A 142,524-nucleotide genomic window follows, 5' to 3' on the forward strand; every position below is an offset into this window, starting at 1 on the left:
CCTTACACCACATAAAGTTCCTTTGTAGAGCAATCAGTTTGTCCGCCACCGCTTTCGGCATCTTGTACAGACTTAGGTAATATATGGGGAGGCTATTCAGGACTGATTTAATAAGAACAAGCTTACCTGATTTATTCAACACCTTTGCTTTCCATAAGCTCAGCTTCTGTTCCACTTTATCAATGATGGGTTTCCAGGTCTTCAGCAAACGCGGATTCGCTCCTAAAGAGATTCCCAGGTACCTAACCGGTAGAGCTGCTTGCTGGCATCCCAGTAGCCCACACGCATGGTCAACACATCCTTGATCGCAGTTCACCGATATCAAATTCGACTTATCAAAATTGATGCTCAGTCTAGACATCAACTCAAAACACCGCAGCAGCCTTTTATAGTTCAGAATTGTTTCAGTCACCGGCGGGCAGAACAAAATGGTGTCATCCGCACATTGTAAGTGCGACAGTTCAACCTGAGCGCTCCCTACCAGTAACGGAGCAATGCGCCCGTTCCTGACAGCTTCCCCCACCATCCTATGCAAAACATCAACCACTAGTACGAAAAGTAGTGGAGAAAGTGGGTCTCCTTGTCTTAGTCCCCTCTCCATCTTGAATGGCTTAGATGGTGACCCGTTCACCAGGACTGACATGGTAGCCGTAGTAACACACTCTTTCACCCAATCCCTCCACCGTTGGCCGAATCCCATTTTTTGGAGTACAATATCAACAAAGCTCCATCTTACTCTGTCCTAGGCTTTTTGGAAATCTAGTTTGATAATAGCCGCTGGCCTCCTCTGTGTCTTCAGCCAATGAACCGTCTCGCATGCTATCAGTGCACCATCATGAATTTTTCTACCCTTTACAAAAGTCATCCGAGTCTCTCCGACCAATCCCGGCATCATAGATCGCATTCTTCTTACTAACACCTTCGAAATGACTTTATACACACACCCTACCATACTAATTGGCCTAAAATTCTTCACCTCCTTTGCGCCTTCAAACTTTGGGGCTAATGTCACCTACGTTACATTAACATCCGTCGACAACTTAGTACTTTGAAAGAAACCCAGAACCGCTGCAATGAAGTTATTATTATTATTATAATAACTTCTACCTCTAATACTTTAATAGTATAATCATATCTTATTATTATTATTATTTATTTTTTTACTACTATCAACACCACTAATAACACTATCAACATCACTATTCTATCTCTATTCTCTTCTCTCATTTCTTGTACCACCATCATTTTTTTTTAAAGATTTTTGTATCGTAATTTTTTTTCTTGTGATATTATTTTTAACAATAATCTTTTTTCATTTAATTATTATTGGTGAATAAGTTTTTTAAAAATAAATTTATTGATAGTTTGCGAGAATTTTAAATTCTCATAAATTACTTAAATTCTCATAAATTATAAATAAAGTTTTTATAAAATTAATTTTGTTATTATTTAACAAATTTTTAATAAAAAGATCGTATTTTTTTTTAAATAATTTTATTAGAAGTTGAAATGTCGTCTTCTTTTTCTGACAAAAATTACCCTATTTTTCAAATAAATGGATAGAAATTGAAATTTGTATTTACTCTTGAATAATCATGGCTTTTTTTGCTTTAATTTAAGCTTCCGATTCAGGGACACGGTTGCCTTAATCATCTACATACATGTAATGTAATTAATTAGACATGGTCTAGTCTACGTTTAAAAATATAATAATCCATGGGTAGCCAAAACGAATATTGATACCATAGGGGCACTACTAGAAATTTGTTCATATTGAATTAGTCAACGCTCCTGGCGTACCCATCTAAATTCTGATCTTCTTCTTTCCTTCCCCTCCAGGGCAACTTTTTAAAATTGTCTGGCCATTCACTAGCAGCTGAAAAGTCGAGAACATTTGTTTGAGTAAATTATGATTTTTGTAATTAATATTTGGGATAAATTGTGATATTGTTTTAAATATTCGTAATATGGAGAAATTATATATTATTTAAAAATTATTAGTTTATTTTAATATATTTTAATTTTTATTTATTTAGTTATTGAATTGGGTTTTATATTTGTGAGTTTTAGGATTTTCTTTGTTTTTAATCTAATAAGAGGTTATAAATATCCCTTTTATTTATGGTAATCGTAGTATTCAGTAATTAGATGTTTGAAAATTTCCTTTTGATTTCGTGATAAAACTATGACGTGGACAAATGAAATTGAGTGGATTCCTCTCTTGTTACATGGGAGAATTAGACAGAAAGTTGAGGAATTCCTTCGATTCAATTCCTAAACTATGGTGTGAATAAGTTAGGTTTAGGAGACCCTTTTGCATCAAAAAATTAGATAAAAAATAAAATTATTTTCTTTGTATCCAATTTCAATCTATCCATTTTATTTTCTATTTCAATTTTAATGTATCTTTCTTATTCAATTTCAATTCATATTATTTTGTCTATTTTTTTCGTAGTTTTTGGTATCAAAATTCAGGTATTAAATTAGTTTTTATTAATCTATATATGTTCTTCTTATATAAAAAAAAATAAAAAAAATCAATGTCTCTCACATAATATTTTATGTTTTTGTCTTTTTTATTTATATTTTATTATTATCTTGTCGTTCATGCTTATTTTAATTTTACAAAAAAATAATAAAAAACATACAGTGAAAAAAAAAGAGAAAAATACAAAAATACTAAAAAAAAAAAAAAATTATCTTCAAATATTCATAGCTACTATGGAGATATTTATAATCTTTTATTAGATTAAAACAAAGAAAACCCTAAAGTTCATAAACATAAAATTCAATTTAGTAACTAAATAAATAAAAACAAAAATACATCAAAATAAATTAATAAATTTTAAATAATATTTGATTTTTTCAAATAAAAAATATTTGAAACACATATCAAATTTTAAAATTATTTTTAATATTTAAATTATCTTATTTAAAATTTTAATGTTTTAAAATTGTCTTAATATTGTTCTGTCATTAGTAATATATTAACAGAGTTGATAATAAAATAATATTAAATTGATTTTAAAACATTAGAGTTTTAAATAATATAAAAATATTGATGATAAAATGATACAATATTTTTAAAAGAATTATTAAATAAAATAAAATAAAAGTGAATTTTAACAGAATGAATTGTATTATGAATTCAAAATTTTTATTTATCATAAAATACTTATAAAATGATTTAGATAAATTTTTGAGAAAAAAAAAGTATGATTTTTAATTTTAAATAAATTTTAATTTTATCATTCAATAATAATAATTTTTTATCGTTCATAATATTTAATTTTTTTAATCACATCTAAATAAATTATTTTTAATCACATTACTTTCATTCTAAGTTTTTTTTTATTTTACTCTTAAGGATTTGTACTCATCATATAATGCTGGTAGAATAATTAATACATAAACTTGCAGAAAAATAAAAAGTATGGTATGTATATAATGAATTATAAATTATATCTTTTTGTCTCTAATGTATCAAAAAATTTTAATATTTAATTTAAATAAATTTTATTTTTAACTTTAAAATAAATATTAATTTTATCTTTCAATAATATCAATATTTTACAGTAAATAATTATTTATTTTTTAATCAATCTAAGTAAATTACTCTTAATTACATCACTTTTATTTTAAATAAATTTATTTTTTTAAGTTTACTCTTAATCATGTTACTTCATTCTAAGTAAATTTATCTTTTATTAAGATAAAATTTAAAAAGTAAATTAAATTAAACATTAAAGAAGTTTTTATATTAAAAACAAAAAATTATAATTCATACTTTATTATATATATACCATACTTTTTTTTAAGTTTATCTACTAATTATTCTACAACTATGAATAAAAATTTTAAATTTATAATACAATTCATTTGGTTAAATTCCCTATCATTTTACTTTATTTGAAAATTCTTTTAAGAGTAATTTATCATTTTTGTCACCTACATTTTTTTTCTATTTAAATTTTTATTGTGTTAAAATTATTTCAATATTTTTTTGCCATATCAATTTTATTACTAGGTTATTAATAATGGTAGATAACATTGAGATAATTTCAAAATATTAGAGATTTAAATAAAAAAATTTAAATATTAAGAATAATTTTGAGATTTACTCTAAACATTAAAGACAAAAGTAATATTGATCAATACACAATAGAAGTTGTAAAATTCATTTTAAAAGAGTTAGTCTTCAAATAAATGTGAGAACCGGAAAGGAGATTGAAGAAAATAGATAATAGTATAAAACTCATATAATTGTGATTTTAATCATGTTAAGAGTATATTAAAAGCAGCCATTAAAATTAATTATTAATATAAATATACATTAAAATATAAAATATATATTAAAAATAAATTAAACTATACATATAATTATATACAAATACATAATAATTGATTTTAATAGACACATAGCATTTTTATTATTCTTTTTATGAATTAAGTCTTATAATGATCCATAAAATTATACTTGAAACTCAAAGTGATCTCTCAAATTTATAATTATCCAATTCTATCTTTAAAATTGTATTCAAGAACTCATAATAGTCCCTCAATTAATTTCTGTCCAATAGCCATAAAAAAGTTGAGGTGATCTAATACTCACCACGTTAGCATATACCAATCGTTGATGTGGCCAAATAAACTCTTTCTTTTACAATGTAATCCTTATCCCTATTTTAAAATTATAATTCCCAATTTATATATATTCATAATAGCAGAGCTTCTTTTTCTCTTCTCTTTTGGTCTGTTGGTTAAAATAAAATACAAGAAATCCTTAATACCTTCTGGAACTTAGAATCTCTGGTGCAACAGATTGATGTCCTTGGCTAAACTGTTGAACCTGTTATGAATAGGTAGATAAAATTCATTAGAGATTTGTATTCAACTTTTAGTGTGTTGGATAAATATTCGAAAGATGAATTTTTTGAAAGAAATGCAGAAGTGGAATCTATTTTGACTTACCTTATCAACGACTACTAAAGGTAAATATTTTTGGGGAGAATTTTTTATTTATTTAATTTTTTATTTTCAAGCTAAGTAAAATTATTTTATTGTCTTCGTCCCTAACTGATTGTATACGTAACATTTGGCAAACATTTTCTCTAATAAAAAGTGATTAACTGAGGCAAAAAGGTCCACCATTATTGCATAATGAGGTGGACTGAACGAAAATGAATCTGCAAAATATATATGCGGTGGTAGTGGTCAAAGTCAAGTAGTGCTCATTTGACACTTTTATTCATATTTTTACAATAACCAACCATAATGTCCTAGAAAATTTCAAAGTTAAAAGTGAATGTTTGTGCATGCATGCATATGACAATGGCATTCTTCACTCGCAAATTATAAATATACTTATGCTATTTTATATAAACATACACATTTATTGATTGTATATACAAGAGTTTTTTTTTCCAAACACACATATATATATATATATATATATATATATATATAATATAATATAATATGAGGACAAATTGTACTAATAATTTTGCTTTGTTTATTATAGCAGTGGCGCTTTTATTTTCCACCCCAACCTCTTATGTGATATTTTAAAAGAAAAAAAAAAAAGAGAGTTATGCAATTGATGAACTTAAATTGGGAATTAGAGTTTTAATTTGGAGATAGGGACCACATTAAAAAAAAAAAGTCAAGGACTAATTTGTCGTGAATTTAAGTTCCATTTAAAGGTCTACTACTGATCAATGGATTACTGCATACATAAGGTAGGATTCGAACTCTTGACACATTACATACAATGTTTTCGCAATAAGAAGTTACATTCTTTTTAGAAATTGAAATTACTATTTTTTTTTGACATGATTATAGTTTTTTTTAAAAAAAATTTGATTTTGTCATTTACACAAGAAGTAAGAAAAAAAATTGTCAAATTTGATATGGCCAAACTTGGTCATTAATAATTTGGATTGTGCCCTCCCTATGCTGCAGAAAAAACAAACGTAGCTTGCTCTGAACTTCTTCAAGAACAATCATCCTTTGATAATTGACCACCAACTCAATTTATTAGCGGCTCGTCTCTCGCCGCCCGGGGGGGGGTTGTTTGGGGGTTTAATCGTTATAAACTGATAACTATAAAAAAAATATTAGAATTAGACATAAAAATATAATACAAATTTGATGTTTTTTGAAAAAGAATATATATATCTAAAAAAGAAAAAAAAAGAGAGAGAGAAAAGATCTAGAAAAGATATAAGGTGAAGTCTACCATACTCTCTTTAAAATAAAAGGTAAATTACTCCTCGTGATATATACAGTGATTATCATAAATTATCTTTCTACCAAAACTTCAAGATTCACGTTATCTTTTCTTTTCTTTTCAATTGATACTATATTTCTCTTAAAATTTGATAACAATATCATTACATTTTTAAAAATCTTTACACATAGTACCAAAAACATTGCCTGACAAGATAGATTTTTCTACTGCAGTAAAATTGAGAGATGAAGTAGCGTTTACAAGATTATTACTATTTGGACCATTATCGCTATCGCCCTGAGTGAGTCCACTTGGGGAACTCAGAACCGTTTGATAAATTGCGGTCACGATGAGAGTAGCAACTACCATGACAGCATTACATCGATGTTCTCTTATTTGCATTCTACTGCGATCCATTAGTATGAAAACAAGTGATCGAAGTGACTTAAATTTTAGTTTGTCTTCACGGTTGGAATCATCATCAACCGATGCACCACGTTTTGCTTTAACTTTCAATAATATTTCTGTAATCGTTGGCGCATAAGCTTCAATTAAGTCTAATCACTCTATATGTCGCGAGGAGTAATTTACCCTTTATTTTAAAGAGGATAGGATAGAATTCACCAAGATATAAATATGATACACGATACGACGTTACGATATTTTTACAAAAAATATAAGATACATTTAAAAAACGTCATGTAATATAATAAAATATATAAATAATAATTAATATTTTATCATTATAAATAATAAATTATAATAAAAATAACATTATACATAATAGAGTTTGTTTTTTGTATAGCTGTCAAGTTGGTTAGTTTGTTAGACATAATTATAGCACTATTAGTTAGTAATTTATTTTTCCCTTTTGCTATATATATATATTGTAATTGGTACTCAGTACTCCGTGGTGGTTCTTTTAATCAATTATTCTCTCTTTTCACTTCTTTTCAATTCTTCTTCCATTACTTTAAATTTCAATGACGTGAGAGTACATCACCAACCTTCTTCTTTTCTTATAATTATTTTTGTAATTCACTTGAATTTTAAGCTTGGTATCATTTTACATGGTATCAGAGCGAGAAGATCCAACTATGGCAGATAATTTAGCTAATTCGAATGCAAGCCCTTCATCAAATTCCGCTGCAGATTTTGAGAATTTCACCGCTTTCATGCGTCAATTCTCTCAGTTACAGGCACATCTTGGCAGATCTAGTTCCTCTTCTGCAATTTCTGATCTGATTAGCCCTTATTTTCTTCATCCAGGAGAAAGTCCTGGTTTGTCTCTAATTCCGCTTAAATTAACACCTCAAAATTATTATCAGTGGTCGCACCATATGTGGAGAGCACTCAGATCGAAGAACAAGGTGAAATTTCTCGATGGATCCATTCTAAAACCAGGTGAAGGTGATCCTAATTTTGAAGCATGGGATAGGTGTAACAATTTTCTCCTCTCCTAGATCAACCTCTCTCTCAGCCCTGAAATCGCTAAGAGCGTGATGTGGATTAGCTCAGCTCCAGACTTGTGGAATGATTTAAAACGTCGTTACTCACAGGGAGATGACTTTCGAGTTGGTGCGTTAAAAGAAGAATTTTATGCACTCAAACAAGGTGATCTTACTGTTACCTCTTACTTTGCTATGTTGAAAGCTATTTGGGAAGAATTAGAAAATTTACGTGCTATTCCTAGTTGTGTTGCTTGTGTTAATGGATGTTCATGTGGATTACGAATTGTTCGAGACTATGCTTCTGAGGAATATGTTGTCAAATTCTTAAAAAGATTGAATGAGCAATATTCAAATGTTAAATCACAAATCATGCTAATGAAGCCGTTACCTGAAATCAACACAGTACTATCTATGTTAACCCAACAAGAGCAAGAATTGAATTGTGACCCGTCAAATAGCAACATAGTGACTAACTCTTTAGAGGTGCAAACCTCAACTGGAGGCGGTTCATTTTCTGAAAAAGGCAGAGGCCGTGGACGAAATTCAGTCAGAGGAGGAAATAAAAAATCTTATAGTCGAGGCTACACTTCAAAGTTTTGTAGCTACTGTAATCGAATTGGTCATTTAGCAGAGACATGCTATAAGAAAAATGGCTTCCTACTCACCAAAAGCAGCGAGTAGCCAATCAACTTAGCACTGACGAGATAGTTGAGAATTCTAGTGCTGAGATTGCTAATTCTAACCAGGATAAAAAGAGCGATGATACAGTACTTGTGTTGACTCCAGATCAGAAGGAAATCTTACTAGCACTCCTTTAACAACCACGCATGCCAACTTCAAATAGTGTAAACCACATTACTTCTTCCGCCACCCTTACTCAACCAAAAGGTAGGCATTGCTTGAGTGTATCATCAAATTTTACTAAAACTTCTTAGATACTTGACAGTGGAGCTATTGATCATGCATCCTATATTCAAGAGTCTTTCAAAACTTTTCATTATATGAGACCAGTTTTGGTAAATCTACCTGATGGTTCTACCACTACAACAAATATTTGTGGCACTGTGCAACTCTCTAAATATTTGATTCTTACCAATGTTTTATTCATACCTCACTTTAAATATAATTTGATTTCAGTGTCTAAACTCACAAAGTCATTACATTGTGAATTAAAATTTACTGATTCTTTTTGTGAGATACAGGTACTCCCATCATTGAAGATGATTGGGCAAGCTAAAGTCATTGGTGATCTTTATGTGATGGATGCTCAACCTTGGAAACTAACTACACCAGAAGTTAACACACATTCTATAAATGTCACAGTGCAGCAAGATTTAGGAACTCTATGGCATGCTAGACTATGTCATTTACCATCTAAAAGAATGTCAATCATGAAAAATATATTTCCATTTATTGAATGCATTTCATCATCTCATGTTTGTGATTCTTGCCACTTGGCTAGACAAAAGAAATTGTCTTTTCCCATTAGTAATACACAATCAGAATATATTTTTGATTTGTTATATATAGATATTTGGGGACCACTCTCACCTTTATCTACTGCTGGCCATAAATATTTTCTTACAATTGTAGAAGATAAAACGAGGTTTACTTGGATTTATTGCATGAAACTAAAATCCGAAACTAGAGTGTTAGTAGAAAATTTTGTTCAAATGGTGCAAACTCAATTTCATAAAGTTGTGAAACAAATTAGAACAGATAATGGGATGGAATTTAAAATGAACTCCTTCTATAACTCGAAAGGAATATTACATCAAACATCTTGTGTTGAAACTCCTCAACAAAATGGAATTGTTGAGAGGAAGCATCAACATATACTGAATATTGCAATAGCACTTTTGTTTCATTCTAATGTGCCAAAATGTTTTTGGCACTATGCTATGCAACATTCAGTACATTTAATAAATAGACTACCAAGCACCTTCTTGAATCATCAAACGCCTTATGAGGCACTTTTCAAGAATAAACCAGATTTGACTCATCTCAAGGTATTTGGTTGTCTTGTTTTTGCTACCACTTTGAGTACTAATAGAAGAAAATTAGATCCTAGAGCTAGAAAATGTGTTTTTCTTGGTTATCAATCAGGAACAAAAGGGTCCATTTTGTTTGATTTAAAATCCAAAGAAATTTTTATATCAAGAAACACTGAATTTTATGAACACTATTTTCCATTCAAACAAATACCAAGCACTGATTTTTCTATAGATCAGCCTTCAATTGAATCATCCAATTTTGACCCTTTTGCATTCTTTTATAATAACTCTGCACATACTTCTTCATATGAGCCTACTCATGGCATAATTGCACCTCACACCATACACACTACACCTGATTTATCTGCCACTTCTACATCACCTATGGCATCTCTTCATGATATAACAGATTTTGCATCACCCGCCACCTTAGAATCAGCATCTGCATTGGCACCATTGGAACATTCATCCATTCATATTGAGTCACAATCTGCTGCACCAGTTTTGAGAAGGTCTGAACGAGAAAGAAAAACACCCTCTTATCTTAAAGATTTTCATTGTTTCCATATTTCATCACATAGAGATACAATCAATGTGGCCCAATTACCTTCAACATGTAAGTATCCCCTTTCTCACCATTTGTCATATTCATTGTTTACTCCCAAGTACCAAGCCTTCACTTTTGCTCTCATAAATAACTCGGACCCCAAACACTATTCTGAGGGTGTTATGCATGATTGTTGGAGGAAGGCTATTGAGGCAGAACTCACTGCTCTTGAGCAAAACAAAACCTGGATCATCACTTCTCTTCCTCCTGGAAAGAATGCAGTTGGTTGTAAGTGGATTTTTCGCACAAAATTCAACCCAGATGGCACTATCGAGAGGCATAAGGCACGTCTTGTTGCCCAAGGTTTCACTCAAATTCCTGGAGTCGATTACATTGACACCTTTAGTCCCGTTGTGAAAATGAGCACTGTGCGTGTTCTTCTTACCGTTGCAGCAGCAAAGAATTGGCATCTTCATCAACTTGATGTGAATACAGCTTTTCTCCATGGAGACCTACATGAGGACGTTTATATGAAACTTCCAAAGGGGTTGCAGTGTTCCGATCCAAACTTAGTCTGTAAGTTGACAAAATCTTTGTACGGTTTGAAACAAGCTAGTCGCCAATGGAACATCAAGTTGTCTGCTGCACTTGCTGATCTGGGGTTTACTCCATCTGAAAATGATCACTCGCTTTTTACCAAATCCACAGGTACAACTTTCACAGCTATTCTTGTTTATGTTGATGATCTTGTGTTAGCTGGAGATGATTTGAGTGAAATTCAAGCTGTCAAAATGTTTTTGGATGATAAGTTCAAAATTAAAGACCTTGGCCTTCTTAAGTTCTTTATTGGGATGGAGGTAGCACGAAGCAATGCTAGTATTGCACTGTATCAAAGAAAGTATGCATTGGATTTGATCACAGACTGCGGTTTGCTTGGTGCAAAACCAGCATCTACTCCTATGGAGTACACTACTTCTCTGTCTAAGGCTTCAGGCTCCCCTCTTCCTGATGCAACCATCTATCGTAGATTGGTGGGCAGACTTCTGTACCTTACTAACACAAGACCAGATCTCAGCTACTCTGTTGGATGCCTATCTCAGTTCATGGATTCACCAACTGACGCCCACTTGAAGGCTGCCTATAGGATCATCCGGTATCTAAAACAATCACCAGCAACTGGCTTATTTTTCTCTGTCAATAATTCTTTCACATCTGGTTACACTGATTCTGATTGGGGGGTAAAGACACCCGAAAATCCATCAGTGGTGATTGTTTCTTCCTTGACCAAACTCTTATTTCTTGGAAGAGTAAGAAGCAGGCTACAGTTTCAAGGTCGTCCTCAGAAGCAGAATATCGCGCCCTTGCTAATGGCACTTGTGAACTCGTTTGGTTACTCAAACTACTAAAGGAATTCAACATTCTTCCTCCTCTTCCGGTTGATATCTTCTGTGATAATAAATCTGCTATCTATATTGCTTCAAATCCTGTCTTTCATGAAAGAACCAAGCATGTTAAGGTTGATTGTCATGTGGCTCGAAACAAGTTTAAAGAAGGGGTTTCTAATCTTAGGCACGTTGTCTCTAGTGAACAACCGGCTGATCTATTCACTAAATCCCTTCCTCCAGGTCTCATTTGCTTTCCAAACTGGGATTACTTGATTTGCACAAACCACGTAATACCAGCTTGCGGGGGATGTAACATAATAGAGTTTGTTTTTTGTATAGCTGTCAAGTTGGTTAGTTTGTTAGACATAATTATAGCACTATTAGTTAGTAATTTATTTTTCTCTTTTGCTATATATATATATTGTAATTGGTACTCAGTACTCCGTGGTGGTTCTTTTAATCAATTATTCTCTCTTTTCACTTCTTTTCAATTCTTCTCCCTTTACTTTAAATTTCAATGACCTGAGAGTACATCACCAACCTTCTTCTTTTTTTATAATTATTTTTATAATTCACTTGAATTTTAAGTTTGGTATCATTTTACAAAAAATTGTACACATAGATATTAAAACACAAAATAATAAATTGACATGGACATATATAAACACCCTAGACTTATGTATTCAATCTATTGCAAGAGTATTGTGTCGTATCCGACACTATCTGCGATGGACATAGATACATCAAAGTTTTAGACGTGTTCGTGTTTCCTAAAAAAAAAAACATCACGTGAAAAATTAAATGAAAAATGTTAAAAAGTAGTTTATGTCATGAGTGTATTAATATAGGAAAGTGGATTGAGTATTTTTACCATGGTAATCATACTTAATAATAGTCACCAAAAAAAATACTTAATAACAAAATTTTTGAATTTGACTTAAAAAAATTAGAAGAAAAATTAAAAACACCAACAAAAAATAATTATATAAGTGAATTTACATTATAATATAAAATGAGATTAATATAGAATAAAGCATGCAGACTTGCACTTATTTTTTATGTAGCAAACTAATTGACCTTTATTCCTTTAATTACTTTGAGCTAATAATCTTGAAAGATGACTTTATATTTATGTTAAAGATGGCCAATGCTTGAGTGCAATTCTTATTTTCAAATTTTAATTAAAGGCTCCACCGGTCCACCCAGCTTTATTTGTAGTGCATGTGTGTCTTTCGTTCTGCACTACTCAAGAGTTCCATTAGGTACATGAGGGAGCTAAATAAAATATTAGAAAAGACCAAAAATATTTATACAATAAAATAAAATTAAAATAAAATTTTAAAAGAAGTTAAACTAAAATTTATATATAATTTACATGTAAAAAATTAAAATTAGAGAAAATTATTGCCTTCCTTTTTTATCATCTGGCTCTGTCCTAATTAGGTAGTGAAAATAATGTTTATTAAAAGTATTTAACATCAAATATTTTGTTTTATTATAGTTTACCAAACTTTTATTGACTAATAAAAAATATTATAGGATGATCAAAATTTATTAAATTTAACCATTAATTAATTATTAATATTTAAAGTATAGAATAAAATATATTATTAAATTAATAGACTAAAAGAATTAAACTAAAAAATTAAATTAATAATTCAAAATAATAAATTTTTATGGGCGATAGGATTTCTGTTGACTAAAATGAGATTTGGAAGCGAGAGCAATTTTCTTGAGACATAAAAAATGGGATCTTTGATTAACTCTTCCACACATATATGATATAACTCTCCAATAATGTAACCTTATCAAAACAATAATTACGGGTAATATAAGATCCACTAACTAAGATATGTTTAAGGCGACTAACCATTCAAACAAAAGTTTGACTAAAGTGATACAGTAGTGGAGAAGGCATTAAGAGAAGTTAGTAATAAGAAGCTTTGGTAGCTTAGCTTGTAGTTCGAATTTTTAAAGAATAAGGTCCAGTTTGAGTAAATAATTTAAATAAGTTCTTTTGGAAAAAGAGCTTAAAGTATAATGATTTTTATTAATAGTAGCTTATAAATAAGTTATTTTGTGTTTGGATTTTTAGTTATAAAAGTACTTATTTTAAAGTTATAGTGTTTGGATAAATAATTCAAAAAATAAATTTTTTTTTTTACAAAAGAGGATGAATATTAAAATAACGATGATAACAAATATTTTCCAATATTGAATGTTGATTTTACCTAATCTAATCACTAATATTGTGCATGATATGGTAGGTAAAAATAAAAAATAACTATAAAATGTGTCAATGTATATTTTGTTGCTGTTTTTTATTTTACTCCTATTAGAACTCCCTTCTCCTTTATTGAGGTCAAGAACTTGCTATAATTAACTATGAAAATAATAGCAATCTATAAAATCACATGTGAAAAAAATAAAATTAAAACTAAAATTTCATACCACAGTTAAATACAAATTTAATAATAAAAAATAGAGTGATAAAATAGTAAAAAAATACTTAGAAGGAATATATGCAGTAGGTTGTTCTTCAGATGCAATATTGTTTGAAAATGAAAATGGTGGTAGAGGAGCAATACTTTCATCAGATGAATCATTACGTGAAAATGATGGTGAGGTTTGGAACATTGCATGAGAATGATGGTAGAATGATGGTGGAAGGTCAATGCTTCTAGCAGACCTTGAGTGAAAATGGTGGTGAAGAGTCAATATTTTTCACAGAGTAGATTTTTTTGTTTTGAAATTAATTTAAAAAAAAAAGTGGTAGAATGACTTATCAAAAAGCCGAGAAGTCATATATTTCTACTTTTTCAAAAAGCTATAAATTAACTTTTCGGGAAGTTAAAAGCTTTTTTTAAGATGATGCCAAATACACAAATTATGACTTTTCATAATCCAAAAGTCACAAAAAGTAGCTTCTGCTACTTCCCAAACGGACTCTAAGTAGGTTGTTAATTAACTTTTTTATTCTTAAAGTTATACAATTTAAACTTTTAATGTATTATATGCATTTAAATTTCATTATCACCTTTATTATAATCGATTTGCACATCAATGTAAATAATTATTTTTATTTTAGAAATTATCTAAAAATTGTTTTAAGGTTATTGATTAAGAAAGTTAAAATAAAAATTTTTATTACTTTTAATGTATTGAAAACTTTAAAAGTTTATGATTTTTATTCATAGTTTTTTATTTATGGTATGCTTAAAGAATGTTTTTAATACATTTTTTATCAAAAATTTCGATTTAATAGTTTTTTGTTTAAATTTTAACCTATTCAATACATTAAAAATATAATAAATTTATATTTTTTAATAACTTTAAAAAAATTTATAGTACTCTTAATTAGCATCTATAGAATACATATTAGTAAAATCTAATTATTTTAAACTAAACTATATTTAAAATCTAGGTTGATAGAGTAAAATAATTAGATTTTACTAACTCAGAATTAAGATAAACTCCTTTTTATTTTTCGTGGACTTAATTTGAAAAGTGCGAGAATGAAAAATAAGTTGAGGACAATAAATTAACGGTGAAAACTCAGGTGTAGTCAACTTTACATAAAATTAATAGTTAAAAATTATTAAATAATTTAATTAATTTGACTAAATTTTTTTAACAACTCTCAATTATCAATTTCACGTGAAGTTGATTCCACTTTAATTTCCACCTAAATTAATACTATATTCAAAGAAGTTAATGCTATCCACCGAAACAAGCAAGAAAGACATTTCAAGAGAAAAACAGAGAAGTAAGCAAGGTAGAAGATTGACCAATAAAAAAAAGGAAGTAAGATTCATGATTGAAGTAGTAGAAAGTTATTGGAGCCACTATATAGTCTTGTCTTGTGATTGATGGAATTTTTGTTTTCATCATAAGCTATTCGGAATTTTTTTTTTGGGTGAATGATAAGGTACTATCACCATTAGCTAGATTATTCACTAAAGTTATTTAAGAACAATTGTATTTAGTTAGAATTCAATTACTATTCTGTGCTTATATATATACTATCAGCTAGAGTTTGAATCAATACAACTAATTTATTTTTTTCCCAATTCTTTGTTCTCTCTCATTTTTTAACATGATATCAGAAGATATTTCTTTTTATAACATTCTTTCGCAAACTTCATTCTCTTCTGAAATATTTCTCTTCTCATAAACTCACGCAACAGAATTTGATGAGAGTTTGATTACTTCACCAATTTGCGATTATTTACAGTGAAAGCAAGAAGCTCCGATCAACGAGTTTAGAAAAGACATTTTGAATCTTATTACCCCAAGATTCATTGATCCTAAAATGGCGGATCCATTTGCACTCTCCATGGCAGATCAACCGGATTTGATCCTCGTCACTCAGTAACTCACTGAGAAAAACTACCACTTTTTGAGTCGCGCTATGAAGAAAGCCCTAAACGCCAAGAGAAAGCTTGGATTTATCAGCGGCACAATTTCAAGTTTAGATCCAACTGCAAATCTTTATCAATTTGAAAATTGGCAATGTGTCAATGATGTAGTGAACACTTGGATCATCAATTCAGTTTCAAAGAAAATTGCAACCTTACTCGTTTATGCAGATTCGACTGAGGAACTTTAGCATGTTCTCAAAGAAAGGTTCGAGCATGGCAATAGACCTAGAATTTTTGAGATAAAGAGAGAACTCATGAACCTAAAGTAAGATGCTATGACTGTGTCTCAGTACATTACCAGGATCAAAATGTTGTTAGAAGAGCTCAGTTCCTATCGTTCAGTGCCGTGTAACTGCGATGATGCCCGCTCAATGCAAGACTTTCTTCAATCTGAATATGTACACTGTTTTTTCATGGGTCTTGATGAATTTTTTGCACAAATTTGTGCTCAAATTCTACTTATAAAACTCCTACCAGCCATCAACAAAGCTCTCTCATAGTTCAAGAAAAGAGGCACAGGTCAATTGGCACTAGCTCCTCCTCAAATCAGGTAGCATTCTCGGCAAGGAATAATCAACCTCAACAACAATTCCATGGATGAGGCAAGGGGCAACAGAAGAAGGACAGGCCTATGTGCTCCCACTGTGGATTGCTTGGCCACACAGTGAAAAAATGCTACAAGATCCATGGCTTTCTTCCTGGTTATGGCAGAGGACGTAGAACCAAACCATCAGTTCATCATGTTGCAGCCTCAAAGGCAAAGTTCACACTAAGCTTAGACCAGAACCAGATACAACAACTGATTGCGTTACTCAATAATCAGCAGATTTTAGATTTGCCAGCAGCTAATTCTGCTGAAGTGGCTACACCTACAGGTATAGTCCTCAACTCATCACTTTCAAGAAATCAAATACCTCAAAATTGTTGGATCCTTGACAGTGGAGCGAAAATTCACATAGCATGTGACTTGAACCTCTTTTCCAATTTTCATACCTCTTAAAATTTTTCAATAATCTTCCCAAATAATTTTGTTTTCACAGCAAATTATGTAGGTACCATGATTATTAGTCCTGAAATCACATTGAACAATGTTTTATATGTACTTGAATTTTCTATTAATCTACTATCAATTTCTTCTTTTCTAAAAAACACACAAATCACAATCACATTTGGCCACAACTTCTTTGACATCCAGGACCCCAGTTTATTGAGAAAGATTGGGAAGGATGACTTAAGCAATGGAATTTACATCCTAAAACCTGAGCCACCTTCCAAGATCACTACACCAATTTCGGTTCCAATTACTGACATTGTTAAAGTCAATTTCTGTCAATTTGACCTTCGGTATTTTAGATTAGGCCATGCATCCAATAAGATCTTACAAAGTTTATCCCTGTTCAATAAACCTTCTTCCAATTATGTTTGTTCAATTTGTCCCTTGGCAAAATTCAAAAAGCTTCCTTTGAAGTCACATAACATGTATCCGAATGCATTTGATTTAGTTCATTGTGATGTTTGGAGACCTTACCATGTGCCAACATATATTGGTTACAAATATTTTCTGAGTATTGTTGATGACTAGACCAGATTTTGCTGGATTTATTTTTTGCATAACAAAAGTGAAGCTGCAGGTTACCTTATATAGTTTTATACATTAATTGAAACTCAATTTAATACCAAGACCAAGTGCATCAGATCGGACAATGCAAAAGAGTTGGCTATTACTGATTTCTTGCATGAAAAAGGGAGTCCTTCACTAGTTCTCCTGCTCATACAGGCCTCAGCAGAATGCAGTGATTGAAAGAAAGCACCAGCACATCCTCAATGTAGCCAGATCACTCTATTTTCAATCCAAAGTCCCTATTTGGTTGTGGGGAGAGTGTGTCAACACGGCATTGTTTTTGATAGGACACCATCAAAATTGCTCAAGTTCAAGTCACCATTTGAGATCTTGTTCAACAAACAACCAGCATATGAGAGGTTAAGAGTCTTTGGTTGCCTGGCATATGCAGCTACTAATTCTAATAGAAGACCAAAATTTAATGCTCGAGCTGACCCATTAGTGTTCATTGGCTACCCAATAGGTTATAAGGAATACAAACTGTACAATTTAAAATCAAAACAATTTTTCGTATCTAGAGATGTTGTTTTCCATAAATCCAGTCTTCCATTCACCAACAAACCAAACCCTAACCTTGATTCTAATCTATTCAATGACACAGTGCTACCAATACTTGCTTCGGAAACCACCCCTAATATCCAACCACTTCCAGAAAATATAGCTACCCAAACATTACCACCTCCGTGCCAAAAATAATGCCATACCTGGTCCTGAACCCCACCAACCTCTTAGAAGATCTACCAAACCCCATCAAACACCTCACTATCTTCGAGACTATGTCCATCACACCAATATTTCATATCCAATTTTAAACTACTTTAGACACCACAGACTTAACCAGGCTTATCAGGCCACCATTGCCAATGTGACCAAAATACCTGAACCACAATTCTATCGTCAGGCCGTGAGACATGAGCAATGGTGACATGCTATGACTAAAGAACTCACAACTTTAGAGATGAACAACACTTGGCAACTAGTTTCTCTACCATCCAACAAACACACTATCGACTGCAAATGGGTATAAAAGGCAAAATTGAAGGCTGATGGAACTCTTGATAGGTACATGGCCCGTTTGGTTGCAAAAGGCTACACACAACAGGCAGGGATCGATTTCAAAGAAACCTTCAATCCCGTGGCAAAGATCACCACAGTTAGGATTCTCTTGAGCATAGTAGTTGCCAAGAATTGGAATTTTCTGCAACTGGACATAAACAACGCTTTTCTAAATGGGAAATTATTTGAAGAAGTTTACATGGTAGTCCCGCTTGGACATCCACAGAGAAATCAGGATTTGGTGTGAAAATTAACCAAATCACTCTATGGTTTGAGGCAAGCCTCACGTCAATGGTTCAATAAATTCTGTACAACAGTAACCTATCATGGATTCACACAATGTAAAAGTGATTACTCTCTGTTTTTGTTTGGTAACGGTCCATCAACCATTTTTGTATTGGTCTATGTTGATGACATCATCATAGCTGGACCTGACAATGACAGCATCAAAAGAGTTGAAGCAAAACTGAAGGTAGTCTTCAAGCTCAAGGTGCTTGGTGACTTGAAGTTCTTCCTTGGTTTGGAGTTGGCAAAATCCAGCAAGAAAATTTTTTTGTCCCAATGTAAATACACCCTTTCACTACTAGAGGACACTGATTTCTTGGGTTGTAAGCCTGCTTCTCTCCCATAGATGCAAATTTAAAGCTTCGCACAGGTGAAGGGGAGACTTTGGCAGACCCATCTGCCTATCGTAGACTCATTGGCAGATTGATGTACCTAACAATCTCCTGACCGGATGTAGATTTTGTTGTCACCAAACTAGCATAGTTCATGTTTGATCCTCGTGTCCCCTATCTTAATGCAGTTCACCAAATCCTCATGTCCCCCATCCTCGTATCGCGTTTGGATTGGCATGCATACATGTGACTGCGGTCTCTTTCAGTCATTGCATTACCCATGTCGACACGCCCTGACGGCATGTGCAGCTGCGAGCATCAAGTGGGGGCATTTCGTCAATCCCTTGTGCAAGATGGCATATGTTTTCAACGTATATGAGATGGAGTTTCCGCCGATAAGATGTGGCCTCCATGGTACGGTGCACGCCTGAAGCCCAACCCGGCCATGCGATGGAAGGCAACGGGAAGGCCAATATCTACTCAGCTACGGAATGAGATGGATGCTGTTGAGTCGGCAGAGAAGAGATGTGGACTATGTCGAGGGGAGGAACACACGAAACGAGGGTGTCCCAACGCACAGCAGTCAGATTAATGACAACCGACAGCTTAGGATTTAGGGCTTTGCATTGCAAGGTTGTAAATTCTATGTATAATGAAACAATCTGTGTTTTTACTTATTATGTCTGTCTCTTATGTGTAATGAAACAATCAGTCATTTTATTTAGTGTATCCGTTATTCTTTAGTCTTGTTCTTTTAACATCTACTTAAAGCATTAACACTAGGCATGACTGATGAATAATCAACTTAAAACATTAACGTAAAAAGCATACATGATGTATCAACTGGCTAAGCATAACTGATGATCATAACATCTAGAGTCATACATGAATAATCAACTAAAAAGCATAACTGATGATCATAATATCTAGAGTCATACACGAATAATCAACTAAAAAAGCATAACTGATGATCGTAATACATAATCATAATGTACAATACATAAAAAAAGCTAATCCATACTAAACACTAATGCCGTCCACCTGCTGGATCCAAATGGTGTCCAGTCCCATATCCACAAGGACTAGAAACCCTCAGAGGACGGGCTGGACGAGGACAAAAACTTGGGTGGCTCGCAGTGGGGGGGGGGGGTGTCTGCTGTGGTGGTGGTGGTGGAGGAACTGGTCCATGCACAGGTGAAGGTGGAGGATGTGGTCCATGCACGGGTGGCGGCGGAGGAGGTGGTAGCTAGACTGATCTCGACAAAGGTGGCTGTGGTGGTGGAGGTGGAGTCTGGTAATACGATGATGGCGCATATCCATACTGGTGGTGGCTTGGCGGTGGAGTATGATAATATGATGATGGTGCTGACCCATATTGAACGGATACACTGCTCGATGACCCTGGTATGTCAATATGGTCTCTCTGCTGTCGATAATGACCTGCAAACTCATCCATCGCATCCCCAGTCACACCGAAAATTTGGAACATGTCATCGATGTTTATCTTAACATCTGAGCCAATGTCGAACTGGGCATGGTCCCAGGAGGTGTCATCAGCCAGGTGGTGACTGGGGATGGAGGTACCCAGGATAAGAGTCCTGACCATGTCGGCCTCATGCTCAACACAGAATGCGTCGGATGGACTCTGACGAGATCGTATCCCGCTGGACTAAAACACAGGAACCTATAGTAGATCCACGAGACAAGAAGTGGCATACAGCCTGCAATGTCAATCACATCACGCCTTGCCGCGGTGCACAATGAGTGATATGTATGACAGAGCAGTGCAGACCCCATGACAACTAGTTGCAACGGTCAAAATCCTCTAACAGTGGCAACCATCTCAAAGGGACAAGTATAGCAGACTTGTCCGTAAACAGAAACCCCCAATGAGCATCATCAAGTAGCACTGGGCGTACTGACGAAATGTATCCAGAGCTGCACCTTCTGGAATGTGTGCAACCCTATCCTTCAGCTAGGTCATCCTCACCCTGAAAACCTACTTCGCTCCTTCCGGCTGTGGTGGCGTCGTGGTGCCAAGTAAATCCTCAACCCACTCCCACGTGTGGTGTCCATGCCATCGTTGGAAGTCTCTGGTGCAACCCCCGATCGGTTTTCCACCAGTGCGCAAACCAATGTGGTAGGCAACATCTTGGAGTGTAATGCTGACCTCACTCTATGGAAGGTGGAACGTGTGAGTCTCGGACCTCCACTACTCGACAAATACAGAGAAAAAAAAAATATCAAATATGAAATTCCTGAACTCTATTGCATGCCCAAATCCAGCCTCTCTTATATAAGGCAACAGGATATCCGGTGAGGAGAGACCCAAGGTCACACGGCGTGACAACGGTAACCGTGGTCTCTGAATTCCCATAACATTTACTCTCGCATATTAATCTCGTCTAAACCGTTAATTGTTGCTACAGATTACTAAAAATTATAAACCACCTAAATAAACAATTATATTAAATGTAACAGATACCTATTAATTAGACTAACATGTTAATTGAGAATTACTTATTTTATTTATTTAACTTAACTCACAATTCTTTATCTATTTTATTTATTTAACTTAAGTAACAATTACTTGCAATCAATTATGCACATTATAAAATCATATTAGGTATACCAATAAAACTAATATAGATCTTTTAACTTAATTTACTCACCATGCCTACCCCATTAAATAAGTTATTAAACACTAAACATCTAAACTTATTATTCACTAAAAATAAAATAAGAAAAAATCACTAACCTTAAAGTCTAAAGCTCCAACTAAATACCAAGTAGCATTTAGTCTGTTGATGTCTCCTTCGCGGACATCTTCTCGAGAGGTCATACTTTCTGAAGGAACTCGAACTAAAGCGTTGAGAACGTCACAAAAACTTAAAAAATGAAGGTTATTCACAGCAATCTCAGATGTTGTGGCATTATATAAGCATGCGAGTGTATCTTAAACGCTGAGATCCCAATCACGGCACATGTACATATTTCAGGTGCTGAGACTCCATTCGCTTTTTGCCCATATCTCGGGTGTTCAGTACCCGATCTCTGTCCTAATACATATCCTGGGTGCACCCAAAATATGACTTGGCGTCACCCAGTTGGGATCTCAAACGCTGAGATATGTTCGTTTTTGGGTTATACCCTCAACATCCAAAATATGACTTGGCGTCACCCAGTTGGGATCTCAAACGCCGAGATATGTTCGTTTTTGGGTTATACCCTCAGCATCCGAGATATGTCTCGTAATACAATTTTGTAAATACCTCACCATTTATGTATTTTCGTAAATAAAATATTTATTTTATTTAAATAAAAAAATCCCTTATTTTCTCTCAACATGGCGGACAAATTAAAATGGGACTGCAACTAATTCATCTTTTCCTCTTACATTGTAAGTTGTAACTTCGAGATCGAGAATGCTTCTAGTAAAATGAGTGAGCTACATTGTTAAACTTAAGTGGGCTGGGCAAATCTAAAATTTGTTGAGTTTTAAAAGGCAAGAATATCTCATCTCCTTCATGCTTCATTAGATCTTGGCAGTAGTTGTTGGGAAAAGGACCATTATAGAGCTCCATACCTTGAAATCACTTTGGTTTGGGAGCCATGGAGTACTTTTTATTATATTAATTAATAATTAATTTAATCATAACGATTTTCAACCAACAAGTCTTTTTGAGAGTCCAGAAATCTTTGGGGACGTGGCAAACAAGACAAAACTAGAAAAACGAGGGAGGAGCGCCAATACGTCTCTGCCACTCTGCTGACTTGTAATTCCAAGCGATCATGTCAAACGGCGTCGTACTCAACCTCCACTTCGCCGCCACTCCTCCTCCTTCTCAGGGGAAGGAGAAGGAGATAAGGGAGACACTCTTGCTGGCTTACAGGACCCTGGGAGTCGTCTTTGGAGGCCTCGTGACGTCACCGCTTTATGTTTATCCTTCAATGCCGTTGAACTCTCCAACCGAAGATGACTATCTCGGCATATACAGCATCATGTTCTGGACTCTCACTCTCATTGCGCTTGTCAAGTACGCCACCATAGCCATCCATGCTGATGATCACGGTGAAGGTATTACTTACTAGTTACTACAACTCCTTTTTCATCGCATCATTCAATTTTTCAATCTTAACCTATCTGAATTCGGTACAGGTGGAACTTTTGCCTTGTATTCTTTACTTTGCAGACGATTGAATATTGGAATCCTTCCATCTAATCAGGTATATTCTAATTCAAGTACTTATTCACGCATAGAAAGGGGTGTTGAAGCACAAACTTGGCTTGCCAAATTGTTTGAGAGAAGCATAGTTGCTCGACGACTTTTGCTCTTTCTTGCTATGCTAGGAACTTGCATGATTATCGGTGATGGCATACTTACGCCTGCAATTTCAGGTTTGGTCAATAATCTTTTCTAATAATTTGATGGCTTTTCTTATTGAAAATGTTTTCATTAACTCAGCTATGTAAATTCATTCTCAGTGTTATCAGCAATGGATGGACTAAGAGCACCTTTTCCCTCAGTAAGCAAATGTAAGTTTTAAATTTATACAGTACTATTGTGACTTTGTGAGCTTAAGTTGCAGATTCCATAGTTTAGAAAGTACAATAAAACTTTGGAAGGTTTGCTTCTTTTGTCGAAATTTTGGTTTTTTATGTGAAATACAAAGCTATAACATCTTAATGGTGCAACATAGGAAGTGATTTTTGCTTGGCAGAGTAGATTAAAGCTTTATGACATTGTCAGACAATTTACTCTCCTGGTTTATATAACCATGATTTCTGTTTTGGCTCATGCTGCTGCAGCACTTGTGGAAGCACTCTCTGCAATTGTCTTGGTTGTTTTGTTTTTATTGCAAAAATTTGGCACATCACGCGTGAGTTTCCTCTTTTCCCCAATAATGGGTGCATGGACCTTTTGTACCCCACTTGTAGGAATTTACAGCATCATACACCATTATCCTAGTATTTTCAAGGCTATATCTCCTCACTATATTTTCCATTTCTTTTGGAGAAATGGAAAAGCTGGCTGGCTTTTACTTGGTGGTACTGTCCTCTGCATTACAGGTATGTGTGTCTCTTATCATCTTGATAATATTCATCGTCATTGTCCATTGATACAGAAGTAGGAATATTATCTTTCAATTCAAGGACTTCTTTGTTTTTCTGTCAATTCATGTTATTATATTATCAACTTGGCATGCTCTGATTTGGCTATTGACTAAATTTGCTATATGAGAATTGTGCAAAGAGAGACTTGCAACTTAATGTTTGAGATGAATAAAGTGATCACTTTCTTAAATATAAAACTTGATTACTTCTAAGGGGAAATGAAAGATTTCCCTTTCTTCTGTATGTGGATGTGCAATGTGTATTTTCGTATTATCTTTCCCTTTGTTCATTCTTAATTTTTCACTTTGACAGGTTCTGAGGCAATGTTTGCTGATCTTGGTCATTTCAATCAGAGGTCTATTCAGGTTAACTTTGTTTCATTTTATTTTTTGGTATGCCTTACAAAGCTATGATTCCTTTTCAGCCAATTAACAGAATTCCCACCTTTTCTTCTTTTGTATTTGGTAACAGATAGCTTTTCTATTCACAATCTACCCATCTTTAGTTCTCACTTATGCGGGACAGACAGCATACTTGATCAAGAATCCCAATGACCATGATGATGGATTCTACAAATTTATACCAACTTCAGTGTACTGGCCTATTTTTATTATTTCTACATCAGCTGCAGTTGTTGCTAGCCAGTCATTAATCTCAGCTACATTTTCCATCATCAAGCAATCTGTGGTACTGGATTATTTTCCTCGAGTAAAGGTTGTACACACATCTCACAGTAAAGAAGGAGAGGTATACTCTCCTGAAGTGAACTACATCCTGATGGTCCTTTGTGTTGCTGTAATACTCATTTTTGGAGATGGAAAAGATATTGGAAATGCTTTTGGTATGTCAGTTTCTATTTCAGCTTTCACTATGTCACAACTTGAAAGCTGTCTTCTAATCTGTAACTGAAACTACTTGCTGTCTGTCCTCTGATGTTGGTATATGACATCTATTGCAGGTGTCGTTGTGAGCCTAGTAATGCTTATCACCACTATATTACTTACATTAGTCATGATCATGATATGGAGAACCCCAGTTGTGCTGGTTACCCTTTACTTTGTTGTGTTTTTCATCATGGAAGGGGTTTACGTCAGTGCCGTTTTCACTAAATTTTCTGAAGGTGGATGGATTCCTTTTGCCATATCATTTGTCCTTGCATTCATCATGTTCGGTTGGTTTTATGGTAGACAAAGAAAAATCGAGTATGAGATAACCCAGAAGATAAGCTTTCATAGACTTGAAGAACTTTTAGCTGACCCTAGTGTTCAAAGGGTTCCTGGAATATGCTTCTTTTATTCTAACATTCAAGATGGGTTGACTCCTATTCTTGGCCATTACATTAAGAACATGAAATCCCTTCATAAGGTCACCATATTCACAACTCTCAGATATTTATTAGTCCCCAAGGTTGATCCACATGAGAGGATTGTAATCAAGAAATCAAATCTTGAAGGGGTGTATGGTTGTGTAATCCAATATGGCTATGCAGATGCTCTACATTTTGAAGATGACTTTGTAAGTCAAGTTATTGGTAGTTTGATACTACATATAAAGAACTGCTCTGGTAATGCTGAACCTGATTCTCAAGAGATTGAGCAAGAAGTTTCCAGTTTAGAAGAAGCAAGATGTGCCGGGGTTGTTCATGTTCGCGGAAAGACTAGATTCTACATTGGCCTGAACTGTGGCTGGTTTGATAAAATCATGCTTGGTTTCTATGAATTCATGCACAGCAACTGTAGATCCGGTTTGCCTGCGCTTCGGGTTCCATTACAGCAAAGGATTGAAGTTGGAATGCTATACGAGGCTTGAAGGGTTAAAATATATTGAAGCAGTTATTCAGTAGCTTCACTTGCTCATACATAACATAAACAGGGCAAAAGATACCTGAATTGGATTAATATGTACGTCACTCAAAATTACCCATGTACTTGTATTTCTTCTTTTCAAAACCATTAACTTAGTATGTTGATTTTTGCTTCCTTGGTACCTAAAAGTCTATTGAAGCTCAACTAATCTATACAAAAGTAACTGAACCTGAACTAATTTTACTCGAATCAAGTCAACTTATGATGAGATAACCACATGCTACTCCTACTACTACTGCTGCATACTTTCTTAACTACTCTTTTTGTGAACGACTTTTTTATCTAGTGATAAAAAGGATGGTGTGTTTTGAGTTGCTTTATACAAGAAGATAAGAGAGTGTTATACTAAAGCTAAATCACGAAATGGACCGTCTAACAAAAAAGTCGAAGCAGTAATAGGGAGGGAGTCGAAGAACATGGGGAAATGGAATCAAGCGCAAGAATAAATGAATATGTTCTTAGAATAAAACAGAAACACATGGAGTTGTGTCCACTGTACAGGAAAGGGAATCACACGCTCATGTTCATATAACATGTATATTGACCTTAAAAAAGCTTCGTTGGTCTGGGATTGTTGTTATAATATTAATTCAGTCAACGATCTTCTCATTCACTCACTCACTCACTATTTATTATTTATTCATTGTCATATTTCTGTCGTGTCGTAGTTGTACTTGTAATTGGTTCATGAGTGTCCCTCAAAGGCTCAAACCATTGAAACGTGCAAATCGGATCTATATCCCACATACAAACATCATTATTGAACAAGTTGGCACCCCCCTTCTCTTCTCTCTCTTTCTGCCTGCTGAAGCTGACATCTCAGTTTGCTTTGAATGGCGGCAGTCACAGCATCGGTGATTGCTTACAAGCTCTTGGAAGAACCACAACCTTTTTCCCTTGCTGATGTTGCTGCTGCTGCTGTTGCTGCTGATGTTTCTTCTCCGTCTCCTTCTTCTTCTTCTTCTGGTAATTTTGCAGAGACTGGGAATCCATCTGATGCGGTCGTCTTCTTTGGTATCAGTATGGTACTTGGGATTGCATGCAGGCACCTCCTCCGCGGCACCAGAGTCCCTTACACTGTTGCCTTGCTCATCATTGGCATTGCCCTTGGTTCCATAGGTACCTTCCCCTCTTGTCTTATTATAGTTGACCTTTTCTCTTTCAGTATTTATCTATTCAATTTCAAGCATCAGGTTTTTGGTTTCAAAAGGGAATTTGAACCCATATGGGGAAAGTTGACTTTGCTGGATAAGGATAGGCTGCCTTGTCTGTGTACAAAGGGGTAAAGAAAAATACAGAGGAGACAACATATTTGCCTACTTTGCAATGTCATTTGGATCAGTATGAAAACGATCAAGACGAACTAAGGAATTTTTTTTTTTTTTTGGGGGGGGGGGGGGTGTTAATAATCTATACACTGTTTATATAATAAGCACCCGATTGCCTTTCATTTTTTTTTTGAAAAAAAGTGCATGACTGATTAATTGTTAACTCCTGAATAGAGTATGGTACTCATCATCGGCTGGGAAAGATTGGAGATGGAATTCGTATTTGTAAGTTTGTTCTCTTTTTATTCAATTTATTTTGGAATTTAAGCACTTCCCATTAAAAGAAAAGCAAGTGCTTTTCATTTTACTGCTTTGAAACATGCGTATTGACATGAAATTTTGAAAATCTTCCAACTTAAAGAGCTTTGATCATCACTGCTCGTTCTTTAAAATTCATTGAAGGAACTAGGAATTCTACTTTTTTATATGCAGGGGCAGAGATTGATCCAGAACTTCTGTTGGCCGTTTTTCTTCCTGCTCTCCTTTTTGAGAGCTCATTCTCAATGGAAGTTCACCAAATCAAGGTTCTTTTCCCCGAATTTTTGTATTACTACAAACTGACTTTAGTTATAAAGTGATACTGTTATGCCACTTCCTAGCTCATATATGTATGCATGCTTGTAATATTGTTTTGCTTTCAGAATATTGACTGAACCTCAGTTTCCGTTTTGGTTGGTGTTGTAGAGGTGTATTGCTCAAATGATCTTACTAGCTGGTCCTGGAGTTGTGATTTCAACCTTTTGTCTTGGAGCTGTTTTGAAGGTATGTGAACCAATGTGTTCATATTTCATCGGTGATGTGATACTGATATGATTTTGTAACCCCCTTGGCATAATGCAGCTAACTTTTCCTTATAATTGGAGTTGGAAAACATCACTATTGCTTGGGGGACTTCTGAGCGCAACTGATCCTGTTGCAGTTGTAGCTTTGTTGAAGGAGCTCGGTGCCAGTAAAAAACTAAGCACAATAATTGAAGGCGAATCCTTGATGAATGATGGGTATTCTGATTTAGTTCCTTTTCTCTTCATTTAATTGGGATATAGGAACTGGCTTCAAGCCTTTAACACATAGAATGAAGTGATAAATGATATTCTTTTAGAGAAGTCTTTTCAGTTTTCCTTTGATTAAGCTCTATCTTCATTCTTTTCTAGGACGGCTATTGTGGTTTATACTTTATTCTATCGGATGGTTCTTGGTAGCACCTACAATTGGGTTGATGTTATCAAATTTCTAGTGCAAGTCTCATTTGGAGCGTAGGTTTCACCTTCTTTGTTGTTTTACCGGCAAAAATTATTTTTGCTTCTGTGACCCTCTCTGCTCTTGCTCCAGTGTAGGAATTGGTGTTGCTTTTGGGATAGCATCTGTTTTATGGCTTGGGTTTATTTTTAATGATACAGTGATAGAGATTTCCCTTACACTTGCCGTTAGCTACATTGCTTACTTCACTGTAAGTTGCTTTTGAACTTGGATTAGTAGTTGAAAGATTGTATTTGTACTATGAATAGTTATTAATTTATTGCATGCATGATGCATCTTTAAGTAAGATGAGAGGTTATATCTGTTAAAAACTTGAAATCTTACAATCATCTTTGGTTTTTGTCCTTAATGCTTCTATAGGCTCAAGAGGGTGCTGATCTATCTGGTGTTTTGACTGTCATGTCGTTGGGAATGTAAGTCAATCTTTAGCATTAATCTCTTAATATTTGGAAATCTAGTTTTTGAAATTTTTCTACAGGTTCTATTCTGCATTTGCAAGGACAGCTTTTAAGGGTGAAAGTCAACAAAGTTTACATATCTTTTGGTATACTTCTTGCTTCTACTTGTTTATATAAATTATATACTTATAGGACATCATTCTGATTTTCCTTATTTTCAACAACATTCATTCTAGTGATGATAATAGGAAATAGATAAAAGGAATCTAATTATCTAAATCTATGTAGAACAGTAAATACTTATTTTACTGACTGACTTTATTTTCTCCAGGGAAATGGTTGCATATATTGCTAATACATTAATTTTCATCTTGAGGTAAGATCATAAATGGATTCTCAAATCATAACAATCAATTGATATAACTTGTGAATCAAGCTTTTCATGCCCTTTTTTATTGTTATTTTTTATGTTATCTTCTTTTTGCAGTGGAGTTGTTATAGCTGAAGGAGTACTTGGTGATGACAATGTCTTCCATCATGGTAGTATTTACCTCTTAAATTATCTTCTTTGCTCAGTAGGCCATTGATTATACTCTCACTTTTCCATTTAGTTGCTCTTGATAAAAATGTATGTTTGTTGAGTCTAAAAGACTCACTGCAAATTCTTGGTTCTGTTGAAGGAACATCATGGACCCACCTCTTGCTTCTCTATGTTTATGTTCAAGTGTCGAGATGCATCGTAGTTGGTGCATTATTTCCCTTGCTAAGGTATTTTGGATATGGCTTGGATTGGAAAGAAGCTAGTATTCTAATCTGGTCAGGATTGCGAGGGGCAGTTGCCTTGTCACTTTCATTATCAGTCAAGGCAAGTATTCAATGACTAATGAAAGCTGCATTTTTTAGCCAAACACTTCATCTCCTTTATTGCTAATTTTCTGAATTTCTTTATGCACATACTATCTTATTATTAGTTTAATCTTTTAATTATTAAATTTTGGGTTTGTTCAGCGTTCGAGTGGTCGATCACTTGAATTGACTCCAGAGACAGGAACACTGGTATGTTCTGGGTTTAGGATTTAATTATGACTTTACAAGGACATTAGATTCATCACTCAAATACCTTTTGCTTGTGCAGTTTGTTTTCTTCACTGGTGGTATTGTGTTTTTAACACTTATAGTGAATGGTTCGACAACACAGTTCGTTTTACACTACCTTGACATGGACAAGTTAACAGCTGCAAAGGTCAGCATTCCAGATCTTCTAAGTTCAGCTTATCTTCTAGCTCTAAGGGATAAAACATTCTGTTATCTCATGCATTAAATGGTGCCTTAATGCTTCAATTTCTATCTTACTTGTGAAACAATATCTCCACTCTGATATAAGGATATACCTTCAGAAGTCTTGTCTTTCAAGTTATATTTGGCCTTTGCCCTAATAATTTGATCGTATAATTAACAGAAACGTATCCTTGATTTCACAAAGTATGAAATGTTGAACAAAGCACTAGAAGCTTTTGGTGAACTTGGAGATGATGAGGAACTAGGGCCTGCTGATTGGGCCACAGTGAAGAGATATATCTCCTGCCTAAATAACATTGAAGGTGAACGTGTTCATCCTCACGGCCCATCTGAAAGTGATACTAATCTGGATGCTATGAATTTGAAAGACATACGAGTACGCCTTCTCAATGGTTAGCAACTTTTACATTATCCTTATAGTCTGAGTATGATAGTTTTCTAATATTATGAACTTGATTGCTTCAACCACATTAGTATCATGACTAATTTGAGAGCTTGTTGCTCATATTAGGTGTCCAAGCTGCTTACTGGGAGATGCTTGATGAAGGACGAATTTCTCAAACGACAGCTAATATTCTAATGTTATCTGTGGAGGAGGCAATAGATTTGGCTTCACATGAGCCTCTATGTGACTGGAAAGGCTTAAAAACTAATGTTCACTTTCCAAATTACTACAAGTTTCTTCAGTCTAGTATGCTTCCACCAAAATTAGTTACATACTTCACTGTGGAAAGGTTGGAATCTGCTTGTAATATTTGTGCTGCGTTTCTTCGTGCACACAGAGTTGCTCGACAACAATTACATGACTTCATAGGTAGTTTTTTTTACCTCACTAAGTTTTGGCTTTTTATCTTACGAAATACTATTTGCAGCTTCTACTCTTTTTGTTGCCTCTATTCCATACAGTTTCTTCTCCTTGACTTGCTGTGAAAAATAGAAAACAAATCTTGTATTAATAAACACTGTAAATCCTGGTGACAAGCACCCTGGTTTACAAACTATACAATATATAGTGTAGTTGCTGATTTTCTCTGCATAAAACTTCTTGTGTAGGTGAAAGTGATGTTGCTTCTGCTGTTATCAATGAAAGCATTGCAGAAGGCGAAGAAGCACGGAAGTTCCTGGAGGATGTTCGTGTAACATATCCTCAGGTATGCAAGTTAAAAAAAATTATCCTCCAATATTATCTTGGTTTCGAATCAATTTAAATTTCATAATCCATCTTTTTTTATTGTTAAAGAGGGTTAAATAAACTCTTTTTTTTTTTTGGGCTCAATTTGATGTGATGGCTGTCATTCAGGTCTTAGGAGTTGTGAAAACAAGGCAAGCCACATATGTAGTGCTAAATCACTTAATTGAATATGTTCAAGACCTTGAGAAGGCTGGGATTTTGGAGGAGAAAGAGATGTTGCATCTGCATGATGCTGTCCAGGTATCCTCTGGTGATATTCATGCTTTTCTCTTCATCTGTTACCTTAACGGTTTGCTCTTCTCTGGAATTATAATTGTGTTGTTCATCAATTAATGGATTTGTTTATTTTTCAGACTGATTTAAAGAAATTACTCAGAAATCCTCCTTTGGTGAAGCTTCCTAAAATAACTAGTATGCATCCTATGTTGGGTGCTCTGCCTTCTCCGGTTCGTGAATCACTTATAAGTGGTACCAGGGAAATGATGAAATTGCGTGGCTTGACACTATACAAGGAAGGATCAAGATCAAATGGAATTTGGTTAATTTCTAATGGAGTGGTAAAGGTAATAACTAAGAAGCCATTATTTTTATGAAGTTCGCATTATGTTATCTGATTAAACATTCCAAAGATTAATGCTTGGAAAATATTTCGGTCTCTCAGTGGGAAAGCAAGGTGATAAGAAACAAGCACTCTTTCAATCCAACTTTCTCACACGGGATCACATTGGGTCTTTATGAAGTGCTGACAGGAAGGCAGTATATCTGTGATGTCCTCACAGATTCCGTGGTGTTCTGTGTCTTCATCGAAGCCGACAAGATAGTTTCATGCCTTGGATCAGACCCTTCCGTGGAAGACTTCCTGTGGCAGGTATGAGTTAGTTAGTTTGCTATGACATTAAATCATTAACGCCCTTATTATATGTTTTGGTGCTATGCTAAACTAAGTTAATCATGGTTTTCAGGAAAGTGCTATTTTCCTTTCGAAAGTATTGCTTCCCCAGATATTTGAGAAAATGTCTATGCAAGAACTAAGAGCCATTATTGCTGAAAGATCACAAATGACAATATACATAAGAGGAGAGACAATAGAAATACCGAATCATTCGGTCGCATTCTTGCTAGAAGGATATGTCAAAACTCAAGCTCGTCAAGAACTGGTAACAGCACCAGCAGTCCTGCTCTCTTCACAAGGGAATCTAAGCTTCCACAGTTTGTCAAGTTCAGGTATTTGATCTTACTGTCTTGAAAACTTTTGTGATTATGGATGAAGTAGAAAATGAATTTGATAAATCTTTTACCTTGAATTATACATACAGGTATCAGGGAAAGTAGTTTTTCTCATCAAGGATCGTCTTATCTAGTTGAAGCTAGAGCAAGGGTAATCATATTTGACATTGCAGCATTTGAGTCTGATTCTCCTCCTGCTAGAAGATCAAATTCGTTATTATCACATTCCATGGAACATCCCCATAGAACCTTACGTAGCAGAGAACACAGCGGTCTTATGAGCTGGCCTGAAAACTTCTACAAGCAGAAGCCCCATCGGCACAATTCCGAAGGGAACGGCCGACAAATAACTAATTTGTCTGCAAGAGCAATGCAGTTGAGCATCTACGGGAGCATGGTATGTTGGTTTCATGCAATTCAACATGCCATTTATTGTTTAGTAGTTGCTTGATCAGCAAGCAATGACAATTAACATGGAATGCTGATGTTGTTGTGTCTAACTTGATTTTATTTTGATGGAAGGTGGAATTACGGATCCCTGGCCGGAGCCGAAGTTCGACGAGCAATCAGACTAAACCGGCTCTTAGTTTGTCATACCCAAGCATTGTGCCACAACAGGGGCGTCCACTTTTGTCAGTAAAATCAGAAAGTGCTGTCACTGCAAACAAGGGCCGTGAAGTGAGTGACTTAGCACAACAAAATGCTCCAAACCAACCTCTACAAAACACTGAAAGTAGAGTGCAGCATCATGGAGATTACTCAAGTGATGATGATTCAGTTGTTGAAGAAGATCTTCTTGTCAGGATTGATTCTCCAAGCACCCTATCTTTTCCCCATTCTTGACTTGAAGGAATGGGACAGTAGCTGAGATATGTAGTTGTTTTGTTTAATAAATGATGCTTTCGTAGAAACATTTTTGTACATAATATATTTGTAAGCGTGAAATTAAAGCTTATGATTGATCATGTAAACTTTGCAATTCTAAAGAATGTTGATTTCACCGTTTTCTTGTGCAGATGAATAAAATTTTGATAAGAAAAGAAAACTATCTTGTTCATCTTAGTTTGGTTGAATTCTGACTTGACCTTTCCTTTTAATTATGAATCTCTTCTTAGTTGTTTTCCCTTTTGCAAAATCTTTTATTAATTTCCATTCAAATGTTTTAACCACTAAATGCACAAATATAAATTAATTATCACATAATTGGTGAACTAGATTTTTTACATGGATAAATATTAAAATAATTTTAATTTTACGACTTTTGAGTCACATGACTCGTCACATCCTTTTGTCACCTTCGAAAATAGAAGAAAAATTATTGAAACAAAGAAGATGAAAAAATGAAAAATACAAACTTACAAAGGCAAAAGGACAAAACACTATTATAAATTTGTCTTATTAGTAAAAATTTATAATTTTTTTTCTCTGTTAATTAATTTGGTCATTTACCAAAATCTCTCTCTCTCTCTCTCTCTCTCTGATTTATTTCTTATCTGATTGAAGCTTGAAGAAAGCAGAGAAACAAGAAGATAGAAAGTGCAGGGTGTGTGTGCGCCATGGGAAGGGCCCAGTTCTCGACGCTGCTCTTTTCTCTCGCGATTCTAGCCTCTCTCCTCGCAACTCATGTCAGATCCGATGCTTCAAACCACCGTTACAACGAAGGTGACCCTGTTCCTCTCTACGCCAACAAAGTCGGTCCCTTTCACAACCCTAGGTATGGCCCTTCCCCCCCGCCGATCCGTTTCGTTCCTATTCAATCTCCTCATTTCGAATCTCTGATTCTGAAATTGAAGATTCCTTATTTATAGGATCCCATAGGCGTCAACTGCGAAATGATTCCGTTTCTTGAGTGTGCATGTATGTGTGTGAGACTGGCGTTGGTGTCTGATTCTATGCTTAGTTTTGTTTTGGCTTCTTCTATTTTTCAACGATTTGAGCCATTTTCGGTGTTTGGTTGTGTTCAAAATGTGATATTGTTTCAGAATTCTTGTTGCTTTTTATGGTATTGAGGTGAAGTTCTTATGGGTTGTTATGGTCTGTCTATGTTTATCATTCAAATTTCTTATTTTATTTATCTGTTTGGTTTTCAGTGAAACTTACCGGTATTTTGACCTGCCATTCTGTTCAACAGGTAGGTGCTGAATTTATTCTTCAGCTCTTGGTATTTATTGCTCGCTTTAACCTTTATTACTGTATTTACTGGTTTTAGTAGAGCTTATGCATCATTCTCTCTCTCTCTCTCTCTCTCTCTCTCTCTCTCTCTCTCTCTGTAAGTATTAATGACAAATGTGATTACTTAACAAGGTAAGCATGTGAGAGATGAGTTAGACCCTGTCTAGTTTCCTCTTTTTTCTAAAAAAAAAATGGAAGGCTTATTCATTCATCTATCTGAACAGGGAATAGGGCAATATGCTGCTTTCTTAAGTCATTTTCCTGCTTGTATTAGATTCTTAATGTATGTATCCTGAAAGGAGTAAATTTGCATGCCAGGTCATGAGAAAGAAAAGACTGAAGCACTTGGTGAGGTGTTGAATGGAGACCGCCTTGTGAGTGCTCCTTATGTTCTTGACTTCAATAAGGATAAGGACTCGGTCTCTGTCTGCAAGAAGAAGCTCACAAAGAAGGATGTTGCTCGGTTCCGAGAAGCAGTTAAAAAGGATTATTACTTCCAAATGTACTATGATGACTTGCCAATCTGGGGATTTATTGGAACAATTGACAAAGAAGGGAAAAATGACCCCAGCGAGTATAAGTATTTCCTTTACAAGCACATTCAGTTCGACGTTCTATACAACAAAGATCGTGTGATTGAAATCAGTGCCCGCATGGATCCTCATTCTGTTGTGGACCTTACTGAGGACAAGGAAGTTGAAACTGAGTTTCTTTATTCTGCAAAATGGAAGCCAACAGATATTCCTTTTGAGAGGAGAATGGAAAAATATTCTCAGTCTTCTTCTTTGCCACATCACTTAGAGATTCATTGGTTCTCAATCATAAACTCCTGTGTAACAGTTCTTCTTCTGACTGGTTTTCTGGCCACCATTCTCATGCGTGTCTTAAAGAATGATTTTATGAAGTATGACTTGCTATTGAGCACCGGATTATAATCTTATTACTTAGAGCGTTGCTCTATTAGTTTTCTTTTTCTTGTATCTTATCTGCTATAATTTCCCACAGATATGCACAAGATGAGGAAGCTGCTGATGATCAAGAGGAGACAGGGTGGAAATATATTCATGGTGATGTTTTCCGGTTTCCAAAGAATAAATCATTGTTTGCAGCTGCCTTAGGTTCTGGTACTCAATTGTTTGCTCTGTAAGAATCTTCTAATGCCCTTTTACCCTGTCTATGTTGAAGCTTGTTTGCCCAATATAAGTTGTAAACTTTATCAAATGTCATTTCTATTTCCATTTGTTTGTGCAGTACCATTTTCATTTTCACTCTTGCACTGGTTGGTGTATTTTATCCCTATAACCGAGGAGCTTTATTTACTGCACTGGTGGTCATATATGCTCTCACATCTGGCATTGCTGGCTACACTGCTACTTCCTTCTATATTCAACTTGAAGGGACTAATTGGGTACACATGGATTTATGCATTGATGGTTGCCAATGGTTGGATTTTATTGATAAAATACCTGTGAATGAAATTATTTCTAAATTTATTTTCTTGTTTTACAGGTTAGAAACTTACTGCTGACAGGATGCCTCTTTTGTGGCCCTCTGTTCCTGATGTTCTGTTTCCTTAACACAGTTGCAATTGTTTATAGCGCAACTGCTGCTCTGCCATTTGGCACAATTTTGGTGATTGTCCTAATATGGACATTGGTAACTTCACCATTACTTGTCTTGGGCGGTATTGCAGGGAAAAATAGCAAAGCCGAGTTCCAAGCACCTGTCCGCACTACAAAATATCCCCGAGAGATTCCTCCTCTGCCTTGGTACAGGAGTACCATCCCCCAGATGGCAATGGCTGGATTTCTACCATTCAGTGCCATCTACATCGAGCTGTACTACATTTTCGCTAGTGTTTGGGGCCACAGGATCTATACTATTTACAGCATACTTTTCATTGTCTTCATTATTCTCTTGATTGTCACTGCTTTCATCACTGTGGCTTTGACATACTTTCAACTTGCTGCTGAAGATCATGAATGGTGGTGGAGGTATGTAATTTTGCCTTCTGTTGTAATTTAAGAATTTTACAGTTCATATATCCTTATATTATGATTTTCACTATATATAAATATTATCTTACATAAATCAGAAGTTCAGTTAGTTTTTATATCCTCTATATACTTAGTTTAAAAGGAAACTGCCAATGACTAGGAAGAGAGTAGAAAATAAAAATTTGTACTAATATAGAGAACAGGAAAGAGCTTTCCTATCTTCAAACCCACACCCCCCCCTCCCCCTCCCCCTCCCCAAGCAGGGCCCCCCGCCCACGGGGAAATGTTCCACTTTCCTAATAGAAACTTAGAAAACATAGGATAAATATAAAATTAACCTTGGTATTCTTTTGTGGGTGGCATTGTGAGGTTTTCATTGATGGATTGATATTTCGGCATTCTGGACTAATGCATACAAAACTTGGAATTAGTTGATTATTTAGTTGGCATTTTGGATTTGATTCGGCCTTGGCCTAACACTTGTATTGGATCTGATCTGAGGCCCATTGACCCAATAGTGCCACCAGTCAAGGCCTTAGTATTGGGTGAGCTGAGGAGCTAATCACATAAATGTGTATGTTTTTTGCCAATTATTCTGTTTCTTCGAAATCTTTGCTGTTCTAAATCATTTGAAGATAGCAGCACTTTAAACATTATAGTCCCCTATTTAGCTTTTCTCGTCCTGATGGAATGGTGATATATGTTTTTTTAGGTCTTTTCTGTGTGGTGGATCAACTGGTTTGTTCATCTACGGCTACTGCTTGTACTACTACTATGCACGATCAGATATGTCTGGTTTCATGCAAACTTCGTTCTTCTTCGGCTACATGGCCTGCATCTGCTATGGCTTCTTCCTCATGCTTGGCAGCGTAGGTTTTCGTGCCTCGCTGCTCTTTGTCCGCCATATATACAGGTCCATCAAGTGTGAGTAGTTATGTGGCTGAACTTTAACTTTTTGGCAAGTTTTATAGTATTGCTGTTAGCTGAAGAGAGAAAAAAAGTTCTATGATTTTTCTTCTTCTTCCTCCTCTTCTCCTTCTTCTTCTCTTTCATAAGGTAGGTTATATATAGTGTACCTGAGAGCAAGAGAAGCATCGACTCCTTCCCTGAAATGGTGTCATGTTCCTTTTTGCTCTTTAACTGCATAGGCTTGGCACTATAGGAATCTTTTTGTAACCATGGGATTTTAATATTTGATTAATTAACTGTAGTTCACTGAAATTTATTTGACGTATCTTGTATCAGTTAATTTCTTCTTAGCGCTCTGAAACTGGAAATGATTTTTTATGCTAATCCAGATAGATATTTATTGAAGGGCTTATTTAATTATGATTTACAACATATAGGAAATATATTCTAACTAGCAAATGCTCTAGGTGCCTTATTAATTATTTTAACAGAAAAAATGGTTTGCATAATTGTCATCAGGAAATATATGAATTAATTTTGGCGCAAGTGTATTAACATTTTATTTTCACGAGAAAGTTAAGTCATTTTGTCTAGGGGAAAATAACGGAGCACAATCATTGACTTGTGTCTGAAATAAAATAACACTTAAATTACAAAGATTTTCCAGTTTTACTAAAACAAGTTCAAGAGATCCATTAGTTTTGTGGGACAGTGAGAATACTTCCAAATTTAAGTTGATAAGCCAGGTATTAGTTGAGTATCAAATAATCTCACAAAAAAATAGAGACTAAGTTTTGACTGACAAAGATTAAAGATTTCAGAATTTTTCATCCAAAAATTCGAACTCCCAATTTGAAGCCGGAAGTCAAATGAAATGTGTAATCAAATTCTTACTAAGCCAGTCTCACGTTGCTTGAACCAAAGCCGTATTTATTACCAGAACCATGTTAAGGAGAAAAGGAGGATATGATAAAAATTAGAAAAGAAGTATGGGCCTAAAGGTAACTAAAGTAAATTGATGATTCTTCTTCTTCAATCTTCATCAATTCTTTTACCAAGTATATATATATGAAGAGGGTCATTGATTTGTAATCTTTGTTAGGCAAGGAAATATTTCTTTTCCATTGATTAAGATAATTGTCAGCACTTTTTGATAGTCAACAATGGGAAAGAAAATTCTCACCACTTGATGGTTGAAATTGTGAACTCTTATTGCAATTATGGGGTATAGTGTCTCATAACTTTACTATTGGGAAGGACAGAGTAATCCTGTTTAGGATTTAAGTGTGCCTATACCTATTATCAACATTTAAAAATACCTATACTTTAGAAATACTTATCTAAACTCATTTAGACTACAGGTAAGAATAAAATGCTTTTCAAATTAGCAAAATTTAAGAGGAGTCTCTAAGTTAAACAAATTCAAAATCAGGAAAAGAAAAGTTATTATTCACTTCAATATATTGGCTTTATTTTTTAAAGATAAATGATCATAAATTCTTTTTTAGTTATATACAAATTTTAAAATGTTAAATGTGGACTAGTTTGCATAGATAGTGTTCTGCTGTCCACATCTTACAAGCTCAAACCGTATTATTTTGATAGGAAGCTATAGTTTTTGGTGAGACACTAGGTGATCATTTAACCCAACTTTAAATGATTTTATTATATCTTTCACTATCGCTTTTACAATTCACATGCTTGAACCACAATGATTTCATCCTAGCAATACCACTCGTAGGGACTATCATAACAAAGTTCCTATATAAAAAGAAAAGGAGAAATAAAAAGCTTTTACAATTTTTTCGATTTAATCTTACACATATCACAATACACCGTGCTTCTACAGTTAGTACAGTTATCAATAGCATGATTCTGAGAATGGAACTGGACCGGTTGGTTCCACTGAATTAATTAAGAATTGGTTTTTTGATCGGTTCCATTGACATGAAAAATTATCTAATAAAATATCAGTAAAAAATTGGTTAAATGAACGGTTAGTTGATAAATCCTCTGAACCGATCTGATTTTTTGATAGTTTCTGATTCAGTGTTAATCTTTTAAAAATGACAAAAAAAAAAAAAAACAGAGTTTTTCTCTTTTTTAACAACTAACCCAATAAGTCAATAACCTTAAATTTGTGAGAGTTGGTTATATTATTATTATTATTATTATTTTATTATTATTATTATTAAGAAAAAAATCAATTGCATGCCAACTGGCGTTACTAATCGTCATCCTGCTAATTTTTTGATAGTCAAAGTATATCCAAAATTTGATTCAAATGTAATTTATGTTATTGTGGGTTGTATGTAATGTTTTTTTTTGTTGCATTGATTGTATGTAATGTGGAACACTTAATGATGATTATTATTATAACTTGTGATTAGTAGTATTTTTTGTTTAGTTAAAACATGTTTTTTCTGCTATGAAAAAATATATATTTATTATTTATGTGTGTTTTGATTTTTTTTTAATTATAAATTTTAATGTTTGAACTTGTTTGTAAATTTTTAATAATAAATTATAAATAAATTATTATGTAAAATTGTTAAATTTAAATTTTATTAATCTAAAAATTATTAAATTTAAATATTTAAAATTATATATTATATTTTTAATAATTTTATTTTATATTCTAATTCAATTTCGATTAGACTATTAAATTATTCAATTAGTCATTTTACTAATTCATTGACCGGTTTAGTTTTTCGCAACATTTTAACTTGAGTATTATGGCAAGTTGGGAAACGATAGTAACCGGTAGTTAAAGTTAGTAACATGTAAGTGTGTGTTTGGATTACAGTTTGCAAACGGGAGTTTGCATAAAATTGATTTTGCAAACTTGATTTTGGTCAAAAGTAGGTTTGTGTTAAAGTGATTTATGTTTGGTAATTTTTGTATCAAAATGGATTATAGTAAAATAAATGTTGTTTGGCTTATACCATTCAAAATCACTTTTAGATAAAAAATTATTAAAATGGACATCAACTTAGATTTTTTTTTATATTATCCTATTGTTTTAATTTAGATATTTAAATAGATTTTATTAGTTAATTTTATAATAAAATTAATATTTACTTACTAAAATAAAAATAACATATAAAAATAGACAAAATATTTTTTTAAATAAAAATAAAAATTATATATTATATATATATATATATATATATAAAAGAATATTTAATCAAATATGTTACATTTTTTAAGTATTAAATGTTATTTTAGTATTTTTTTACATCGTACTCTTATTCTAGTACTCTCAATAATCTTATTCTTAATATTAATTTGAAATCCAACGTTTATGATTTTATTATTATATATGATTAATTTTTTATTTAATTTATCTTTTTTAATGGAATCATAATCTATATTATAAAAAATTACACTAAAATATAGTATAGGAGAATTACAATTATAAAAGATAGTACTGAAAATAATAAAAAAAATTAAATATTTACTTTATAGATCGAAACAAATTTAAAAGTTCTTAATGATCTTTTTATATAATATATTTTTAGTATTTTTAGTACTCTTTTTTTAGTATGTTATAATTTTTTACTATTATTATTATTTACAGTTAATTTTTTTATTTAATTTACTTTACTTAATAGAATTAATAAATCATATTATAAAAAGATAATAACAAACATAATACACAAAAATCACTATTATAAAAGTGTATAATGTCAAACAAATAGTTAAAAAAAATAAAAATAATAAATAATAGAAAATTAGAGCTCATATAAATAGAAATAACAAGAATTTTATAAATAATACAATAACATATACAAATGATAAAATTGATAAAAAGTAAATAAAAAGTTAGTATCTATGGCTAAAAGCCCGTTAAAAAAACGCAGAAGCTAAAAATAGTTGCTTCTTGTAAACGCTGGTTTTGGTAGCAGAATCACTTCTGCGTTCATGAGAAAAAAATTTACCAAACCAAAAGTTGAAACTTTCAAGAAATTTAAACGTGCTTCTTCCCTTCCAACGGGTTTCCCAAACATACCCTAAATCAGGTTAGAAGTTAACTAAAGCTGTTAGAACCGTAGTTAGATAGAGGTTAGAGTAGTTGCTATGTAGAGTAGCTGGGTAGCTCGAGTTACAGTTAGTTGATAATTCTGTTATTCCATTATTTTCTGTTCTGAATGAATGAGAATCAGAATTGTCTCTCAATAATAAGCGCTTATTAGTGTATTTCTCAATCTATATGGCATAATGAGAGACGGAAAGGGAGTCAAATTGAATTGATAAAGAATAATTGAAGGACGTAGATACATTACACGCCAAGGGAATGATCTTTTGATCATTTGAAAAATGAAAAGTCCTTATTCTTAGCTATAACTTGGATTCTGTGAAAAATGTGATGTTACTTATTATTAGTGAGCGGGTCCCGGCGTGCCATGGACGACAAGTTGGTCCCACCGACCCAATTGCTATGGCTAGTTTCGGCCAAAGCGTGTTTCAACAGCAACCAAGTCAAACTCACTCACTCCATCTTTTTTAATTTCTCAATGAATTTCAGATGAATTCACTTCAACACACCACTGTGGTGGTAGGAACTAGGAATGCACCTTTGAAATCATTACCCATAATGATTAAACATAAACTTCTTTCTCTCTCTCGGTCAAAATACAATCCTTCAATTCTCTGTCTTCAACCGTTGTTTCTTTTATTATTATTCTATACTTTTTACTGTGCACTATTAAAAGAAAGGTAATATATACATGAGGTATGATAAATAATGGAATGTTATACCATAGTTATTTGCACAATTTTCTAGTCCCTATTTGCAGCACGCATGAATATACAGATATACTTGAGACAGCTAGCCGATTTTCCGATCATCTTTTATACTATAATATCGTAACGGTTCTCCAGTAATATTATTCAAATGGGACAAAAAGGGGTATCTTAGATACAAATATATATTTAAATTTGTATTCACTTAGTGTGCCATAATTTGGTTTTATTTATTAGTAGTTTCTTTTCATCTTAACTTGTCTCAAGTTCGTCTTTTTCTTTTAATAGCCTAATAGTTTAATACTTTATGCCACAAATTTGGTATAACTACACCATTTAAGCTTAGCTTTATTTAAATTGCATATTCGTTTAAGTATATATGATAGGAAAAGTATAGGAAAACACCTTCTTATAAGTCAACATCAACCAATTTTATTATGATTTAAATTTTATAAATAAATAAAAATTTAAAAATTAAAATTTAAAATTCAAAAAAGGTTCTATCTATATTTATTTTAATCACATTTATAGTACACAGTAAAAACAATCCATAAAAAATTTAATACATTTTTCATTCACTTAAAAACAGTCAAATCTCTCTTTCCATAAATCCGCCGTCTTCACGCAGTTTTCGGCACCGCCGTCCACCAACCACCGCCGCGTCTTTCATCGTACTGCGCGGCCTCTTCCTCACGTCTCGCCGCCGTCCTTTTTCGTTGGACATAGCTGCATAATCCTGACGCATCTGCACCACCGAACACCATCGCAGCCTCCATCTGTCACGCCAGACAGTCACCCCACGGCTCTCCTTCCGTCACGACACAGCCACCGCCAAGCCCCCATTCGTGATGCGCAATCAACTACTCCGATCCATGCGCGACTCCTCCACGCGCCATGCGCGGCCTTCGTGGCTTCCTCCACACAATGCGCCACTGCGAATCTCCCACCATTCACACAACGCCGTCTAATACGTCGTCACCGACTACCCTGCGGCTCTTCTCCTCCTCCTATTTGGTTTTGAATGATTCTTTTAACTAGTTCTTTATGTTTTTTTTTTCTAAATTTCAGATGATTCTTTTTATTAGTTTTGGATGATTCTTTTTTCTATGTTTTGTATATTTTTTTCTTAGGATTTGGATGATTCTTTATCTTATGTTTTGGTGTTTTTTTTTTCTTAGAATTTAGATGATTTTTCATTTTATGTTTTAGTGTTTTTTTTTTAGTTTCGATTTTTTTTTTTAAAAAAAGAATTAGGGTTTGCGTATATAATAGTGAGCTAGTGATTGGTTCAGTACCATCCAATCATCATAGAATTAAATCAGAAAAACTCAAATGTATTTTATTGTGAATTATAATGTATAACTTACTATGATGCCATACGGACACGGACACAGAATATGCCGATAAATGAATTTTAAAATTTTATAAGATACGGAGACACGTATATATATATATATATATATGATATTTTATTATTTTATTAATATTAAAATATAAATTAATTTTTTAATTGTTTTTAGTATTTTATTTTAATTACATAAAATATTTACAATATTTTTTATTTTAATAAATAATAATATATAATATTTTAAAATTTATTTTAAGAATACATGTTAAGAATAAGACTGTACACGCTGATACGTGATAGTATTTAGGTATGTCCAAGCGTATTTGGAGTAGAATTTTTTATTTTTTGTTAAGATACGGTTGGACACAACAGACACGTGTATTGAACCAGTGTCGATAAGTGTTGTGTTTGAAATGTGTCTAATATGTAGATACGACAACTCAGCGAAGTGTTCGTGCTTCATAAATTTAACTTACTATGCATAAAAGTTCTCCAATAAATAAATTAAATTTAGATTAAGAAATGTTTTCCACAAACAAGTCATTTTTCGAAACAAATCCATACAAGTCTCTTTAACCTAATTCACCTCACGCCCTACTATCTAACCAACTTTTCAACCAATGCGCGAATATATAACTGCCTTTTTCGAAAGGATTTCGTTTTCGTTTTCGAATTTTTTCAATATTTTCTATCTACGTTCTCTTCTATCTCTTCGTTCGTTCTTTGTCGTTTTTCGCGATTTCTTTCGTTCTCTACGTTTTTTAAATCAAGCTCTAAAATCAGTTTTAAATAGTTATCTCGTTGTTGAAAACAATGAATGATTCAAGTTCAGATTGTCAATTGAACCAGAGCGAAGTAAATTATTGTTTTGAATCCAATCAAGTGGCTGAGGTGTGGTTCGATTCTAGTTAATGTTTTCGTTAGTAGTTTATGATTCTGTAGGTGAATAATATTGTTTTAGTTTGTGAAAATTGTTGTTCATCGTTGATAGTTTGAATTAAATGTAATGTAGGAGTTCTATATTAAAGAAAATATTTTTGTGTATTTGCAGCAAATTTCGGTGTAATACTAAGATATTTATGTGTATTGTTTAAGAATTTTCAATGTATATATACTGATAAGTTATGCATAATTCAAAACTCTTCTTCTCTCTCCTCTTCATCTTTTGTTGCTTCTTCTTCTTCTTTTTCATCATCATCTTCTTCTTCTTTTATTATTCATCTTTTTCTTCTTGTTTTACCTTCTCAAGTTTCTTCTTATTTTATTCTCTTAACAAAAATAAAAACAAAAGAAGAAGAAGAAACACAATGCTAGAAAATTACTTAGAAGATGATGAACCTACATTCATTCAACTAAAATAAAGAAAGAAATAAGAAAAAGAAGAAGAAAAAATACAGCATTAAAGAAAATATTTTTGTGTATTTGCAGCCCATTTCCGTGTAAAACTAAGATATTTATGTGTATTGTTTAAGAATTTTCAGTGTATGTGTACTTATAAGTTTTGCATAATTCAAAACTCTTCCTCTTCTTCTTTCTCATCTTCTGCTGCTTCTTCTTGTTTTTCATCATCATCACCATCTTCTTCTTTTTTCTCTTATTCATATTTTTCTTCTTATTTTATATTTTCAAGTTTCTTCTTGTTTTACTCTTTTAAAAAGAATAAAAATAAAAAAATCAAACAAAGAAGAAGAAGAAACACATAATGCTGCAAAATTACTTGAAAGAAGATGAACTTACATTCATTCAACTAAAAAGAAAGAAAAAATAAGGAAAAGAAGAAGAAGAAAAAAATTGCAGCATTAAAGGAAACATTTTTGTGTATTTATATCCAATTTCGGTGTAAAACTAAGATATTAATGTGTATTGTTTAAGAATTTTCGGTGTTTTTGTACTGATAAGTTCTGCATAATTCAAAACTCTTTCTCTTTCTCCTCCTCATCTACTGCTGCTTCTTCATTTTTTCATCGTCATCACCATCTTTTTCTTCTTTTTTTTTCTTATTCATCTTTTCCTTCTTGTTTTACCTTCTCAAGTTTTTTCTTGTTTTATTCTCTTAACAAAAATATAAAAAAAATCAAACAAAGAAGAAGAAAAAACACATAATGATGTAAAATTACTTGGAAGATGATAAATTTACATTCATTCAACTAAAAAAAAAGAAATAAAGAAAACAAGAAAAAGAAAAAAAATGCAGCATTAAAGAAAATATTTTTGTGTATTTGCAGCAAATTTCGATGTAAAACTAAGATATTTATGTGTATTGTTTAAGAATTTTCGATTTTTTTGTACTAATAATTTCTGCATAATTTAAAACTCTTTCTCTTCCTCCTTCTCATCTTCTGCTGCCTCTTTTTCTTCATCTTCTTATTTCATTTTCTCATAATTCTTTTTGAATTCAGTTTCAAAACTTTCTTCACTTTTCGCAACAATTTTGAGAGATTTTTGAGAGATTTTGATCCTTGTTTGAATTTTGAGTGTTATGGTTTTGATTGAAGGAGAAGAACCGTTTGTCATAATGGTTTTTGCGTTATTAAAGAGTTGGGGAAGCGCGTGTTTACACGCAATCTAAACTGAGGGTTTATTTTTGTTGGATTTGAGCCAACTTGTATAAACTTGTATACCAAAAAAATTTGTATATATAGCCTCTTAGATTAAACTATTATTCATATTTATGAATAAATATAACTAGTTTTCTATTTTAAAAAAAAACATGGTTTCTTGTAAAAAAAAAAAAAAAACACTCAAACTTGATGTTATTTAAAGGTAGAACATTATAAATTTTTATGAGTAAAAATTAGTCATCTTTCATAATACAAAGTTAGTTTTATTTGTTTATAATCAATTAAATATATTAATATTATGAATTTTTTTAGTAGAAATAATACTTTATTTTTAAATTTATTTAAGTAATAGATTATAATTAATAAAAATATTATGTATATATATATATATATATAAGTGTGTGTATGTAGATATAAATACAAATACAAATTATTTTAAACATTTTTTCTGGAGCAGGAAAGGGGTTTGTTTTGTTCTGATGTTGTGACAGTTTTTTGTTTGTTAACTAAGCAAGAAACGGATCAAAAGGCCCAATGCATGGAATTAGCTAGGATTAATTATTTGTGCTAATTGCAAACTAATTGCCTACCATATTGTCCAACTTGGGCACTAAAATTCATATTTAGCTTAATAATCTCATTCATTCTAATAACAACTAATAGAATTAATAAATAATAAATAAAATAAATTTAATTTTTTTTTTGTTTTTTTAACATTACTGATTTTATATTTTTTTAATATTTTATATTTGATTTTCATCACCTCTTCCTCCATGACTATTATCCTGAGTTATGTTTAATAATATATTCACTAAAAAACGAGAGAGATTTATTGTGCTTGCCGCTGAATTTTGATTTACTAATATAACTAACTAACTTAACTCTAATTCTACGATATCTTATTAATTACACTAACTTTACTTTTCCAAAAATACTAATAAAAAGCACGTATAGAATGCAGACATCCTAAGTTAGAATACCTCTACTCTCCCTATTATTCCTTATTATTAAAATAATAAGGTAATTGTTATAGTGACTAATTTGTCAAAAAATATTAAAAATTATTTAATTTAAAAAGTTAAAAATAAATAATTTTTAAATATTTAAAATTTATTATAACAGATAAATTAGAGCATTAATAAATAATAGACACTATAGAACTGATTTAATAATAACTTTTCAGATTAAAAAAAAAAAGCTGTAAAACTGTAAAAGTGATATATAATATGATAATAAATAAATGGAGACTGAATAATTTCTCTGCTATAATGAAATTTATCACCAGTTGCAGACACAAAATCTTAAGATGGTGATGCAAACAACTCAACTGGGATTGACTTGAAGAATCTGGTAATTAGAGTAGCATGTAAGAAAGCAAAGCATGGTCCCAAAACCCAGCTAAAAAGTAAAAATTTTAAATATGAAGGGGTTGAACTAAGTCACTATTTGAACAGTTAAATGTTGATGCACCTGGTGCAATTGCAAAAGTGACAATCATCACCTCTCATGCTCATTGATGTTGCTTCATATGGTGGGCCTATTATTCATTTCTTTAATTTTATCTTTTCTCCCATAACACACTATGATTTCAATCAACTCTTTAACAGCACAATCACGCTAATCAAAAGCTCTTCTCTTTGTAAATTAAGATCTTCATTACAAAATACAAATACAGCATATCATGTACATACAATAATAATGTTCAGTATCTAATTTTTATCGTCAGCCAAATTCCACATATGCTAATATAGGAAACAAGTATACATATATATGACATGTGTGTCTAGAACAAGAAGACATTAACTGGAAGAAACACTGCTTAAAATCAGAAAAAGAAGCAGATATGGCGCACATGATGCCAATATTGTATTCCACTGCTACACTGTGCTGCCGTATATATATATATATAGGGAAACATTCTCACGCCTCACTGACACTGACAAAGACAGAGACAGTGACTCTTGGATCAAGCACATCATCCCAACAACACTACTCCTCCTCAGTTGACCAAAAGTCAAATTCAATCCTTTATTATCTATGTATCATACTCTATACAAGTACCATCATACATAACAAACAGGGCCTTAAAAGGAACAAACACAATAAAGCAGCAAACTTCTTTTCCAAAAGGTTTTCCCATAACAAATTCTCATCTTCTTCACTCATCAACATTCTCATCTCTCTGGTTCCAAGCTAGCTTCTTGTCCTCAATGGAGAACAACAACAACAAAAGAAACCCACTTCCCCATTTTCCACGTCTTACTCTTACTACTATTACACTCATGATCTTCCTTGTTACGATGATGTTTCCTGTGACTGAAGAAGCTGCAGCACCAGTTTCTTCTTCCATCAAGACCGATGAACAGGCCCTTCTCATGTTCAAAAAGATGGTTCAAAAAGATGAAACTGGAGCTTTGTCAGGTTGGCAGCTCAACAGGAATCCATGCACCTGGTTTGGAGTTTCATGCACTCATGGAAGAGTCACTCAGCTTGATCTCAGTGGCCATGGTTTATCCGGAACCATCACTCTTGACCCTCTATCTTCTCTAGACATGTTGTCTGTTCTGAAACTTTCTCTCAATTCATTCTCTGTAAATTCCACTTCCTTGCTTACCCTCCCTTACAGTTTGACACAGCTTGATCTCTCTTTTGCCGGAGTTTCAGGTCCAATCCCTGACAACTTCTTCTCAAGGTGTCCAAATCTTGTTGTTGTGAACCTCTCTTACAACAACATGACTGGCCCTATCCCTGATAATTTCTTGCAAAATTCTGATAAGTTGCAGTCTCTTGATCTCTCTTCCAACAATTTATCAGGCTCAATATCTGGCCTCAAAATTGATTGCAACTCCTTGTTGCAGCTTGATCTATCTGAGAACCGTTTATCAGATTCAATTCCAATCTCTCTGTCAAACTGCACCAGCCTCAAGAGTTTGAACTTGGGGAACAATTTGATTTCTGGTGAGATTCCAAAGGCTTTGGGGAATCTGAACAGCCTACAGACTTTGGATCTTTCAAGGAATCAACTCATTGGTTGGATCCCTTTTGAGTTTGGAAATGTGTGTGCTTCCCTTGTCGAACTTAGGCTCTCTTTCAACAACCTTACAGGTTCAATACCATCAAGTTTCTCTTCTTGCACTTGGCTGCAGCTTCTTGATATATCCAACAACAACATGTCAGGTCCATTGCCAGATTCAATCTTTCATAACCTCGGATCATTGCAGGAATTAAGGCTGGGAAACAATGCAATCTCAGGGCCATTCCCATCTTCAATATCTTCCTGCAAGAAACTGAGGATTGTGGATTTTAGCTCAAACAAATTCTATGGATCTATCCCCAGAGATATATGTCCAGGTGCAGCATCACTTGAGGAGCTGAGAATGCCAGATAATCTCATAACTGGGGAAATTCCATCTCAACTGTCAAAATGCTCACAGTTAAAGACACTTGATTTTAGTCTCAACTATCTCAATGGTTCAATCCCTGAGGAGCTTGGACAGCTTGAGAATCTTGAGCAGCTGATAGCATGGTTCAATGGCTTGGAAGGTAAGATTCCACCAAAGTTGGGGAAATGCAAGAAGCTCAAGGATCTTATACTGAACAATAATCACTTAACTGGTGAAATTCCCAGTGAGTTGTTCAACTGCAGCAACCTTGAATGGATATCACTCACAAGCAATGAGCTCAGCGGCGAGATACCGCGCGAGTTTGGCCTATTGACAAGGCTGGCTGTTCTGCAGCTTGGAAACAACAGCTTCACCGGGCAGATACCGGGGGAGCTGGCCAATTGCAGCAGTTTGGTGTGGTTGGACTTGAACAGCAACAAGCTCACAGGTGAGATTCCACCAAGACTTGGAAGGCAGCAAGGAGCAAAGTCATTGTTTGGAATTTTGTCAGGAAACACTTTGGTGTTTGTGAGGAATGTTGGAAACTCGTGCAAAGGTGTTGGGGGTTTGTTGGAATTCTATGGAATAAGGCCTGAGAGACTCTTGCAGGTTCCAACACTAAGGACCTGTGATTTCACAAGGCTGTATTCAGGTCCTGTTCTTAGTCTTTTCACAAAGTATCAGACTCTGGAGTATCTTGATCTCTCCTACAACGAGCTCCGAGGAAGAATCCCCCAAGAATTCGGGGACATGGAGGCCCTGCAGGTTCTTGAGTTGTCTCACAATCAGTTATCTGGAGAAATCCCTTCAACATTAGGCCAGCTAAAGAATTTGGGAGTGTTTGATGCATCACACAATAGATTGCAGGGCCATATCCCTGACTCATTCTCAAACCTGTCATTCTTGGTGCAGATTGATCTATCAAACAATGAGTTAACAGGGGAGATTCCATCTAGAGGGCAATTGAGCACACTTCCAGCTTCTCAGTATGCAAACAATCCCGGTCTTTGTGGTGTTCCTTTGCAGGAATGCAGCAGGAATGATAACGCCCAAAGCACAGCAAATCAAAGTGAGGAGATTCCCAGAGGAGGCCATAGATCAGCAACTGCAGCATGGGCTAACAGCATTGTCATGGGGATTCTGATTTCTGTGGCTTCTGTTTGTATTTTGATCGTGTGGGCAATCGCGATGCGGGCGAGGAGGAAGGAGGCAGAGGAAGTGAAGATGCTTAATAGCTTGCAGGCATCACATGCTGCCACAACATGGAAGATTGACAAGGAGAAAGAGCCTCTAAGCATCAATGTTGCAACCTTTCAGAGGCAGCTTAGGAAGCTGAAATTCTCACAGCTGATCGAAGCAACCAATGGATTCTCAGCAGCAAGCCTAATTGGTTGTGGTGGTTTTGGTGAAGTGTTCAAGGCCACACTGAAGGACGGTTCAAGTGTTGCAATAAAGAAGCTCATTAGGCTGAGCTGCCAGGGTGATAGAGAATTCATGGCTGAGATGGAAACCTTGGGGAAGATCAAGCACAGAAACCTAGTCCCTCTGTTGGGATACTGCAAAGTTGGGGAAGAGAGGCTGCTTGTGTATGAGTACATGGAGTATGGAAGCCTGGAGGAGATGCTCCACGGCAGAACAAAGTCGCGCGACCGGCGAATTCTGACATGGGAAGAGAGGAAAAAGGTTGCAAGAGGTGCTGCCAAAGGACTTTGTTTCCTTCACCACAATTGCATCCCACACATAATACACAGAGACATGAAATCAAGCAATGTGCTGCTTGATCATGAAATGGAGTCAAGAGTGTCTGATTTCGGAATGGCAAGGCTCATAAGTGCACTTGACACACATCTCAGCGTCAGCACATTGGCCGGAACACCTGGCTATGTTCCACCCGAGTACTACCAAAGCTTCAGGTGCACGGCAAAGGGAGATGTCTACTCTTTTGGAGTTGTCATGCTTGAATTGTTAACCGGAAAGCGCCCCACCGATAAGGAGGACTTTGGAGACACCAATTTGGTCGGATGGGCCAAGATGAAGGTTCGCCAAGGGACTCACATGGAAGTCATTGATCCTGATTTGCTTCAGGTCTGTCAAGGTTCAGATGAAGCTCAGCTCAATGAAGTTAAGGACATGCTTCGCTTCTTGGATATCACTCTGCAGTGCGTTGATGACTTGCCTTCTAAGAGGCCAAACATGTTGCAGGTTGTTGCCATGCTCAGAGACCTTCATCATGGAACCACCAACACTGCTTGACACCAACATATGTTCCCTATTGCAATGCAAACTCCCAATTAATAATAACTTGTTTTCTGCCTTCATTCTTCATTTCTGTTTTCATGTTCAGAAACTCAAAAGCCCAATAAGCATGGGCCAAGGAATCAGCACCTTCAGAGAATGGGCCGGAATAACACCCCATCTATGTCACCAGGCAGGGCCCGCCATCTAAAATTTATGGCAGAGAAAGAACGTGCGCATTCTATATATATACACACAAACATGTGTATCTTGCTGAATTCCACAAGGTAAGCTAATAATCGTAACCTAATTAACTAAAGCAAAGGATTCGTTAGCCCTTAAATACGTATTTTAGTTGAGTAATAAGAACTAAGAAGACATTTAGACAAATAAAGAATTTGAATTATTTTAAAAAGAATTTAACGAATTTATGCCTTAACAATATATATGAATAGAGTTTAATTTTGATTCAATTGACATTATAAAACGTTTTACATGAAATTATAATCGTTCTTTTTTATGACCATTTACGCAGCCAATATAAAAAATAGTTATTTTTGCTAATATGACGTTATGTGATTAGATACACATGTACAACAATTTTATATTGACAGAACATTAAAATTAAATTCAAATTAATATTATAAAATAAAAATATTTTTATTAAAAAATAAAAAAGTTTTTCTTTTTATATATTTTTTATATTTATTAAAAAATTTAAATATTTTTATTAAGAAAGGTCAAGTATGATTTTGGTCCCTAAGGTATAAGTTGAAAATTTTTTTCATCTCTAACTTTTTTTTGCATACAAAATCATTCATAAGGTTCAACGTAGTTTTAAAATCGTCTTTCGGACTAAAATACCATTTCTTTTTCTTTTTCTTCTTTTTCATCACAACATCTCTTCTTCTTCATCAGAAGCAAAACCAAAAACAAAGAGCCAATGAGATCAAACAAACCAAATCCAGAAACAAACCCAGAGATATTGTAGCTCTCTTTTTCCGTTTGCACTCTTCACTTGTAAACACCAACCAAGGAAAAAAGAGAACCAGAAAAAAATTGATTCATTGATTAATGGATTCGATAAACTCGTTCAAGGGGTATGGAAATAAAATCATGGACGTGCAATAAGATCAAATTAGAAATAGAAACAAACGCAGAAACAGCCACGCTTATGGACGTGCAATAAGATCAAAGAAATAGAATCCAAATCAGAAGCACAAGAATAATGAAATCAGAATCAGAAGTACAAGAACAATAAAATCATAATCAGAAGCAGAAGTAGAATAAATTAGAAACAGAACCCTAGAGAGGACCAGCGGCGAGGATGCGAAGCAGCGGCGAGGACCAGAAGCAGTGGCGGCAGTGGTGGCTGGCAGTGGTGGAGCGCGACGGTGACGAGGCACCCCTCTTCATCTCTCTGATCGTGCGTTTTATCTCTCTTCACAAGCTCTTCGACGGCAGCAAGGCTCGCGTCTCCTCTCTCCCTCTGGTTCTAATTTCTGATGGCGGCAACGGCTCCAAGTCTCGCTGGTACCGTCCCCCCTTTCATCTTTCCCCTCTTCTTCCCTCCCTCCCCCCCCTCCCAAAAGTGTGATTCCCTTCCCCCTTTTTCTTTAACCCATTTTCTTTTTTTATATATTTTTTTAGTTACGGGTAATTTGGTAATAAAAATTAAAATTCTGGTAAAAAGTACAATTTTAAAACTAAGTTAAACCTTAAGGACGATTTGTTTGCAACAAAAAGGTTGGAGACGAAAAAAATTTTCGGCCTATATCATTGGGACCAAAATCGTACTAAACCCTAATAGTAATCTTATCGAGAAATTGCAATGGTGGTAGGAGATGGAATCAGGGAATGGCGGGGGTGGAAGATGCCTCCCTCCTCTCCGTCCTCGCCCCTAGATTTTCTCCCTGTCTTCATCTCTGATTCTTGTCATGAGGAATATTGCTCTCCATCTCCATTTTTTGTGGGCCTTATTTTTCATCTCTTCGATAGTATTCATCTTATATAAAAACAGTAAGATTTTATACAAAAACGTTAAACAGCAGACAATGACTTCTTTCGAACTGACGCAGTAGAGAGACGCAACGGTGAGGCAGAGCATAGAGCAATGGAAGAAGTGAGGAATGCGGCAACAGAGAGAAGAATGAACACGACAGCAGAATTGCGGAAAAAAAAAAGAACGCCACGAACAGAGAGAATGACGCAATGAGAATTGATGGCACAATAAAGGGTGACAATATAAAGAGAGGTGACAGTGCGATGAAAAAGGAGAGTGGCTACAGAAAAAATTAGAAATATAGATAACGTTAAAGATCTTTAAATTGAAAAAAGATTATACAAATCAGGATTAGTAATTTAGGATATATATATATAGGTGGACGGATTTATATTCATGGATGTGGGGGCAAGTGCCCCCAGTGAAATTTAAAAATTTTTTAACTAATACATAGTAATAAAATTTATTTGTCCCCACTATATAATTAAATTTGACCCCACTATGATTAAACTTCACTCATCAATTTCAATTATGTAGAAATAAATGGTAATTCAAGATTCAAATGAATTTATTACAATAACCTTTAAAAATAGAGGTAACTACCAATTTAGTATCCAAAAGATTCAAGCGCAAACAAAATAATTCCTAAATGATTTAAAAATTTAGTCATTCACAATTAAAAAATTTAAAAAAAATTCACTTGACATAAAATTATAAATTTTTTAGAATGGAAAGATCTTATTTTTTTAATATTACTTACAAAAAATTGCATCAAAATATAACATTTAAAGTCTTTTTTCAGAAAATATATATTTAATGTATATCTAGTTCTTCGAGACTTATTTGTTGTTAACACATTTTAGAGTTATTTTTTGTCAGCGATGTAAATTTTGATACTATTTTAATTGTTTACTCGTTTAAAATAATATGTTTCAAAACTTTTTTTTTATAAATTACTGCTAGATTAGCATCTTAATTTTAAAATAATAAAAATATTTGGTAGTCAATAAAATTCAGCCCAATATTTTATTAGATTTGATTATAAATATATAAAATTATTCTGTTAAATTAATTTCAAATTAAATAAATTATCTTATTAAACTAATTTTAATATTAAATTAGAAATTACTAATAAAAATATTAATTTTATATTGACCATTAAATAAAAAATAGTTAAATAAATAATAATAATAAAATAAAAAATCAAAATAATACTATTTATTTATTAGTGCTTTTTTTTAAGTTAACTTTAATTTTTTCTAGGACAACATCAGTTGAAATTTTTTTTAAATATGAATATTATAAAGAATCGATTTTGTAATCCTATGAAAAATGAATTTTAAATCATTATTTAATGACATATATAAAAAGTGAGACATTTAATTGTATTGACAATAAAAAAATTATTTAATCTTTTTAAAATATAAAACCTAAAAAAATAAAATTTTAATCTATATATTATTATTTAAATTATTATTTTAATATTTTAATTTATTATTTAAATAATTTAAAAATTAATTATATTTTATAATAATAAAATATAATTATAAAAATTATTATCATATTATATATATTTTGTTCCATTCATAAAATTTTTTGGAGTTGTCATTAAAATATATATATATATATAATGATTAAAAAATATATAAAAAATAAATTATTAAATAAATTTATGAATTTTAGAAATGAGTAGAGACAGAATAAGAATCTCCACTCGAATCTCTCAGAAATTTTACGCTGTTTCTAACAAAAAAAAATCTCACAATTTAATCTCAAACGATTTTTGCAAAGACTCCCGTATTTAGGAGAATTTCAGCGTCCCTAAATGGTGGTAGATAGTAGCGGGGATGCATTAAAAGGTGCGGAAATTAAAGAAATAAAGAGGAGAAGAGGTTGCACGTGGTCCCAACAAAGTATTCATGATTAACAGGGTAACCCCCTCTCCCCATTTCTGATTCAGCTACTTCCCTTTGAATTGTCAAACAACAGTCTCCAAACTCCATCCCCCACTTTGCCTCCTCATCTTCTTTTTGTCTTCTCCTTTTTAATTCTTTTTACTTTATTTGTTTTTATAATAATAAGTAATTTCATCAACATATACTTTCATACTACGCTACTTCCTTAATCATCATCATTATCTCCTCTCACACATAACTCTACTTTCATACTATACAGTAGTCTAAGTAAAGTGTTTAACTTTGATACAAAAAAGTAACTTTCTTTTATCCGAAAAGCACTTACGAGTTTCGCTTTTTAATAAAGACTTAATGGTAAGCGAGCCAAAGATCTTTCTATGAAAAGAAAAAGATTCGAATCCTAGAAATAACATGAACAAAAGTCTAGCTATATTATATCTCAAAGCATACAACTAAATTTTCTGTATATAAAAAATAAAAAATCAAAATTAATCACAACATATATACAATAATTATATAATAATTAATTTGATAAGTTATTTTTAGTGTACATACGTCTTAAAAAAAGCATAAAATTCATACTTAAAAGATACATCGAAAACAAGAATAGTGAGTTAATTCGAGTCTCTATTTATAGTAATATATTTCATGTTCAGTGTATGTATCACTTTTATTTAATGTTAGATGTGTTTCTTCTATCTTTCATGTTTCATTGAATGATAGTATGTACTATGTCACTTAAATATTTTTTTAATTGTCAGATAGATCCATTCATCACAATATTATTATATAACAAATAATGATTAAGTATACATTAGATGTAATTCATAATTTAACTTTGTTTATATATATGGTAAAGATGTAATCATCATAAATTAAAATACCACAATAAATTACATATAATACGGGCCAGATAACAAAAATAACATAATACATATTACAAAGAGTTTAAATGTATATTTTCTACCCGTATTATTTTCTACCCGTATAAATTAGGTAACTTATGTTACCATATTTTCTAACTTGTATTAGTTAAAAAACGAAGCGTGTGAATACAAGCTTAAAATTTACAATATTGATAAAAAGTTATCAAATATTTTACTAAGAAAGATAATTAATATAACAAAATTATAAAATTAGATAATCATTCTATTCTAATCAAATTTTTTAAAAAAAAAATTAAAATGAGTAATTACTCTATCCAAACCGAATTCCTGACTAAGAATTATAAAGCGATAATTTGTAACATACACTCAATCTAAATATATAAAAAAAAACCTCTTATTAAATTGATCAACTTATTATGCTGTAAATATAAACTTTTATAAATTGTAAGCAAATTAAAATATTTGACTATGCATAGCCATGTTTTAACCAAAAATAAAGAGCATGCTGTAACACTCTTCTTCTAATAATATCTACTTATTTGTCCACTTTTATTTTTAATTCATAGAGAAATCAAATTGATTTTAATTTCTTCATTTAATTTTTATTAAATAAATATCTCTTGAACATACTGTTTCGAGAGTTACCTGAAACATTAATTTGGGCCTAAACGTAAGGTTTTTAGCAAGGGTTTTGAGCAGATTTTTAGTAGTGTAGATCGTGAATTATACTTGGGGAGGTGTCAATATATTTATAACCACATTTGTTGGAGTAGTTTCATCTTTATTGATGGATAACCGTTACCTTTATCTTCATAACTTGTTAGGATCTATCTTTCAAGAAATATTGAGATAATTGGAGAGATTCGGAGAGGCAGTTATTTAAATAAGTATAAGTTACCCCTTTGAATTGTGTAAAGAGTTCGGGTATGCGATAGAAACCACCTTTTGAGGTGGGCATTTTATTCTTATTGGCTTGACTTTTGTGTTTTGGGCTCGAATATGAACACATGCCAATGTTAATTTTTTATAAATTAAAACATGCTTTAAATAGTATGCGTATGGTATCATAAACAAATCTAAAAATTCAGTAAATTAATAATGTTAATGAAAAATATAACAAGTACTGGAGTTGAAACCTTCAAAGTTAATAAGATGACAATGTTTTCACTTTATAATACTAAAAGTCAATTTAAAAAGCAACTACGTAATTCCATTGACTCCAAAAGAAGAAAAAGCTAAACCTAATTTGCTTTCTTTTTATCTTTCAAGAGCACAAAAGTTCCCTTCCATGTTCGGATGTTCCAATAGGGGAATATAGACGTCTAGTTGCTTTAAGGTTTAGTTAACATGCTCGCTCCAAATTGATTGATGTGTTTGAAGTTGTTTGTTATATATGAAGAATTCAAAATTTGAATTATTTAGTTTAATTTGATAATGAATGTGTTTAGTTTAGCAGTTAGTAGAAAAATGATAATTAATTAATTATATGAAGGGAGGGCGTGGCATATATGACATTATTGAATGAAAAAGGTACTGTAACCCCCACTAGGGTGCTGACACTGCAAGCTCCCAGTGTGGTGTTAAAAGTATGTGCGTGTTTAGAGGCTTGTGTGCGTTTGTTTGCGTTGAGAGGGACGAGAGCACCCATTCAACTCTGGCACTGAAAAACATGGCATGGCGTCTATATGTATTATTTTATATGGATATGCATTCAATTTCATATATATGCAGTGAAAATGACCCTCCATCTTTCACCCTCCCTCTCTGCCTCTCTATTCCTCCCACATTAAATTCGACCTCAAAAGGGAGATATACCCCCCTTTGGATGGTCCCAGGCCCCAACCCTCACTGCTATCATTCACCCAGATGAATGTCACATGTCTCCTTCAATTAATATATCAACAACATTAATATCCATTGTCTCAATAATCATTCCTTCCTTATTTTATTTTCTTAATTCTATTAGCTATCAAATGAACAAAACAATTAATTAAGTTTACAACTACTCAGGACTTTTGTCAGTACTCAAACTCCTAAGCACTGCATCTCACGATCGATCACAACAACACAATATTAATAAAGAATATGAACTTTCTCTAAATCATACAACAAATTTTCAGACAGCCAAGAGTAAAAAGAAAACAGAAAAAGAAGAAAACAACCATCACTACTCAATTAGCTCGTAAACCTTTTTCATCTTTTCTTTTCTTTCTAAACGGCATAATACAATTAAAGGGGTTATATATGTGACTGACTATTCTGCTTCACCATCATCCGTGTTGTTTGCTGATGACATGTAACTCATTACAATGGAGGTCTCTTCAGACGGAACCCCAACGCCATTGTTGGAAGAGTGAAAGTTTTGCTTGCAAGCATGGCATGTTATCTCCATGAGAGTTGAAGTCATCTTCTTGATGGCTTGCTTTCTCAAAGCTTCAGCCTTTCCAAGCTCAGCTTGTGCTTGCTTCCTTATCCTCTTTGCATTCTCAAACTCAAGCTCAGCTATCTCAATCTGCCGTTTCGCTTCTCTCCTTGCCTCTTCTGCATATGCCTTTTCCGCCATTGCCAACTTCAGCTCCTGTCCTGCACACTCCTTCAACCTTGCCACTTCCAATGTGGAAGAAGAATCACCCACCATCATTACATTATTGTTATTGTTCCGTTCTTCTTCAACACTCCTCCCATTGTCCCCACCTATTGCGAGTCTCAAGCGGGTTTCGTGGTTTTGACGAGAGTTTATTGAAGAAGGTAGGAGCTGAAGTTCCAAGTTGTGAGTATTAGTATTGTTCCTGTGAATCTCTGAAGGTGGTGGCAGTGGTGGTGGTGGTGGTGGAAGTGGTTGCAGTGGGGCAGTCACCGTAAAATTAGCATCACTGGATGGACTTGTGCTTGAAGCTGTTCTTGAAGAGCATGCTGGTTGCAGTGCTTGTAACTCTGGTCGGTGCTGCCTCACAGTGCACGCATCCTGGTGTTCTATGAAACTCTCCACCCTGAAATATATTAATATTACACAAACTTTCATTTAATCTGTTACTGTTATATCCATATCACCAACATACACTATATGTTATATGCTTGTGTCGAATAAACCAAGATAGCAAATCCTTATTAATTTATTCATGCTATAAAAAATAATATAACAGAGCAGTGTATAGAATTTTAGGGTTTGAAGAGGGACCTGGAGAAGACGCGGCCACAGTCACAGGAATGGCCACGGGTGCCACAGGTTTTGATGTGAGCTTTGTAATCGGATTGAACGGCGTAACCCTTGGAGCACTTATGGCAGACCCACTGCTTGTGGTTGCTGTGCTTTCTTCTGAAGTGTTTCTTGATTCCCACCAGGTCGCCCAGTGCGTGGCACGGGTCATGGTGCAAGCAGCTGGGCTCCGGGCACACGAACACCTTCTTCTTCATCATGGTTGTACCGCCTCCTCCTTGCCTCTTGAGAAGCTTCCATGGCACCTTGTGCCTCCTCCTATGCATTTGCAGGTTCTGGTCCCTCTGGAACCCTTGGTTGCAGATCTCACACACGTAACGATCCGATTCCAGCAGCGTCTTCGGTGACAGAGACACCACTTCTGCATCTGGATCTGCGAATCAATGAAGCTCATGAATAAATGAATTATATATGAAAAATGAAATTGAATTGAATTACCAGGGGTTCCAGCGGGTCTTCTTTTTCTTTTGTTAGGGAGGTTTTGGGCATCGGAAGAACAAGAAGCAGTATTGATGGTGTTGTCTAACATGAGTGGTTTGATGATGATGGTGGTGAGAACTTAAAAACAATAAATTGCTGTACAGGATACGCTTGCAATAGTAGTAGTGGAGTTTCAGCTTTACCCGGACCTAGCTAGCTAGAATCAACAATTTTAAAAAAGGAAGAGAGAGAGAGAAATAAAAAAAAGCTCTTGCTTTTAATTATGTTCAGGGCTTTTGCTAAGCCACGACCTTACCCTTGACCTCTCACCTCCACCACCACTCACCACTCACCACCCAACTCTTGTTTATAAAGATATCTTTTCTGATTACTACATGTGTTTTGTTTGGGGGCGGGGCTGACCCAATCTAATCACATGATTAAATTAAGGAAAACCCAACGCACCATACGTAATTAAGGAATCTGGAGAGAAACAAAAAAAACATCCTCCTCCAAATACGGTAGTCGTAGAGAAGAGAGTGGTCTTTCTCACGTGACTAAGTGACAAATTGATATTACACCTCTCTCTCTAGTCTCTACTACATACGCTTAAAAGGTGGAGGAGACAGCAGGGTGAATTATGGAGGATAGGGTAAAACAATGACAATTTCAGTTCCCATTGGCGCATGTAACGGGCGCTTACTTATATCTTCTGGACTCATGCGCATATATTATGGATGGATTTCTACATTTCCCAATTAATTCAAATTAAACTTCAAACCCCACCACACATAACTACGTCTCTTTAATTTTCCATAATTCTTTCTTTGCCTACTATTATTACAAATAATCGATATCGAATATTAATCATTCAACCACAGACTAACACCTTCTGCTCTACTCAATCTTCCTTGGTACTTTTTTGTTTTATGTACCTACTTTTTTCTTCTTAATTTTATATTACTAATTTGTTAAGTTGCCACAATTTTATTGCGTATTATTTTCTAATACATACATTATTGTCTAGTTTCGATCAAAATCCATAACTAGATACCATTCTTTTGGCATGCTGCGTCAAACACTCTACTCTGCGTACAATATACTGTGTCATTCGTACCAATGTAAATAATAGAGGTCCCAAACCTACATATCTGAAGCTCCCTTTAAAATAACGTAATGTTATCTGGCCAGACACAGTAAAATTAAACGAGTCTATATTTTATTTGTATTTTAACTGGGATCGGGATACGCTCTATCTTATTTAATTAATTAATTATGATATCAGGTTTTTATAGTATTTAGGGAATTTTCTAGGGTTGAATGAAAGTAGATGGACGACATGGCATTACTGCTGGATCCATTTTTCTTTGTCTTTTGGTCATAACAACTGATCCACGTGGAACATCCACAGCATGCCACCTAAGCTTGTATATAGTGATAAACATATATGCTAGGACGTAATAAAATCATTGGAAAAAGTGATTAACGATGCATTCTGCGGAGATCAATGTTTCGCTAAGTTCCCTCTCACACTAAGCTTTATTTATATTAAAAAGGAAAGAAAAACAAAACTACATACATAGCTAGCGTGTAAACAAAAATTGGTATAAGGACATGTTTTCAAATGGGTTCTTGATTATCTGCCGCCATAGAGAAAATCTGTTGCGGATTGGCATTTTATCTTGCTTGCTTCAAATAGACCCTTATATGTATAGATGAGTCAAAAATAAAGTCCCCCACATATCAATTCAAACTTTAATCATTCTTGGTCAGAGGAATCAAATGGATCGGTCCTACACACACATTCAGCTAACTCTTTCAATTTTTCTTACCTTTGCCGACTTCATATCAATAATTTTTTGTCTCAAGTAAACCATTTTTCTACATACAGATATGGATGAAATTGTTCAGCATCACAATCACGTCATTACAATTATGTATACCAGTAGATTATTTTGGAAAAACTTTCAAATATACCGAATATTAATGTTTTTTATAATTAAAATTAACTGTTAAAAATCATTGAAATACTAGTGTATCGATATATTTAAAAATTTTATATTCTTTTGATTCAAAATATCTCAAACACGCCTAGATATCATTGTGTGTTACCTTGTGCTGCAACAACTACATTATATTCTTTTATGTTCATCAAGTGGACCATATATACTTAAAGAAATTGAAGTCAGATTCTTTTTCGGAAACCAAAAAAAATTCTAGAATAATAGGGCATATAATCAATAATCTTTAAATAGGGTATGAAATTTGTGAAATAATTCTTTCTTCGAGAGAGAACAACCTCCAAGACTAAAATATCTCCTGTTGTAAAATACCTTGAAACTAATTAAAAATTTCCAAACTATAACACCTCCCCGCATTGTAAAAGCTAATGTGGAGAATGTGTATAATTAATACGGTGGTGATGAGTTGCTAGAAGGCCGTACTGGTTCAGGCTTTAATTTGTACAAGTTATTATGTGAAGGTGGGCATATTGATGATACATGTTGTAATTTTGTTGTTGTTGTTACCCAATAGTGTGAGATGGCTTAGGTTCTTCTAACACACACATGACACATGTGAGGCCTATGATCGATTCTTCATCCATAATAGATCCGTGAAAATTGATGATATGTGCTCAGTCAGGCTCATCATCATTATTCTACATACTAGCTACTCCGGCTAGGGATGGCAACGAAGCAGGTAGGGGTGGATTTTTGCTCTACTCGATCTTGTTCTGTCCTACAATAATTCACATAGAACTCGTCCCGTTTTTATTCGTGAGTAGTAAAAAGTTAGGATCTTAATCCGTTTGTGCGGGTATCTATTTCGCCTCTATCTACCCCTATAATTATTAAAATTCAATAAATAAAATTAAATTTTAAAATTTATATAACCATCATCACATATATAACATAAATTAAAATAAAAATTTAAATATAATACAATATTATTAATTATTTTACTAATTATTTTATATATATTACACATTATATATTAAAATTATATATATACCGAAACGAATAAGAGTAGATATTATCTAAACCCAACCTATCTACCCCATTCTTCCCGAATGAATAAGAACGGAATAGATACTCACAAATTCAAGTAGTGTTGCCATGGTAACTCCGACCACTCTGATCTGTGGTGGTCCAGAGATTATATTTATATTGCATGGAACAATAACATGCCTAATATAATAATCGGTGGTTAATTAAAGATAACATATATAAGAATATTTGAAGCATAGAATTAGAAGCCCTGCAAGCGCGCGCAATATAATGCACTAGTCACGCACGTCCCTTGCAATCATTATTATCTCTGCATTTTCCAACTATCCCAATGTATTATCTTCATGCACCCATGCCCATGCCTAAACTTCACGCTTTAACTGTAAAACATTTTAAGACACAAAACATAAATCGTAAACTATTTTATCTCAAAACGTGTAACATTTAATTATTCTGTTAGTTATTATAATTTTATCATGTAATTAAGTTTTTATATTAGATAAAAAGATTTAATTAAGTTTTTTCAAATTATTTTCTGTTACAAATTGTTGGAATTTTAGATGAATTATAAAACACTATAACAGCAAATAGTTTAACATTATTCCATTGTTTTTAAAAAGGAAAAGTATAGGGTACGAACATGTTATCTGCCAACTTTTGCCAATTCTTATTTATAATTGTGTTTTATAGAAGTATGTTGGTGGATGTGTCTAATAATTAATATATTTTAAATACATATATAAAGAGACACATCCAAAAAATATATCTATAAAGACACTTCTATTAAACACAGACATTTTTATTAGACACATCCACGAACACACTTCCATAAAACACAATTATAAATAAGAGTTGGCAGAAGTTGACAGATATATTGTTGGTAACGTAGCCGAACCGTTTTAAAAAAAATAAAAACTAGATTAAATTATAAAAATTAACTTTTAGTTAATAATATTAGTCAACTTTAGAAATTAAGTTTATAATTTATAATTTAAATTTAAGAATTTATAATTAAGATTTAAAATTTAAGATAGCCAAAATAATTTAAAAAAAAGTTAGTTGATGTTGACTAAAAAAGTTAATTACTTAACATTACCCAAATTTAATTACAAATTTTATATAATATATATAAATTTAATTACAAACTTTTCAATGGTAAAACCCTAATTAGACATTTAGTTCTGTCTAACGCAAAGGATTACAATATATATCCTTAGGCTAGCCTTAAAAATGTTATTAGAATATTTGCTTTTCATCAATAATTCTCTTTCAATTTTTTTCTTTTCCTATCAAATATGAAATATCACTGTTAGTTCACTCACCGTGTAAACATTAGAAAGTTTTTGTGAAACTATATATATATATGTTACGTGGGTAACCTGAAGTTGGTGGATTAGGCTTGTGAAATTGGTTCAAGCGTTAAGTGGAGGTAGTCTCCGACTTGATTTGCGTCTGTCGTCCGATTTGTGTGTATGAAAGAATGGGGGTGGTACTTGCAAAGACACTCCGATGCCTAAGTTAGCAAGGGAGCAAGCAGGTTTAGAGAGTATTGGAGCTTAGAGATACCTGAGGAGTGTTAGTGTATTTATAGTGGTGAACCAATAACCACCGTTAGAGTAGTCCCACCTTTTAAGGTGAATAACTATCCATTTATTTTAGGGTAGTTGGGATATGGCTCTTGGTTGAGAGATTTTAGGGGCAGTTACTTATTTGAATAAGTGTTATCTGTCAGCTATCTTTCGAGTCCGACTTCTTTAAGGTGGAGTCCGACTTCTTTAAATTGAGCCTTTTAGTATGTTTGGACTTGGATCATAATATTTTGGGTCAGGATATGAACAATATATATATATCGTTTTGTGGTAGCCAACTAGACATTTCTATATACACATATGACATATCCGATATATATACCCAAACTCAAGAATACTATTGACTAGGGTAAAAGATAATGGAAAGTTTTTAAAAATATCGATACACCGATATTTTAATGATTCTTTAATTATATATATTATATATTTTTTTATAATTAAAATTAACGGTTAAAAATTATTGAAATATCGCTATATGTATACTTAAAAATTTTCGAAAGATAATATATTACTCTAACCAAACTATACGTTGGTAGCCTATATTTATATATGAACCAAAATTAAATCTTGTTTCTATTAAAAACAAAAATGATGCACAAACATATATAAAATAGAGGAGTAATATTCTAAATGAATCAATAAAATAATTAGTGGAATAATTTGGATCCATTTAGGGATGGGGCCCAAGCTGCAAAGGAAATGTGGAGCAAGATTATCGTTTAGTTTGGGTAGTAAATTTAGGGAATCTGAGGAAAATGACGATTTTAGGCACGAGCAGAAGAGTAGGACCCAAGAAGCTTTGCTTAGTCAAGATCAAGATGGCAGTATGCAATGCACGAGCTTCAAATCAATTCCCATTTTCATGTACCAAGAAAAACACTTGCATTTCTCAATGTAAATGTCTAACTTATTCATATTGTTACTACTCTACAATCGTAATACCTGAACTTCTGCTCAGAATATGTCCTTTGTTTTCTTTTACAAATTTATTCCATCTCATCAATTCTTTCAAATCTTTAGACGTTAGTTCTTTTCATCTAGTACTATTCCATTACCATCTTTGAGGAGAGAGAGAGATTTAGAAGTTTTTTTTTTTTTTAATTTTCAGTACAAGTTTTATATATTACTATTATATAGATATATTTTTGGTTTTTTACTGTATTTTCTAACCTAGTAAACTAATGACTAATTCATCGTAGTACTGAGTTTCATTTAAAGATTTTTCGCTGGTGATGATGGCACTTTTTTTTGCTTTTTAGAAAAAAAGATCTTACTTATAGCTATAGATAATCATTTCCTAACATTTTTTAATCAATGATATTTTTCTATTTACTTAAAGGTTCTTTTATGTTGTTATTATCACTGGAAATAAGGGTCAAGTGAGAATTTTCCCTTTTTTGTTTTCAGTCGCAGACTTTTATTTAGGCCCGAAGAAGGAACTGGTTTCTTTTTCTAAAAACATTAGATTTCGTTGAAGAAACCTGGCCTAACTTCTACAATGGAGAAGATAACAAACGAGTATACTCCAAAAAGCCCACATTACACAAGGTTATGGGCTTGGACAATATGACACAAATGATACATGATGGAAAAAAAAAAAGTAACAACATTAGTGGGTGGCGTTCACCCGAAAAGGAGAACAAAGACTTTTCAGAATATAAATAAATTATGTGATGTCAAGATATATTTTTATGTATTAGTTTAACAATTTTATTAACTAAAATTTTACTCAACGAGTTCAAGTTTTACCTTCTAATCTTCTATTGTTCTCTTTCGTAAAATTATAAAGGGAAAAAATTATTTTAAAATAGAGAATTACTAATTGAAAATTCTCCCAAAGACATGATATAACAATATAAGTATATAACTAAATAAATAAATAATGTTAGAGGACTAATATTTGATTTTTACATTTACCTTGTATTTGAATTAGTACTAAAAAACTATTTTTTTTTTAATAAACGCATTTGGATCTTAGCATTTTTCTAGATTAATAATACCCAGCAGATTTTATACTATAAATTTAAAGTTTGGATCGTGTCGGATAAGATTATTTACGAACTTGCAAAGAAAAAATCGCATATGCAATTTTCAAAGTTGTGACAACTAAATATCAATATTTTATTTATGAGAGGAGAAAAATCTTTAAAAGCCGAAATTAGATATTAAAAAGGCAAAAGATAAAAAGGAAAAAGTTGAAAATAATATTTTTATATATGTCAAGACAACCTTTTTCTTTTTCTATTCACCAACACGAAAATAGTTCAATAGTTAGTATAGTTTATTATTTTTAACTAGAAAAAACTACCATTTGTGCCCATAAACTTTACGAACGCTAACAAAAATACCCATGAAAAAAGAAAAGTGACTTTGTACCCATAAAAGGCTGGATCCGTCTGTCGATAGTACCCGAACGTCATTAAAACGTTAGCTCCGTTAAGTTAAAAGCCAACGTGGAACGTTAACTGCTTACCTGGCTTTGAATCAGCAGTCTAACGTGTCCAAGCATAAATATACCGTTATAACATCACCCATTCCCCTAATTTATCCTCAACTGTTTTCCCAATTTCAATTTCAAAACCCTAGAATGTCTAGGAGAAGCAGAGGTAACCAATGTTCTTCGAATGGAAGCATCAGCGAAGAAGGGACTTCGTCTTCCAAGAGGGGTGAAGAGAAGACTTTGTCTGGGAGATGCTTCTGTGGACAGGGTGTGGTGTTGCTACAATCTGGAACCTTAACAAATCCTGGGAGATGGTTCATAAGGTGTCTTCTATAGAAGGTAAGTCTTTTTGTTTTTGTGCTTCTGATCAGATTAACTTATTGTGAATGATTCCTTATTCCTCCCTTTCACACTACAGATGATGGATTGCAAGTATTTTGTATGGGTGGATGAGATTGACGGAGGATGGGAGGGACTGGCAAGAGCCCTTGTTAGAAAAAATCAAGATAGCTCCTGTAGTAACCATGAGGTCAATCTCACTGGGCAAAGAAGAGAGATTGAAGAGAATAGTGTGAAGATCTTGTTAAAGATAGGGAAGCTCCAGGGTGAAATTAGAACTATTAGGTCATGGATTATAACTATTTTTTTGAGTTTACTGATTTGTGTAGGGCTAAATCTACTCCAATTAATCAATATGTAACTGTACTTATGGTGTATGTTGTCCTGGGGTCTTTTTGTGCAGCTTTTTGGTTTCAATGATGATGAATTTAGAAGCTGGTTGGTCTCGATGATGATGAACTTCGAAACTCTGTTACTATCTTCGCTTGTTGTGGAAAAAGTCAAGTTGTGTTATGACATTAATGTCCATGATTGTTAATGTATTTGATATCTGCTAAATTGGAGTTAACTCAATTTTGACAAAAAAAGAAATATAAATGTCATGATTTGTCTTAATCTAGCCAGAAACATGATATTATAAAATACATAGCAAAGTTGTAACCTGGAAATGGAACTAAATATTCATTCCATAAGCTATAATAAACCTTGAAGTAATTTACTCATATGCAGTTATCAACAAAAGCCTCAAAATGAGGGTATGAGTTTGATGTAGTAGTACCAAATCAAATGTACCTAATAGAACCTTTACAAACCATGAACATGAAAGCATCAAGTTGTGTTGTTTAATTACTAGGCATAAGTTACAAAAAAAACCACAATATAAGAGTTCATAGAGCTCTCATTACAGTAAGTACTTCATCAAAAAATAAATTCACACAAGAAAATCCTATTTGTTGGGTGTGGAGTTGCTGCTGCCACTAGAAACCCCATTGTTGTTGCCACTTGAAGATGCTCCTATTGGTGGACGGAACCCAGGTATTGGCCATCTGCCTGGTGTTTGAATTGTGGATGGTGGAGTTGGCATGATTGCATAAATCGTGTAGTGGTACCTCGGCTTGCACCATGCATTGTTTGTCTGGTAACTCTTGGAGGTGGTTGGTTAGTTGGTGATGTAGGCCTAACAACAGAAGGTTGTGGTGTGGTAGGCGTTATGGGAGTAGGTTGTGGTGGGGCAGGTCTGAGGGGAGAAGGTTGTGATGGTGGTGGCCTCTTAATATTTCTCCTCCTAATTGGTCTCTTGGACATGGTTGGCTTTATGATAGGTCTAGGTGGCACATATGCAGTAGAGGAGTTAGAAGGTGGAGGTCTTACTGCCATAGGTTCTTCAGAAGGATTCACACAGTTCAGATCATCAACATTCACCTATAAATGTTGAAAATTGCATTAGCTCAAATTTTTAATGCAAGATAAATTTATCTTCATGCCAATAAGTAGAAGAAGAGAGTGGATATAAATAACTTACATTGGGTGAATCTGAAGCTGATGCTTTAGCATCTGCTGCCTCCAAAGTCTCTTCCCAATACATCTCTTGCTCTCTGGCAGTATCCTCATCAAGATCATCAACACCCATACCTTCAGATCTCACTTCTGCACCCTGTTGCTGACGACCACTACCTGATGCAGCTCATCCACTAGCCATAGCTTCTTTCTTCTTGTCACATCCTCTGCTGTTATGACCAGTCTGAGAAAACAGTAGCAATAATTGCAATTTTAATTTCTTTACAATACAACCAATATGCATAAGTAAACAAATGAGATATGGAATATAAGGTTATACCTTCAGACAATATGTACATTTAATAGGGCCATATCTCCTCTTTGCTCTATGGAGATCAGGATTCTCTCTAGGACCATCTCTACGAGCGTCTCTCTTTTTAGTAGGTCTCCCAATAGGCTTCCTATACACTGGAGGCAACAATGGATAATGGTTTCCCTTCTCCTACTACTCCTGGCTTGGGACAGGTTGAACTGTCCACTGATATGCTAGGTTGTATGCTCCCATAGTAAGCCAGTTGTGAGCAAAGTCCTCGGCCCTGCGATTTTGGTATGCAATGGCAGCACAGGCATGCCTACATGGAAGTCCAGTAAGCTGCCATAACCTACATGAACAAGTCTTTCTCCCCAAGTCTACACTCACCTTCACAGGTAGCCTTTGAACCTCATAGACATTCCCATCTTCATAGTATAAATCTTGTAATAGCTATATCACTCAACTAGATGTACCCAACTACATTTTCTACTGATTCCACTAATAAGATTCCACTAATAAACAAAATCACAAAAGGCACTATAGCTATTATATTGATAAGGTACATTTGTGGACCCATCCAATACACTGATAAAGAGGAAAAAGAAAATTTAATAAACCACTAAACAATTGAGTGGCCTTCCAGTCCTTTATATTTGAAAACTGAATTTAAAAATCATTGCTTCTTTGTTTCATGATGATATCACATCCACCTTATTTAACATAGCTAGTTAAGCTACTGCTTAAATCACCTAATAGGATAATGTTGTAGAACGAATACCAACAAAAAATGCAAACATGACAAGTTCTTATAGAGTGAAATTTGAACAAACCTGCCAAGAGTTTCATATGGCCAGTTCCCGTAGCTCGATAAGCAACAAGATCGCCTAGTAATCGTGCCATTATTTGAAATTTTAGATAAACTCATTCATGAGCCTAATACATCCATTAATCCTTTCCATTATTTATTACATGAAAAATGGGGTTTCAATTATTGATTTATAGAATAATGATTTGAGATATATATGTTATGATGTTTGGTGAGGAATATGTAATAGGCTATGCTTGCTGCCAACCCGTGTAAAATAGTGAATGTTTTCAGAAAAATGTCCCCTGAAAACTATAATTATCTTATGGTGGTGGTGGTATTGTTTTCAACTGTGTAAAATGTGAAGAATTTACCAAATTATATTTTGTTAGGTAGGTATCTCTTCATTGAGTGACAACAATATATAGATAACTTGGTGTAAAACAAGGACATTCAACTAGCGCATAACCAAAGTTTAATCACAATCATCATCACAAAGTTCAGAAAACTGCATATTTGTGAATTAAAATGCCTAATGAAAACAAAATTTAAGCCCTATGCTGATTAGATATAAGGTTTAAATAAAAAACTTCATTCAGGCGATATATCGAGCATGTGGTGTGCAGCAAATTCAGACAGCGTGTTTAGTTCTATGTTGGCATCAAACAACCCAGAAAATTCAGCCAGAGCAAACAAGTGAACAATAAAACACAGAAATCATGTAACTTAACCTACTCAGATCACCAAAACAGAATGAAAAAGTAATAAAATTAAAGAGAAGAAAGACAGGGAAGTAGGGAAAGGGAATTGAACCTGCGCTAATGAGAGGGAAGGACGAAGAAATTGGGCGACGCGGAGGAGCGGCGGTCACATCGGCACAAAAGTTCACCGCCCTTGGTTCCTCGCCGGACTGGAAGATGCGAAGCAGGGGCTGTTCGCGCTGAGACAGAGTGACTACGCGCAAAGGAGGGAAGAAATAGGGAAAGGGAGAAGAAAATGGAAGAAGGATTGGGTGATGCTAGTCGCCGGTGGTGTTTTGGGCGGACGGAGGTGGTTGGGCGGCTTGGTTGGTGGCGTCACTTCAGTACGTGGTTCACGTCTCTCTCTCTGTTAGGGCATGCATAAGGGTGGTGAGGAAGAAGATGGAATGGTGCGAAGTGACTCTAATGTTTCTCTCTCTCTCTTCTATATCTACCTGGAAGGTTCTTAAAAAAATTTAAATTAAAATTCAAAAGCCAGGTAAGCAGTTAACGTTCCACGTTGGCTTTTAACTTAACGGAGCTAACGTTTTAATGATGTTCGGGTACTATCGACAGACGGATCCAGCCTTTCATGGGTACAAAGTCACTTTTCTTCTTTCATGGGTACTTTTGTCAGCATTCGTAAAGTTCATGGGTACAAATGGTAGTTTTTTCTTTTTAACTATTAATCTAATTATTTTAATCTAATAATTTAACAACATATTTTTAATAATATTTAAAAATATTATTAATTAACTGTTAGCACAAAACAGTAAATTCTACTGAATTTCTTCAACATTTATCTCCTAATTTTTGTTTGTGTGTCAAATAAGGAAAGTTAATTAAGTATTATTGGTGAGTTAATAACTTCCACATCACCGTTAAATTATCTAAGAATATTACTTATATAGGAGCAGATTTGTTCTTCTAATACTAGTTTGAAAGTAATATATTTTTTCTTAAGATAGAACATCTTAATCGTTTACTATAAAAAAAACATAAAATACCGTCAGATTTAATAATGGACATTACTAGTAAATTTTTCGATAATTACAAACAAGAATCCATTTTTCGAATTAATTTCTGTCGAATTTAAAATTCTATACTTAAATTTCACGACAAATAGAAGCATAAAAACTATTTTTATTCACACTAAAATTAGCATCAGATTTTTCGTCAGAATTTTTTGACGTAAAAGAATTTCAGAGAAATGCGACGTTTAGGCAACGCTGACCACTCTACCGTAGGAAACAAAATAGTGTTTTTTTCAGGCGTAGAATTCGACAATAAATTATTATTGGCCAAAGTTATATCGCCGGATTGTGTTCGACGATAAATTTACCGATAATATGGTTACCGGCAGATTATTTTTATTATTCCACCGGTACTCAACGTTTTTCTTGTAGTAATTAGATTAATAAATTCATTAAAATCAATTATTAACTTTTTTTAAATTATTATCTTATATCTCATTCAATTTAATATATTTACTAACAACTTTGTTAAATAACCAATTAAGATACCAACCAACTCTATCAATTACAATGTAGTCTCCAACAAAAATCCCAATAACACAAAAAAAACACTCCACAATATTATCCAAACCTAACCCTATTTTGATTTTTTACTATTATTCCTTGTAAAAAAAAAAACAACTGCACACCCCACTTTCCCCTTCCACTCCTACTCACATTGTTCATGCTACCGTCTTCCTCTCCTGCTCTAGTCACATTGTCGCGTCGCCCTATAATTGTTGTTGATCATTCGCTCACTGCAACAATAACCCCAGTCTTCTCACGCCGACGACAATGGCCACAACCCGACGAAGGGAACCAATCAATCCTCCTTCACACTGTTGCGTCGCCTAACTTCGCTGTTGAACCAGCGCTGCAACTCATCTGCCTCAGCAAGGAGCCACCAAAGACGACATCCACTTCGTCACGAAGGAATCTTCGGATGGCACCCACTGTGCCGCGCCCAATCATGTCGTCGACCAGCCCTTACCCAATCTCCTCCCACGCAATTCGTTCGCGTAAAAGGTGGACAAAGAACCCCTCGCCGCTTATTACAACGAATACCCTAAAAAGGTAAATGCGAGATGTTTCTTTTGTGAAACATGGATAGTGCGAAATAAAACAGAGTTGTCCATTCGTTATCTACAGCAATGTGTGTTCAGTTGCTGTCACATGAGTATGGAAACGATGTAATTTTGGACAATAAAGCATTCATTATCTTTTGAGTTTTCACATAACATTTATCAACTGTTCTCTATCTATCACGAATTCATCTAAAACGGGTGAAGTTTCACTCCAAAAATTGTTATCTACATAACAATCTTTTATAAATAAACACGTTACAATAGTTAACGGTACATATAAGTATCACTGTTAAATTTTACATGATAAATTAATAGAAAGATATAACGTGTCCACTGTTTATTATCGTAGAGGACTAAATTAATACTTTTTTTTAGAAATTAATTAGTCCAAAATCAAAATCTTTAGAAACCTGATTATCATTTTACTCTTTAATTACCATAAAATCATTACAATAACATTAATATTAAAATAGTATCAACAACAATATCGTCAAGAACAATAATAAAAGTAACAACAACATTAACGACAACAACAATAATCTATATTCAGTCATTTATATATAATGTCCAATAGAGATGTTCTTTTTTATTAATAAGGCTAATTATATAGTGTCATTATTTGGTATTTAATTTTTTCATAACTTACTTTTTATAGTAAAATTTAAATATTTAAAAATTATTTATTAAATTAAATATTAATTTCTAACATATTTTGATAAGTTAGACACCACTTTTTAGCAGCAATAACAATCATTTAATAAATATTATAGAATATATCAATTTGATATCAAGTTAAATTTTCAACCCTTTTTTTTTATTTCATTTTTCCTTTTTATAGTTAAAATGTTGAATTATAATTAAAAAACTAGATTACGTATACAATATCAAAAACATAATTTAAGAAAAATGTTAGAATTTAATTTTGATATAATATTAATGTAAAACAATTTTCAGTGTAAAATAGTTTTACATGTATATCTAATTATATAATAACGCATCAATAAAAATAATTATTACTTTTTAAATTGAACGCATGAATTATCACAAAAAAGAATGAATATAATTAAACAATGGTGTAAAATATTTTACTTAGTATATCAAAATTAAACTAAATTGTTACTCATTTTAGTTTATTAATATCTCAACATAATATTTTTATGTGTTGTTAAAAATATTATACTAATTTTCTAAAATTCTGATTATCTACTGTCGAAATTATCTAAAATTATAGTTTCATTTATCTGATTAAGTTAGAGAGCTGTTATACATCTAAGTATTTTTGACAATTAAGTTCAATTAAGTTGGATTAAATTCAACAAAAATTACTTTTATTATAGGTAGTGTGTACACATGCGCTTCACTAATGCAAATGAAATTTCGCTTCACTTTGCGTTTGTTCTTCGTGCGCCTCCTCCTCCTTCTATTGGTGGTGTTGTTGCTGCGTTTTGTTTTTGTTTCTTCTTCTCCTCCTCTTTTTCATGTTATTGCAGTCCTTTATTTTTTTTTTTATATTTTCTTCTCTTTTTCTTGGTTTTATTCCTCTCAAGAGAGTAAATCAAGAAGAATTTTGAAAAAATGAAATAAAAAGGAAAAGATAAAAAAAAATATGAAAAAGAAGAAGAAGGGAAAGATGAGGAGGAGAAATTCAAGTGAAACGAAAACTAAATGAAACTAAATTAAACTAAGAAATGAACTGAGATTTCTTAAGGAATAAAACATTTGGTCAATACTTAATAGCAGCATTAAGTGAACCTTAGTTAATTCACAAATGAACTAAAATTAAAAAATGAACCAAAATTTTTTAAGGAATAAAAAATTTTGGTCAATTCTTAACAGCAATATCAAATAAACCTCAATTAATTTATAAATAAACTAAAATTAGTTCAATAGTAAAAAAAACTTTATTTCATGTTAATTCAGTCATTTCTATCGCATGTTGTATATGTTGTTGTTGTCGTCCTTGTTACTACTATTGTTGTTACTCTATTGCGCTGTTAATGTTTTTGCTATTGTTATATTTTACCAGTCGTTATTATCATTGTAGTCCTTAACATGTTAGACAAGAAAATAGATAAATTTTATCTAATAAATCGTAATTAATATAATATTGAAGTTACAATTTTAAAAAGATATCTTAGTAGATCTATTAAATAAAAGAAATATAAATAATTATTTAAAAAAATTAATAATTAATTTTAATTATCTAATTATCTAAATATTAGAATTTAGAGAAAAATTCTACATCCATGTAAAAAATACATGGATGTTATCCAAGTAACTTCCTCCACACGCGCGTTCTCCCACCTCACAGTCGTTTGTTATACACGCACATCATATAACGTATATAACGTAAACCTTCTGCGGCGTGATAAACCTTTCTCAACGTAAACCTTGTTCTCTTCTCGTGTTTTCGTTCTTCTTCTTCTTCTTCTTCAACCTAATAAAATTCCTTGTTCTCCTCTGTTCGCGTTTTTTTTCTCTGCATTATGGATCTGGATTGAGTTTGACGTAATTAGCTTCGTCATTCTTTTTCTTCTTCGTTTTCTTCTTCGATCTGGACTTCTGAATTGAAACAATGAATAAATCAACTTCAAATCAGTTGAATGAGTGCGATTTGGATTATTCTTCCGAAACGTATCAATTTGATGAGGTTTGGATTATTGAATTTTGAATTGAATTCAATGGAATGCAATTGCTAATTTTATTTGAATTGAATTGAATGGACAGAGGTGATCTGAATCTGAATTGAATTGAATTGATAATATCTAAATTATAGACAGAGTTGTTTCGAATTTGGTTTTGTATAATGGATTATCTTTCGTTCACTGTGAGTAACTTTTCGGTTCGGTAAGTATTATAGAGTTGTTTCACCATGAGCATGTGTTTGGTTCGGTATGCAAAAAAGAGTCTGTAAAAAATTAGAGGAAAAAGTTTGTTATTCCACGAAGAAGCAACGTTGAGCGATGTGAACGACCTTCAAAGCCCGTCACGCGTCAAAACAAGAGGCCGGCCCAAGAACAGATTTGGAGCAAACTTGGAAAAAAAGATCTCAAATGCCATGAAGAAAAAGAAAAAGACAACTCCAAGCGAGGTAAAATTGACTTGCTTTCGATTAGGTAAAAATTTAGTTGTGCATTTTGCTAATATACAATTAATTATGTCTTTTTTGTAGTTGAACCTTTTAGACGCTGGATCATCGATTCAGTCAAGCTCCAGTCTTTACAATGCACCAGATATGAATTATCCAAGAGAGGATTATACGAGTTTTAGTTTTTATTAATAGATATTTCTGTTCACCCATGAGCACATTTCAGTTCGACAAGTGTATTAATTTCGATTCACCGAGGTTATAGGTGGGTTAATTTCTGACTGTTGTTAGTCTTTAATGAATAGTCACTTTTTTGTGAAATTCTTTATTCCAAAAGTCAATTTTTTCTTTATTGTGCTATGTTATAGAGTTTAGATGTTTCTAAAACTGAATAGTGATAGAAACATTTTTTTATAATTAGCTCTTTGAATTTCTGTACAGTGTATTTACAATTTTCGGTTCGGCCAGTGTATTAATTTCGGTTCACTGTGTTTTTTAGTGTTCTTAATGTATTGGTAAATACACTGATTCCGATCGCTGGAGAACCTGGAACAAAACAACAGCTCCATCAGATAGGATAAGGAGTAATTAATCTTGAATCAGATATAAATATTAACATTTGATATATACATTGATATTAAAAATAGATATATACATTAACATTTACATTAATATTGACATATATACATTTAAAAGAAGCATTGTTTATTTTTTTAAACAAGTTAAACAAAATATTATTAATTACAATCAGTTAATCATAGTATGTCCTATTTACTATCTAAATCCCCATATGAGAATTTTCAATAAGGGCTGGAGAGGGCAGCAGATGGCTTCGGGAGTCTTATTACTTCAGATTTCCGAATCAGTTAATGTGCTTACATTATAGTGCGGCTTCTCCTTCATTGTCACCATTGTCTTGTTCTGTTTTGCTGTAATGAAAAAAGTTGGTCAATACTTCACTCAATACACCGATAAGCACAAGCATGTATATCTTAATCAAGTCAATTAAAATGTCACAGGCCACCGAACCAAAACTCATTCATGCACAGAATGAAACATGATAAATAATGAAACAGCTAGGAAATGATTGCTGCATGCTATCACAATAATCTTAAACACTGAAAAAATTTGGCCAATACTTCACTCAATACACCGATAAGCACAAGCATGTATATCTTAATCAAGTCTATTAAAATGCCACAGGCCGCCAAACCGAAACTCATTCATGCACAGAATCAAACATCATAAATAATGAAAATACTAGGAAATGATTCTTGCATGCTATCACAATAATGTTAAACACTGAATAAAGTAAAAGGAGGCCGTCGAACTGAACAACATTCATTTGGTGAATAAAAATCACAAAGGCTACTGAACCGAACAACGTTCATGTGGTGAATAAATAGTGATCAACTTTCAATCAACAAGAATAGTATTTCTCCATACAAAAGAAGTTCTGAACAGAGTAACAACCAATTTCAAAGTCCTAGTTAAACTATCCACTTAACTGAATGAAGATAACAACAAATTTCATTCAAAACCCTAGTTATACTGTAAAAATTCAATCACAGTAATCCTAAACCCTGAACAAAGAAAAAGAATGCCACCGAACCGAACAATGTTCATGTGAAGAATAAATCATTTTCAACTTTTAATCATCAAGAATAGTATTTCTCCATGCAAAAGAAGTACTGAATAGAGTAACAACCAATTTCAAAGCCCTAGTTACACTATCCACTGAACTGAATAAAAATAATAACAAATTTCATTCCAAACCCTAGTTATACTGTAAAAATGCATTCACAATAGTTCAATCTACTAAATGAAGCAAATCAATCCAGTAAACCTAAAATGCAACTAGGAGAAACGCGACATTGCAAGATTTCAAATGAACAATAGTTTTTCTCATGCCTTTGTTAGTCTCTGTTACTGTTTTCGTTCGTTTGTGGTCGTTCCTTGCCAAATCTTCTCGCGATTCTTCTGCAGTAGTGGTTTTAGTAGAGAACGTGACTGAAGTTTGAGTGATTTTGAGAGAGATTCGAAGAGAATGAGCAATTTCGTGCGTTTTGAAAAAAAAAAGAAATATTTTTTCATAATGAAGTGCGTGAAAATCACGTTTATTTAATAAGATTAGAAGCGCGTGAATTATTTTAGGTTTGGGCCAACTTAGTTATATGATTATATGTATGTGTAACATCCTGTAGAATTTATTACTCTCAAACTAAAAATAGAATTAACAAATCCCCGCCCTACTTACATAATTGGATGAGACTCCAAAGAATGTTAGTATATATTTATTACACATGCAGGTCAGCTTCATATGGCAACCCTTAAAGAAATGGCATTGAAAAAGAGCTTAGCTTGTAGTTTTCAAGAAGAATATAAAATGAAACATTTTCCGCTTTATATAAAAAAACTTTTTGAAATTAGATCTTATATTAGATATAGAAAATTAGGTATGCTATAAATTGTGTTATATTTAGTAAAAAGATCTCAGCAAATATTAAAAATATATATAGAGACATAGACACATAATGTGTATACGAAAGTTTTATTTAAACTTTTTATGTGTATAAAAATTAAAAAATAATATTTATATTATTTTTGTGAACACTAATTTTGTACATATGTTTAATGAATAAATTATTATTTGTATTTATGAAAAATACAGACAAATATATTCATATAAGAATAAAATGATAATTGTAACTATAAAGTCAGTGCTAAGAGTATTCGAATATTGGTTATGCAATTGATTCGTTAGGATACTCTTAGCACACGTAAGTCAGTTTTTGTAGTTATAATTATTGTTTTATTTTTATATAGGTACATTTGTCAATATTTATATCTTTTATAGATACAAATGATAATTTATTCTATGTTTAATGATATAAAAAATTTGCCAATGAGTAATAACTTAAATGGCATAATCTCCCCAATATCCCCATACTCAATTAAGAGGTTGCGGGTTCGAGTCTTATATCTTTGGTAAAAAAAAATGATATAAAAAATTTATTACTTATTTTTAATACTTAAAAAAAATAGATAAAAAATTGTATAAAAAAATTACATATAATATTATTCTATATTTATACTTATTATAAATTAAATTTAACATAATATAGTGGCCATCGGGAACCCTATTTTTTAGATCCGATTTCTCTCTCTCTCTCTCTCTCTCTCTCTCGTTCACGTTCAGATTGTTTTAGTTTGGTGATTCTCTTTCCTCTATTCGCACTCTCTCTCTCCTCTCTCTTTCTCTTTCTCTTTCTCTCTCTTTCAGATTTCTGTCTCTCTCATCTTTCTCTCTCCAGCAAGGGCCAAACCCTAAAGAGCCGTTTGCACCCACCAAGTAAGTTTTCTCTCTCCTCTCTCTTCTCTCTCTCTCTCTCTCTCTCTCTCTCCTTTAAAATTTGAATAGATGGGGTCCTTCATCAACCGTCGAACCCTCTCATTTCTTTTTGCATCCTTATAAATATTCTGTTATATGAATTTTCCTTTTTAGTATTTTGGATTTTGTTTGCCGTTATAAGCTAGATCTCCTATTCAAGTTCTCACAATTTTGGAACCCTAGTTCTGATTGTTGGTTAGCTCAAATGGGAATTGGGGATCTGCGCCAGATGCTATGTTTTTGTGTGTGTTCTGTTTTGTTCTCGGGAAAATGTAGGGACCACAGGGACCTTCAGATCGTGAGTTTTCATCTTTGTGGTGACTCAAAATCGAGGAAGTTCCCGAGTTCTTCACTCGGAAATGCTAAATCTAGATTTGTCTGAGCGTGATTTGGTAATTTAGCTTTGATAATGTCGGAAAGTTTCAATATTCTGTCGAACCAAATTGTGAGGGTGTTCCACTTAGAAGGCAAGATCTATTTGGGTCCATTGCTTTCGTTTTTCCCCCTCTCTGTGCTTGTTGGTGTCGATTTATTTTCTTAGGTTCAGCTCATGGACTTTGAAAAGTGCTTCCAGATTATGTTTCCGTGGAATGGTGTTATGCTAAGGCTTTGATGATGTACACTGAAAAAAGAAGCAAAAGACATAATTTTGAAACTTCGTGATCTTTTTGTTTCTTTCCTTTGTGTAGTTGTCATGGATGATGATATGTTGAACATGACCAATTGGGGATACTATGAACCCTTCAAAGGAGGGCATCTTGGCCTGCAGCTCATGCCTGGTATGACAGATCGTGACACAAAACCATTTATGCCTGGTCGGGATCCAACTATGTTAGTTAATACAAATGGAGCATTTCACCCTCGAGACTGTGTAGTTTCCGAAGCACAAATGCCAATCAACTATGTGAGGGATAGTTGGATAAGCCAGCGAGATAGGTTTTTCAATATGCAGCCTACCAATCCCAATTATCCTGTTCTTCCGGAAACTTCAGCCGCTCCAACACAAATTACACAGCCACCTGATACATCAAGAGATGAGAAGGCTGATATAGTTGAAGAAACAGTGCAAAAGGAAGGAGTCCAACCAAGGAAACGGCAGGGTAGGGTTGCCTCAACAACTCCAAAAGCGAAGAAACCAAGGAAGCCGAAGGATAAAAGCAATGCTCCTGTCCAAAGATCAAAGCCCATGAAGACAATTGAGTTTGTAATAAATGGAATTGATATGGATATTTCCAGTTTACCCATTCCAGTTTGTTCATGTACTGGGACTCCGCAGCAGTGTTATCGCTGGGGATGTGGAGGATGGCAGTCTGCTTGTTGTACTACAAATGTGTCGACATATCCATTGCCAATGAGCATGAAACGACGTGGGGCAAGGATAGCTGGACGGAAAATGAGCCAGGGTGCTTTTAAGAAGGTATTAGAGAAACTAGCAGCCGAAGGCTATAATTTTGGTAACCCAATTGACCTGAGGAATCACTGGGCTAGACATGGCACCAACAAATTTGTCACTATCAGGTAGTTAGGTGCTTCTAAGACCCATGACCTATGGTCTGTTTAACTTGTATATAACACCTGTGTTGAGTTATTTCACACAGATGTTGAGTTATTTGTTCTCAGTTATCTAAGAATGTCTTGGTATGGTACTTCTACCTGAAATTTGAACATTCCATTTCTTTTGTTCTTTTACCATCTTCTTATGTGACAAGGGATGGCTATGTTGGTATGGCATTAACATTTATGTAGATGATCTTTTACTAGATCGACTATTTTTGGGTAATACTCATTCACATTTTAATTGTATTTGCTCAAGTTGTTGACTAATGTTATGATCTTTGTTTTAGATATGTTACTATTAACAATGAATTATAGTTTCATATTTAGTTTGTCCTAAAGGTTCATTAATCATATGCTGATTGTGCTTTTTTTATTTAACCAATCAGTTTTGTAGTTGCATAGGATCTTGATAGCAATACTTTCACTTAACTGCTTGAGACGTACCCCATTTAGACTTCTTTTATCTCGGTTAGAGTTCTAGCACAACATGCTTTTCCTTTTTCGGATCTTCAGATCTTACATCTATGATGTATAATCTCAAGTGAAAGTCTAATCTTTAGTGAGTGTATAATCCGCCAAATATTCCATGCCTCTGTGTTGTAGCAGAATGAGATGAAAAAATCAGTACAAGGTAGACATGATTCAATCCCGGTGATTTTTAGCTGTCAATGCAATGTAACGACTCCATATGTTTTGCTGGCTCTTATTATTAGTACAGCCGTACAGGATTGTGATATTGTCGAAAATAGGAATTTGGCCTTGGTACGTTTAAGGTTTAATCACTATTTTTGTTGTGAATAACTAAGCAGTTTTGTTTGGTGCAACGAACTGGCAAGAGCTTATCAACTAAAACTAATTTTTCTTAATGTTAGCATGAATCTGATTCTGATTCTGATGTTTTGTTAGTTGGCAACTCTTAATGGAATGCTGACAAAATATGGATGGATTCTTTAATTAGGAACCTGTCGATAGTATTACAACTTTATCCTGTTTGGCATAAATTAAGGTAAGAAATTTTGGACTTTGTAGTTTGTATGTCATTTTGGTTTTGTCAATTTTGTTAGAGGTGTATGAGTATGAGTATTAATTAACGATGTGTGTATCAGTGCCATATAAATTCTTAGAGCGTACAAAATAGCTTGCGAATTTTACTATAACATACTAAAAGGAAGAGATGGGGATGCTACATATTGTACTTATGAAATGCTAAATACATAATATCACTGCCCAAATAGTCAAATGGAACCTGAGGCCTGAGCTGAGCGTAAAAGTTGTTGGTGGCAATGGATGTACATAATTTTCGATAATTGTAAGAGAAAGTATAAGTAATTAATATTTACTTAGTCAATATTAGTTATTTAAAATTTAGGTTTATAATTTATAGTATAAAATTTAATATAAACAAAATAATTTAAAAAAAGTTGATTGATGTTTACTGAAAAAGGTTGGTTTATAAAGATTAGGGTTAAGTACGATTTTGGTCCTAAGGTATAAGTATAGGTCGAAAATTTGTCTCTAACTTTTTTTTTACATATATTTAAAACCAAGTTTTAAAATTGTACTTTTTACTTAAATATTAAAATTTTGGACTAAATTATTCATAACAAAAAAAAATTATAAAATAAAAAAAGAGAGAAAGAGAGTGTTTCTGTTCATGTAAAAGGGGAAGGAAAGAAGAAGAAGTTGTCTACGATCCACCTCTGTCTCCGCCTCCGCTACCACCTCCATACGATTTTGGTGCCTAAGGTAAAGATGATTTTAAAACTAAGTTAAACCTTAGTGATGATTTTATATACAAAAAAGAGGTTGGGGATGAAAAAAATTTTCGGCCTATACTTTAGAAACCAAAATCGTACTTAACCCGATTATTATTTTTGCTCAAAATTGTGAGCAATCAATTAATAAAACGAAAAAATGAAAAAGAAAAAGAAGATAAATATAGAAGAACAATACCAGTCATCTAATAATCAACTGACATAAATTTATGCTGATGCTTTTTGTAATTTTGCTGGAAAAAAAGAAGCAAATGAACCTCTTGCAAAGGTGGAAAAAAGTTGATAGCACTAGCCTTGCTCCATTGGGGATCCTCTGCTTTCTTTTTAAAAATGAGTAACTTAACCCACATGTAAAAGGTAGTCAAGGTTAGTGTGATTTAGCTTATTTATCTTTTAACCTTGGATTTGGAATGAATGGTGGTAGTACATGGTTCTATATTACAAATGCGATGCAACAACACGCACAGAATGCAAAAATGAATGCATGAGTGAAGGAAAATGTTGAATATCTATCTAATCATAAGATTAAGAACAATAAGAAAAGAAAAGACAGTTGTACATAGAGATTTTTAAAACTCTCCTAATAAACTGAATAGGTGGGATTCAAAAATTCCTCTGCAAATGAGGATCGGAGAAGAGGAGGATACATTGATAAAAGAGATATACGTGTTTCATAACATGTAATGGATAAGGTCTAATTTCAAAATGGGGGGGAGCCATTACATTTATTTTAAGCAGGTACGCTTAATTGGTTATGATGATGATATCCTCTCTAGAAACTAATTAGATCAGGAAGAACTTGAGGTGGAGGAGGAGGAGGACATAGGAGGCTGTAGTCATATGATGAATCCAAGAAAGGGTTCTTGTTTTGCCATGAAGAATAATCATCAACATCATCAAACACCTCCCACTGCTCTGTGATTACCGTCTTCAACTCTTTCTCCATGCAACTGTCGCTCAGCACAATGGCCATGTTGTCTCCGCTGCTTATGATTCTTTCAAGATCCTCAATGTCTTCATCGGAGATTCTTTCAATCTTGGGGCACTGAGAGGCGTTGAGGACACCAATCACCTTACAGAACTTGAAGTAGCAAGACAGATCCTCGCCTTGGGACGACGCTTTCTGAAGAACCTTGAGAGCCACGGCAGCCTCTTCTCTGCCACCAACATCGTAGATTCTCATCAACACATTCGCCATTCTCTTACAGAACTTGCTGTAAACGTCGAATATCTCAACTATCACGCAATCCATGGCTTCAAGGATCAGTGCATTCTGCTTCATGCTCTCGTTCCGGGGCTTTATGTGAAGGAGCGAGTCAATCAGCGCCTGAAAATTCTGCAACATTTTAAGCTCCTCCATCAACGTCTCCTCAACCTCAAGACCATCCTTCTTGTTGTTCTTCATGCTCACCCTCTTGAATTCGGAGGAAACGAACGCTGACCTTTGGTCCAAGTAATTGAAATAGGCACGCACGAAGGAGTTGAATCCCCAAGCTTTTGAAGGGTGCAGGTATCCATCGGAGAAGTTTGAGAAATCGAAGGGTAACCTTCCCATCTTCTGCACCGCAGCAATGTTGGTGCAGAAGACGCCATGCATGAGCATGAGGCCCTTGATGGCAACCACCCAGTTCTTCGTCTTCTCCATTCGAAAGGACAAGGCGAAGAGCAGGGGCTTGAGGTGCAACGGGGACGTTCGGAGCCATTGAAAGACTCTCTGCACGTTCTTGCAATCGATGCAGTGCTCATCATGGCTTGTAGCCTTGATGACCACCGCTTCGAAGATAGGATTTTGATATGGACCGTTATGCATCAATTTAGCGGTCCATATACTTTTCCTATCTTTGATAGCCCCCGTTGCCTTTTGCCATAGCCTCATTTTTTTCCTTTTCCCTCCTCCTCTTCGTGATTCTCTTTTTATTTGTTAAGGTTTTTTCTTCCTTGAATGTTCCGTTATTACGGTTAGCGTATGTTTTGAAATTACCGTTTGGGCACGTGGATATTGGCGGCAACAAGCAAACAACAACAACAACGAAGAAGAAGAAGAAAGGTTGTTCTTCCTCCTTGTTCTTGTTCTTGCTGTTGTTTTGTTTTTTCCCGTCCAACTATCTAGAATGTTTTGTTGGAAGTGGGTTTGTGCCATTCACGATGGTTGTAATAAACGTGTATTTTGGAGTTTCATGTGGTGGAATTTGGTAGTTTGCAGCTTGTAATGATGTGTCAGCCAGAAACACGCTTTGCTTATTTCTTTCTTTCTTTTGTTAATGTGATGAGTTGTCGTTTTATGGAGTGACTTTGTTTTAATTTTGGATGTTTGTGCTATCATAATTAACAACTAAATATAGATTAATTTAATCACTAATAGAAATTGGTCCAAATAGAATAATAATCAATAAAAACTTTGATGTTCACTTTTTCATATCAGAACCATATAGGTGATATTTGATGGGGTTGGCCTCTTGCTGAATTGCTTGCCTCTGTCGCCCTTTAAAAGGCAATATTTGGATGCATGGAAAATCATTCATCAATAATTGGTACTATTTTCGGCAGTTTGAAAAATGAAAACACAACATATATGTATGTGGAGCAAGATTTGTGGTATTTAATATTGCTAACACTTAATTTTCGGCTATAAATTCAGAATTAAGTTGTAACAAGCCTCCTATTCATATAGTTAGTGGGAGTGAGTTACTTCTCCTGTGGACTGTGGTGCCAACTTGTTTGTTCCTTTTGCTTTTTGGGTCTACTACTGTCCCATTTTCCAACACTAAACAAAACATATGTCATTCAGTAATGTCTGATTTGTTCATTTGCAATTTAATTAATATAAGACATTAGTATATATAACCTAAAATTAAGCAATATAGAAATAAAGATAATAACATAAAGCAGAGTTGTAAGGCGAATGCAAATGATGTAGGCTTTCCCCACCAAGTGCACCTTTGTCGTCCTCGATATCTGCAAATGGCAATAACATTGAAACTAGAACAAATGATACCAATCCCATTCCGATCCTACAAAAAGCATGTTATATATGGATTTAATTAAAAACCATACATGCATCGATGTAAACGTAGTAGTAGGGGGCATTCAAAAGTGAGAATGAGGACTAAAGTGATAGCAAGAATGACGCTATGTTTCTTGCTTTCGGCTCTTTGATTTTGCTCTTTACGATGATGGAATGTCTTGTGTGTTGGGTGTAGCAGCAAGCAAGCACAAAATCCCCCTTCTCTCCTGCAGGAGGTGAGAGAAACTAGAAAGAGATTGATGCTTACATTTTCAACAAAGCAAAGCAGAAGAAGCTAAGAAAGCCAATAATAAAAGGAAAAGCGCAAAATCGTATTTGAACCCTTTTGGGGTTAAAATATTCATAACTTGGGTGAAATACCATTCTATTTTGCTTTAATTTGTACCTTGGCTTCGTCTTTGCACTGTGCGTCACTAGTCTCTCTCTCTCTCTCTACTCCTTTTTATGCTGCTCACTGTCCCCTCTCTTTTCCTCTTTCTTTTTCCTCTCTCTACTGGAACAACACATACACAACACTAAATTAAAGTGAGAGCACTGCTTCTGGCATGAACTTACAGGTTCATGGGATTTTCATGCGCGGATCATTTCATTCTTGTAAGTCCCTCTTACTATATAAGTTGCTGCATGAGAGAGGCAATTTTAATTAGCAAGCTAATTAAGTAAGTAAGAAGCTTTCATTTGTTGTGTATTGCATTATTGTCAGGATGAAAAGGAGGGAGATGAGAATGGGAGCAGTGCAATAACTCAGCAAGGTCAAGGAAGGGCCTTCATAATGGAAGTGCATCATCATCAGCATAGTAATAATGAGAACAACACAGATTTCTTTCCAGTGGAACACCCCATGGAGCCTACAGATGAAGATCGTCCAGTCAAATGCCCAATGCCCGAGTCATCCGTTATCAATAACAACGTAAGCAACGTATTCATTATCTGCATTACATGTTTTCTTATGTTATGGCGTTTGCATGAAGAACTAATTAAACCACCATGCTGATATAAATTAAGTAGCTGCTTCATATTATTATAATGGTCTCTTTCACCAAGGAGGACTATGAATTTAACTTGTATATGGTTCTGCCAGTTTTGCAGTACCATTTCACTGAACACATCATATCTTGAGCAATGTAGAGATCCACTCTATATTTCTCTCTCTCTCTCTCTCCTCAATCAATTATTGGTGTTTGGTGTGGTGGGTGAACTTTGTATTTTTATGGTACTGTGAATTCATATATAACATAGAATACTGTATATGAAATGGACATGACTATTCATATTGCCTCAAGACAAATTCTGCTACAGTAATATATAATATATTGCTCATCATCTAGTGATCTTGGTGTTTATGAAGCTACTCTTTTCTATTGTCTTATGGACTTGTTCTAAAGGTAAACACTTAAAACTTAATTCACAAAATATGTTGTGGATGTTATAAATGGCTTTGGCAGGATGGTGGCGTGCATGATAAAAGACATGCAGAAAGCTTAAGGAAGAGAGTAGAGATATCTGAAGCCACAGTGGAAGGAGGAAGAGTGGCTACCTTGGATACAGAGCCTCGTGCTCGAGGAGTCCGAAAGAGGCACCACACCCTCACACATGGAGGAGACCTTGTAATGACTCCATTAATCAGAATGCCAACGCCTCCTCCCCTCCCCTCACACCAGAATATTGCCATCTTTGAAATGCTTCAGCAGTTGGACAAATTTGAGCCTTAATTTTTTTTATAAATTTTAAGGGAAGATAGAAAGAGGAAGTTCCATCACAACATTATATGTAATCATAATGCATTTTGATTTCATATTGGTTTAGAGAACAAGAGGAGAAGCATAGTTACCGCATACTACTCATTATATATCGTGGTATAAGAAAAATGTACCTCTCATGTGTTTCACTAAATCCAGACATTATTATACCTTATGTCAATTATAAAGACTAAATCAATATTTTATGAGCTTAAAATTTTTCCATTGCTTGGCACCTGGTGATTGGATGTTAGTATAAATGCTCTATGCGATATTCCAAAATCTAAACCTGCATCCAAAAAGTTTGCCGAAATAGTGATGGACCACGAGGTCACAGCCAGGTTCAGTTCAATTTTAATAGGAAGGAAATCAACTAATAAAAGATATAAAAAGAAATATAAATAAGACAAACCCAACGTTTTAACTCACGTGTATAAGAAAGAGGAAAGCATTTTGACTGCTATACAGCTCAAAAGAAAGAAAAAGAAGAATGTTACAAGCTAACATAATCTGACAAAGACAAAGAGCTTGTGCTACGGCTAGTATCATTAAAGGAGCATCTCTACTATACAAGGCTTCACTCAGCTGGGGAGAAAGGAATCATTTCAAGCATAAGCCCTGACCATTCTGTTTGATCTATCATTTTCTTCCAGTTCCTCCTACAAGCTTTTCCGGGTCCACCATTTTAGCAGAGAATAATGAAAATCATTTCTAGACACAGTTTTGCATATACCTTTTCTGAAAATAATTGGCACATCAAGAATAAATGATAATTTAAATTCCTCATTCATTCTACAAGGGAGATAACAAGGGCAACAGCCATTCCCATTGCCAGCGAGATAATTTGGACTACTGTACTTCTGAATGTTGTTTTCCCATTGTTATTCATCTCTGCAAGCACACCAGCTATTGCAATATATATAAATCCACCTGCTGTAAATCCCTATCAAAAGGTAGATAGATATGTCATTCCCAAAATCAATTTTAGAATCAACCAATAGATTTATTATGGACAATCCCTCACCTCAATCAGAGATGACTGTCCAGGATCTTTCCCCCAGAGAAGAGCCTGCATCCATAACAGTGATTTACTATTCCATTTTGTGTTCACTCTTGGACACAGTAACCATTAATGGTGGCAAATCTAAAAAGCTGAGAGCATGACATGCCCTACCTCTGTTTAGGGTATGGGGACATGGAAATGAAAGAAGATGTGACACATACAATTGTTCCGGTAGAACATTTGGATAATAATGACCTTGTTACCACACAGGAATCTAAGGCAGTATAATATTCCCTCTTTTTAATCATTATGTCATTTTAGTTTGGTAAGCAAAAATGATTGAACTGTTTGCTCTTTCCAAAACATGCAATAGTTGATTGTCTTTCTATTTAACCGCCAAAAAATATTTTTGAAGACTGGATTGTCATTATTCACATTCCTATTTTTGTTTATATGTTTGTGTATTTATATCTTCAATTTCTGGATCCACTAAAAAACAGACTGTATTTGGTGAAGGCAGCACTCACCAATGCAGTTCCTGCAAGTGCTACGAGTGCTGATAGAAAGTTGAAGAACAAAGCTTTTGGTATGGTGAAACCAGATCTTATTAGAATGCCAAAATCACCAACCTGTTTGTAAGGGAAACAAATAACATTAGATATTTGACCAGAAACAGACCATACTAATGCAAGGTACATGATGACAAGTGATATTATAGCCAAAAAAATATTAGAATCTTTGACGAAAATCACTGTAAACATTTAATCGTAAGAGATGGTGGAACCCATTTTTTCATCAAAAGGCTAAGGATAAATTTATCTCATTATGGCAAAAATTCTGACTGTCTAGTATGTATATTCTTTTCAAATTACATGCTGAGACCCAAAATGTCATAAAAGTGTCGCATGCAGCAGCTTTGCTTATCCAATATGGAAATCATACCACCCAATGAACAACTTATATTTCTCAGAACGAGCTATTGAGGAAGGCTACTTAAGATATGGCAACCAGATAGACCAAAGTTCCAACAGCATGCATATATGTTACACAATCTCTATTGAAAATGATGCTATGTATTAAACACACAAAAGTTTAACGCCTTTAAGAAATATCTGTTGCCATTTGTGTCATGCCTGAATAAACAGGATGCTGTAGCAAAATGTTCTGCAAATAGGCATAGTACTATGCATGATATAGAATAAGGACTGATTTGAACCTCTTGAGGGAGCTCATGTGCAAGCAAAAACAGAGTTCTAGACCAACCGCCAACAGATCCATAAAGCAAGAATGCACTTCCTAGAGCCATTCCATCGGTGAAATTATGCTGCGATATTAACACAGTCAGCATGAATACATTGAAAGCCTTCATTTAAATTCAAATATTCAATAAAAGGTAAAAATAGCTTACAACTCCATCAGAGAACAGATTGAGATAGCCAAACACAAGACTTGATGGTTGTCTAATGGGTTCCTTAACATCTGAGGATTTGGTTGTGGAGCTACCTACAGCACTAGCCTTGACATTGTCGCCTTTGCCTTTGGTTGCTTTGCCACCAGTTCTCTGTAATACAAGGATATGTCATATATACGACAAACTTGTCTCACCACTTCCCGTATTCCATTCAAGTTAAAGAAGCTGTCTAAGTGTTCACACTACACTGGACTACAAATAATATTAGCAACTATCTAATATTACTAAATTTTTAACTATATTTTCAAGATTAAAATGCAAAGCCAGCCCAAAAACTACTAGAGATCTCAATTTAGTCCATTGTTGCTACATATGTTGTCAAATAGGGACATCCTATCTATATAAGTATAGTCTTCTCTAACCTATCAAATGCACTCTACACTTAATAACTTTGACTTATGAAGGGAAAATTATGTATAGTAAGAAACCATATTGTGATAAAATAGTTTGTATTCGATTTTTGCTCCTAATATTAACTTATGATGTGATAACAAAAGTATGACCACGTTAACTATTTAGTTGTATACTTTGTATCATTGTATGCACAATGTATTTTGAAAACCAGGCTTATTCATTCTGAAATTGAATCAACAATTTGTAAACAATCATCTTACCTTTCTTAGTGACGATTCAGATTGAGATGGATTATCTTCTTTCAAGTCATTGGATACCTGTTTGGAATCTTTTCCCTCATCTAGAAATTTCTCTTCTTTTGTATTTGAGTTGCTATCATCCTTCAACTTTTTCTTACTGTTGTGATTATGGTGGTGGTGTCCATGTGTCCATGAACTAGCTCCTCCAGAGTTTTCTTCAACATACCTCACTACTTTCTCCACAAGAAGAAAGAGTGCAATTCCAGCTGCAAGAATTGCCAAACATATAAGAATTAATATGTGATATACCATAAGAAAAGGAAGCCAAATATGCTACATATCTTTGCAAGGTGAGAATTGACAACGTTGCTAAGAAAGATCAAACATATCATTACCAACCTAGGATGGACATTCCCGTAGAAAGATCAGCTATAGAATGTGCATGTGCATGTCCATGTCCATGGCCATGTCCAGAACTATCATCATGATCATGATCCCCATGAGAATGGGAGTGTTCACCACCTACAGTAAAAGAGAATCATATTAGGTACGAAAAAGGAAGAGAAATATAATTAGAAAAAAGAAAAAAAGAGAGACACAGTGAAACTAGGAAAAGGAGGAGCTATCCTCCATACAAAAATAGGAAAAGAAGGAAAAAGAGGAAATGTTCTCTGTCAACAACACAGCAATGCTGCCCAGTCTCAACCAAATCAGAGATGGAAAGTGGCTTCTAGATTGCAGTGCACAGAAAACTTATAACCTATATACCCTTTTTCCAAGCCATGCACGTTGCATTTGCCCCTACCCTGCTTTTTAATCCCTCTGTCTTCCCATACTAAACACTTCATACATGTTTCAATGTTTCATTCAAGGATTGATTAACAAACTTCAGAATTTTTACACTTTCATAACATTATTAACCAAACTAACAAAGCTTGGAAACTACCAATGCTGTAGGGTCAGCACCAGTTCAAAAAATAATAATAATAATAAAGGAAGAAAGAGATATACACACCACATACGCTAGAGAGAGAAACATAAGGTCCCCCAATGATATCAGATAATGGAATACTAGCAATTATAAGATTTAAACACACATAAAAGCATTAAAATATTGCTTAAGAACCAAAATTAAATGAAGTTAAGAGACACATTCATAGTAAAAGCAAAAATTTATTTCAAGCATTTTCCTCCTTTTTCTTCTAAATTTTCAATTGGAGGGTGGGGGTGCTGAATGGAGTTTTTAAGAATGTATTTTCAAAGGAGCAATGAATTTGCCTAATGAGTAAACTTATTTTGTGAAAATTCAGGCATCAGCTATATTGAAGACAGGTTGTGTAGCATTTCATACCAAATGCGTGCGGTAACTGGTGAAGAAAGGCATCCCCCAACATAGCTCCCGCCTGCAATAGGCATGATCAATGAGAACAAAGGGAAAGAAATGTGAATCAAAGAAAAAAAACGGAAAAGGAAGATATTACTATGTTGGTGATAGATAATTACTCAGTAACTTTCTTTGTCAATCTGGTCTGTGGCTTATATCAAATTCAAAACTAGATTGTCCATGTAAAGTGAGTAATGAATTACAGGACATGGTTTGAACTTATTCATAAATAGTTTTACGGAAAATAACAGATGGGATAAAGTAGTAATCTTGATGAAATAAACAGTGTGAATGAAAAGCAATCAAAAGAAGCATTCAAGGTGCTGAAGGCAAATAAAGGAGGTCGAAGAAACCTAACCCCGAATAAAGCCAAAGAATCAACAACGGCCTTGGATGGTTTCCCTTGCACTGAAACAGGAGAGTAACCCAGAAAAGTTGAGTTTTGCGCAACGTAAATAGTCCCTTTATGATGTTTGAAAAGATCAATTTGGATTGTATGATCCATAATATAGAATGAGAGATAAATTACTTACCAAAGATTAAAGGGAGGATAATGAGGCAGACAAGGGAAGCCATGCTCACGAGAAATGAACAGCCCAGCGCATTCAACCAAAGGCCTAACATCAAAATTACAAATAAAGAAGAAAAGAGAAGAGCCAGTTACAGAAGAGTTGAATTGAATGTGTGAATCAACAGGAAAGAGCTGAATTTGCAGCAGATAAAACATAAAAACAGAAAAAGCGATAGATTAACACATAGAATGGTCAACTGGGCATATTCACAAACAGATGGAGTACCTAAACCAGATAGCTCTGTGACCTCAATATGGTGGTGGTGCAGATGCCCATGATGATGATGATGACGGCCATGATCATGGCCATGGTCATGAGGATACCCAAAGCCATAAAGCTTCATATCTTCCTCCTCCGCCAACTCCTCGGGAAGCTTGTGGTTATGATGAGCATGGTCATGGTCATGGTCGTGGTTGTGGTCATGGCCATGGGTACAGAAGGAGGCGGAAGAGTGGGAGTGAGGGTGATGCTGATGCGCAGTACCCAGATCCAAAGAAAAGAGAAGAGTGAGAGCCGCAAAGAGTAATGAGTGAAGCAATGCCATGAGAAGTAAATTGGTATTAGGATTAGGAGCGTGATTTGCAGGTGCCTTCTATGGTGATGTAGCAAACGATTATTAGAAACAGCACGATTATTCCCACTATGATCCCGAACGTTATTACATCCATTTTTCACCTAACATAACTTATACCTTCATTATTTTCAATTTTTCATTTTTGTTTCTTCTTCGCTTATATCCAGGCTACTTGAACTCGAGTTGAGTGAGTGCGGTGCAGCCGTACCACTAATAGTCAATTTTGGACTCCAATAATCATATTCATTATCATTCTCAAAACTTAATCAATGAATGTGTTAGCTTATTATTTATTTTTCATTCTTCAAACAAAATTTTAGACTACACAAAGATATTAAAATATTCTTTTTTTTTTTATATATTTTTACAAAAAAAAAAAAACTAGTCATTGGTAAATACATAAAAGAGAACACACAAATGAGTATGATCTGCAGAACATGGTTAAGCATTGAGTTTGAGAAACAGGCTCCTGTTATGAGTTCTTACAAGAGAGGAGTGAATTTATATATGTATACAAGAGACGGAGGGTAATCAACTCCTAGCCTCTAACATGTTTTAATGATTTTCATGGTGTATCCTGAGTTCATCAAGGTGTGATTTCCCACCAAGTTGTCGTGACAAGTACCATCTAAAGTGTTCCACTACGCTCATACTCTTAAACTGCGCTGGTCTTTCTGAGGTAACAAGGCTTGGCGCCGGAGCTATCATTGCCCCCCTGTTAGGGCTGTAAAAGGTAGCTATAGACATCCTCTCCTTCTTTGAATTAACTGTTGCTCGATGCTCAACGCTCTGGAAAATCCCGTTAGTCATCATCTGCAAAACCATGTTAGCAAGCATCAAAATCGTCACAATATAATCCACTTGTGTTAGATGTACTCATTTTAAATAAGCTATCAAACTCACTCATGTGAGTTCTATTATGACTTGTGATAGATAAACTATTGCTAGCTAACTACTAATTCAGTAATCAGTAGTATCACATTGACTAATTCAACAGTCAAGTGGGGCTTGAGTATTGTTGGTCAAGTACCTCTAAAGTGTCTCCAATGTTGATGATGAACGCATCAGGGAGGGGCATAACAGGAATCCACATGCCATCTTTTCTTATTTGAAGGCCTTCTACATCATCAACTTGGAGTAGGATTGTGATGCCACTAGCATCAGAATGAGTGTTCAGGCCAATGACAAGTTCTGGTTGAGGGCATGGAGGATAACAATTGATCCTCATTATTTGTGTACCTTCCTTAAATGGCTCTTTAATTTCCTTGGGGTCTATTGCCAGAGCATTTGCCATAAGCTCCAGGATTTGGATGGAAAGGTTTTCCAGTTCTGCAGAATATGTGTCTAAATCATCTCTGCATTCAAACCAAAGTTATGAAATCACCATATTATAGACTCAAAATCTAAATGCCAACTAACTGACCTGAATGGGAGGGGGATATTGGGGAACAAATGGGGTTTCCTGATGTGAGATGGGAGTGTGATCATGTAAAATCTATCTGCCCAATCTAGTTTCTGTGCCTCAGATACAACAAAGGACTGACCAAATCCCTGTATATCTCCTTCTGTCTGCCAAAACCTGTTCTTGTCTTCCATTGGAAGATCAAAGAACTGTTTAGCACCAGTTTTCACATTTTTCACCAATGAAGTGCTCACTCCATGATTAACCAACTGTTGCCAATAAGAACAAAGTTTCTAGCATCAAAACTTAAAAAAGAAATCATACTCACAAGTACTAATAGGACTAACAGGAGAACCTGAAAGAAGCCCCATTCTTTGCAGGCATGAAACAGTTTCTGCAGCTCAGATTGCTTGAGATCTTGGGACAACAATTTGGACAGGTCAATCACTGGAACATGAGGCAAAGACTCACTAATGGTGGTAGATAATAGCGGAGGGTCTTGATCTGGACGAATATATTGTTGTGGAACAGTGGTCAATGGCTCTTTTGCTAGCTCTTGCACACAAGGCACAAGAATAGATGTTGCTTCCATTCTTCTCCTTCTTCTCTCCCTTGATTATCAGGAATCCTTCTAATATTTGCACCAAAAATAATTGTTGTGGTTACGGTTTTACTAGCACAACAAACCAAAATCCTAAAAGACAGAAAATAAAACATGAATTTTATTCATGAACCCTCCAAATAAGGTATCCTATCTTTGCCTGGATCTATCTTTACAAAAAAAAAAAAAAATACAAAAGAAAAATCAAAACAAGCAATTGTACACAAAGAAACTATGATGACAATTGGATTTGATTTGGAAATGTTTTTGAAGAAATGTTTGTATTTTTGATAATCACAAGTGGTTAATAAAAAAATTATGTATTTATGTTTGTAGTTTTAACAAATCAAGTTTATGTATATAAAAATTAAAAAATCTAGTATAATATAAAATAGAGCTAAGTTAAATTTTAGGAAGGAATTAAAATTTATTTTGCAAAAAAAAGGATAAAATTAAAATTTTAAGGGAAAAACTAAATTAAAATTTTGTATATAATCTATAGAAAAAAATTGAAAGAAGGGATTACCCCCTTCTGCTTAATGAAACTCGATTCTCGAGCTCTGAATATAATCCTATATATTATATATAATAAATATTAAAATTTTTTTATTAATTATTGTTGTTACCTGTGTTTATACTTTTACTTTGAATTTTTAAATATAAGTGTTACAAATTTTAAAATATTATCTTTTAAAATAAATTTTAATAAACTATTTATAAAAGATAAAATTTATCAAATTAAGAATAAAAATATTGTTAGAGAGTTAGTAAAATTTATTATTATTAATTAGCAGTTAATCAGTAATATTTAAAAATATAAACTAAAAATATGTTATTAAATTATTAAACTAAAAAAATTAAATTAATAACTAAAAATACTAATAAAAACTAATAAATTCTACTGATTCTTGAACTTTTGTCTAAGAATAATACCCCATCACCGTATAAAATGGGACTTAAACCATGCAAAGAACCATATTATTCTTGTACCCTGGCCTAACGAGGAAATTTACTAGCTACGAGCACAGACAGCGTAATAAAATTATTAATGGCAATATATAAATTCCACTTAATGTGGCAACCGATGAATTATGATAATAATTCTTTTTTTTTTTTCTGGGTATAAGCTAAGGAGCTGGAGAAGTCTCCTAGTCTCCATGATTGAAGTTATTTAGTGTAACTATTACAAGTTTACAACAAAATTATGCAGTGTATAGAATATGCAGTAGCACGGTATTTTATCGTGAACAATCAGCATACACAATTATCAGTGTTCTTATTACATAATATGAGCTTGTAAGAGGTTTCCTCACTTTCCATTTGGGATCCTAATGCTATCAAGGAATGATTTCCCACGCAGTTCTTGTGAGAGGTATCCTTTGAAGTACTCCCCGGCGGCGATTCTCTTGAACGCTGCCGGTGTTTCAGGAGTAACAAGGCTTGGTGCGGGACCAATAATAGCATCTAAAGCAGGGTTGTAAAATGTTGCTATGGAAAGCCTCTCCTTTTCTGAGTTAACCGTTGCTCGATGTTCAACGCTGCTATAGATTCCATTCGTTATGATCTGCCAAATCAAATTCACATAAATCATTGCAATTCACATAAATTCACTGTGGCTAAAAAAATGTAAGTACCTCCAACATGTCCCCAATGTTAATGATGAATGCATTAGGCAGGGGCCTAACAGGAATCCAGAGTCCATCTTTTTTAATTTGGAGGCCTTCAACTTGATTGGCTTGAAGAAGTATGGTGAGGCCACCACCATCAGAATGAGAGCTCAGTCCCATGGCAAGCTCCGGCTGCGGACACGGCGGGTAATAGTTCATCCTTACTGATTGCTCAGCTTCACCTAACATGTCCCTTATTTCCATGGGGTGTATAGAAAGATCATCAGCCATAAGGCCAAGCATTTTCACTGCAAGCTTTTCCATTTCTCCGCAATAGTCTTCCAAATAATCTCTGCAGCTTAAAAATTAGATGCTGTATGACTTTTGAGATAATGGAAAGAGTGAGAGAGAAAAGGAAGAACCTGAATGGTAGGGGAATCTTTGGGAACAAGTGGGGCTTTCTGATCTGATGTGGCAGGGTGAACATGAAGAACATGTCAGCCCAGTCTAATTTCTGTTCATCAGAGACTACAAAGGCCTGACCATATCCCTGCACATCTCCATCTATCTGCCCAAACCTCCTCTTCTCTTCCACTGGCTGATTGAAGAAATCTTGAGCACCTTTCTTCACATTCTCCAATAATGAAGTGTCCACTCCGTGATTAATCAGCTGTATATATAATCATAGTCAAACATCAAAACCATAAACACTCATAAAATGCTTTTAAGATATGAAACCTGAAAGAATCCCCAGTCTTTGCAAGCATAGTGCAGTTTCTGCAGTTCAGGTTCCCTGTGATCTTGTGACAACAATTTGGCCATGTCAATGACTGGAACTTGAGGCAAATCATGAGGATTAGTGGAGGTGGTGAAGATTGGACGGTCATGCTGATGACGAACATAACGGTGTGGAACTTGTGCTAATGCCTCCTTTGCTATTTCCTGCACAGAGGGAACTAAACCAGATGCAGCTTCCATTCTTAACTTTTAATTGATCACACTCAAACTAACACCAACACACCATGAGTTCAATATATCCTTCTCCCTCTACAAATTCAGACGTCATCATGAGTTGAATATGTTCGGTTGTTCATTTGTCAATTTCACGTTATATTGACTAAGAAGATTCCAACCTCAGTAATATGTCACATACTCATAATTTAGTTGACTAGGACTACATAATAACAATATAATATATGACAAAATAGATACCAGTAATTCCACATCGCAATTAATACATAATGAAAATATCCTCAATATTATTATGGAAACTAGCAAAGCAAGTGAACAATTAGTTCCAACTAACGTTCAAACTCCAAATTTCTTAATCACTCAAATTTGTTACATGTAAATCAAACACTGAAATGAGACAGCTTTTATCATTCACGTACAAAAAGAAAAACAACAGAACAAAGAAAGTGAATGGCAAAGCAATCCCAAATGCTAGTATCATATCCATATTTTCATTTAAGAGGTTTCCTGATTTTCATTTTGAAGCCTCATGCTCTGAAGGTATGATCGGCCGCGGATTTCTCTTGAAAGGTATCCCTTGTAATATTCTTGCACACTAATTGTTTTGAACACAGCTGGTGTTTCTGGAGTCACAAGGCTTGGTGCTGGTTTCAGAATAGAATTGATATCAGGATTGTAAAATGTTGCTATAGAAATCCTCTCCTTCTCTGAGTTTGTTGTTGCTCTGTGCTCAATGCTTCGATAAATTCCATTGCTTATCATCTGCCAATTCCCAATCAGTTAATAATCTTTGTTAGAACTAATTGTGTTTTACAATCCATTGATGACATTACCTCAAACATGTCTCCAATGTTAATAATGAAGGCATTGGGGAGTGGCTTAACAGGAATCCACATTCCATCTTTTTTAATTTGTAGACCTTGTATTTCATTGGCTTGAAGAAGGATGGTGAGAGCAGCAGCATCAGAATGAGGATTGAGTCCCATCACAAGGTCGGGTTGGGGACATGGTGGATAATAGTTCATCCTCATTGATAGAGTTCCTCCACCAAACACCTCTTTCATCTCCGTGGTGTGGACTTGCAGGGCATCTGCCATAAGGTCAACCAATTCCATAACAAGTTTTTCCAATTCTAAGGAATAGGCCTCTAAGTTGTCCCTTTAACCAGATCCAAATATCATGAGACATAGTCATAAAATCAGAAGCATGATGTATAAAATGACATGCACAAAACAGAAAGAACCTGAATGGTTGGGGGATGTTTGGAAACAAGTGTGGTTTCCTGGAGTGAGGTGGCATAGTGACCAGAAAGAACATGTCAGCCCACTCTAATTTCTGTTCCTCAGAGAATACAAATGCCTGACCATATCCCTCTACATCTCCTTCCTTCTCCCCAAACTTCCTCTTCTCTTCCACTGGAAGATTGAAGAATTCTTCAACTCCTTTCTTCACATTCTCCACCAATGAATCGCTCACTCCATGATTAATCAGCTGTAAGATACTCAAAAGTCAAAACAGTGAAGTGCTCTTACATCAACAACTGTGGATGAAGTTGATGACAAACCTGAAAGAAACCCCAGTCTTTACAAGCATGGTGCAGGTTCTCCAATTCAGGTTGCTTGAGATCTTGGGACAACAATTTGGCCATGTCAATCACCGGAACTTGAGGTAAAGGCTGGGTAGCAGTGGCAGATAAGATTGGACGTTCATTGTGTGGACGAACATAGCGGTCTGGAATGGTGGTTAATGCCTCCTTGGCTATTTCCTGAACACAAGGGACTGTGACGGTTGCTATTTCCATGATCAATTAGCAACACTCAGTGTCAGAGATGGATCAATGAGTTTGGCTATGCAGTGCTTCATAAATGTTCAACTCAAACTAGGATCGGTGACACATAATGAATTTATTTAGGAACATTAACAGTGGCGGAAGTAGAATTTTACTATTAGGGGGCAACTTCTTATAATTAATGTTAAATCTACATCTACAATATTATACTATGGAAAAGTTTTTAAGTATACGGTGTTTCAGTAATTGTCAACTATAACAATTCTCATTGACTTAATCAAGCCAATCCACTCATGAAGTGACTTGTGCCGGCTAAAACTGCCACTCTTTCCGTCATTTTCATTGCACAAGAAACTTATCCAGAAATAATTAAATTGTTGTTTTTTATTCTATTTTATTTATTTTACAAAGGGAATGGGATAAATACAAGATCAAGACAACAAAGAAGCAAACTTTATTACAAAGAAACTTTTGTGCGTGCCACATGGATATATTATGTGTCTTTGACTTTTTTGTTTTCATCTTGGTTATGAATCTTGAAGTTATCAAGATATGATTTGCCACGAAGCTCTCGCGAAAGGTATCCTTTACGGTATTCAGCTACAGTAGTTGTTTTGAACATTGCTGGATTTTGTGGTGTAACAAGACTAGACACTGGACCCAAATTTCTGTGTGGCTCAGCGTTGTAAAATGTAGCTATAGAAAGCCTTTCCTTGTCCACATTAACTATTGCCCGATGTTCAATACTTTTGTAAATTCCATTTGTTATTATCTGCACCCACGCATGACGCATGCATGATTTTAGAAACATAGTTGACAAGTGAAAATAAAAATTGAAATTAAGGTAGCATATACCTCCAATATGTCGCCAATATTAATAACAAAGGCATTAGGAAGGGGTCTGACAGGAATCCAGATTCCATCTTTTTTGATCTGGAGACCCTGCATTTCGTTGACTTGGAGAAGGATGGTGAGGGAACTACCGTCAGAATGAGGATTGAGTCCCATGACAAGTTCTGGCTGGGGACATGGTGGGTAATAGTTCATCCTCATTGATAGAGTCCCTTCACCAATTTGCTCTTTTATTTCCATGGGGTCCACTCTAAGGGCGTTTGCCATAAATTGAACCATTTGGATCGCAAGTTTTTTCATTTCCGCACAATAAGTCTCTAAGTTATCTCTGAATGGTAGGGGCAGGTTGGGGAACAAGTGTGGTTTCCTCAAGTGAGGTGGCATAGTCACCATATAAACCATGTCCGCCCACTCTAGTTTCTGTTCCTCAGACACCACGAAGATCTGACCATATCCCTCTGCCTCTCCTTCCTTCTGCCTTAACTTGTTCTTCTCTTCCATTGGAAGATTGAAGAATTCTTCAACACCTTTCTTCACATTCTCCACCAATCCACCGCTCACTCCATGATTAATCAGCTGTACAATATTTCAAAGAATCATTACACATGATTATTTGATGTCGGTAGGAATTAATTAATTAAAACCGTACCTGGAAGAAACCCCAGTGTTTGCATGCATGGTGCAGGGTCTGAAGTTCAGATTGGTTGAGATCTTGGGACAACAGTTTAGCCATGTCAATGACTGGAACTTGAGGTAAAGGCTCATTAGTCGTGGTGGCAGATAAGACCGGACGCTCGTCATCTGGACGAACATAACGCTCTGGAATGGAGGTTAATGCCTCCTTGGCTATTTCCTGAACACTAGGGACTACGATACTTACTTTTTCCATTAGCTTCAACTAACACTCGCACATATTAGCTTGTTTTACTTCTCACTACTTGCTTCAACTATATATTAATGGCTTCCCTGTTACGTGTGCTCTATTTTCAACTCCCAAGAGTCAATGATATAATATCAAATTATCAATCACATGATACATGCACTTAACATAACAATCCAACGGATAATATATTAAATTGGAGTAACTATGTAGCCTGTACCAGTTGGTTACGCTACTAATAATCTTTGTATACTGAATGAAGGAGATGAATAAAGAAGTTCAAATAATGTCTCATTATATTGTTAACAATAATATGATATGTTTAAACAAAGACTTTAGTTACATTGTGTTTTAATTTTGAACATAGTTACATAGACACATACATTTTGTCTTCTCTTTAATTACTCAGCTTCTTTTGCGATCTTCATGCTATTGAGGAAGTTTTTCCCACGAAGTTCCTTTGATAGGTAGGCAGAGTAGAATTCTTGATAGGCAACACTTTTGAAGATTGCTGGTGTTTGAGGAGTAACGAGGCTTGGTGCTGGACCTATAGTTGATCTCATGGCAGGCACGTAAAATGTGGCTATGGAAATCCTCTCTGTCTTCGCATTTACTATTGCTCTGTGTTCTATACTTTGGTAAATCCCATTTGTGATTATCTCCAATATGTCTCCGACGTTGATGACCAAGGCATTAGGGAGTGGTTTAACAGGAAGCCATTGACCATCTTTTTTGATTTGGAGGCCTTCAACATCATTGGCTTGGAGAAGGATGGTGAGTGCACCACCATCAGAGTGAGGATTGAGTCCCATCACAAGCTCCGGTTGGGGACATGCTGGATAATAGTTCATCCTCATAGCTTGACTCCCACCACCAAACAATTTTCTCATTTCCTTCCTCTCCACTTTCACTGCATCTGCCATAAGCTCAATCACTTGGACCGCTAGATTCTTCATTTCCACACAATAAGTATCCAAATCATCTCTGAAAGGTTGGGGTAGGGTTGGTAAGAGGTGGGGTTTTCTAATTTGAGGTGGCAGGGTTAACATGTAAAAGACATCTCCCCATTCTAGCTTCTGTTCCTCGGAGGCCACAAATAATTGTCCATATCCCTGTATGTCTCCCTCCTTCTGCCTATATTTGTTCTTTTCTTCCATTGGAAGATTGAAGAAATCTTTACTACCTTTCTTCACATTCTCCAACAATGAACTGCTCACTCCATGATTAATCAGCTGCATGTATGTCATATATGCAATCACTACATACAAAATAATAATAATCCATCAGCAAGAAATTAAATAAAATAAACCTGAAAGAAACCCCAGTGTTTGCAGGCATGGTGCATGTTCTGGAGTTCAGGTTCCTTGTGTTGTTGGGACAGCAATTTGGCGAAGTCAATAACAGGAACTTGGGGCAAAGGGTGGTTGTTGGGGGTGGAGGATAGGGTTGGACGCTCATGTTGTGGGCGGATATAGCGTTCTGGAACATTGGGTGATGCCTGCTTTGCTAGTTCTTGCACAAACGGCACTAAAAGTGATGTTGGTTCCATATCTGATGATGATCAGATACTTCTTGTTTATTATATGGATTCTTTTGCTCGCTTTAAAATTAATTACTAATTAGTACCAGTGTTACATATATGTCAGACATACAGGATGAGATGATTCATGCACCTGGTAGTTTTTGGCTTGCTATCCCCTGGTAGTGTTGACTCGTGTTAAGAGAGTTGGTGATTTGGCAAGTGCAACCTAAAACTCACCGCTTTTATCATTATAGCATCAAGTATCACAATGGAGTGTTAAGGGACAGTAAATTTTGTGATTTATAGTCATTAATTAGTTATTATTGATATTTTTAATAGGATAAAATTTTATTTAATAGTGTGATATTATTACTCACTCTTTTTTTACTAATTAAGTACTAGACAAATTTTAATAAAAGTATTCTCCTTTAGACTTTCTTTAAACAAAATTAAATCTAAACTCTATATATATATATATATATATAATTCAAGTAAAGACAAAAGATATGAAAACTAAGGAGAAGTCTAGGTGAAGTTATGAATGCTGCCATCTTTTCAATGAACGCTTGGAATGCTTCTGTATCTATTGTGGCTATGTAGGACATGAATGAAGAATATGCAGCAACTACTTTGAGGATATAGTAAAGGACGAAGTGAAAGAAGATAGATGGGGAGGTTGGTTGAAGGCGGAACAAACAAGCTGGCGAGTGGAGGAACAGAAGGAGAATGTTAATCCTAATGCTCAAGGAATGGAGATCAACAAAAGGAAGACCCTGAGCCACCCAACACCAGCAAGTCTGTTGAAGAGCTTTGCTAGCTTGTCAGTGAAGGAAAAACAGGAGAAGCAAGAGGAGGAGGTGTACAGTTCGATTAATGGTGATGGTGAAATAAGTCAGAGAAAAGGAGAGTGTGGCAAGTCGGGTTAAAATTTGGTTCGAAGACAGCAACTAATCACCTACCAGGCAGCAAAGGAGGTAGAAGAGGAAAATGGGTCTGTTGCAGGCAGGGCTGGAAGTGAGTCAAGCTAGCTCATGAGCGGCTCGTGAGGTGGTGAGCCAAGCTTGAGCCTGAAATTGAGCTCATAAATTAAATGAGCCGAGTTTGAGCTTGGATAAGCTCAGCTCATTAGCTCGTGAACTGGCTCGATTATATATATATATAATAACAATTTTAATTATTTTTTGGTGACTAAAAAAAATAATTAAAATTGTTATTATATATATATAATAACAATTTTAATTATTTAATATTTATATTTATTTTTTACATATAATTTTAATATAGGACATAAATAAAAAATTTATAATTTATTGATAGATAAATAATATATAAAATTGATCTTTTCAAATATTTTTAAAAATATATAAATTATAATTTATTGATATAAAATTATAGATTATGTATTTATGTTTCTCTTATTTGAGCCAGCTCGTGAGCTTTTGGTGAGCCGAGCTTGAGCTTAAGAAATAAGCTCGATTGTTAATGAGTCGAGACGTGAACCAAGCTCAATTTTCGTGAGCTGAGCTTGAGCTTGATCTAGCTCGGCTCATCTCGGCTCACTTCCAGCCCTAGTTGCAGGGGAAGAAAGTAGGAATGATGAATTGGAGGGTATGGGAGACACTTTGAAGTCAGGCTTTCAAATTGGTCAGAGTTCCTATGCGGATACTAGCAAGAAAAGGTCAATGAAACTAAAACATACGGCAAAGAAACCTGATGAAAAAATAACCAAGCAGATTGGAGAGAAACGGAGAACAGGGGAAAAGATACAGCAAATGTGAAGAAGCAATGAATCAATAAGGAGAGCTCAAGTTTGAAGGGACAGGGTGCCAACCCTCAAGTGGCACCCAATGAGGGATGAAGCTATTGACGTGGAATTGTCGGAGTTTGGAAAAATCCCTGATAGTTCACAACATACAAGAGATCAATAGATCTCATTCCCTCGAGGTGCTGTTTCTTTTCAAAACCAAAAACATTTCGTTTGTGACTGAATAGTGCAACAAGTTGGGGTTTTAAAACGTGATATGTGTGGAGCCTCAGGGTTTGTCAGGGGGACTGGTTCTGGCATAGAAAGATGAGGCGAAGGTGTAAGTGATAAGGTATGAAGACTTTTATATTCACTGGAGATTGCATGATCAAAGTAACCAAAAAATATGGGACCTGATGGGGGTTCACCTACATGGCAAAGATGGCAGCGTTCTTTACAATACAGAATTATCCTAAACCAAATAGACTCGGCCGGGGAATATTATTTGGTACTGGGTGATTTCAATGCTATATCTTCATCAGAGGAAAAGGAGGGTGGAAGACCGAAGTCAACAACGTCCATGCAAGGATTCAACAATTTTATTAATGCAGGAGGTATGGTAGACCTGGGCTTTAAGGGAGACCATTTCACATGGAGCAATAGGCAGTTCGGAGGGATGTTGGTTAGAGAACAACTAGACAGATGCTTAACCTCAATCCGATGGTTGGAGGACTATTCAAGAGTTGGGATTATGCACCTACTTGACCAAAGTTCAGATCATAGACCTATCTTACTAAACTCTGATGTAATACAAAGGAAGGCAAGGAGACGGATGAAATTTCAAGAAAGATTGTGCGAAAATGAAGAAGTAGTGCAAATTGTGAAGGAGTTATGGAAGGAAGAAGCAACGGGCTCTTCATTGTACCAACTGTTCACAAAGTTAAAGAGATGTCGACACCGAATAGTTAACTGGCAGCAACTAGGCGGAGCTAACTCTTTGAACCAGATGAAGAATTTATAAAGGAGAATTGATGCTGAAAAGGGCAAACATGACCAGAAGGATGGAACATTGATCAGAATTTTAGAAGAGGAATTGACTGAAGCGTACCTCAGCGAGGAAAGATATTGGAAAGAAAAATCAAGGGTACAGTGGCTAAAATGGGGGGGTCAAAATACCATATTTTTTCATTCAAAAATAAAAATCAGAAATAGGACAACAAAATTCAGAAATTGGAAGCTGAAAACGGAGTAATAAGATTTGAGGCAGCGGGTATCAGTCAAATAGCCCAAAATTACTTTGAAGAGCTATTTACAATAATTGTCCCACCCAATCCAACAGAGATAATCTCAACGATGAGAAGAAAGGTTACAGCTAGAAATAACTGGTTCCTTACTAGACTAGTCTCAAAAAAGGAAATTAAAAGATTAGTTTTCTCTATTAACCCGTTTTCAGCTCTGGGGGATGGTGGTAATACGACAAAATTTTACCAATTTTTCTGGCACACCATCAAAGAGGATGTTCTAAGGGCAGTTCGTAGCTTCTTTGGGGGAGAAAAAATACTCAAAGCTTTTAACCACACTCATATTTGCCTCATGCCAAAGATTAATAATGCAACTACTATAGATCAGGTGAGACCTATAAGCTTGAGTATAGTTTTTTATGAGATTATTTCAAAAGTGCTTATTCATAGAATACAATCCATCATGAATAAAGTTGTTAGTGAAAATCAATGTGCGTTTATCAAAGAGAGGTTAATAAGTGATAATGTACTTATAGCACATGAGTTTATGCATTTTCAGAAGAATAAGAGATTTGGGGATTGGGACATGGCTTTGAAATTGGACATGAATAAGGCATACGACTAGGTAGAGTGGAGTTTTTTTATGGAGAATTATGCAATAGCTTGGATTTTGTGATCGGTGGATTAATTGGCTCAAAGAGTGTGTGTCTACTATTTCATATTCTATTAGTGTGGATAGTCAACCTAGAGGTTTTTTTCAACCTACTAGAGGGCTCAGACAAGGAGACCATCTTTTTCCATACCTATTTATTGTTTGTGTGGAGGGATTATCCCATCTGCTCCACAGAGGAGAACAGAATAATATACTAACTGGCCTTAAATTAAATAGTAACTGCCCTACTATTAGTCATTTATTCTTTGCTGATGACTCTATCATATTCAGTAAAGCTAATCCTCAGTCATGCCAGAGTATTATGCAGATATTACAGTTATATGGACTCATTAGTCGTCAAGAGACTAACCTGAGCAAATCGACTGTGTTTTCAGCCAAAATACACCACAGCATAATAGAGACAAGTTTGTGAATATTCTTCAGGTCCCCAGCGTTGGTGCCCAAGACAAATATCTGGGTCTGCCGACTACTGTCCAGAAATAAAAAAATCAACATTCAAATTTGTTAAGAAAAAAGTTAGCAAAAAATTGCAGCAATGGAAGAGAACTTTGCTATCACTTAGTGGTCGAGAAATTTTAATTAAATCAATTGGCTCAACAATCCCAATTTATAAATTTGGGTGTTTCAAACTTTCTGAGACTTTTGTGGATGAAATTCAGAGTTTGTTGACACTCTTTTGGTGGGGACAAAAGCAGGGGGAGAGGAAGATGCAATGGATAAAGTGTCCCACTTTATGCCGACCAAAAGGACACGGGGGATTGGGGTTCAAGGACCTCAAAGCTTTTAATTTGGCTATGCTTGGCAAACAAGGATGGCGTTTAATCACCAGACTTCAATCAATGGTTATAAACGTGTTTAAGAATAAGTACTTCGGACACACTTTCTTCCTAAAAGCTGACACAGGACACAATCCATTATGGACTTGGAGGAGTTTACTAGAAGGTCGAAAAATTTTAGAAAAAGGTGTTATATAGCAAGTTGAAAGATAGTCTATGATCAAAATTTGGGAAGATCATTGGGTTAAAAATCATGGGCTGCAATCACATAAGCAAAACCAACAAATTAACCCCAATTTGATTTGGGTAGCTCAACTCATCACAGAATCTGAAAATTGAACACTTAACTAATTAATAACAATTTTTAGCCAAAAATTACACATGCCATCATACAAACTCAGATTTATTCAAGGAAAAACAAGATCAAATAGAGTAAGGAGAAAAATGGACTTACACTGTAAAATCTGGTCAGCACTCTGGGACCTCAAGTGCCCAGCAAAGATAAAGGTTCTGCTATGGAAAGTTTTGCACGAAGGCCTCCCTGTTCGGAAAAAATTAAATGCAAGGATTCCAGACATAATCAGCACATGCCCACGGTGTAACCAACAAGAAGAAACAGTCAACTATTGTTTACTCACCTATATTCACTCAAGACAGGTTTAGAGCCTAGCTTAAATCCCAGCAACTAACCCAAATGAGGAAGACGACAATGTCCTGTTTCGCAAATGGTGGAAGATGATACTTGATAGAACAAACGGCGATAGCCACTGAAGAAAACGAAGAAGCTCGGTAGCGTGCTTAACCTGGAGCATATGGACTAGCCGCAACAAATGAATTTTTGAAGGCAAGGTATTGACACGAGCAGAGATTTGGAAGGTAGCTGAATATTCAATTGATGAATTCTTGCAAAAGGTTCCTGTGCCCTAAGTTCTCGCTCACTTCTCGCTCTTTCCTATTTGAGTTTCAATTTGTAATTTGGAAATGCCATCCCTCTTTTGTCTTTGACCGTCCGATTTTGGACATTTGTGTTTCTTTCCTTTTTGTTTGAATGAAATGCATCTATTGCCTTGGAAAAAAAAGTAAAGACAAAAGATATTCATATTTCAATAATGTTCTATATTTAAGTTTATTAGCAACTAAGTCTAACTAAATTATTTACATACACACGCACATTTTTTTTTTTTGCGCTTTTGTTGTTTTTTCTTCTCTTCTTCATACGTCGCTACTGTTATTGCTTTTTCTTATTCTTCTCTTTTTTTTATCTTTCTCTCTCGTTAACGTCATCACCACCTCCTCTTTTTCCTCGTCCTTTCTTTTTCATTTGAATTTATTCTCCTATTTCTTTTTTCTCCTCCTATATCATCATCATCATCATCATCATCATCATCATCATCATCATCATCATCATCATCATCATCATCATCATCATCATCATCATCATCATCGTTATTGTGCTTTTTTCTTATATGTAAATTACCGTATTTCTTTTCCTTCTTCATTCTCTTTCAAATTTTTGCACATGTAAGATTTCAATCTAATAAATGTGCATTCAAGTCTAATTGAGAAGCAATGTTCTTAAAATAAGTAAGATCAACAGGAAAAGAGAAACAAGAATAAGAAGCAAAAAATACAGCATTAAAAAAAATTTCTATGTTTTTGAGCAATATTTCGGTGTCAAAATTAAGAAATTTCAATATTTTTTTGTTTCTGACGAGAATTCAATCTAATAAGTATGAACCTACATTCATTCAATTAAATAAGATTCTAATATAATACAAACATGTTCATTCAAGTAATTTTGATGTTATCTTGTGATCTTTTAGTATGTAATTTACTTTTTACATGCATTCAATTAAATAATATTGTAATACATATTCATTCAAGTCTAATATGAGAAGTAATACTCCTAAAAGAAGTAAGAATAATAATTCAAAATTCCTCCTCCTCCTCCTCCTCCTCTTCGTTATCTACTTATCTTGATCATCATGATTACTTAGCAAGATTAGAACATCAAATTAGAATATTCTTTCTCATTATCTTTTGTTAGTAAGTAAAAAAAAAAAAGCTCTCATTGAAGCATAAGAAGTATAAGAAGACATTTTTGTGTTTATAGTAAAATTTTGGTATCAAAATTAAGAAGTTTTTGTTTTCTTTGTAGCAACATTTCAGTATCAAAATTAAAAAATGTTAGTGCCAAAATTAATAAATTTTGGTATTTTTTATTTTTGAAAAAAATTCAATCCAATAAATATGAACATGCATCTATTCAATTAAATAAGATTGTAAAATAGTACAAATATGTTCATTAATGTAATTTCGGTACTATCTTATGATCTTTTAGTATGCAATTTATTTTTTAGATTCATTCAATTAAATAAGATTGTAATATATGTTTATCCAAGTCTAATATGAGAAGCAATATTTCTAATAAAGAAAATAAGAATAACAATTTAAAACTACTCCTCCTCCTCTTTCTCATCATCATCATCATCATCATCATCATCATCATCATCATCATCATCATCATCATCATCATCATCATCATCATCATCATCATCATCATCATCATCATCATCATCATCATCATCATCATCATCATCATCATCATCATCATCATCATCATCATAAGCTAACAAACAAAAAATAAAAAATACAGCATTAAAGAAGTTGTGTTTTTGAAGTTAAATTTCAGTATCAAAATTAAGAAGTTTTGGTGTTATTGTTAAGAAATTTCGGCATTATTTTCTAATAAATTTTACATAATTCAAAACTCATCATCCTCCTCTTTTTCGTTAGAGAAAGTATGAGAAGCCAATAAATTTAGTATTTTTTTTTTTGAAATAAAAAGCTCAACACAATAAGGTGGAGCATCAATGTCTCAACAGAAAAGTACTAAACAGATAAAATAAACTAATTCCTAATCATCTTCGACAAAAGCCATCAACAACCCAAAAGATCAAATATCACTCCACTCTTTGTAACTCTTAATCCACCTGTTAACTACTCTTGCAATACCTGATTCTTGATTCCTGAAAATTCTGTCATTTCTTTTCAACCAAGTGCTCCAAATGATAACAATGAAATCAAACTCACCAATATTCTATTAATTTGACTGCACGATTGACCCCCTGAACCACGTAAACTTACGGTCATTCAATTCTATATCCACCAGTTTGATAATGTTGTTAACACACTAGCGCCTTTTCTTTCTTCCAACTGCACAACCTCATTGAAAACACTCATGTAGCAAAGAGGAACCTGACATATTTTCGATAAAAAAAACTCAACTCTTTCTACACAGCAAGCTTCTCTTCCCTTGTATGTGCACCATACACCAAGCAAACAGCACAAAAATTATTGTTTGTCAATTCCCCTTCTATACACAACCATCTCTCCCCTTTGTAACAATTACTCAACCTAAATATCATAACATCCCACATTATTAATAAACCTCCAGAAGCACCTTCCGATCCCACAAATTCCAAACTCACCGCATGATTATCCCAAATTGCACTATATCAAACTTAAAAATCACCTCCTTCTTTGTCTCTATCAATCCTAACATATTCACATTATTTTTACGCTTGAATTTTTTACCATTTTCCACTTTCCAACACTCCCTAAAGCCCTCATATTCCACGAACTAAAATCATTTAAAAACTTTATTACACACCTTATTTCGATTTTTGGGGTGGAACCTTCTTGCTTTCTCTTTCTATTTTGCTTGCCTTCTTTTTTGTGCCAATACTTCATTTTGAGCTTGGAGAATAGTCCTAATGACTAATGTCTTCATCCTCGTCATATAAAACAACTCCTGATTCGACAGCTAGATCCCAAGCAGCCCTATTTTCAGCCATATCTTTATCCCAACTTTCTCCGTGCTCATCTTGATTAGTTTCACCATCTGCATCTTGCTCTGAGTCCTCCGAATCTTCCAAGTTCCTTATAACCCCTTCATCATCCAACCCAGTTTTCTGCACCACTATATTCTCATCCTCTAAATCTGAATCTTGTACTGCATCACCCCTCATCAGACATATGCCAACATGCTGCTTACCACTCTCGTCCAAACTGGCGTGGATCTCATTAACTACACTTGATGGAATGTTTTTCTCCGCTGTACCGTTCGAACAATTCTCCGCACCTCGGCCAATCTCTTTTCCGGCTTGATTCTGCTCATCGAGTGCATAAGGGGATTCACGCTCCTCCCTGCCCTCCACGCCATCAAGTTCAGCGTGGACATTATCACCTCCGCCACTAGCAGCTGACTTCCGCACTGCTCCCAGATCTGCCTTGTTGGCGCTGTTCACCGTGGCATCAACCCCTTCGCAAACTCCATGACCAACCACGCCCCTCTCTTTACCGTCGCCTGCAGTAGCCAGCAAGGAGGCCCTTTTAAAACGCACAATGACGTACTCTCCATCGTACCACACAGCCACTTCGCCGTCACACCCCACTAACATATTGGGCCTTATATGCTTCAACCCAGCCCCAACTGAACTTTTGTTCAACACCAGATCAACCCCTTCTTTCCGTTTATCCCCGTATTCTCATGTCTCTGTTCTTTCAGAGATTGCTTCGTTACTGATTGTTTGAGATCCCATAGATTTCGCACTCACCATAATTGCTGGATACACCAAAGGATTATCCGTTCGCATTTTCAAAAAACTCTCATGCCATTCGTCCAAATCCTCAACAGCAAATACCTTTCTATCCTTGTCATGCTCTGCCTCCCGTAGCCCGTGTGGCATCATTACCGCATTCCATCCCAACTACAACGGTTCCCTCTAAATTCTAGTTTTTCACTTCTATGGTGTTTCAAGACAACTCTCTCTTTCTCGTTCACCTCAATATCCTTTTCTTTATTTTTTTTTCTTGTTTTCCATCAGGAGAATCTTCATCGTGCATAGTAATTTTTTCCCAGACATCAATCTTCCTCCTATACTTAGCCTCACCCACAAAGATCTCTTTGCTCCTTAATCGCATTCCATTCATCTCCTTGATAGCCTTTAATGCCCCTCCTTTTTGTTGTATACCTGATGAAAGCAAACAGATGGATCCGGCCATACTTCTCTTACGTGCCAAATAGATGTCATTTATCCTTCCTGTCCACTTGAACATATGAAACAATTCCTTCTTCGAAACATTGCCAGGTAAATTATCCACAAAAATTGTGAATGATTCACTCTCTAATCAGAGATACGCTTCCCAGTTCCAAATCCGTGGATCTTTCTTAATATGGGGCTGTCTAACTTTATCCCACCTTACATTAGACATAGATAGATTATAGAGTATGAGGAGTACTTACTCTCATACTTTTATTGAAGCACTATTCTGCCACTCTTTTTCTCTGATTGTGTCGCGGACGGACGTTGCCAATGAATTTAGTGTACAATGCGTACAATGTGGATAAAATTGAAATTAACATAAAATAATAATTAAATTAATTAATTTTTAATAATTTCCAATTTGAAATTCAAAATAAATAAGGATTTGTAATATTTATGTACACCGTAAAAATGGCCTCTCTCTCCCCCATGTGATGTGACTTCCTTCTCGCCCAGTCTCCTCCCGTCTCACCGGTGCCGCGCCGCCACCGACAGCAGCCGCCGTCGTCCATAGCTCCGACTGATGCCGTCGTGTGCACCACGAACAATGAGCAGCACCGTCGCGCAGTTTGCGTCATTCGCGCAGCCCTGCAACGCGCCAGTCGTGCAACCCCTCCCTCGCAGCCGGGCCGACACCGCCCAGCCCACGCCGCTAATAAATGGTGCGAAGAATTAAGAGCTTTTCTTTAAAGTAGCAGGGCACAAACTCACGATGGTTGAGGCTGATGCCACATACATAAAACCATTCAACACAAACACCATTGTCATAGCACCCGGTCAGACCACAAATGTTCTTCTAAAAGCCAACCTCAAGACCGGCAAATTCTTACTTGCAGCCTCTCCTTTAATTTTATGGACGCCCTCATCCTCGTTGACAACAGAACTGCCATTGCCATGTTACATTACCAAGGTATTTTAGTTTTTAATTTTGATTAATACTACGGAGCAGATTCGCAACCTCGCCTAGTCGAAGTTGTCGTTGCGTGGCTGCTTTGTCGCCAGATCTCCTCCCCTATCTCCATGCGTCGCCGTCGACTTTCTTCACCCCACAAATGTGTTGAATGTTCAATTCACTATATATGTATATGGTTATTTTAATTCTTAATTGGATGACTATTTTGTTCGATTCAGTTTAAGTATATACAATTAATAAATGTTGGATGATCATTTCACTAGGTAGTTGGATGGTTATTTTAATAACTACATGGATGGTTGTTTGATGACGATTTCGCAACGGTGATGGAAGAGGGAGCTATAGGGGTGGACACTGATGGCTGATGAGGAAGTTTCTAACGCCAAAAAGGTGGGATAATTGATGAGGGTGGGTGGCAGACGATTTTGGGGAGGGGAGAAGAGAGTGTTTGAGTGAATTCTTTTAGTAAATTAGGGTTGGGATGATTAATTTTTTAAAATAACTGTTTGAGTTTCTTTTTTTTTTCTTTGTATTATACCAAATTTAAAATTCATTGTACACATTGTCAAGATTTTTCATTGTTTCCCTAGCGAAGTTCCTTTCGTTATTATCATCTCTTTCTTCTTCTTTTCTTATCTCACATTCTCATCATTTTTTTATTTTATTCTTTTAACAAAAATAAAAATAAAAAAAATAAATAAAAAAAGATATATATATATATATATATATATATATATATATATATATAATACTACAAAAAATCACTAAAAATATGAAGAGAAAAAAGAAAGAAAAAAACAATAACTGAATACAGAAAAAAAGAAGGAATGCAAAGGAAAAAATACGAAAGGAAAAAAACGCGCAATACCACTGAAAGTTGAAGCGTATCTATACACTATAACTTAGTGCTTGAAAGTGTACAAGAGAGCAGGCTGGAAACTCAAATATTGTCGTTGCATGTACACACATCACAATTTATCATTACACGTAATAACATTAAAAAAAAAAAAAAAGCATTTTGATTATAATTTTGGAAAATATAAATAAAATCAACTTTTAAATCAACGAATATAAACCAATTTTTTTATTTTACCATTAAAATTACTTTTTAAAACCCTAATTTTTGAAAACACTCAAACTTTAGAATTTAGAATGATTAATAACACTACAGCAGTGGTGACTTAATGATACCGAAAGAACGTCAATGACAAATGATGAAATTGTGATGGTATTAAGAGAAAGAAGAATTTAACCAAAAAATGAAAAAAAAGAAGAAGACAAGTGTAAAAAAGATTATAAATAAATATATTTCATGAATTCCAAGAGCCATTAGGTAGCACGTCAGAAAAGCACGTGGACATAGAGATTAGAGCAAAATGCAAGTGTGTGGCCGGCCAGAGATAGGTTCTTAGACTTTTAGCTTCAGCTTAGAAAAATCCATCTAATAAAATATATATTCTTCTAGAAGTAACTAGATACGTACTCCTCCCGTAACTATTTATAGTCTTACTCTTACGCGCACAAATAAAATATCGGTGAGGCCAGGAAGTAGCAACGTTGATGTTTTGGCCGCACCCTTCATTCCGGTCAAACTTGAATAATAACATTTCTTTATATGTCAGCTCTTCATCTTTGAAAATCCTTCCGCTGCAACATTTTTGTTATCTTATCTTATCATGTGCAAATATAATATAATATTGGAAGGTTTTTACATGTACCACAATATTTTTTTGGTACACTGATATTCTATTTTTTTTAGCATTAAAATATATAATAAAATAAAAATATTTTAAATGTATCAAGAATATTAGTGTTTCAGTTATTTTAATTGTTGATTTTAATATATATATATATATATATATATTATATTTTTTATAATTCAGATCAACAGTTAAAATAATTAAAATACCAGTATTTTTGATATACTTAAAATTTTTTTAATAAAATAATTAGAAGGATAAAATTGAATAGAAATATATTAAGTGGTTTTATTTTTTTAGAAAGCACCATAAAAAAAAGACAAGTTATTTTCTTAGCCCATAGAAAGAATGAAAAAATTATTATCTTACGCTTGTGTTGTGTTATTTCCTTTTGATATATTTTTACTTTTTTTTTTTCTCTAACCAATTTTCATTCATCATTTGATCTCTCTATTGTTTTCTTTTTTCTCCTTTTCATTTCTCCAAAACAGATACTTCCTTTGGTACGATGTACTTTATTTTTCTATTTATTTTTTAGGGATATTATTATTATTATTATTATTATTATTATTATTATTATTATTATTATTATTATGAGATAATACTATTTTGTAATTTAATTTTATTTTTCTTGTACATATATAGTACTTATTTATTAATACAATTTTTTTTTCATTATATTGAAAACATGTTATTCTATTAAATGCATATTATTTTTCAAAATTTTAAATATTAATTATTTTAAATATTAATCTATTTTTATTAAGTTATTTAAAAAAGAGATAAAATTAAAAAAAAAATAAAAAAGGTAAAAACACTATTTTAATATTAGTATAAGTTAAATTTAATTATTCAAGTAAGTATCACTATAATAATATTAATAAAAATTTTTGCAAGAACAATATTACTTATATTTTAATTTTATCAACTAAACTCATTTCAAAGTATAAGTATTAAATTTATTGTGCTAAATTTTTAAGGATAATATATAATTTCACAATAAATTTATTTTATCTAATATTCGTTAATTAAAGAAATAAATTTATTAAAATATTTTTTAATTAATTAATTAATGATAAGCCTTAAAAAAAATTAATCTCATTATTCTTGTTAATTAAATTATGATATAGGATAGTGGTATGGATAATTTTATGGGTAGGACTTATCAAAAAATAATTTAAAAATTGACAATAGATAAGTAATAAGAGGTTGATAAAAAAATATAAATAATAAATTTTGTTCATCATTAACATTATTGGTAAAATTTATTTATTAAAAAAATTAAAATATTAAGTCATTAATTAACATCTTTAGGGAAAACCATGAAAGACATCTGTAGTCAAATTTAAAAAAAAAAATAGAATTATAGAGTCGTGAATTTTGTAAAGCTATAATAAATTAATTTTTTTGTATATAAAAAACTATTTAATAAAAAAAATTTAAAATTAATATAAAATCTATTTTGTTAAATTATATTAACTAATTGCTTACACTTGTAAGTTAAAGAATAACTACTTATGCTACTTATAATTGATTAAATAAAAAATTTTAGAATTATAATTGTGCTAAATTAATATTCTTTTGTTTTAAGTCTTTTCTCCTATTTTGTTTTATAATAAAATTTAGTTTAACATTTTAAAAAATAATGATAATTCTTATCAAAGAAATAAATGAGCCATATGAACATTTTTGTTGTGATTTTTTAGAATCTATTTAGAATAATCATCTTTTAATTTAGATTTCAATAAGTATTATTATTAATTTTTTTTCATATCCTATGATAATTAAGAAAAGTAAACGAAATAAAAAGAATATTAATATTAGTAGATTAAAGATAGATGAAAAAAACATTGAATGAAAAGAAATATGTCAACTTTACTATTAAAATGTATGTATAATATTTTTTACTTATATTATGTGTTAGTTTTTTAAGATAATAATATTTAGTTTCACCTTTAATATATTATAAATAAGTAGATAAACAAAAGCAAAGAAACAGAAAATTTGAAAATAAAGAATGACAAAAAATAAAAGGAAAAAAAATCATTTTTAATTATAGAGATATATTTAACATTTATCACCAGTTTTTTTTCTTTTATTTCTTCATTTTTCTTATTTAAAATAATATAATAAAAGACAAATTTCAATAATATATTATAAAATATTTTTAAAGTGATATATTCATGCTATATTTAAATACTATTATATAAAAAATAATTAAAGAAGTCATTATATGTAAGCCAAGTATGATTGTCTTTTTAGTTCATCTATACTTATTAAAGAGAAATAATATTAACACTAGTGGCGGAGCCACATAGTAGAAAAGGGGCCAATGGCCTCCCTAATTTTAATTTTTTACATGTAAATTATATGTAAATTTCAGTTTAGCCCCCTTAAAATTTTATTTTAATTTTATTTTATTATATAAATATTTTTGACTCCCCTCTAATATTTCATCTAGTTTCACCCCTGATTAACACTAAATACATTGAATAACCTAAAGAAAATAAAATAAAATAAAATAATGCTATACATCCAAGTCTTTTTGTTAACCAAGTATAACCAAGTTAGTTTGACATAACAAAAATTAGTTATAGCTAGTATTATTTCAAGTTTTATTATTTAATTTAGTTAGACTTGATTTATAAAAAGACTTAGATGTGTAGCATCACTCAAAAAAGTATTTATTTGGATTAGATTTTTTTTTGTGAAAAAATACTTTTTAAAATAATAAAGTATTTTTATTAAATTTTAAACATATTTAGGTACATTTAAAAGAAAAATGTTTACTAAAAATATAAATTATTTGATTTTTTTTAAAATCAATAATACTTTGATTTTAAAAAAATAGAAGTAAAATAAGTTTTAATTATTTTCTTTACTAGGCATATCATTTATCATAATTAATAATTACAATTTATACCTTTAAAAATAAAAAATAAATTACTCAAATTGAATAATTTTATTTGAGCAATGAAAAGATAAATTATACCAACATAATGTTATCATATTTGCAAATATTAAATTTAATAATTTGCCATGTATCATGTATGTGAGATAAGATTAAAGTTTATGATTTTAATTTCTTTTTCAATTAAAATCAATGTACCAATTATATAAAGAGACTTGCTACACATACAAATTTTTTTGGCATATAAGTTTATACAAGTTAATCCTAACCCAATAAAACCCACTTTTATAACATACGCATGAAATTACGACGTTCTTCCTCCAACATTTGTATCCCGCGTTCCTCCTTTTCTTTCTTCTCCTTCTTCTTTACGTTCTTTCTCCTTTTTCTTCGCATTCCTTCTTCTTCTTCACATGTTTCGTCCTCTTCGTCGTTTTTTTTATTGATGCTGTTGTTACTGCACTTTTTTCATCCTCTTTTTTCTATTGATTTTGCAATACTATGTATTTTTAAAAAAAAAATAAAACAAGAAGAAAAATATGAATAAGAAGCAGGAGAAGATGAGGAAGAGGAAGAGGAAGAATTCTTAATTATATAGAACTTATTACTACACATACACTAAAAAATCTTAAACAATACATTTAAATATCTTTGTGTTATACCCAAATTTGCTGTAAATACAAAAAAAAAATATTTTCTCTAATAATGCTACATGTTTTTTCTTCTTTTTTTTCTTAATTATTTCTTTCTTTCTTTTGGTTGAATGAATGTAAGTTCATTCTTTTTCAAATAATTTTGGAGCATTATGTATTTCTTCTTCTTTATTTGATTTATTTGTTTTTAACTTTTTATTCTTGTTAAAAGAGTAAAACAAGAAGAAATTTGAGAAAGTAAAACAAAAAGAAAAAAATAAATAAAAAAAAGAAGAAGATGGTGATGATGAAAAAAAAAAGAAGAAGCAGCAGAAGATGAGGAGGAGGGAGAGGAAGAATTTTGAATTATGCAGAACTTATCAGTACACATACACCGAAAATTCTTAAATAATACACTTCAATATTTTCGTGTTACATCCAAATTTGCTGTAAATACAGAAAAATGTTTCCTCTAATGCTGCATTTTTTTTTATTTTTTTATTTCTTTCTTTCTTTTAATTGAATGAATGTAAGTTCATCCTTTTCCAAGTAATTTTGTAGCATTATGTGTTTTTTTTTTCTTTATTTAATTTTTTTTGTTTTTATTCTTGTTAATAGAGTAGAACAAGAAAAAACTTGAGAAGGTAAAACAAAAAAAAAGGTGAATAAGAAAAAAAGAAGAAAATAGTGATGATGATGAAAAAAAAGAAGAAGAAGTAGCAGAAGACGAGGAGGAGGGAGAGGAAGAGTTTTGAATTATGCAGAACTTATCAGTACACATACACCAAAAATTTTTAAACAATACACTTAAATATCATCGTGTTACAACCAAATTTGCTGCAAATACAGAAAAATATTTTCTATAATGCTGCATTTTTTTTCTTATTTCTTTCTTTCTTTTAGTTGCATGAATATAAATTCATCCTCTTCCAAATAAATTTGTAGCATTATGTGTTTTTTCTTCTTCTTTGTTTGATTTTTTTGTTTTTATTCTTATTAAGAGAGTAAAACAAGAAGAAACTTTAGAAGGTAAAACAAAAAAAATGAATAAGAAAAAAAAGAAGATGATGATGATGATAAAAAGAAGAAGAAAAAACAGCAGAAGATGAGGAGGAGAGAGAGAAGAGTTTTGAATTAATGCGGAACTTATCACTACATATGTACCGAAAATTTTTAAACAATCTACTTAAATATCTTTGTGTTATATTTAAATTTGCTGCAAATACAGAAAAAAAATATTTTCTTTAATGCATAACTCTTTGTATTACATTCAATTCAAACCATCAACGATAAACAACAATTTTCACAAACAAAAACAAAATTATTTACTTGCAAAATCGTAAATTATTAACGAAAATATTAACTAAAATCGAACAATAAATTTTATGACAAAAATTTTGGATCAGGCAACGTTATCAATATGACAAAATTTTTACGATAATAATAACAATAACGACAATAACGATAATGACAATACGTATAACAAAAAGACGACGATGCTATAACGATGATGATCATGATAATGAAGATGATGGAGGAGAAGGAGAAAAAGGAAGAATGCGAAAAAAAGTCCAACAAGAAAAAGAAATAAGGAGGAGGATGAGGTGGTAGTGTTGGTGACGACGATAATAATAAAAAAATAATAAAAAAGAAGGGGGAAAAGAAGACGAAGTAAATGAAAATAAAAGACGAAGAAAAAGAAGAACGTGCATGGCGCGTAGATATAAATGATTTGTATGAATTTATATGTGTAAATGACTTGTACGTGAAAATTAATTCTTATATAAATCATAACTTCTCAAATTAAAAAACAATATATAAAATAGATACACAATTATTTAATCAATATAAAATAACATAATATATATAATTTTTGAAATATAAAAAAGTATTATTTCTTTTAGTAAATTTGTTATTTTTATATGTTTATCTCAAATTACTGCAAATAATTTTATTTTTAAGTATTTTCTAAACAAAATCTTTTTTTAGGAGACTTCACAAATAATATAACTTATAATAAATAAAAAATAAAATTTTTCCACATGATTTTACTGTGCACTAGTGTGCAGGTTTCTTCAAGATACGTATATTATCTTTTTTTTTTTTTAAATAATTGAAGGCTATTTTCATCTTTTTATGAATAGCTACAAGACAAAAAATCAAACCCAAGTACAGTGATTGATTGATTAAAATTAAATATGGTTTTAGGGTGTTCTTATTATAATATAATATTTTCATTTTAACTTCGCCTACCAGGCTACCATGGTTTTAATTGAGCTATGGCATTATCAACATTTCTGTGTTTCGTTTTCCTCAGTGAGCAGTATTTTTCTAATTTTGTTTGGCAGACATTTTCCATATATTCTTTTTGGTCGATATTTTCTCCACCGAAATTTTTGTTTTTGGATTTGGGATTTCCACTTTCTAGAAAGATCTTCCTCATTTCTCTTTTTGTCATTAAGCTAATGCTGTGAAAAGCCCAAAATTTAGTTTAGGCCTTTGTAGAATCCAATGCCAGAGAAGGCCCAAAATAATGTTTTAATTGGCCAATTAGTAGCTGTCCCCTGTATATAAAACTATGAAATTAACGCATAGTTTATGGATTTTTTTAATATAAAATAAAAATTAATTACTTTCTGAAACAAAACTTTTGAATTTTATTTTTCGAAATGCAATTTTTTTTTTTGTAATTAAGGCAAATTTACTGTACTTCGGACAAACTCTATATAAAGTATGGAGTTTGTCGCATCCCAGCTAACTCTAGGGTGAGTTCGGCACACTATTTAAACCTGGTTGGGCTATTTTTATTTGTCTTTTTTTTCTAATCTATCCTCCAAATTTACTCTGTTCCTTCTTTCTGTCTTTTAGACATCCATAAAATTTATTGTGGACAACATTCTCAGTTTCAGATTAGTAAATAATATGTTAGTTAGAGTTACTTTTTTTTTAGCTTAGTTAGAGTTACTATTTACATATTAAATAAAGTTACTAGTTAGAGGTTGCATGTTAGTTAGAGTTATAGATTTACTATTTACATGTTAGTTAGACTTACTATTAATTATTTACATGTTAGATTTTTTATGTTCTTATTTTTAAGTAGAGTTGTTGTTTATTGTCTACAACATGTTAATTAGTATAACAAAGTAAATTGTTAATTAGTTTAGTCAGAATAATTAGTTTAAGTTGTGAATTAGAAGGTAATTAGTGGAATAATTAATTAGGCTAAGTTAGATTAGCAAGAAACATAATTAGTAAAATTTAGGTTCAGTTAGTTATTAATTAGGGTTGTTTAGGGTGTTAGTTGACGGTGTTATGTAGTTGGGTTAAATTTAAATTAGTAAGTTTATAAGCAATTATAGATTTAAATATATTTTTTGATAATTTAGTTAACGTAAAAGGAACTGAGTTTCAGTGTATGTGATTTCATTTTACTAGAGTGTGTTTAGATGGAGTAGCAGTTATTGATGGGTTACGAGGATACGATGTATAGATTGGATGGGGCTAAGCACATTGCTGGCAGGCTAGATCGAGTGGTACAATTTTTGCACTGTTGTTTATTTTATTGTAATTAATAAACAGTGAACTTATTATTTTATGTGTTCACCATTCCTTTTTTTTAATTTATTGTTTTCGTTTGGTAGGCGCCTCAGATCTTGCGCACCAGGCGGAATTTGATGACACGGCTGCCGGAGCAGATTAGGCCATATCTCAGACGAGCTGGGTTTGAGTATGTGGCCTTATGGTTGAGTTTGAGCACGATTGGCCACTTGTCTCAACGTTGATAGAGAGGTGGAGGCCTGAGTCCCACACATTTCATCTACCATGCGGGGAGATGACTATCACTCTGCAGGACGTGGCCTATCAGCTGGGACTTAAGATCGACGATGATCCTGTAAGTGGATGCATAGGTGGGTGGGAGCAGCACCATCAAGGACGGACCATTGACGAGTTATGTGAGTAGATTCTGGGTGTTGTTCCCGGCCCAGAGGACAGACAGTCACAGACCAAGTGGACTGTGAAGCTCACTTGGTTCCACAACACAGTTTGCAAAGAGCTGAAGCAGGACGCCACAGAGGAGCGCCTGTTAAGCTATGGCCATCAGCAAGGTCTCACCGTATTTACCATATAAGTGGGTGCCATGAATAGAAATAAGTGGCTTGCAATGCTTGAAAGCCTCAACACACGATGGAAACGTCCAAAAAACTCGATGAAACGTGACAGTGTCAGCGGAACCAGGCCAAGGCTGTGTCACTAGTTGTACCCAAGTACCTAAAGACACATTTTCAGTTGGCTTATTGTACATGTATGAATTGTTTAATAGTGAATAACCATAATGAAATAAATCTTACCAGCCAAGTACATCTGCATAGCGAATAACAAACGAGGAAGCTCGTTGTATGATTTCTCCCAATCGCCATATATTCTAGCATATGAATCTCTGTTTTGCAAGCCAAACCTTTTTGTAGGACACCTTGTAACCAAAGTGATTCTCCACACCTCCTTACAAAACCCTGATGCTGATTGTTGGATCGGATTTGACCATTGTGAAAATGTGTTGCGCAATCACCTTCGAATCCAACCTATGATAGTCTTGCCCCCATCGATATTTGCATGCAAGTATGAGGACCAGTGTATCTCCTAACCTCCCACTTTTCTTAATTTCGACGATATGATGTGTGTATGCTCCAATTACAACCGGGTCCGAATTGGATACACTGTGCATTATACCTCAACTGGTCACTCTCTACTATTTTGTACTCCGCAGCTCTCCTGATGTTGTATTGCTTAACTGTCAACATGACTTCTTCCTTGTTCTTAAATTGTTTTCCAACCTCGAACTCGTTACTTGGATCCTCTTCAAGCCCTCCTTGGGTAAACGACCAATCGGAAGTCATTCCATCAAGATTCAACCTTGTGAAATGATCTGGCCGGTCATATGGTCGAGAAATGGCAGACTGTGTTAGAGCAATTTGTGTGTCACCGTAGTAGTTCATCTCTTCTTCCTCGTCACCATCATCAGGAATTTTGGGTGGTTCTTCATCAGCATCGTCTCCGTCATCGGGGGTTAACTTCATATTGATCCATCATCGGATCCCTGATAGCAGAACCCTCATGACTTTCAACACCGTCATCCATTAAGTCAACATTACGCACTTCAACATTAGAATCCTCTTGACTACCTTCAGGTGGCATATTTAAATTCACCATCGTCCTTCTGATAGTTCGTCTAACAGCTCCACTCAATGGACTATCATCGACAGTATCTGCAGATGATCCTCGGCCACCCAACTCAACGAGAAACACGAATAATTTCAACAGATGAACATTTGTTCATCGCTTGTGCCACGACCTTATAAGTCGTATGTCCTCGTCGTGGTGTAAACGATACTTAATTCAAAACAATAGAAATATTTCTCATAACCGTGGTCTAATAAATATACTAGCAACAGAGAGAAGACAACTGTAATATACCTTTTATAAAACAAGCTCCCATCTACTTCGGTTAGATATCTATAGTAAATTTTTTACCCTTTTTGCCTCTTACTGTCCGACGGAATGCAATATCTTATTCTTCAACGTTGTTAGAATGTTGACTTCCGGTGTCATATAGGTAATTATTGTTTGTCCCCGATCTAAAAATGATAGAACATTCTTCATTATACACCATTTCACCATCGTAATGAATGGATAACAATGGATTCTTTGACATTGTAGAGAAAAACTGTCAATAATGAGAATGAAAGTGGACAATAAAATTGTGGCTCTCTGATCTGCTCTCTAATAGGCATGCTTTTATTTTGAAAACGTAACATAAAATTCGCCAGAGAATGCGTCAAACTCTATATACCGGGGGTGCGACGAACTTGCTTTAATTACCGAAAAGAAAATCGTATTTCAAAAAATAAAGTTCAGAAGTCTTGTTTTAGAAATTAATTAATTTTTTTATTTTATATTCGAAAAAAATCCCATAGTTTTTACTTTCTAAATACAAAACTTAAATCCATTTTAGTTTGCATTTCTATTTTTTATTTTTATTTTTAGTATTTTTTATATTTAAAATTTTGTAAAAAATATAAGATAAAATAAAAAATAAGATTTTATTATTTTTATTTTTTTTATAAAATAAAAAATATTAAAAATAAAGATTAAAAATATAAATACAAATCAAATACACCTCAAATATTTTAGGATTTAATTCTTATGCATCTTTGATTATTATTAATAATTTTTATTTTAATAAGTGTATAATAAATATATTAAAATGTTAAATTTTTATATTTTTATAAAAAAATTATTGATTAATAATCTTAATACATGTATTTGACTAAACCAAATATTTAAATTAAAATAATTACAAAAAATATCAATACTTTGAAAATGAAAAGTAAAATAAATAAAATATTGGCTTTTTTCCTGACAGGATGGAGCTTTAGTTTAAGAATGAGGGATCATGACCCCAACCTTTTTATAAAAGAATTAGTAATACTTTTAGCTTAATTAGCTTAAGTCTTTCATTTTCACATAAAGTATTCGTGGTTAATCTTCACATCTTGCATATATTGAGTAATTTTTAGTTTCAAGCATTAGCAACTTGGGCTGAAATGGATTTTAACATATTAGAGGCTTTTGTTGGCTCCTTCAACACACATTGAAATCTTCTATTCTATTTAAAAAAAAAAATCAAGTCAAATCTTAAAAGATTCTATAAAAAAAAAATCACAAAAAAAAAGGATAAAAATCACAACTAAATCTCTTGCCTCTCAATAATAAAAATACCAAACTTCCACTCAATAGAAAAACTCGGCTCAAGATTTGGTGGTCCCAGAACGTTTGGACCATTAAATGGTCTCATAACAAAACATATTTTTTAAGTTTTTTTAATAATTGCTAAATAGTCTTTTTTTAAATTTAATTACAAATTAACCCCATATATTTTATTTAATTATAAAAACAATTTTTTATTTTATAAATAATTATTTTATCATAAATCTATCATGTTTATTAACAATCAAGAACAAAAACAATAACGAATTAGATCTTCCATTGATCCTAATAAATTTTTTGGCTATTTCAATCGATTAAACGATTAAATTTGATCAGTCACGTTCATGAGGAATCATAAAATCGTGTTTCCTTGAAAACCAATCGATTGGACTATCAAACCAATCGATTGAATTATAACTCAATCGATTGGATTACAGTTTACCACTAAACAATCGATTGAAAATTGCTGGGCAGCATGGTTTTCGCAAATATCAATCGATTGGTCATATTACCCAATCGATTAAACGATGAATTAAATGTGGATTTTTTATAATTCAATCGATTGTTTATAATTTTCAATCGATTGAATGCTTCAAAACAACCTGGGTCTCACTATTCAATCGATTGGTTGTGATACCCAATCGATTGAATTCATGAAAATATGGACATGCCAAATTCAATCGATTGAAGTGTGCTACCCAATCGATTGAAATGTGTATTAGCAACTTGAGGTCTCACTATTCAATCGATTGGTTATGTTACCCAATCGATTGAACTTTGCACGTGACTTCTAATTCAATCGATTAGGAAGTTATGTAAATGTGTTTTTTTCGGCATTCAATCGATTGGTATTGTAATCCAATCGATTGAAATTTCAAATTCGCTATCTATTAAACCCAAACCATGCGTATTCATTCTTCTATAACGTTTTAAAACAATCTGGTGCCCCATTTCTGTACCTCTCTCTTCTCTCATCGAATCCAGAAAGCTTTTTCTTCTTCTCTCTTCTTCTTCTCCAATCTCACCAACATCCACTCCGTCCTACATACGTATTATTAATCCTCATCCAATTTCTTACAAAACCCACCAAATTAATATCCCCAAAATGGCCAGAACTAAGAACACTAAAAGAGGCAGGGTTGAGGGAGAAAGCTCTGCTTCTGTCAGACTGGTTGCTTCATCACATTACATGGCAAGGTAGCTGCCGTCTCCAAGGGCACTGAACAACTATGTGGAGAAGTTCGAGTCAAGGGTAATTGTTCCTCCCAGGTACATAACAGCCGAGTTCATTCATGGTAGACATTATAACTTGGTCTGGAATGCTTTGCAAACACAGCACTTAACTGATTTTGTTCAAACTAGGAATGATTATTACCCGAACTTGGTTAGGGCTGTTTATAGTACTTTAAATTATGTTGTTCCTGAACCTGATGAAGAGAGTGAGGAGGTAATGCCGCTGATTGTGTTTGATTTAGGGTCACAACATTATAGAGTTACTTTGCAAGAACTAGCTGAACAATGGAATTTAGTTTATCACGGGGCAAAATTTACTGGAGGTATTGGGGTAGATGAGAAATGGGGTGAATATAATAGGTTGGTTAGTTTGCAGAGTCTACAGTATGAGAATCCACAAATGGATGCTAGAGGTAATATAAGTTGCAGTGGGTTAGGTAATGAGCAGCGTATATTGATGTATTTGTTTTCATACATGTTGATTCCAAGAAAACATAATCATGGAATCTTGTTTAACGAAGATATTCTAGTGCTTTGAGCTATGGTAACTGCAAAAGAGATAAATTGGCCTTATTTTATGGTTCATCATATGCTTGAAATGAAGAAAGAAAAATCAAGTGTTGGTTTAGGATATGCTTGCCATTGGACCAAGATTTTCACCTGGCTTAGAATTGACTTGAGTGAAGAGAAGAGTGTCGTCTTGAGTAATGTAGCCAAGATTGATGACAGCACTCTAAGACAGATGGGAAGAGATCCGAATGCCCAAGAACCTCAGGTCCAAGGACAACCACAAGATCCTGAGGTGCAAGCACAATCACAGGAACCCCACCCCCCACCACCCCCTCCTTCGCCAACAATGCGAGATTTGATGGATGAATTGTGAAGCATGAGAGTATATATGGAGGAGCAAATTGCTGATATGAGGCAGCGTCAAGACAGACAAACTGAAGCTATCAATCGTCAAGGAGAAGTAATTGATCTTCTATACACAAATCTAGGCATCACAAACTCAAGGGGCATCATCCCAAGGCCTGGACCATGAAGAAATTTTGTCAAAGAATGAAGAAATTCTTCTATCAGTTATGAATGTGTCATTGTGTGTATGATATTGGGGTTGCTTGTGTTTGAGACTTATGTTTGGAAATTTTATGAATTTGGCTTATTAAAATCATTGAATGAAGGATCTAAATTTACTGTATTTTTTTTTTACATTCCAAATTGGGCAATAAATCAGTTGTTTGGTATATCATTTATTTACTATCAGTTGGCAGGTTTTGTGTTTTGAAATTGACGTTTTGATTGTTTAATTGTTTTCTGTCTCAAAATCATAAAATCTCATCTCAGCATGATTTTTAGTTTGCAGGGGTGTTTACTACTACATGACTTTTTCTCGCTTGGTTCTGTTGTTTTCTAGAATTTTTTTCAACCCTTTATCATGGATTTTAAGGATTCTGTAACTTAAGAGTTGATGATTGGTGTAGTAACTAGTATTTTTTTCTATTAATAATAGTAATTAATAAATAATAAAAAACATGGAGTGTGATTGGTTACTTTAGAACATTTGGAAGTTCTGCGTTCCATATTTTCATGACTATACATATGGATTCATTGGAGACTTAAAGATCTATGCAGACTTTGTTTTTTATTTTTATTTTTATTTTTTTACATATGAGAGTTAACTTGAATGCTTGTATGATGTAAACAATTTATTTATATATATCTATTTCTGTTTGTATAATCCACTTTGAGGTTTTTACTATGTATATGATGAGATGAAGCATGTAAATGAGCTACTTAAATGATAGAGGAGTTGGTTTGTTAACTGAATGGATTATGCATAAAAGTGCATTTCAGATCTGTGTATTCCATTTTGAGGCACTTAATCATTGTCTTAAATGATTCAACCTTCCTTTTTTTTTCTATATTTTCAACTCACTTTATATTCTATTATGTTGGATTCGCTTCAAGGGTCATTGCCTTTGCTCTGTTATATGAAGATATTTTGGTTGAATATTAGTCTGTTATCATTAATGGAACTACAGAAGTGGATTTTCAAGCTCTTTGCAAGGGATTAAATATATTTGTCTACACCTTATGCCTTTAATTTTTCACAAAACCAAAATGGGATATTATCCATATGGCAAGGTTCTTGTTCTAGATGGAGTCATTCAGCCGACAGAAAGGGATGAATGTACTTATCAAGAGATGATCATTCATCTTCCTCTTTGCTCGATTCCAAATCCAAAAAAGGTCTTTTGATAATTTGAATCTCACCACGAATTTCGTACATGTTTATTATTTCTTATTTGTTGCCAAATATGTGTGATAACAAAATCTATTGTGATATATATATATATATATATATATATATATATATATATATATATATATATAAGGTGACTTCTGGTGGACGTTTGGTTTATAATTGTAAGAAAATTTATTTGTGGTTTATCCTCCTTTTTCTAACCCGAGACCTAAGAGATTAAATACTGTTCTAATCGATTGTTTTGTTATTGTAATCGATTGGTTTTTAATTCAATCGATTGAATTTGCCTCAATTTCATTTTCAATCGATTGTATTGTTATTGTAATCGATTGACCTACACTTAATTACTAGTTCAATCGATTGTTTTCTAAATTCAATCGATTGAATTATCCTTAATTTCAAAAACAATCGATTAAAGTATCAACAATTATTATTTCAATCGATTGGTGGGGGCTTGAGTACGTATAGTAACTATCAAACGAGTTTTAAAACTGTTTTTATTTAATTATTAATTTGATGCATCTAATCTTATTAATATTATTATTTGAGTATTTATCTACTTAAAAATAATTATAGATAAGATATAATCATATGAATAAATTAAATTTACTTTGTTACATTGTAAATAAAAATCAAGATAAAATTTGATTTGTATTTGATTTTAACCAAAAGATAAGATATCTTAATCAGTTTTAAGATTATTCACTTAATTTAAATTTTTTTATAAAAGATAGAATTAAAATTTGGTTATCTTTCTTGGATGTATATATATATGTTCAATCCGACTAATTTTTTTATACGTTGACAAATTCTTTTAAGTATTACTCATACAATATTCTTCAGTTGTCTCTAATCATAGATATTGCTCCTAAAGAAGATTTAGTCCTCAATGATGCATGTAATACATAGAATATATCACTGGCTACAGACTATGATCTTATCACAGTTGATCTTGGTGATCAAATTAGAACTACAATTCTTAGTGCTAAGATAAGACGTAACCAATTTTTAAATTTTAGTTTTTAAATTTTAGTAGAATGTATTATGAGTAATTTAATCTTTTATGTGTTCATATTTCAGGATGACCTAGTTATCAATGACGGTGTTATTCAAAGCAAGGATCTAAATAAAAGTGAAGAATTGTCTAGTAAAGTGGAAGAGGTCCTCCGTAGCATGGAGGTAATTTAATTTGACAACCAGTAATGCATTGTAAATTATGTCATACAATCAATATAGTATGAACATTTTTTCTCACTCTTTTCGTATTTTTACATTTATATGATATTATTTTACCTAAAATGTTTGCAGTCGATGAGAGTTGTAAACATGGCTTGCGACGAACAGATTGATAAAATCCTTAAATCTCTAAGCCACATTGAGACAATGATTTCACAACTCAGTCTGAACAATGATTTCGAAACTCCGACCAAGCTTTCTGTACAAAAGACACTTCCATTCTCAAATGGATTGAAGGCTAAGAGTTCGGATATTGATATTCATACTGCCATATCAGACGATGAGGATGATCTGATCGAACTGGACAAGAGGTCTTTCATTCACGATGATCCGTTCAAGATAGAGATCAATATGGACAACCCAGTATCCCCAACTATAAGAGCCGCAACAAAAAAGAAAAATATTAAAAAAACTTAAAAAACATGTTTTGTTATGGGACCATTTAATGGTCCAAACGTTATGGGACCACTGAATCTGGTGCCGAAAAACTCTTGTTCGAAAAAAAAAATGCCTTGCCTCTCTTCAAAAAAGAAAAACTCCTTGCCTTTTGTTCAAATAAGAAAAACACGGCCAATGAGCCATAGCTCACACAACATTGCGCCCCCTCCCCATCTCAAAAAATTTTTTTTAATAATGGAATTAGTTTAAAAAATTATGTATTTTTTATTTATTTAATTTAATGCTATTTTATATTTTACTGTTTATTTAATTTAATTTTTTATATTATACAAAAATATTAAGATATTCAATGAATATTGTTATTATTGTATTTTTATAGATTAATAAAAAAATTTACAAGTTACAATTTAAGAAGTTTCAATCTTTCAAACCAAGTTTCGAGTTTAAATAATTATATTTTTTCATATCATCTTTATGAAATTTGGTAATCTTTTTATTCATTTAATTTAGTATTATTTTATCTTTGTTGGTTCCTTAATTGAATTTTTTTGGCTAGAAAAAAATTCAATAAATATTATAAATTTTAATATTTATATTTTTAATTATTTTTTACATATTTCACAAAATATATATTCAAATTTTTGTACAATCATAATGATAAAAAATTAAAAAATTAAAAAAAAAAACTAATATTAAAAAAAGTTATAACTTCTATATACTTTTATATGTAGAATTATTTATTTATTATTATATTATTTAACAAATTTAAAACATAATTATATTTATAAATTTTATTTTAATATAAATATTACTACTATGTAATTTTTATATTAATTTTTTGTTGAAGCTCCGTCACTATTTTTTTATGGGAGTAGATATTTTTTAGTGGAAAAAAAATTGGATGATATCAAGTGTTTAATTTAATTTTTTATTATTCTCTCTCTTATATATTTTTGGTCTCACTTATAAAATTAAAGGCACATTTATATAAAAAATACGGAGAGTATCCATTTTGACTTCCTGATCCATGTGATACATATATGAACAGAGTAATACGCGCACGTTTAACATATGAAACCTTAAGTCCACAGAAAAACAAAAAGGTATGGAACCTCAACGTAATGGAAGTAGTTCTCAGAAACCCCACAGTCCTTAACTCCATATATAACTTCCACATCCATAATTTTTTCCCTCCAATATATCAATGTTTTCTTTGAATATATATATATATATCCAAAAAAAAAATAAGGATAACTATTTTTATTAATATTAGCCAATAGTTTTAGATTAATATTTTTTTATACTATTAAAATTTAAAAATATAAAATCTAGAGTTTAAAATTTATTTTTTAATATTTAAATTGACAAACTTAAAAATAATAAATTTTATTGGTTAAATAGCATTACTCTTTATCAAAATAAGAATGTAATGCATATGCATCTATGGAATAAAAACAATTTCTTAAATCTTCACGTGTGTGGTTTAAGTTTTGAAAATGCTAGATAACTAAAGTGTTATTGTCCAAAAAGTGACGATGAGATGGTATGGATACACACTCAGACACATGTGTATGCCATATATATGTCGTTATAATCGATTGAAACTTAAGAGGTGAGGAACTAATTAAGTGCCTTAATCATGGAACTAGGGAAAAAAAAAATCTCTATTTGATCTATTCATAAGCACATTAAAGCGATGCTTATAATATGCTCCTTTTTTAAAAAGAGAAAATGTAAGAACTATACGTCTATAGTCTATACCATTCGGAAGCGCAATAAGATTAGATAATTTATTATTTACCATTATGCTACCAATATACTAAAATTAACCATCAAAGTCAGCCACTAGTATAAAATACATATTAAAATATAAATATATATTAAAATATAAATATATATTGAAAATAAATTAAACTATACATATATTTATATATAAATACATTGATAACTGATTTTAGTAACTAATTTTAATGTACTAATAATATTTTTGTATTACTTATAGTGATTAATTAGGTACAAAAGCACATCATTTAAGCAAAGTTGACTTATCTAACCTCCCAAAGTATCCATTAAATATATATTTCAACTTCATCTTTGTTAATGCACATGAAAATCTTGATGGATGGTCGGTGACATATATGCATCTTCATGAATTTCAGTTGAAATCAAAGGTTGAAGCAATTACAATGCCTGAAATTGAAATAATAAAAACATGCGAATGCTTTGTATGTGTGTATTCACAAGTCACAACCACCGAAACGTACTGACGTAGAAAGAGACAGAGACAGGTTGATGGAAACAGAAAATGAGGAAGAAACTAAAAAGATTCTCCATCTTATTAAAACGTCGGTGGGTGGAAGGTGGCCTTAATCCAGCTTCTCCAATCTGCATCCTTTTCGCTACGGTGGATAACACCAAATTAAAGGGGTTTGCAAAATACCAATTTGCAACTCTAACGGCGGCATTTTCGGGTTTTTTTTTTTTTCTTTGACAAAAGTTTTTCTATTAGAGAAATTTTTTGGAATAATAATTTTTAATATATTTGACCATTATTTTATCCGTGTAAATATTAAATTATTTTTAATAAATAAATTTTATTAATTTATATATGTAAATTTTAAAAAATATTAGTGTAAATTGTATTGTTTAATGTGCGTAAAACTTTGATACATATAAATACAAATAATATATTTTTTGTATATAAATTTTTTGTAAATATAGATGCAAATTATTACTAGCTAAATTTTGACAAAAAATGATCATATTTATTAATCATATAATATTATTTTTTGTATTTTATTTCATTCGTATATTGTAAAAGATGTTAGGAAATCAATATTTTTTTATTTAATATTAACCAATTCTTCGTTGATCTTATATGTATGTACTTTCTTTTAATATGCATATTCTCATGGAAAGTATTTTGGTCTAGAACAGGTCTTTGAAGTATAGTCCGGTCACACTAAATGATGTTTTTAGACGAAGTGCGTTGTGCTGCGAATTCTTCGTCATTTCAAATTATGCGTGGGATCTGTAAAAATGACTCTGATGCCCAAATCAATATCCATTTACAGAATGAATAATTCTAATACTATATTGCTATCCTTTTCTTTGTGTATTGCCACATATAATGCTCCTTTATAATTCGCATGGGTCTTTATTAATATTGCAGTAACCGAAGTCTCTCTTTGTGGTCTAAGATTCATGCAGCTATTATAGAGGTGTAAAATAGTTTTTTAATCTGAACTAATTTTTCGTCCGAGTTTGAATAATCAATTCCTAGATACAACGTCGTGTATCCGAGATATTTTTGGATATATACGAATCACAGCCCACAAACTTGACTTGCTATTGCTGGTAACAAGTTGAGCTTTTATCTAAATGGACGATGTTATATTTTGGAGGAGTAAAATATTGTGTCAGCACCTGAGCCTCCAAGCTCAATGTGCTGCCGAGTCAACTAATAGTCAAGCTTGTGCTGTATTGTTTTGGGAAATTTCAAACATGCGCCTGATATTGTGCTGTAATAAATGTTTGAGCGGTTAAATCGAGGTAATCAAGGCTATTGAATTTTTTAGTGAAAAATGAATAGTTTGTCAATTGAATGGTTAGTAATAAATGGAGAAATGAATTGTGTAATAGTGGTGTTAGTATTTTTTAATGCCTTTGCCCGTGTGTATGTTGGAAAAAGCATTGTTGGAGTTCAATCTATCAAAAGGCAAAGAAATGACTTCGAAAGATTAGTACCACAATTTTACCTTTCTGTTCTAGTTTTGTTGTTGTGATGAGGAAGATGAAAGACAAAGTTGTTGAGGTAAAAGATGACTTGTATGAATGGGTTCATGCGGATGTGAAGTAAGTGCATCCCTTTATCAGAATGCAAGGACTTCAACAAAACTCAGCGCAGTTAGCTGGGCTCGTAGTGGTTCTGCCATTGCTGTTGAACTTCTTCCTTGCAATGGAGAAGAAAGGGTTTGTAAAAACGGGATGAGTTGGCCTATTTCTATATGTATAATTGTGTGTTGACTGAACTTAATGTGAGGCTTTCATTTTCAGAGTTTGAGTGTAAGGTTTTACCCCCTTTGAGAGTAAAGAAACCTCAGCTAGTAGAACAGACAGAAATGCTGCTGTGGATGCTGCGCAGTCTAGTGCGCAGCCTCATGGTGAAAAAAGAAAGAAACCTGACTCTGAAAACTCATTGGAGATTTTATCTACCGCCGACCGTGTTAAGAATGAAATGAGAAAACAGATGTGGGTGCATGGATTCGTAGGTGGTGCTAGTACGGAATCGATCTGGGGTGACCAATTTTCCTTTGCCGCTTTGTCGGATAAGGTTGCCCAACATCCAAATGATGTGCAGCTTTTGCAGGACATGGGAAAATAAGTTGTTGGACAATATCTGTAGGTAACGAATATTTTGTAATATATTGTGTTGGGTTTTGCCTTGTTTAATTTTTTTTGTTTGTATAGGTGATTGCTACCAAGATGTTGTGTATTGGCCCTACTATAGAGCTATTAGGAGCTCCAGCGAGGAATGAAATGGAGAAAGTGCCGAAGCTGGAGAAATCGTTAATGGAAAGGGAAGGGGTAATTGTGGATTTAACTAAAAAGATGAAGAAACTAGGAGAAGAAGTGGGAAACTTGCAAGAACAAATTCGCACTTTGCAAGGTCAGCTGAAAGAAGCTGATATTGAAAAAGGGAAAATGACTTCCCGAATTCGTGAACTTAAAGGTGAAGGATTGGAGATGTTTGCAGCAAGTTTGAGCATGCTGTTAGTCAAGTATCGGTCTTTGCGCCCGACTTTGAGGTCGGTCAACTTGATGTGACAAAAATAGTGGTGAATGGTAAGCTTGTTGACGATGAGCCCGACGGGGAAGCCCAAGATGAGAATGTCAGAGTAGCTGATAAAGAAGATTGACTATTTTTAGTATTTCGTAGTTGTTTAATATGAACTTTGTCGTTTGTTTGTAGACTTTTGTTGGATTGTAAAGGGTTTATCTTTTGTTGACATTTTGACTTTGTATGTCGTGTTGAAATAGCTATGGATATATTCTCGTATGGTTTATTGTATTCAATGTTTTGTATGTTGAGTAGATGTTGATAGAAAATTTGTAATAGGGTTTGACATATGAGAGTTTTATTGCTAACCTCGAAGTGATCGGCCTCATTAAAACCTCCTTAAGTAAAACCCGTTTCGGGAAAAAACTTTGATGGTAGGGAAAAAAAGTACCGTTCACCTTCGATTTGTAAATTTGCTAACTATAGTATACATGTAGTGATGATATATTCCAAGTGTTTGGAAGCCTGGCTCCTGCCAGAGTTTGCAAAGAATATGCTCCTCGTCTGTGTACCTTTGATATCCGGAAGAGACCTTCCCATGTTGCGGCGAGTTTACCCTGCTCTGGGGGTTTTCAGACGTCTTCTAGTTTACGAAAGACAAGATCTCCTTGTTGTAGTGTGCGTGGTTTCACCTTTCTGTTATATTTGCATTGTATGGTGAGCTACATTTCTTCTTGTCTTATTCTAGCAGAATCACGTTTTTCATCCAAAGTATTGAGTTCAGCATCTCGTGCTTGTGAATTAGTGTCATCATCTAAGAGATTGGTTTGGAGCAATCTCAGAGATATTTCTACTAGAATCATCGAGTCTGCTCCGTAGATAAGTCGAAAAGGTATTTTCTTTGTCGTAGAATGTGGTGTTGTATTATAACTCCAAAAGATTTCGGGGATCATCTCGGCCCGTTGACCTTTTGCCTCGGTTAACGTTTTTCCTAATGCCTACAAAATAATTTTGTTAGCAGCCTCGGCAAGCCCAATGGTTTGGGGGTGTTCTACCAAGGAAAAATGATGCTTTATTTTTAGGTTTTGTAAAAGAGATGCTACCTTTTTGTCGATGAATTGCCTACCATTGTTGGTAATGATTTCCATGGGTAAACCATATCTATATATAAGAAACTTCCAAATAAAAGATTGTACCTTATCCGAGGTTATTTCTGCAAGTAGTTGTGCTGCTATCCACTTTGTGAAATAGTCCACAGCGACGAGTAAAAATTTTACCTGCCCTTGTGATACAAGAAAAAGGTCTGAGAATATCTAGCTCCCATTTGTGGAAGGGCCATCCGACATTTAAGGTATGTAACAACTCGAATGGGTTGTAGATTGCTGGTGCACACCTCTGGCAATTGTTGTAGTATTGGGCTTTCTTCATGCAATCCCTCTTGAGGGATGGTCAGTAGTATCCTGCTCTTAGGAGTTTTTTAGTTAAACTCCGTTCGCTAATATCCATGCCGCATATTCCTTCATGTATTTCTGACATTGCAAGGTGTGATTCCTCGGCTCCAAGGCATTTTAGAAGTGGATGAGAGAAGTCTTTCTTGTATAGGTCGTCTCTGGTTAGAGTAAAGAAACTTGCCCTTTTTTGGAAGAGTTTTGGATTGTTTTCAATGATGGTATGCTTCTATTTCTCAAGTAGTTAATGTATGGTGTTCTCCAGTCTTCATCCTGTTACAAACTCAAAACATGAAGGCTATATATACTTGGTTCTTCTAATGTTAGTTGTGTTAATTTTGATGCTGTATTTGGTGTTCTCGAAGTAGCTAACTTAGACAGGATATCGGTTTTATTGTTTTCTTCCCTAGGTATGTGTATAAGCTGAAAATGTTGAAATTGTTGTACCAAATATTTTGCTTTATTCAAATATTGTTCTAATAGACGATCTCGCATCTAGAAGTTTCCATTTACCTGCTGAACGACCAAGAGTAAGTCACAATATACCTTCAGGTGTTAGATATTGGTTTCTCTTGCTAGACATAACCAGTGAGTAAAGCCTCATACTCGGATTGGTTATTGCTAGCTGGGAATGAGTATTTTATTGCTTGTTCGACATAAACCCCCCGACTTGTCTTTGAGAATGATGCCAGGCCCGCTGCCATCCTTGTTGGAAGCTCCGTCTATATACAGTTCCCATTCAAGAAGAACTTTGTCTATTGTGGTAAATTCTACGACAAAGTCGGAGAGCAGCTGGGACTTTAGTGAACCACTAGTCTAATACATAATGTCATATTCTGACAACTCGATTGACCACTTGATTAACCTTCCTACTAGGTCAGGCCGTGCAAGTATCTGCCGCAATGGTTGATTGGTCCGTACTATGATCTCGTGGCTTTGAAAATAATGGCAGAGACGCCTTGTTGTAATTACCAGAGAAGATGCTGGTTTTTCAATAGTCGGGTACTGTGTTTCTGCGTTTTGTTTACCGTGTACTAGTTTGTGCAATATGGGTGGGGAAGCGAGAAGTTCTTTAAACTCGGTAAATGCCCATTCGCATGCATCCAACCATGTGAAGCTTTTGGATTTTCTCAAGCTGTTAAAGAAATGGTACGACTTTGTTTCCGATGTTGGAAAAAATCGTGCCAAGGCGGCCAGTCTTTTCGGGTTAGTTGTTGTACTTCTTTGATTGTTGTTGGTGACTTCATTTTGTAATACTGCTTGGCATTGTTCAGAATTTGCTTTAATTCCTCGATGTGTCAGCATGAAACCGAGAAATTTCTCCCTTGTACTCCAAATGCACATTTCTTGGGGTTTAATCGCATGTCATGCTTTCTTAGTTATTCAAAAACTTCTAGGAGGTCGGATTGAAGAGCCTCTTCAGTTTCTGACTTGACCACCATCTCGTCGACATATATTTCCATGTTCTTGCCAATCTGGTGTTGAAATACTTTGTCCATTAACCTTTGATAGGTTGCACCTGCATTCTTGAGACCAAAAGGCATTACTTTATAACAAAAATTTCCATAATCAGTTATAAATGCTGTTTTATCTTCATCTGTGGGATCTATTAGTATCTGATTATAGCCTGAGTAGGCATCCATAAAACTTAAAACTTTAAAACCTGAAGTGTTATCAACTAGCTTGCCAATGCACGATAGTGGGTATGACACAGATTTGCCATTTGCCAGAATTTATCTTCACTGTCACAACGTTTGCTAGTCATGATGTGAATCAGATATCTCGTATGAACCCTGAACTTAATAGTTTTTGTGTTTCTGTAACGGCGGCTTCCTTTCTTTTGCAATTGAGGTCACGCTTCTTTTGTTTTATTGTGCGAGCTTTTGGATCTAAGGCAAGGTTGTGGCATATCACATATGGATCGATCCCGGAGATGTTGGCTGGGGTCCAAGCAAATAGGTTAGCATTTGCTCGAAGCAGTGTAACAAGTTTTTGTACTTCACCTGCATTCAAGGCGTAGCCGATTTTAGTGCTTTGTAGTTCATAATTAGTAAGACTTACCTTTCGGAGGTCATCGGTTGGGGTAGTTTGCTCATCTCGATTTAATTGAGGGTCGAGTTCATTTAATCTCGGCATATCATCGGTGTTGTAAATTGAGTTGATTCGCAGAATTGATTCCGTATGGTGTTGTTTAGTCTTTAGTCCAGCTTATTGTGTTTCTTTGTATTCGGCTGTTAACGTACTTGTCCAGTAATCCTTGTCATGCTAGCCATTGCAACAAGTCCTTAGCAACCATGCATTCATCAGTTGTGTGGCCGAACTTCTGGTGAAATGTACGGTGCTTGCTCCTGTCCATGTATTTCTGATCCTGATAAGTGCCTGCTTTGCTGGGTGGTTTTATGATTTTTACGTGGAGGATTTCTTTGATTATGTCTTCTCTTTTTGTGTTGAATTGCGTGTACAAGTCAAATTTAAGTGTTAGTTTGAATGATTTTTTAATCTCACGTTTGATTTGGCCTTCTGTGCTTGTCCTCATCCCTTCTAGGTGTTTGTCTCTCGGCCATCCTGGCTTGTCTGAGCTCTTTGATCTCTATTTGTCTAGCCTCTTTATCCCTGAATTCGGTTAGTGTTTTGAATTTTGTGACAGCGATTGTCTCTTGGAACTTTTCCGGGCGGAGGCTGCTTTTCAGGACATGTAGGTGTACGTCAGGGCTAAGGTTAGGAATCTTCATTGCAATGTTGGCAAATCTTGTCATGTAGTCTTTTAGACTTTCGTACTGGCCTTGTTTGATAGTGCTGATGTAGTCAGAATTATGCACATAGATCTTTGATGCTGCAAAATGATTGATGAATAGTTCAACGAACTCGTCGAAGTTAGTGACTGATCCTGCAGGTAAACTAGAAAACCGAAGTAAAGCAGCTCCGTCCAAAAAGTTAGGAAAAGAACGACATAAGATTGATTCAGATGTACGATTTAAAAACATCATGGATTCAAATTTTGTAACATGTATTTTAGAGTCACCAATCCCTTAATACGGCTTCAATGCTGTTAGGAGTGTGAAGCTTTTTGGCATTTGAAAATCTATTATCTCCTTCGATCAAGGGTTCGTTTTCCTTCTCGCGGGTTTCAAAGGTTTTACATCCATTGCTGTGTTTGTCTCTGATTGGTTTTCCTCATCATTGTTTTCCTTATCAGCATTCTTCCTATCTCCATCGTCTTTACTCTCGTTGGTTCTATCGGCTAGGAGATCGGCTATTTTCTTAACCTCTACCTAAAGGGCGATGTTCATAGCCCCTAGCTCATCATGAGTTGGAGGAGGAGGTGGAAGCATGACATCATCGCCCATAGTCCTGCAAAATAATAACAAGAAATCGATGTGAGGTTATTTGAAAAATTCGAGTCCCACGGTGAACGCCAAATGTTATGGTCTGAAACTGGTCTCCGAAGTATAGCTCGGTCACACTGAATGATGCTCCTAGATGAAGTGCGTTGTACTGTGAGCTTCTCGTCAATCCAAACTGCGTGTGGAACCTGCAAAAAAAATTCCAGCACCCAAGTCAATATCCAGTTACAGAATGAATAATTCTAATACTATATTACTATCCTTTTCTTTGTGTATTGACGCATATGATGTTCCTCTATAGCTCGCATGGGTCTCTATTTATTGCCATATTGCGGTAATCGACTTCGCTCTTTATAGTCCGAAATTCATGCAGCTACTATAGAGGTGTAATACGGTTTTTTAATCTAAACCAATTTTTTGTCCAAATTTAAATAATCAGTTCCAAAGTATAACGTTGTGTATTTGAGATATTTGGACACCGATCAAAAAGTATGGCGTACATGTTTTTGTTACGGTGGGCGTTGTATGGAACTATCCGAATAAAATATCAACTAAGTAACTTTAACACCAAAGATTTGAGATTAACTCGTGAAGCATGTGAAGCATTGCAATATATGCAACATCAAACATTCAAAACCTTGTGTTATAATGAAAATAATTTTTCATTGTCCACAAGATATAAAATATATGCATGTCGATGTCCAAGCAAAATAATATAAGAATTGGATCGACAATTCTTTAAGTCTTTGGACTAGGTAACTACAGAGAGTTTATGTCGACGACATTAAAAATAAAAAGGGCAAGCTATTAATGCAATGTGATTGGTTTCATGATCAAAGTATATATTATTAGTAAGCAAAGCGCATAATATGTTGACAATCAAAGCATTTGAGACAGGTGGTGCAATTAAAGGCATGAAAAGAAACGCAACTTTGAAAGTGATTGCCGTTTGATTTGGGTGTATTGTTATAGAAATAGATTAAGGAAAAAAAAAAATAAGAGAAGAGATTAAAAATAAATAATTTATAAAAAAATATTTTTATTAGTAGCAAATAAGTAATACAAGAATTAAAGATAAAAAATAATAGTAAATAATAAATGTTGAGATCTTTATCAATAATATCACAAGAAGATGAATAAATTCTTTTAAAGTGAACAAAGTTAATTAAAATTTGTTATGAATTTTTTTTGTTTGAATTTGATGAACAAAATGAAGAACAATGAGAATAATTGGAGAAAAGTAAATAATAGAAATGATCTCTCAAATTTCAGAAAAATTTTTCTTAAGAGAAGTGGGTTAAAGTCTTTTTATAGTCTCATGCTAGTTTAAAAGGGGAGTATATTATCCAATAATTATAATGTCATATTCAGCCTATTCCTTTTATCTCAAAATTTGTTACTAAATAAAATAATTAGCAACATGTATTTTTGGATGTTACTATTATTTTAAATCTTTTTAACTAAAAATAGGTATAAGTAGAAAGCTAATCTCCATAAATTGAGGTAGCAGTTCTGACATTGCTTCGTGACAAAGAGGTGTCAGAGTAAAAGGATGCTCATGACATGTGATATTAGTGAAGGGATATCTAATTTGGTTCATTTTAAATAAGATGGTATTCTCTACATTTCAAATCAAACTAATCCACTTTCACTAATTTAGTACCCACTAAAAGAAAAATTCAATTCTTCAAGATGTTGTTTTTGGATTTTATCCTTTTAGTCCAACACCGCTAGCAAGAATTTACTCTTTTTTAACTAGAGTTAAACGCAAATCGAATCAGATCGGATATAGTCAAAATCTCAATTTGATCCGCACTGAAATTATCGGATTGGATCGGATCAAATATCCACGTTTTAAAAATATTTTAAAAAATTTATTTTTATTAAAAAATATCAATAAAATTCGTTTTTCACTCTTTTAAATATATTTATT

The 142,524-nt window shown here is 33.6% G+C and overlaps 15 protein-coding genes across 18 annotated transcripts; 7 read left to right on the forward strand and 8 right to left on the reverse strand.

Moving 5' to 3' along the window:
• The first annotated feature begins 7,731 nt into the window (after positions 1-7,731).
• On the forward strand, positions 7,732-8,361 carry LOC148572714 (uncharacterized). Its single transcript, XM_088507713.1, has one exon. It carries the CDS (start codon positions 7,732-7,734, stop codon positions 8,359-8,361), a length of 630 nt encoding a protein of 209 aa, XP_088363839.1.
• A 14,357-nt stretch (positions 8,362-22,718) lies between these two features.
• LOC107632105 (putative potassium transporter 17) lies at positions 22,719-26,430 on the forward strand. Its single transcript, XM_016335751.3, has 7 exons — positions 22,719-23,399; positions 23,481-23,720; positions 23,808-23,858; positions 24,132-24,392; positions 24,750-24,802; positions 24,909-25,278; positions 25,396-26,430. The coding sequence occupies exons 1-7, from the start codon at positions 23,114-23,116 to the stop codon at positions 26,244-26,246; spliced, it is 2,112 nt and encodes a 703-aa protein (XP_016191237.1). The 5' UTR covers positions 22,719-23,113; the 3' UTR covers positions 26,247-26,430.
• A 125-nt stretch (positions 26,431-26,555) lies between these two features.
• Positions 26,556-34,048, forward strand: SOS1 (sodium proton exchanger, putative (NHX7) (SOS1)). Its single transcript, XM_016335749.3, has 23 exons — positions 26,556-27,421; positions 27,805-27,855; positions 28,063-28,154; positions 28,315-28,392; positions 28,471-28,628; positions 28,782-28,883; positions 28,960-29,077; positions 29,248-29,300; positions 29,366-29,431; positions 29,617-29,661; positions 29,773-29,825; positions 29,966-30,150; positions 30,294-30,341; positions 30,421-30,528; positions 30,745-30,976; positions 31,096-31,398; positions 31,638-31,735; positions 31,885-32,016; positions 32,130-32,339; positions 32,438-32,644; positions 32,739-33,000; positions 33,093-33,400; positions 33,526-34,048. The coding sequence occupies exons 1-23, from the start codon at positions 27,136-27,138 to the stop codon at positions 33,844-33,846; spliced, it is 3,516 nt and encodes a 1,171-aa protein (XP_016191235.1). The 5' UTR covers positions 26,556-27,135; the 3' UTR covers positions 33,847-34,048.
• Positions 34,049-34,400: 352 nt separating this feature from the next.
• On the forward strand, positions 34,401-38,393 carry LOC107632103 (transmembrane 9 superfamily member 3). Its single transcript, XM_016335748.3, has 7 exons — positions 34,401-34,717; positions 35,094-35,134; positions 35,494-36,079; positions 36,181-36,318; positions 36,427-36,583; positions 36,685-37,169; positions 37,885-38,393. The coding sequence occupies exons 1-7, from the start codon at positions 34,560-34,562 to the stop codon at positions 38,102-38,104; spliced, it is 1,785 nt and encodes a 594-aa protein (XP_016191234.1). The 5' UTR covers positions 34,401-34,559; the 3' UTR covers positions 38,105-38,393.
• Positions 38,394-48,677: 10,284 nt separating this feature from the next.
• BRL2 (BRI1-like 2) lies at positions 48,678-52,444 on the forward strand. The gene has a single exon (XM_016335746.3). The coding sequence runs from the start codon at positions 48,947-48,949 to the stop codon at positions 52,370-52,372; it is 3,426 nt and encodes a 1,141-aa protein (XP_016191232.1). The 5' UTR covers positions 48,678-48,946; the 3' UTR covers positions 52,373-52,444.
• Positions 52,445-59,214: 6,770 nt separating this feature from the next.
• Positions 59,215-61,474, reverse strand: SGR5 (C2H2-like zinc finger protein). The gene is made up of 3 exons (XM_016335747.3): positions 60,815-61,474; positions 60,338-60,749; positions 59,215-60,149 (listed from the first exon to the last, which is right to left on the reverse strand). Exons 1-3 carry the CDS (start codon positions 60,903-60,905, stop codon positions 59,414-59,416), a joined length of 1,239 nt encoding a protein of 412 aa, XP_016191233.1. The 5' UTR covers positions 60,906-61,474; the 3' UTR covers positions 59,215-59,413.
• Positions 61,475-79,846: 18,372 nt separating this feature from the next.
• On the forward strand, positions 79,847-81,946 carry LOC107632099 (protein BASIC PENTACYSTEINE2). The gene is made up of 2 exons (XM_016335745.3): positions 79,847-80,065; positions 80,794-81,946. Exon 2 carries the CDS (start codon positions 80,799-80,801, stop codon positions 81,624-81,626), a length of 828 nt encoding a protein of 275 aa, XP_016191231.1. The 5' UTR covers positions 79,847-80,065; positions 80,794-80,798; the 3' UTR covers positions 81,627-81,946.
• Positions 81,947-83,934: 1,988 nt separating this feature from the next.
• On the reverse strand, positions 83,935-85,575 carry LOC107634822 (putative clathrin assembly protein At1g25240). The gene has a single exon (XM_016338235.3). The coding sequence runs from the start codon at positions 85,310-85,312 to the stop codon at positions 84,209-84,211; it is 1,104 nt and encodes a 367-aa protein (XP_016193721.1). The 5' UTR covers positions 85,313-85,575; the 3' UTR covers positions 83,935-84,208.
• Positions 85,576-86,734: 1,159 nt separating this feature from the next.
• LOC107632098 (uncharacterized) lies at positions 86,735-88,425 on the forward strand. 2 transcript variants are annotated; one of them, XM_016335744.3, is made up of 3 exons: positions 86,735-87,055; positions 87,165-87,371; positions 87,907-88,425. In XM_016335744.3, exons 1-3 carry the CDS (start codon positions 87,023-87,025, stop codon positions 88,171-88,173), a joined length of 507 nt encoding a protein of 168 aa, XP_016191230.1. In that variant the 5' UTR covers positions 86,735-87,022; the 3' UTR covers positions 88,174-88,425. The 2 variants fall into 2 exon arrangements, with proteins under 2 accessions (XP_016191230.1, XP_020975621.1); XM_021119962.2 differs by having other exon boundaries at positions 86,874-87,055; positions 87,133-87,371.
• Positions 88,426-88,602: 177 nt separating this feature from the next.
• On the reverse strand, positions 88,603-94,106 carry IAR1 (ZIP metal ion transporter family). Of its 2 annotated transcripts, XR_015907209.1 has the most exons (12): positions 93,449-94,106; positions 93,185-93,268; positions 93,010-93,059; positions 92,619-92,670; positions 91,667-91,789; positions 91,289-91,533; positions 90,612-90,764; positions 90,420-90,527; positions 89,731-89,832; positions 89,225-89,269; positions 88,934-89,143; positions 88,603-88,866 (listed from the first exon to the last, which is right to left on the reverse strand). XR_015907209.1 is itself a non-coding variant. In XM_016335743.3 (11 exons), exons 1-11 carry the CDS (start codon positions 93,765-93,767, stop codon positions 88,988-88,990), a joined length of 1,437 nt encoding a protein of 478 aa, XP_016191229.1. In that variant the 5' UTR covers positions 93,768-94,106; the 3' UTR covers positions 88,603-88,987. The 2 variants fall into 2 exon arrangements, 1 of the variants encoding a protein (XP_016191229.1); XM_016335743.3 differs by having other exon boundaries at positions 88,603-89,143.
• A 115-nt stretch (positions 94,107-94,221) lies between these two features.
• Positions 94,222-96,077, reverse strand: LOC107632096 (oxoglutarate-dependent flavonoid 7-O-demethylase 1). The gene is made up of 4 exons (XM_021119963.2): positions 95,555-96,077; positions 95,221-95,468; positions 94,828-95,152; positions 94,222-94,610 (listed from the first exon to the last, which is right to left on the reverse strand). Exons 1-4 carry the CDS (start codon positions 95,789-95,791, stop codon positions 94,353-94,355), a joined length of 1,068 nt encoding a protein of 355 aa, XP_020975622.1. The 5' UTR covers positions 95,792-96,077; the 3' UTR covers positions 94,222-94,352.
• Positions 96,078-96,990: 913 nt separating this feature from the next.
• Positions 96,991-98,497, reverse strand: LOC148572715 (oxoglutarate-dependent flavonoid 7-O-demethylase 1-like). The gene is made up of 4 exons (XM_088508114.1): positions 98,146-98,497; positions 97,830-98,077; positions 97,435-97,759; positions 96,991-97,364 (listed from the first exon to the last, which is right to left on the reverse strand). Exons 1-4 carry the CDS (start codon positions 98,383-98,385, stop codon positions 97,110-97,112), a joined length of 1,068 nt encoding a protein of 355 aa, XP_088364240.1. The 5' UTR covers positions 98,386-98,497; the 3' UTR covers positions 96,991-97,109.
• Positions 98,498-98,641: 144 nt separating this feature from the next.
• On the reverse strand, positions 98,642-100,377 carry LOC110262507 (oxoglutarate-dependent flavonoid 7-O-demethylase 1). Its single transcript, XM_021119965.2, has 4 exons — positions 99,944-100,377; positions 99,623-99,870; positions 99,213-99,537; positions 98,642-99,141 (listed from the first exon to the last, which is right to left on the reverse strand). The coding sequence occupies exons 1-4, from the start codon at positions 100,178-100,180 to the stop codon at positions 98,875-98,877; spliced, it is 1,077 nt and encodes a 358-aa protein (XP_020975624.2). The 5' UTR covers positions 100,181-100,377; the 3' UTR covers positions 98,642-98,874.
• A 146-nt stretch (positions 100,378-100,523) lies between these two features.
• LOC107632095 (oxoglutarate-dependent flavonoid 7-O-demethylase 1) lies at positions 100,524-102,081 on the reverse strand. The gene is made up of 3 exons (XM_088508110.1): positions 101,670-102,081; positions 101,024-101,596; positions 100,524-100,940 (listed from the first exon to the last, which is right to left on the reverse strand). The coding sequence occupies exons 1-3, from the start codon at positions 101,907-101,909 to the stop codon at positions 100,662-100,664; spliced, it is 1,092 nt and encodes a 363-aa protein (XP_088364236.1). The 5' UTR covers positions 101,910-102,081; the 3' UTR covers positions 100,524-100,661.
• Positions 102,082-102,183: 102 nt separating this feature from the next.
• LOC148572716 (oxoglutarate-dependent flavonoid 7-O-demethylase 1-like) lies at positions 102,184-103,654 on the reverse strand. 2 transcript variants are annotated; one of them, XM_088508112.1, is made up of 2 exons: positions 103,210-103,654; positions 102,184-103,132 (listed from the first exon to the last, which is right to left on the reverse strand). In XM_088508112.1, the coding sequence occupies exons 1-2, from the start codon at positions 103,447-103,449 to the stop codon at positions 102,302-102,304; spliced, it is 1,071 nt and encodes a 356-aa protein (XP_088364238.1). In that variant the 5' UTR covers positions 103,450-103,654; the 3' UTR covers positions 102,184-102,301. The 2 variants fall into 2 exon arrangements, with proteins under 2 accessions (XP_088364238.1, XP_088364239.1); XM_088508113.1 differs by having other exon boundaries at positions 102,184-103,109; positions 103,210-103,510.
• Between the last annotated feature and the right edge of the window lie 38,870 nt (positions 103,655-142,524).

The sequence above is a fragment of the Arachis ipaensis genome, chromosome B3, assembly GCF_059453495.1.
Source record: "Arachis ipaensis isolate K30076 ecotype BB chromosome B3, ASM5945349v1, whole genome shotgun sequence".
Classification (NCBI taxonomy): Eukaryota; Viridiplantae; Streptophyta; class Magnoliopsida; order Fabales; family Fabaceae; genus Arachis; species Arachis ipaensis.

Excerpts from the sequence above, each read along its gene's own strand:
- LOC148572714 (XM_088507713.1), top strand. The coding sequence starts at position 7,732 with ATGTGGATTAGCTCAGCTCCAGACTTGTGGAATGATTTAAAACGTCGT.
- LOC107632105 (XM_016335751.3), top strand. The coding sequence starts at position 23,114 with ATGTCAAACGGCGTCGTACTCAACCTCCACTTCGCCGCCACTCCTCCT. Across the intron at positions 23,859-24,131 it reads TTTTCCCTCAGTAAGCAAAT|CACTTGTGGAAGCACTCTCT; the intron begins GTAAGTTTTAAA and ends ATGCTGCTGCAG. Across the intron at positions 24,803-24,908 it reads TCAATCAGAGGTCTATTCAG|ATAGCTTTTCTATTCACAAT; the intron begins GTTAACTTTGTT and ends ATTTGGTAACAG.
- SOS1 (XM_016335749.3), top strand. The coding sequence starts at position 27,136 with ATGGCGGCAGTCACAGCATCGGTGATTGCTTACAAGCTCTTGGAAGAA. Across the intron at positions 29,432-29,616 it reads CAAAGTTTACATATCTTTTG|GGAAATGGTTGCATATATTG; the intron begins GTATACTTCTTG and ends TATTTTCTCCAG. Across the intron at positions 32,645-32,738 it reads TGGAAGACTTCCTGTGGCAG|GAAAGTGCTATTTTCCTTTC; the intron begins GTATGAGTTAGT and ends CATGGTTTTCAG.
- LOC107632103 (XM_016335748.3), top strand. The coding sequence starts at position 34,560 with ATGGGAAGGGCCCAGTTCTCGACGCTGCTCTTTTCTCTCGCGATTCTA. Across the intron at positions 34,718-35,093 it reads GGTCCCTTTCACAACCCTAG|TGAAACTTACCGGTATTTTG; the intron begins GTATGGCCCTTC and ends TTTGGTTTTCAG. Across the intron at positions 36,319-36,426 it reads GGTACTCAATTGTTTGCTCT|TACCATTTTCATTTTCACTC; the intron begins GTAAGAATCTTC and ends TTGTTTGTGCAG.
- BRL2 (XM_016335746.3), top strand. The coding sequence starts at position 48,947 with ATGGAGAACAACAACAACAAAAGAAACCCACTTCCCCATTTTCCACGT.
- SGR5 (XM_016335747.3), bottom strand. The coding sequence starts at position 60,905 with ATGTTAGACAACACCATCAATACTGCTTCTTGTTCTTCCGATGCCCAA. Across the intron at positions 60,750-60,814 it reads AAGACCCGCTGGAACCCCTG|ATCCAGATGCAGAAGTGGTG; the intron begins GTAATTCAATTC and ends ATTGATTCGCAG. Across the intron at positions 60,150-60,337 it reads TGTGGCCGCGTCTTCTCCAG|GGTGGAGAGTTTCATAGAAC; the intron begins GTCCCTCTTCAA and ends AATATATTTCAG.
- LOC107632099 (XM_016335745.3), top strand. The coding sequence starts at position 80,799 with ATGGATGATGATATGTTGAACATGACCAATTGGGGATACTATGAACCC.
- LOC107634822 (XM_016338235.3), bottom strand. The coding sequence starts at position 85,312 with ATGAGGCTATGGCAAAAGGCAACGGGGGCTATCAAAGATAGGAAAAGT.
- LOC107632098 (XM_021119962.2), top strand. The coding sequence starts at position 87,007 with ATGAACTTACAGGTTCATGGGATTTTCATGCGCGGATCATTTCATTCT. Across the intron at positions 87,056-87,132 it reads GCGCGGATCATTTCATTCTT|CTTTCATTTGTTGTGTATTG; the intron begins GTAAGTCCCTCT and ends GTAAGTAAGAAG. Across the intron at positions 87,372-87,906 it reads CATCCGTTATCAATAACAAC|GATGGTGGCGTGCATGATAA; the intron begins GTAAGCAACGTA and ends TGGCTTTGGCAG.
- IAR1 (XM_016335743.3), bottom strand. The coding sequence starts at position 93,767 with ATGGCATTGCTTCACTCATTACTCTTTGCGGCTCTCACTCTTCTCTTT. Across the intron at positions 90,528-90,611 it reads ATCTGTTCTCTGATGGAGTT|CATAATTTCACCGATGGAAT; the intron begins GTAAGCTATTTT and ends TTAATATCGCAG. Across the intron at positions 89,270-89,730 it reads CACTTGCAGGAACTGCATTG|GCTCTTCTCTGGGGGAAAGA; the intron begins GTGAGTGCTGCC and ends TTATGGATGCAG.
- LOC107632096 (XM_021119963.2), bottom strand. The coding sequence starts at position 95,791 with ATGGAAGCAACATCTATTCTTGTGCCTTGTGTGCAAGAGCTAGCAAAA. Across the intron at positions 95,469-95,554 it reads AAGAATGGGGCTTCTTTCAG|TTGGTTAATCATGGAGTGAG; the intron begins GTTCTCCTGTTA and ends TATTGGCAACAG. Across the intron at positions 94,611-94,827 it reads ACATTGGAGACACTTTAGAG|ATGATGACTAACGGGATTTT; the intron begins GTACTTGACCAA and ends ATGGTTTTGCAG.
- LOC148572715 (XM_088508114.1), bottom strand. The coding sequence starts at position 98,385 with ATGGAAGCTGCATCTGGTTTAGTTCCCTCTGTGCAGGAAATAGCAAAG. Across the intron at positions 98,078-98,145 it reads AAGACTGGGGATTCTTTCAG|CTGATTAATCACGGAGTGGA; the intron begins GTTTCATATCTT and ends TTATATATACAG. Across the intron at positions 97,760-97,829 it reads AAGATTCCCCTACCATTCAG|AGATTATTTGGAAGACTATT; the intron begins GTTCTTCCTTTT and ends TTTAAGCTGCAG.
- LOC110262507 (XM_021119965.2), bottom strand. The coding sequence starts at position 100,180 with ATGGAAATAGCAACCGTCACAGTCCCTTGTGTTCAGGAAATAGCCAAG. Across the intron at positions 99,871-99,943 it reads AAGACTGGGGTTTCTTTCAG|CTGATTAATCATGGAGTGAG; the intron begins GTTTGTCATCAA and ends AGTATCTTACAG. Across the intron at positions 99,142-99,212 it reads ACATTGGAGACATGTTTGAG|ATGATAAGCAATGGAATTTA; the intron begins GTAATGTCATCA and ends GGGAATTGGCAG.
- LOC107632095 (XM_088508110.1), bottom strand. The coding sequence starts at position 101,909 with ATGGAAAAAGTAAGTATCGTAGTCCCTAGTGTTCAGGAAATAGCCAAG. Across the intron at positions 101,597-101,669 it reads AACACTGGGGTTTCTTCCAG|CTGATTAATCATGGAGTGAG; the intron begins GTACGGTTTTAA and ends AATATTGTACAG. Across the intron at positions 100,941-101,023 it reads ATATTGGCGACATATTGGAG|ATAATAACAAATGGAATTTA; the intron begins GTATATGCTACC and ends GCGTGGGTGCAG.
- LOC148572716 (XM_088508112.1), bottom strand. The coding sequence starts at position 103,449 with ATGGAACCAACATCACTTTTAGTGCCGTTTGTGCAAGAACTAGCAAAG. Across the intron at positions 103,133-103,209 it reads AACACTGGGGTTTCTTTCAG|CTGATTAATCATGGAGTGAG; the intron begins GTTTATTTTATT and ends ACATACATGCAG.